The sequence below is a fragment of the Pagrus pagrus genome (assembly GCF_965226575.1).
Source record: "Pagrus pagrus genome assembly, chromosome: 14".
NCBI classification, from domain to species: Eukaryota; Metazoa; Chordata; class Actinopteri; order Spariformes; family Sparidae; genus Pagrus; species Pagrus pagrus.
Window position 1 is genome coordinate 21,792,565 of NC_140198.1, and position 103,685 is coordinate 21,896,249.

Genomic DNA, 103,685 nt, shown 5'->3' on the forward strand with positions numbered 1-103,685 from the left:
CTTTTAGTGTATACTAGCTTCCATTTATGGTCATGTTTTTCTGACTAATGTACATGCATTAACAACCAAGGCCACACTATGAGTCTAGCATACACATACACAAACCACAAAAACATTGCAGTATGTTTTTGTTTATTCCTTTTCTCTTTCAGATCATTTTGCTACTGATTCATCAACACTGACCTCCCTCTGTTACACACACCTTTAGGAATATAACCACATATGTACAACATGAGGGTGTGTCAAGCAGAGTAGTGTAAGGTTTACATTTACACTGGCTTTGTCCTCACATAGCTCATCTGCCATATGAATCTCATGAACTTGATCTGACAAAAGTAGAGATTTCCTTAAAAGCTGTCCATTTGCCTTTTGTATCTCCTGATCAAAGACTGTCTGCATGATCAGAATATAAACAACATAAACAAAACCATGCAATATTTGAGGTATTACATAACAGTTACACGATGCACTATGTGCTTCGTGTAACTATGTGTGCTTCTTTTGGAGTCATATTTTCCTGCAGTATATCATATTTTCCTGCCGAGAACAAAATGAACATGGGACCATGAGCTAGAAATTATGAAATAATTCTGGTAATGTTGCTCTGTTGCAACATTTTTTAAATGATCCATGGCAGCTCATCCAGCATCCAGGCAGCGGCAGCACAGGGGAGATGACGGCAGCAGAGGGGAGTTAAAGTTTGTACAAGGAGTGCACGCTGAATGTCACATATCGCTGATAACAAGGTGAGGAAAAGATTGTATGTTAGCTTCTGAGCTGTGTTCATGCAGCAAAGGGTATAGGAGCTCACACAGACATGATGGAGTGTGCACCCCTGGAACACTCGCTTGAAATTACACTCATGCAGCACTTGTTTTCCCACAAGTTCAAGTAAAAAGATTTAAGACTTTTAGATGCAAAGTTAGACTATTATTATTATTCCTCTCAAATTTTGAGCAGGAATCTGTTAAAATCTGTGTCAGTGACCACTCCATTGTCCCCCTGACAGGTGTGGCATATCAAGATGCTGATTGACAGCATGATTAGTGCACATATGTGCTTTGAGCTGGTCACAATAAAAGGCCCCTCAAAGATGCGCAATTTTATTGTGCAACTCAATACCACAGAAGTTGCGAGTTTGAGGGAGCAAGCAATTGGCATTCTGACTGCAGCAATGTTCACAAGAGCTGTTGCTTGAACGCTGAATGTTCATTTCACTGCGTACTGCATGGCGGCTGTGTAACTGAGTTGCTGCTGCTCACTCGTCGGTTTGTGTTCACATAGACTGCATGGCAGCTGCTTTGCTGCAGCGTCGCGGCTCCTGCCTGCCCTATCTGTTTACATAGAGTTTGCCTTTGATAATAATCGATAAATATGATGATGTGATTTTACCTATACCCCGCTGAAAGAGCAAGAAAGCTTGGGGGGAAACGATGGGGGGCGAGGGAGAGAAAGTGAAAGTGTAAGAAAGAGATTGCATAGGAAAGAAGCTGCTCCTCACTTGTTGTGCATACTCCCCTCATGTCTGTGACATATTCTACACATGCAGACATTAAAACTGCAGTAAAATGCTGATATGATGTCCATATGACTGTCTACCGGTTGTTTTTTGCTGAGAACTGCACGCGTGTCATGGTAGAAATAGGTGAGACTCCGAATCTCTAGGTCAAGCAAAGCAGCAGCCTCGCTTGACACTTCTGTGAGAAGTGCATCCAGTGTGAACGGTCTAACCTGTTAAAATGGACGCCGAAATGAAAAACGAGAGGTAATGCCATGCAGCTACGCTGCACACACATCCAGTGTGTCCAGCCTGTTAAACATCTCCAACATGGTTTCTGAAAATTTGAGTGACACATACCAAGCCGTGAAAGGATATTACTGTGCCTCATTTCTTTTGGACCCAACCGTGGATCATATTATCATGAGATCATGAGCATGACCCAACATGATCAGATTATCACTCACAGTTCTGACTGTATGACTGACTGAATGTCTGGATTTTTTCCTCTTCTTTGTCTAAAGGAAATTGCAAATCACATTATCATCACTATCGAGAAACACAGTGCTACTAGAAGTAGAATCAGACAAATGGTAAAATAATAACTATACTTCCATGTTTAATTTTGAGGTATAGCATACACAAAATCACCTTAATCCTAGAAAATAATAATACTCACATGCTGCTAACTGGTCAACACATTTTAGATCTAAGCTTCATCATTGACAGATGCATGTAAGCATGCAACATTTCAGCACACAGATGCGGTTAAGTAAAAAACAAGCCCTCTCACTTCACTTTTTGGTCAGATGATTACATTTGTAATATTTCATTGGCTCTTATTTGCACTTTCGGACTCCCTTATTTTGTTAGCCAATGTGTGGGTTGTGACATTAAAGAAATTGAGTCGAACAGAATCAATTACATATAGCATCAACCCATTTTAAGCAAACATTAGACATAGACCCTCTACAGACCTCTGAGCATGACCCACTAGTGATTATGCAAGGCTGAATTTCTACAATTTTACTACTGCAGCATAGCCATTAAAAAGATCACATATGCAAAAGAGAATCTAAAAAAAAACTACTATGGCATCAATTAGTAGCAGAAGTTAATTTCATCATACTTGATACTTATTTTTGTTCTACGTTCATGTTGCAGTGTTAAGTCATATGCAGATGATAATGTGGTACAGCTGCAGGAAATCTTTCTCTTAAAAAAAGGATAAATTATGAGAAAATAAATTGGACATCATATTTTCACCATTACTGTTGCTTAATTGAGCTTCATTCAAATCTAACACCATAAATAAAACAGCAAAATGCTAAAGTTTCTTTAAGACACAACTCATCTGCATTGTTGGGTCGATCATTTGATCCAGAAACAGTCAGCCATGTTGCTGGATTCAATTTAACACTGATTCAAGTCCAACATCACATTCGTATTGTGTTACCTGAGCCATTATTCAATTGGGAATAGTTCAACACTTTGACAAATGTACTGGCAGAGTTAGATCGATGAGAACATTGATACCATACTTCTGTCTGCTCTCCGTTACAGTCTGTTAATTTATCAAATATAGTGTACTCAACTTCTATTAGTTTAGCTTATTACAAAAAATGGAAAAGCCTGAAAATGCCTGGCTCTGTCTACGGGTAACAAAACTTCCTAAAGTTCACTACTTAACACTTTTTTTTCATCTCTTCTTTCATCATCTTCTTCTTTAAATCTTATCAAAACCAAAACTTTAGAAAATGGTTGTTTTGTGCCAAACTATTTAATGGCAAGATACTTTAACTTGCCTGGCAACTGCTCAGAGCCCCAAAATAAAAATAGATAAGGCACTTTATTTGTCATTGTAGGCATACAACGAAATTATATTTAATTAACCACCAGAGACCAGCAGCAATAGACAACAAGATAAAAACAATACAATACATTCTTCAGTCCTCAACAGCTAAGGGAGCATGGGAGGTGATGGAGGCTATAGCTCTGGGGAAGAAGCTGCACTTCAGTCTGTTACTTCAGGCTTTGATGGCTCTATATCTCTTCCCCGTTGGCAAGAGGACAAACAGACTGTGACCTGGGTGGTATGGGTCCCTGCTGATGTTGCTAGCCTTCTTGTGTAGATGGCTAGCATACACTGTGTCCAAGTTTGGGAGCAAAGCTCCCACAATCCTCTGTGCCATTTTTACCACCTGGGCTAAGTCCTTCCAGTTCTCTGCAGTGCAGCTAATAAAAGTCAAACCTCACTACGATACTTTATTGATGCTATGATGTGTAAGAGCTGAGTTCACATTAATGTTGATAACATGACACAACAACTTATGGCTGCCAAAAAACACCTGGCTGTCAGTGCCCTTAAACCTAAGGGCTGACCAGGTGTGTCGACAGTAGCTGTCGTGATTTAGTATTTGACCTTTATTCTTTATATCTATTGCATTTTCTACTGAAATGTCAGAAGAAATATTTAAATATTGTATATAATACGAAAGATAAATATTGAGTAAACAGTAGGTTAGTCATTCCAACCATCAGTGTTATACCAAAATCACATTAACAGTGTTCCAGTCTTCATTTCACAAGCCGAAGTGTTGAAATCAATGCCCTCCCAACCTCTCCAAACACACAAACTTGGTTCAGTATGGTCCTATTGTTTCTCTCAGTCATGAGCAAACGAAAAAACAAAACTGTTGGATGAATCTCACCAAGCCCAATTCGATCCAGAACCTTGGATATGATTTAGATCTTGCCACCATGTTCCAAAAACGACAGTTGGCCAAGTATGAAGTCACAGGCCTCCACAGATTTATAGTGAGAGTACAAGAGCTGAACATACAAAGAAGAGAAATCAGCTCTCAAATGGTGTGTGAATTGCTTGTAATAATCATGTACCTGTCAGCCTGCAGGAGAAGCCCTTATAATTGAACATTAACTTTTCAACATAATTGAGCCCATGTTTTTTGGAAAATAAGACAAGTTTTTGCCGCTCCATGTGGTGCAAATTGTTTTCCTCTGTAGTGTTTTTGTTTTGGTTTGTTTTGTTTTTTAACAATCCACCACCCAATAAAACAGTTTTTTAACACTTGATTTGAAATATTACATCATGTTTGACACATGTGCTAAATTAAAGGGGTATTCTGGTCTTTTTAAACCCTGGACCCCATGTTTAACTGTTTTGTTGTGTAAATGATTCACATTCACCAAAGGATTTAGAAGTGTTCCAGTAGATAGCCTCAGCTGGCAGCCGCAGCACTGCTGCAATGGCTGCAAGGTAATCCTTTGGGGCAACTGCAACCATCAAAGTTATATCCACTAAACATGCATGTTTTTGCCATTGGCAGGCTGAGGTTGTTATTCGAAGTCTCAGACAACATTAAGGAAATGATTCCTCTGGGTATAGACCTTTTTGTCAAATAATAAGATCCTCTCACGGAGAAGTCTTGCTCTGGCTTGTTAAAGTCGTTGCCTCATCCACATCATCAAAATCAGTTATTCAGCCGTGACTTTGGAAATAAATTGTTGCTGGCACTTCCACTATCTTCTTAACTTCCTGTAACAGGTGGCCTCAGGTGAGGTTTCAGACTGAGACTTCTCCTTGAGTAAGACTTGTGTTCAGATTACATGGTTGCATGTGTTTGTCTATGTCACATTTATATCTGTCAGTTGATCCGTAAGTTGTCGTTCTTTTTCAAATGTTGTTTAAATGTGTCTAAAATTGTGTGCTTGATGAATATACAGTAAGTGATTCCAGTACTCTACCTACACTTCCTTCGCTGATTACACAGTTTGGACAAATGCAACTCTACTGTAACTGCAGTGTATTCCCTCCCAGGGTTCGACCCAAAGGCTTACCCCGCTCTTCCCCTCCAAGCTCAGTGCCAGACAGCTCTGTTGTCTGTCCTCCAACTCTAAATTAAAACCAGCTGACCCCAGCGATGGATCTGAAATTTATGGAGGCTGATGATATTCTCTGCAGAGTCGAGAGGTAAGTGCCATCCAGAATTCACTTCATTATCGATGTACTGTGACAGAGAAGCCTTTGTCACTTCCATGTCAGACAGTGTGTTTGGATTTAGTGGGTTATAGCGGATAATGTATAAAGAAAGTTGTGCAGGTGTTACCTATACTATACGCTTTCTTGGTATTTTTTTTGCTGAGGAATTCATGATTTGTTCCTTAATAACCAACCAGAGACAACAGGATCCAAAAAATCTATGTTTGAATCCTCATGTTCAGACCACATGTATATTAACATGCACATGCAAGTCAAATTCTGTATTTACATAATAACACAATGTCTCAACATGCAGCAGAATAATAGTCTAAAACTAAATTCAGATTTGTAGAGAAACTGAAAAAATTCAGAAGGAATTGATGTTCAATGAGAGGTAGTGATAGCTGTACTGATTGATTGAAAACAGGAAAAAAGAAAAAAAAAAAAACAGGGCTCAGATCGTGAAATCCATTCAGGAATATAAAATCTGTTAACTGTTTTCACGATGTTGCACGATCAACTCAATTTTATCTGTGAGAGAATACAAATTATCATTTTTATTGAATGCCCTGTGCCCACATGCTGCATTTTATTTATATCTTAGACCCTTTTTTGCCTTACACTTAATCACTGTCCTAAAGGAGACTTAGTATGTTTTCTCAGTTTTTCCTTTCCTTCAGTGTTTTATATATATTCTTGTACATGTAAAAGATCTTGATAGCTTAAAAGGTCAAAATCCACACGAACAGAAGCTCCTCTCTCCCACAGAAAGCACTGCTCCTGAAACGCCTCATCAGTAGTCTTGCTTTATCTTGTGACTTTGTGACGTCACACTATGTCACAGTTATGCATTTGCATAATTTATGCCTAGCTGTTTGGCACAGCAGAATTGATTAAGCACAGCTGCTCTGTTTCTGTCGGTCATGCTGGCTCAGGCATGTGCAAGCTGACCAATCAGAGGAGACGGCGTGTTTCAGAAGTGGGGGCCTTAAAGCGACAGGAGCTAAAACAGAGTGTTTCAGACAGAGAGGGAATACATTGCTGCAGGACTGGACTGTATGAAAAAACTGATGTGTTTTGAGCATTACAGCATGTAAAGCTATTCTAGTAGTGCCCCAAAATAAAATGATAAACCTGAAAATGAGCACAATATGTTTCCTTTAATATCACAACATATATCTCCGTGTTTGTGTTGTTATTTGTTGTGTTCTGTCCAAGTGTTTGGACATATGCTTTGGCAAAATTGTTGTTAATCCTTCATGCCAATAAAGCCCCCTTTGAATTGAATTTGAAAAATATATATATATATATATCTTCAGTGTAATATTTCACTATAATAAATGTGCTGCTGAAAACAAACATGTAGCTGTTATCTCTGAAGACAAGAAAGACGAGGACACAAGTAGATTTGGAAAATAGCCACAAACACTGCGGGTGCCACCATGTTTTAGCCATATGATCCAACAGATCTTGGCTAATGTGGTCTGTCTGGAAGAATTTCACATCGCTGTGGTATGACTGCAATTTCCAAGACTCAACAGACAGCAACACATGCAAACGCCCAGCCGAAGCAGAGCAGAATTTGCTGTGCAGATTGAGTGAATTTGTGCTTCTGGCCAGTAGTTCCTCCATAGGGAGAGCAATTAATGTGATCTGTGTGTCTGTGGAGAGAGTGATGTCATTCCTTGCATATGCCCTTTGGGAGAAGTGCATAAGTCCATGCTTGTTGCTTGAGGAAAAACACAAAAACACAAGCTTGATTTGCCATACTTCAGCATTAAATCTAGTGTTTGCGTAGTATCTGCTGATTTATGAACATTTGAGTTTTTCTCATTTCCGTCTAAGTGATCTCTAGAATTGTAGTAACACATGCTGCCAAGTCAAATAATTTGGTTTCTTAACATTGAAAATTATTTTCAGAACAGCTCATTAGGGTGGGTTCAATAAATAAATGTGTCAGTCTAGGCCCAAGTGTTTTTCACTCTGAAAGATCTGAGGTTTGATACAGACCAGAGTCTGAGCAAATGAAGGCAGTCTTGTTAGGTCAAACATCTGCTGTAATTCTGTTTCCATATTCAGAAAATCCAGGTGTAAGCAGCCAGTACATTTCCAAAGGTGATGTATGTCAAAAAAAGACTTTTCTGCACCTTCCATTGTATTGTTTTTCTCATCCTTTCATTATAAGAGATTTATCCTTTATTGTGTAGATTCTACTCATTGGTGAAGGTACACTGACACTCAAAGTTTCCCTGTTGTCACAGCCCAGCCTTGACTAGTGTCTAACACAGAACATACACACTGACATCATCCTGTGCCAATAATGATCACAGGAAGGATTTTCCAAGGAAACAGGGTGGGCAAAATCAGAGTGTGAGGGAGAAGGACGGGAAAGTTGAAAACAGATCCAGGGAGGGATCAGAAACAAAGGGAGGAAGGCCACGTGCTCTCTGTTACAGTTGCTGATACCAGGAACGAGACAGAGACGTGCACATCACCTGCTTTATGTGTGCTTGTTGGCTGTTCCTGCAGCAGATGTTAAGGTGTCTGACCCCATGTCTGGACTAGTCAAGGCGATCCCTTGGGGCAGAACTAATGTGGTGAGCGACACGTAAAAGTTGTGAGACTCAGAACTACATGGATTTTCACACAGGGAATAGGGTTGTAGTAAATGTTGACTTCAAGCCTTTGTCCTTGACCTTTAGAGTTTATTATTCTGAGATGATAAAGACAATGCAGCTCACCTGCCAGGACACAGTTTTGCAATAAAACAGAGTTTGGAAGTGCTGTACCTGACTTGAAAAGGGAAAACTGGAATGTTTCCACAATACACTAAAGGCATTCAACAATTTCAACAGTGAGACAAAATAAGCCTGTTAATGTCTACTTGGGTATGTTGTTGGACCAATTCAAATTAGATTTGTATTTGTTTAAATAAAACTGATTAATTAACATTTAATGGTTTGGCTTGTTTCACCACATCATTAAAATGCGATTTATACCAATAAAGGCTCATTCAGCTTCAATTGTAACTCATTCACCATTTTTCAAATCACTGTGGCCACTTCAAATTTACCATAACTGAGTACCAAACACTCTTTCGGGTCAGAGAGTAGCAGATGTGGTCAACTTGAATTCATGTTGGTCACAACGGATTATAATGGGGATGAGTTACAGAGGAAAGTTAAGAATATAAATGTCCATGAAAGCTCTTAAAACTACTTCTGCATCTCAATCCATCTCTCCACTGCCTACATCCTCGGTGTGCTCCGTTGTCATTTAATCAAAAAAAAATATGTGTGTTTTTTCCTACCGCACCGGTAGTCTGTAGATTACCCAATCATGTCCCTACCTCGACCCATATCTACCTCCACCATCTATAACACAGCTCAAAATCTGTACAGAGAAACTGCAGTGAGCTACACTGAACGATGGAATGGTTGCACACTACAACATGGACCCAGAACGTTAGCACACCCTCATTAAAGGCAATAATTGAAGCAAAAACACATTTTATTTGTAAGAAAATGCCCAAATATGGTAAAATGTTTTTAGCAATTATCAGTAATTACACCAACACACATACGTAATTCTTCTCTCTCCTGCTGCTTTCATTGTCCTTCTTTTGTTTCAAATGTTAAACTTAATTTTTTCCGGGCCTCATAAATCACCTCGCTCCCTCCGTACCTTTGGAATATTGTCACAGATTTGCTTTCCTCATCAGTAAGCTGAGAAGTCTCAAGCGGTGCATCGGGGAATGGTAAGTGAAATGTAATTTATTTAGCTTGTAGTCGGATTTAAGACAACCTTACTCATCTTGTGAATCAAAACCATATGAGTTTATGCTTTATCAAAGAAAGAGCTTTTCTTTCTAGCCACAGATTGTTTCATACATCTGTTTCTTGACTGTTTAGGAAAGGGAAATGGTTTTAATGTGATCTATTATCTAAAATTATGGGATTTTCCATAGTCATTTTGAGGTTTGTCTTCTAACTGGCATTGATTTTAGTTTAGAAGATGATGTCACTTATATGGATTGATATAAATACAAAAAATAACAAGCAGAACATGATCAATCTTCAAGTTTTCCATAAAGAGTTGCCTGTGGCACCCTGGTAGCATTACGGACATGTGTTCTTGATATTGAGATTAGCTTTGCTGTTTCTCTTATGGTCACATAACACGAGCCTCTCAAGGAAAACACTGCATTGTTGTACATATAGTGCGTACAATAACACATTATTGTACATATCCCTGCTACATATGTTTCCCAGAGTGTTTTTAGTTTCTTAATATTATTAAATCTCCATGAATAGATAATAAACTACAGTATGATTTGTCCTCTGGTGGGCATTACTTTTACAACCCTTGGATTTGACATGGGCTTCTGCTGGAATGTGAGTGTGTGAGGCCAAGACATCTGTGAAACAGAGATAAAGTTACAGACAGCAAGTGCCAAGTTACAGTATTGTGTTCTGTGCATTGTAAGTTATTGTGGTTATAAGGATTTATGTCCATAACATAGAGTGATAGAAAACAAAGGTAATTTCTTTTAGATAAAGATTTATAGAAGTTTGTTTGAATCAAAATTAAATAAAACTGAGGGAAATAAGTAATAGAATTTAGAACATATGTTGATTATCTGAACTTTTTCCGTTTTGTTACGTCTGAATTGGTTTTAAGCAAAAAAAACCCTTTACGATGAAAAGAGCTCAGGTTGCTTTTTTTATATTGGAAATGGCTCAGTTTCTGGGCTGTGAGACAACGGCTCAATACTTTTACTACAGTGAATGTGACCATACAGAATCATGTTGACCAGAAGATCAGACTATGTATCAGACACAAATTATGTGTGGGTATTTTTCAAATGAAATCTTAAATGTGCAATGTGTAACGTCCACCACTAGGAGGCTCTGTATCAAAACAAAGTAAAAGACAACTGTCGAGTGTTGTGTGGATGGTCAGGTGGAGCCGTGGCTCAGAGCCACAGCTCTGGAGCCGTTTACTGATGGTAGCAAAGCTCAGGGATATTTTTTTACTTTTGGGATTAAAAAGTATCACCCTGAATGTGGCAGCGATCTGCAGAGGTGACCTCCATTGTTGCGTGTTTATGTACTGTAACGCCAGGTTCAGACAGGACGCCGAAGCGCCCCGAAGCGCTGCGCTCGGAAATTCTCGCGCGAGCCACGGCCCTTCTGTTCACACCAGACACTAATTTCTCCGCGCCGGCCGGCAAACGGCTCTGCTCGTCAGCTGTTCTGTAGTCACACTTGGAGCTGTTTTTTGACCACAGGAAAGTAAATAACCGCATAAAAGCACAACGTCATGTTTTCCTGACAACTGTAAATGTATGTCCACTTCGTGGTAATGAGTAGTTTTCTGTCAATCGGGGTGTTTAATTATCGAAAATAGTTTTATTTTGAAATGTGTCTCATTTTGAAAATCGACAGGATTTCTCGTTGTTGCTTTGTTTGACTTCCTGCCCGGCTTGACACATTCGGCCTTGGCACGCGAAAAAATTAGACCAGACGCCGAAGCGATCGCTGCACGGCGCGCCAGCAGCGGAGCAGAGCAATGATCTACTCGTTTTTTTGACATTTTAATGTAATATTCCTTTATATTTAACCTTTAAAATTGTCCAAGTACATCGGAAACTAAAACCGAAAAGGGGCTATATTACTTTTACAATATCTATATTAAATATGGCTGAATCAATTGACTGTTTTGTCTTTTCATGAATAACAGGGATACCAAATGAGATACATTAAGATCTATGTTTTTGTCTCAATACAGTGCTTTACAGAACTTAATGTAGTTTATGTCTAAACAAATTTGACCTCAGTGTTGTTTGGTTTTGGTCTTTCTTCTACTTCTGCAGCACAGGAACCTGAACATGACCAAAGTAGAGAGCAGCAGTACAGTCGCTGCAGTCAGTAATAAAAGCAGTACATCCAAACAGTAGTATGAGTACCAGGCCATCTTATAGGCCTCTGTACGCAGGTGAGGAGCCCCTTTATGGCGCATCACATATTCCACCCAGAAGATGGCATGGTCCATGGGTGCCATTGGCTGATCTCTGTGCAAACGTGACAGTCTTTGCATGTTCTGTCTGTAGCTGTCCTGATGGAGCACTTCCTTGATACCTTGCTCAAAACTGCGGCCATTAACGTCACCGAGCTGAATGATCTTCGCAGCTCCTCTCTCCTGCAGACGGAGAAGGTTGTCATACTGGTCAAAGAACAAGGGTATACCGAGCACAGGGACCCCGTAGTAAATGGCCTCCTGGACTCCATTGGTCCCACCGTGAGCAACAAAGACTTTGGTCCGTGGGTGGCCCAGGAGGTCCTTCTGTGGCATCCACTCCACTATCAGGGTGTTGTTGCCCAAAGTAGAGGGACGCTCTCCTTTGTGCCTCCAAATCACCTGATGGGAAAATGAACAAAATTGTGAATTTACTGTGTATCTATTCGCCAGCAGATGATGATGCTGCACTTGCTGCAGCCTGTCGCCACTCACCACACAACAGTAAACTATATCGTAATACTATATACTAATATACTAATTGTAATAATGCACTTTATAACGAAAGCAAGTTTACGTGCAGTCCACTATTTGCACTAATAAAGAATACATTTACATTTCTGCAAACCACAGATACATTCAAGCTTGTACGAATCATATCAACATTTTCATAATGATTAATCATGTCTAACACATTCTACAGATATTAAAACTGTAGTCAAAAGCTACAAGCTAAAAGCAACAGTATAATGTTGATATGACTGGCCACAGATCGTTTTTGTTCTGAGAACTACGCAAGTGATGCAGATAATATAGTCAGGACTTTGGATCTCTAGGCGATGCGCTGCTGCAGCCTTGCTTGAGACACACTGCTCACACAGGCTGTGTGGCCCAGCCTTGACATAAAACATACATTGTTACACTGTGTCACAACATAAAATTGAAAACTGGACCAAAAGAAATATAAAGTCTCTACATAAAGAATCGTAAAGTTTCAACATATCCGTGGTTTGCATAAACGTACATTGCCAACATTTACTATGACGATTGGGTACACCATTTACTCTTCTTAAAAAGTCTTGTCATTGCAAAAACTTTATCACTGAGTTACCTTCTGAGGCATCTTGGAAAAGATGCTGGCAATTTCATCTGCAACTTCTTTGGGTAAAGCATCAACTAAAGTTCCCAGAGTCATGATGATCACTCCGTGCTCCCCAGCACTCTGAACAAAGTCCTCCAGGTCTGCTGGCAGAGGTTGGGCTGGTTTGCACTGGAACCCTCCTATATAGATGACGTTTGGCATCGTGGGCCGAGGGAAATCAAACACAAAATCTGACCTGAACAGCCAGATGTCTGCTTCCTGTAGAAGCGACATGATGTCACATCCACCCTCGATATATTTATTACACAGGGCATCATAGCTTGGCCCCACCACAAATTTCTGCTGGTACACTATAATACTGTAGAAAAGCATGTTCTTGACCCTCTGGATGAAATTCATCTTGTCCGTTAAGCCCGATCCTGGAACTGGGATGTAAGACAGTGGTGAGGGAGCTATTGCAAAGTGGCCATCTCCGCTGGTGATCCAACGAACATTGAGCACTATGGGCAGTTTGAGAAACTTGGCTATTACAACCCCTTGTGCTATGCCTGGGTCAGTGAGAACAAGATCATATTGGGAATCCATCAAGCTCGTTATGGTCTTTTCATCATCCAAGAGTTGGATCACAGCATCAGACCAAATTGAATGCATCTTAGAAATCATAGAAAAGAAGTACTTGGTGAGTTTGAAGAAAGTAAGTGCTGAGGCCCCCTCTCTCTGCGCCTGAAAAATTAAGGAAAAATTTGTCTTAACAAAGGAATGACTAAATGACCTAAATGTGGCCCAGTACATATTTCAAAATGACCTACCCTCATTTGCTCCTGCAGGTACGCTTCAAAAACGTCCTCAAAACCTTCACTCACATTGAAGGTAAGGAATGTGTAGAGAGGAGACTTTTCTGGGATGTACCAGCTGGTGGAGGCTCTTATCACAGTGATGCTGTGTCCCCTGGCATGAAGCTCTTCCAGCAGGCTCTTCATATTGACCCAGTGGCTGCCGTCCAGTGGGAACACCAGAATGTTTCCTCCATCGCAAGGTGGTGTGAAGGAAATCAGACATGCACTGAGGAAAACAAATATTCCACACACACGATGCAATGGCATAGTTCCTAAAATGTAAGAGAGAGAAAGATGACAACATGAGAAATGTCATGAGAGATGAAATGTACTGATAAAATGTCCATCACTGATAAGAAATGTAGTATATAACCAGCCACATAATCGTAATGCTCTGAAAATTACTTACCCATGCTCAGGAGTGGCAATCCACCTGCTAACCTGCTGGAAAACTGACAGTCAATCTAAAAGATATTTGAGATCAAACTCCAGGTTCAGAGATGATCTGCCCTTCTCCGGGTAAATGAGTTACATGAGATACTGGTCACTGGAGGTCATGACACTTCCATGTATGTGTTGCTAATAATTAACTATTTTTGCTTTGTCATGATGAATGTATTGATTTATTTTGTGTTCTTATTAGACTGCTGGTAGTATCTTGGAGTGCAGAGTAGCTATGTGAATGTGTTTCCCTCTCTGCAAGGCTTGCATCAGAAGAACCTGTGACCTCTTTTGTAAGATCATTTTCATCAGGTTTTCGACCGGGAGGTTGGTTTTACCACAACTGATGTCAAAAATAACTTCCAGCTGAACTTAGGTTGCAGGTGTCAGAATTAAACTCAATGAAGTTAGCTGAGTTCATCATTGGTGTGTTGTGTTGAAATGTTAATGTGATGAGCTAACGTTACCGATAAAATGCTCAAATTTGGGGTAAATATGGCCTTACTGGCTAACGTTGCTGGTGATTAATCAATATTAGAAATTTTAACTAGTAACAGCTTCAAAATCATTTTGATGGTACACTGACTGGTAATAGGGTGGATGTATATAAATCCGGTGAGCAGGAAGGACCGCAGTGCTTTACGGCTGTACGTTCCACACAGCACCAACTGTCTCTGATTTCGTTGTAACTGGATCTTATATTATGGAGAAAATGTCTTCTGGTTTTCCATCAAACGTCCTGCGGCTGCTCTTCCTGAACGCTGTCATTTACGGAGTGTCTTGAAAGCAATCTATAACTGCGATGTAGTTAGCCCAGGTAGCTCACTCTGCTCAGAGCACCGCCGGGGTTTTAGGTGCAGGGCATCATGACAGAGGTAAAGAGGCAAAAGAGGACGTTGACGGAGGAAGCTGAGAAAAAGAGAGTGGCTGGGCAAACGTCCAGTAAAGAGTAAATCTCAGACTGGCTTTCAGTTGCTGAGCTGGTCCTGTTGCTGTTTGACTAGTAAGTACTATTAACTGGCTTGCTAAGTCATGTATTGTGTTGTTGCACTAGCTTGATTTTTGGCTGTGTTAGCAAAGTTGTCAACTTGCTACTTTTTTTATCATAAGCCAAGTCAGCCCATCCTTACAGAGGTTTAGCCAGTAGTATCTAAGCCTGGCGTTACAGTTACTGTTACTGTTACGTTAGCTTGGCATTACCTTTCTGAGTTATATGCAACAAGACCTCAGGAAGAGCGCCAGGCTTTGAAGCCAACATTCTTAGTGGCCGAACCATGTAACTACAACGTCACGTGATGCACTGGGGCCCAAAAAGACTTTTTCCATAAGCTAACATTGTGAAAGAAGCGTCTGTAAAACGGTGGATACATATTTTTCAGCCGCACGATTAAATTATTCTATCCCCATTCAAGTTAGCAGGGCGCTAAACCGGAAGTTAGCCAGCTTGGTCGGCCGAAGTCTCTAGTGTGCACGCTGTATGGGTGACACAATGCAGAAGTTATGCGGAAGACAGTCAAGTCATTTTGGCTTCACACGCCACTGAGCAACCTTCATAGAAATGAATGGGACTTCTCCTCCCAGGCTGTGTCCAGGTATAATTATAACGTCCTTGGTATGCACTGCTTGTACAAAAGTCGACTGCCACATGGCAAAAATGCCTGAGCATGCATGTTTTCCTTAAGTTTTCAAGCTGAACTATGACATGCTGATTTTTTTTTGTAGTTAGCACGTTACATAACATCTCACAAATTATTACAATAACCTGAAATCTGTGTTTATGACAGCTGTGTTGCACTCTGAAACGGTGTGATGGGCCAATCGCACAAAATACTAATGCCCCCTGTGAGTCTTATACTGCTGTATATTATATAATTACTTTATCAACACTGATGCTAATTGGTTGAGGTTGAGCTCAGGTTTTAACATCTCCTATTGGGTTTCAGCTAATGATATTTTTTTTTATTATTCTTAGTTAAGTTTAGTTTCTTAGCCGTAGTTCAGTAAGAGAGAGAGGAATTAAATATATATATAGATATATATATAGATATATAAAATGTAATTTATGTTTGCTTTGATGAAATATTAAATGAAATGATGGCAAATATGTCACAGAATTCAGAATCTAATAATTATCTGGACTTTATTAGTTTGTCACCTCTGAATTGGTTTCCACAAAACACCATCAAGATTAAAGATCAAGACTGTTAAACTGCAAACTGGTTTTGCTTGACAACCACAAGTGGTTTCGGCTGGTAGTATGTAGTGTGTCCAAGATATCTGTGAATTGACGGTAGAAAATATAGATGGCAAGACCAATTATTGTGTTTCTCAAGTGAGTTACTGTAGTTAGGAAGATTTTCATGCAGAATATCCACTATTGTGTGAGTGAGAAGAAACAATAGCAATTCCTTTTAAATATTTTTTTTATTTATGGTTGCTTAAATCAAAAATGTCATGAAATGGTGGCAAATATGTCACAGAATTGAGAACATATGCTGATTGTCTGAACATTAAGTTTCCACCAAACACCATCAAGATTCAAGGTGGTCAAGATATTGTTACAATGGAAATGGATCAGGCAGTCAGCCAACGGCTCCATGCTTTATCATTACAGTGGATGTGAAATTACAGAATCATGTTGACCAGAAGATCAGACTATCACCAATGATTTGTGAGTGTCTTAAAACTGAAATCTTAAACTGTCCAAATACATTTTACAATTGATTTTAACAGAAAGGGGGCTAAATTATTTCACAATATATATATTCAATATAACTAAAATCAACTGACTGACTGTCACTTTACTTCATAAATAACAGAGATACAGATGAGATACATTGAGATGTATGTTTTTGTCCAAACACAATGCTTTAAAGAACTCATTGCAGCTGATTTCTAAACAAATTTGACCTCAGTGTTGTTTGGTTTTGGTCTTTCTTCTACTTCTGCAGCACAGGAACCTGAACATGACCAAAGTAGAGAGCAGCAGTACAGTCGCTGCAGTCAGTAATAGAAGCAGTACATCCAAACAGTAGTATGAGTACCAGGCCATCTTATAGGCCTCTGTACGCAGGTGAGGAGCCCCTTTATGGCGCATCACATATTCCACCCAGAAGATGGCATGGTCCATGGGTGCCATTGGCTGATCTCTGTGCAAACGTGACAGTCTTTGCATGTTCTGTCTGTAGCTGTCCTGATGGAGCACTTCCTTGATACCTTGCTCAAAACTGCGGCCGTTAACATCACCGAGCTGAATGATCTTCGCAGCTCCTCTCTCCTGCAGACGGAGAAGATTGTCATACTGGTCAAAGAACAAGGGTATACCGAGCACAGGGACCCCGTAGAAAATGGCCTCCTGGACTCCATTGGTCCCACCGTGAGCGACAAAGACTTTGGTCTGTGGGTGGCCCAGGAGGTCCTTCTGTGGCATCCACTCCACTATCAGGGTGTTGTTGCCCAAAGTAGAGGGACGCTCTCCTTTGTGCCTCCAAATCACCTGATGGGAAAATGAAAAGAATCAATGTGAATTAACAGGGCTATATATCATCTATATATATATATATATATATATACATATATATATATATATCACAAAGCATGAGTTACCTTCTGAGGCATCTTGGAAAAGATGCTGGCAATTTCGTCTGCAACCACTTTGGGCAAAGCGTTAACCAAAGTTCCCAGAGTCATGATGATCACTCCGTGCTCCCCAGCACTCTGAACAAAGTCCTCCAGGTCTGCTGGCAGAGGTTGGGCTGGTTTGCACTGGAACCCTCCTATATAGATGACGTTTGGCATCGTGGGCCGAGGGAAATCAAACACAAAATCTGACCTGAACAGCCAGATGTCTGCTTCCTGTAGAAGCGACATGATGTCACATCCACCCTCGATATATTTATCACAGATGCCATCATAGCTTGGCCCCACCATGAATTTCTGCTGGAACACTATAATACTGTAGAAAAGCATGTTCTTGACCCTCTGGATGAAATTCATCTTGTCCGTTAAGCCCGATCCCGGAACTGGGATGTAAGACAGTGGTGAGGGAGCTATCGCAAAGTGGCCATCTCCGCTGGTGATCCAGCGAACGTTGAGCACTATGGGCAGTTTGAGATACTTGGCTAGTACAACCCCTGGCGCTATGGCCGGGTCAGTCAGAACAAGATCATATTGGGAATCCATTAAGCTTTTGATTGTCTGTTCGTCATTGAACAGTTGAACCAGGCTATCAGCCCACAATGAATGGGCTGTAGAAATCATAGAAAGGAAGTCCTTGGTGAGTTTGAAGAAAGTAAGTGCTGAGGCCCCCTCTCTCTGCGCCTGATAAAAATGGTTAGAAAAAACGTGGTGAAAAAGTGATATCATATCACAGATCATATGTGAATGACTAAATGACCCAAATGTGGCCTGATACATAATCCAAAATGACCTACCCTCATATGCTCCTGCAGGTACACTTCAAAGAAGTTCTCTAAACCTTCATCCATTTCTAAAGTAAGGGATGTGTAAAGAGGAGACTTTTCTGGGATGTACCAGCTGGTGGAGGCTCTTATCACAGTGATGCTGTGTCCCCTGGCATGAAGCTCTTCCAGCAGGATCTTCATATTGATCCAGTGGCTGCCGTCCACTGGGAACACCAGAATGTTTCCTCCATCACAAGGTGGTGTGAAGGAAATCAGACATGCACTGAGGAAAACAAATATTCCACACACACGATGCAATGGCATAGTTCCTAAAATGTAAGAGAGAGAGAGATGATAACATGAAGATAACTTAACATGATGATAACTTAAGGTCAGCAAATCATCTCGTAAATGTGCTTAACAAGTTTATGGATTTGTATCAGGCATTTTAATGACACAGTTTCTGCTTTTAAAGCAAACGTGTGTCGGAGAATCTGCATCTATATTTATTTATAGTTTAACTTATGGAAAATTCTACACACTGATAAGAAAATACAGTATGATACTAGCCCCAACAGGACAATGTTCCTAAAATTCACTTACCCATGCTCAGCGGTGCAAATAATACTCCTGATTGACTGCAGACTCACGATCCATCTAAAGGATTCCTTCCATATTTGAGTTCAAACTCCAGGCTCAGAGGTGATCGAGTCCTTTCACAGGTAAATCAGTTACATGTGACACGTGTCACATGAAGTTATGTCGCTGCCATGAATGTTCTGCAAATAATGAACATGTCATTATGTCTTTCTTTTCGTGTCACAATAGTTTTATTTTCTTGCTTTTGCTGAGTTAGTCGTGCTGCTGGTAGTATTCGGGAGCACGGTCTGGTTTGTGAATGTGTTTCTCTCTGTCAGCCAAGAACAATGCTTGCATCAGAAGAACCTGTGACCTCTTTCATAAGATTATTAGAGTGGGTTGTGCAATGTAAATCCACTAAAGTTTCGTGCATATTACTTGAAGTGCAATACCTTGAGAATTATGAATGGTTTTCCTGGATACAGTTATCATATTTTTTAGCACATCATGTAGTTATTTTCTCCAGGTTTTTGACATGGAGGCTTATTTAGTTAAACTCCCAGATAAAGGTCCCAGAACTGAACTTATATGACCTGGAGGCCCTCATATCAGTAGTGGAGAAAGTGTTCATATCCTTTACTCAATCCTAATACTTTACTGTGTAAATACTATATTAGAAGTGAAATTCCTGCATTCCTCCAGTATTACCAGCAGATGTAATTAACATCTAAATGTAAAAGTACTTGGGGTGCATTTGTAAACAGTCACCACCAGTCCAGTTTGTGCTGGAGTGTTGTTGTTAAACTGCTGGCAGTATCTGAAAGTGCACAACAATATTTGCTTAAGAAGAACCTGTGACCTCTATCATGAGATTAGTAGAGTGGGTCATGTAAGGTTAATCCACTTAAGTTTAATACATGTCAAACTAATAGTGCTGATAAATACCTGGAGAAAATATGAATTCCTGGGGTTCCTGCATTAGCCAAGACACTTTTAGCTCAACATGACGTTATTTTCTCCCGGTTTTTGACCAGAGGTTGTTTCTTACAATTTGTGCTAGTTCAGTGCAGATCGGAGGCCAGGTCGGATGTTTACTAGAATAAAAGTACCATAAACTCACCGTAAAAATATGATGTTACCATTTGATTGATTTGACAAAACTGCATACCTTAAAGGCTCAGTCTGTCAGTGTCTGTATGGGTCTTTCGACTGATACCAAAGCAATATGTAATATCCTGGCATGTCATGCCAACGGGTATCTTTCTCTGTTCTCATGTTCATGCAGCAAGTTGTGAAGCAATTATAGGAGGATCCTAGTAGAGTAATGACATCCCAATTATCATTATCCTATGTGGAAACAGGACAGTAGCATTGCAGATAGAGTTCATGTTTGGTTGAGAGACTTCATTGACATGATCACAGAAGGAGACATGTCCAGGTCCATCCATTCTCTTTCTTCTTTCAGGATAAGTTGAGTGGTTTGTTTCTACAATTAAAGAAAGTATACATGCAAATGAATACTCACATTATCTTGGATCAAACAATTCACCTTAACACACTCAGGAACAAAGGACACAGGAGACCATCTCAGCCACAGTGCAAGCAGTGAACGAACTGAACTGACATCTGACTCAAGGCAGCTGTGTAAGCCAATCAGTACCCCTGAGGCTGCTCCAGGCACTGTTCTCATATGACCTCCTCTTCCTTGTATTTCTATAGAACTTTTCCAGTCTACCGACTGCCCAAAGCACACACATTCATACACTAATGGCAGAGGCTGCCAAGCAGTGTGCCAATTAGGAGCAATTTGGGGCTCAGTATCTTGCTCAAGGATAGTTTGACGTGCAGTCGGGGAATAGAACCAGCAACCTTTCGATTACTGGAGGACTTGCTCTACCTCCTGACATACAGCTGCCCTTCACAGTTCATTAAGGATCATCAAGGCCTCTATGAAGCCTCTCCTGACCGAAAATTGTCAGTCTTTGCCTTTCTTTTGAACTATATTACACAATATTATGTAAGAGCATTTAACTGTTTACAAAACACATCATGTGTGATTGGTGGTTTCATTAGTTTTAATGAGAGCTTTTCAGTTGTGAATGTGATCATATGATCTTTTTTGTGTGTTGAGTGTTTATGCTGTGTGTGAAAGCATTTCACTTGCATGTGTGTGTGTTTTTCAGTACAGTGTGTGAATGAGTTTGGCTTCATATATGTGAGAGGTAAATCTCAATAATGTCCCATAACAGCCTCACATAGACAGATCTGTCTTTGGCTCACAGTGACTGCAAAGTAGTTTCTGATTTTAAGCTTTTTGATAGGAAGACTGTTTGAAGGAAGGAACTTGGCTATCTAGGTATGTCGAGATCTGGTTAGAAATCCAGCCCTCTCTATATGGATATTCTAAGTGCTGTATCATAGGCAACAGTTTCTTGAAGACGTTTCACCTCTCATCCAAAAGGCTTCTTCAGTTCTAACTAACTGGAGAGGGTGTTGCAGGCTTTCAAACTCTGTGTGGACGTGTCCTTACAGAGTCGTTAAGGACACGTGAGCTCTGAGTTTCAGAGTCGTTAGGGCCACTTGTGGGTCATTGACCCAACTGGCCTTCATGTGGGTTGCTAGGGCTAGGTGAGCCCAGGTGTGAATGGTTGTTAAGCTGTCTGGGGAGGGAACTCAGTACTGCATGGAATTTGAAGCAGCAGTGTAGAATGTGGTAATTTGGCTGGTGGAAATCATATTTTAACAATATTCTCTCCATGTGAGGCGTCCATATGGCACTCTGGTACATGCAATGCTTCACCAAGAAACATTTCTTTAAACACCTTTAAGTTTCTTACAAAAAAAAAGGTAGAGAAGAGAAGGTAAATGCAGTTGCTTTGTCTCAGTTACATCAGGCTTTTTGAAAAGTCCCCATAGAAAATCAATTACACCATGCAGCTTACTAAAAACAAAGGAGTCCCTCAGCTGGCTGTTTGTTAATGGAGGAAACACGGTTTCAGGCAGCCTTCCAGAGTCTCCCATACAGCAAGAGCTAATGTGTGTAAAGATGTTGTGACTAGGACATGAAAAGACGTAGCATTGGATTTTCACGCCCATAATAATATTTATTGCTTTTCCTGGAGCTGATTGAAGGATTTGTTTATTGTGTCCAGGGACACCGCTGCACAGGACGTTCCAAAAATAAAATGCACGCCAACCAATCCACGCCTCTGCGATTACAAAAAACATGCTTTATGAGAATAAAATGACAGCTCAGAATCACTTTGTGCACACTGGTGTTTAACTTACCTCCTAGGGCACTGAGAAGACAATACAGGAAACTACTCCCCTTCAGCTTTTACAGTTTGTTCCTTATTTTTCCAGGTGTTTCCTTTATTTTGAGGTTAATTCTCCCTCCAGCAGGGTAGGCAAACACACCATGTGCACCAGACCATAAACAATTACACAGTAGGCGTGACAGACTTCACTTGAAGTAACTACTTGAAATGATTAACAGTTTAATGTAAATAATCAAAATAGAATTAAAGCACGAACCCACTCAGCCATGCCTGCAGAAATATGCCATGTCATATATCTTCTGAAACAGCTTAAGTCTGAACAAATAAAAGCTGCCATTACAGTACCAGTAGGGTTTGTTTAGCTTTTTTTTGTTACACTCTGCAAAAGCCATTTTCATTTGTCAGCAGGGCTCTGGACAGGATAATGGCCATGTGGAAACCCAGGGATGTGTGACTCATGCATCTGTGAGAGGTCTCCACAGCCCCACAGCATGACGAATGAGAAACTGCCTCCTACCGGGGAGCGTTCCAATTATAAGAGCAGATGCACAAATAAATTAGGAGGAATTTCTCACCTGCGCTGTGTTTATTCAGTGACCCGGTCACCTCCATTCACTCACTCTGTATCTGAGTGCGTAAACAAAAGTTGTGATTTTACAGATATAACAATGATAGAAACAGGGATAAAATATACAAGGACAGACGGGAAAAACAGGGTGACATACAAAATGTGACACGATACAGGGATAAAACAAAACACTCGCCACACATGAAATAATAGTCACATTTATTTTAATAATAATAACATCTTGCACCTTTAATTAGTGTAATAGCCAAGTTTTTTAGAGGACGTGGTCAATTATGGTCATCAGAGAGAAGGAAAAATATAATAAATGAACAGTTTAAACAAGACGAATTTCTGTCTAAATCAGTGAACCCTTGACAAAGATGAGATTTACAGATTGTTACATATATAGATTGTTGTTGCCACACAACCACGGCTGAATATTACCAGGTGGGTGAATGGAGAGGATGATGCATCTCAAAAATGTTTTCGTGAATACTGAACTTAAAGGATGGAGAGCAAAATTTTCAGAATGCCATCTGACTAGAGCTAAAGTGCATGCAAGCTTTCGTGATTCCAAAGAACTGAGAGGGAGGAAACTCACTGGCAGCGACAAGTGGAAAAGATGCTTCAGCTAATTTTAAGCTGTGATTACTGCTAATCAATTATCACTGTACATTTGTCAAAACCCAAAGCTCAAGGCAAAGCTAATACCAACACATGAAGTATTCAAGACTGGCCAAAAATGTCAGGCTTAATCTGTGATTATTACTGTTTCTTGTAGCAACATGGAAAACGATATATCTGGTTTTGTGAGTCCGGTAAGCAAAACATTTTAGACGTAGAATAAGTAAAGGTAAATATAACAAATTAAGTGAAAATAAACTTTCAAGGTCAGATAAAGGGTAACAGCTGCAGTTAGAGTTCAGGTCACAGGTGAGACTTTTTCCACATTAGTTGCCGTGCTGCTAGCTACAGTGAGTTTCAAATGGAGGATCGTGTGGCGCCCTGTAACTGTATGGCCAGGAGACAAAACTTAAAGAGACGAAAATAAGCTGAATATTGGTTTGATCTTTTCGAGATGGTCAGAAGGTCTTATTGATACAAATAATTCTGTTGTCCATTGATTTAATGATGAGAAAAACACCATTTTATACTCACCCAGTTGGACACATTTGGACACATCAATCTGGTCAGACAGGTGGATCCTTGGTCAGCGTCACCTCTGTTGAACGAGCTCTCAGCTCTAACGCATTCCACTGTTCACTTTTTTTTTCTCCATTCTCAGATGGAGAGAGAGCAGGTAGGCACTTGCCAAATGACTCTCCCATTATGGTGACATTCTGTGTGTGTGTTTGGAATAGAGCCGCTCAAGTTTCCTTGGGGTGGAGATGATGATGATCTCAGTGCGTTGCAGCTGACAGATGAAAACCTTAAAAAGCAAACACGAGTGCGAGATGAGATACACCCTGATGAAGTTTGTCTCTCGTGTGCCAACCTGCTCGAGGAAGAAACGTACTGCATAGGCAGTCTCATATTACAGTGATGGATCGTTTCCCAGGAAAAATGTCAAATTCTTTGTCCCTTGTGAACAACTACTCTCTTCAGGAGGTGGACTTTGGTTTGGTTACTCATACAGGAGTTAGTTTGTTAGCCATATGAGCTCATACAGATACACACACAAGCAGATTGACCTTTCATTTTCTGAGCTTCCTGTACACAGCCTGAATTAAAGGACAGATTCATTTTCAGAGACAAACCATGAGGCTCATTACAGGATCCAGCTGAGCCTTTGATTTGTCTTCTCCATGTTTTAGGTGCTTACTTCAATTATACCTTGCTGGCTCACCTCATAGAGGCAATTGAAGAAATCTGTTCAGTTATTATGGAGTCACATGAGATTATCCCAGCGCAGCACAAAATTATACAGCAGTTTGATTTGTCAACTAGACGTTTAGAACATCATCAGTTCAGCACGACAGCACACGGAGCTCATCACTAAAAACATTTCTACGCCATTTCCATGACACAGCATTACTACCTTAAAAATACAAGCGACGTTTGCAGGTATAGAAGCTGAACCTGTACATGGACAAGAAGACTGAGCTTGCATGGACATTTTGTGTTTGTATTTATTCTGTTTGGGAAATCCCACGATCTTTGGAAAGCATTAACGGTAGCTCAAGTTGGCCGGCTGACTCAACAGGGACTAGAAATCGTCGTTACGAAGGGTCATCTAATTACCATACCGTACGTTATGACATGATACGATACCAGTTGTCTAATAGCAAAACAACAATAAAGCAGCACATTCTAAATAATAACTAATTACACATATTGCACTAATGACACAATACCAAAAGCTATCGCACAGTCCCTGCAGCCTCCAGCAGCATTATTTAAAATCATTATTGCGGCAGGCACAAATGTTGGAGTAGTAAACTAGGTTTCGTTACATACAAGACTGCTGATGTGACTGATTGTTTTCCAGTTATTAGTCAGATATTTTGTCATTAACTGTTCTAAAATCTAAAACATTTATAATGATGGTAAAGCACCCCCTCTCATGTAATATTTTCTTAAATGACATCTGCAAATTTAGAAAGTGCCATGAATTTGTTGTTTAGTGAAATGCATAGCACGACGAACACTGGCTCCTTGATGAAGTCAACATTCATGATTCAATACTTTATTGCCATTTCAAATCCAATCAGTCACGTACATCTAGCCCACATACCACTGGATTGATGGGACTTGGCCGGTCCATTCCTGTTTGCCAGATCTGAGCCACAAGCAAGCCACAGCATGGCCACATGTCAGCCAAGAGCAAACCAAATAAACCAGAACTGGCCCAAATTAATTTATTCAATTCGCTTCTGGCTGACATGTGGCCATGCTATGACCTGCTTGTGGCTCACATCTGGCAAACAGGAGCGGGCCGCCCAAGAGCTATCATGAAGGCGTAGGTACACTTTAATCAAAAATAAATATACTTGGTTGACTAAATTTAATTTACTGCCAGCAGGGATTCTTTTTTTCTTGTTGGTGCATTTAAGGGAGCTTAGAGTGCAAGAAATTCAGCTGTCAAAATCAATTCCAATGGAAAGCTGAGCTGTCAGGAATAAATTCCAGAAGACAAACAACAGGCATTCAGACATTGTGAGTATGATGAAGTGTATTTGTTCACCTCTTGTTTTTGAAAATCTGTCCTGCAAACTCTAAATCATGCCAGCAACAGTTTCTTCTTACAACTGTATCATGTCAACAATGATAATTTTGAGAAAAGACAAGCAAGTTCAAAACCTGTGCAAATTGACTGACAGTACTGACAGGAATAGCATCTAACATCCTGTATACTATGTGGAAAATGCCCGGGAGTAAACTAGTGAAGTCTGTGATTTGTTGTACTCTAAAACATGCAAAAAACATTAGCGTGCTTTATTGATCTGCTCTTTAATCTCAGGCAAGCTTTTCATCACAAAATGAACTTTAAAAAAACTTCATTGATCATCTTTCTTTTTCATATTTCCAGCATATGTTGCCAGAGAACCTTCCCATAATGCCTCATTTATTATGCTTGATTTATTATCACAAACAGATAAGTTGATTAGAAAATATGGATCCATTAAAGAGAACAAAGGAAATTACATGAGACAGCAGGACAGCTTCATCTCCACCAATATCAAACAGATGTGTCCAACGTCTAACTTCCCTTTGTTTACCTTCACAAATTGCTACCAGCACCTCAGATTTCCTGTCCTGTTCAACATCTGAACAGTGACTGAGGACCAAAGTAGTCTCACCCAGTCGACAACCTGTGAAGCAATCAACCTTGAAATCATTCACACAAACAACAGTATGAGTCCCCACACGGCGATGGAGCCAGCTGCATCATGTACAGTCTATAAAGTGTAGACATAACAGAAACAAAGCAATATTTGTGTTGCTTTTGGCTCACTGGCAGACTGATGAGTCTACAATGTACAGTATGTGTACAAGCATGAACTACAAATCCTCCTTTCTCGACAAAGTCCAAAGTTTAGCAGCTCTCACCGACGTTAACCGCTGCTCTACTCTCTGCACTGTGGAGTCAGTTCAATCATCTGGGAGAGATCAAAAACTCTGATGATTTCACTCTATTTCTCCATCTTTATCTCTGAAAACCCCAACTGACCCCTGCACATGTGCACACAAATGTGAAGTCACTCAGTGTGAACACGGTGATTACTTTTCCATCGAAAACACTCAATCTTTTCTGGACATGGAGAACATCACTGTAGCACCGGCAGCTCTCTGGAGAGGACATTTGAATGCGCACGCACACACACATTCAAATGCACACACACACACGGTAATGATGATTGATTTGATGATTGGGATGATTAATGAGTGTGTCTAACTCATGTTTATTTCTGATGTGTGATTCTTGTAATCCAACGCCTTCTTTATTTTTCCTGAGGGGAAAGTTGGACAGTAGTTCTTCTAGCAGGCGGGTTGTTGGAATTGTTGGAAGTCATGATCTCTGACTTAAGTGTTAAAGGGTAACTCCGACATTTTTAAACCCAGACCATTTTTTCAAACTTGTCCAGACTAGAACACAGCTGTAATGTAATTGCTATGGGCAACTGAACACAGTCAAAGTACGTCCACTCTTCCAACAATCACGAACCGGTTTGGTTAAATAAACCCTTAATTCCCTGCACTGGATGTGAAAATATTTTGGCTGTACACACCGTTTCCCCCGCTGATTCTCTGATGTCTTGGCCGTAAGTCTCGCTCCTCTCTAACGTAGTGGACAAAGAATTTATTTCAACCAAACCAGAGTTGGTAAAACAGTGGGAAGACAAGAAGGTTTTGGTGAGTTTTGTTTTGTTTGGCGAGTTTGAATGAAGTATGTGTTATGGCGATAAAACTACTGTTTCTGCAAATGGAGTCTGGTTGCTGTGGCTGTTTCTGCATTGTTAAATAAAAATAATCTTATTCTTCAACCCTCAAAGACCCAATTTTAGGGGCGCCTGACTGTCCTGTATTTAGATTTTATTCCAGCAATCAGCTGGTGCCATAAATCATTTTGATTCCTGAGAACCTCAAGTTTCAGTATGGCTCACTTAAAGTACCAATTTTACATTTGCTTTGTCTGAGAATAGATGAATTTCCCAGAATTAAAAAACAAATTGTTTTTTCATTGTGAACATCTGACCTTTCCTAAGCAAGTTAAAGTTATTATAATATTATCTGAGGTGTTTTTCACAACAAGAAACAGGTTAATCCTATATTTCATTCACCATGTGGATGTGTCCAAAAAGGTTCATAGAAAGGTAATTATATCATGACAGAGGGCAGTGAAGTAAAGGTGACTGTTTTCAGAGAAATATATTCTCCATTGAACATGAACAACAAAAGTGGCTTGGCTAAAACCAAACGAATCAATGCTGCAGAATATGATGGCATGATCACGTTCACTATGGAGCCTCAAACAAGACATGTGATACCACCGAACAACTTCTCTTTGCATGAATTTTCATAGTATATTGATAGGATTAACGGTTCCAAAGTTATTAAACATTTTAGTTCAAAAGCTATTTTTAGCCGCTGGTTGTCTAGGTCCTGGAGGGTTAACAGAAAGGGTCGTCTCTGTTGGGCATTTTCCATAATGCTGTCAGACACTTAAAATAACAATCTGAGCCTGTCAGTGGCAGGAACAAGCACTTGAAGTGTGACAGCATGGATTATATTGCAGGCCGTTTTGCGGATGCTGGCAGCAGCACATTACTGGACTGATTTCAAAATTGTTGTCCCTATCAGTCACATAGACGCAAAAACATAACTATGTGGTCAATATGGTCCTGGTTGAAAAATACCATTGTTACTCTTTAAGTAAGAGTGTGAAGTCACAGTGAAAGAATAGTGTTCATATGAGTAACCACAGGCAGTAAGACAGTAGTTTGTGTTTACACCAGGGAGGCTGAAAGTCAGTCACAGTTGGGGGTGCTGAGAGGTCAGTCATAATGACATCATTATAAATGGAGCGCAACATTAATGTTTTTTGAATCATTAGCAATTTACAACAATTTAAGAAGTTTTTCAGCAGAAGAGCAGCCACAGCTATTACAACAGCAAGGAGAGGACGAGGCATAGACATTCCCCAGACTCCCTTATAAAACTGCTTGATTTTGAGCGTTGTTGAGATAGGAGAAACTTTATAGCTCGGTGAAATGCTGACTGTAACAAATTCTTAATTATTTGGTCTGTCTTGTAAATTTGGCATATGTATTACATTAATTTGTTTCTTGTTTGTGTAAGAATGGATGTTTATTTGCATATAGAGTGGGGATGTAAGATCCAATCAAACTTTTTTTGATCAATTTATGGTTTTCATAAGGCCTCTTTGTGGAGGATGCTGCAGCCCCTGAGCACTCCTACTTCCCGTGTCCATGGTTTACAGCTCACATTGGCACGTCGAACTGACTGGAGCAGGCCCAGGACACACTGGAGGGATTATATATCACATTTGGCCCAGGACCAAATCATAATACCCCAAGAAGGACTTGAGGAAGTGGCTAGGGAGAAGGATGTGCAGACTTCTTTGTTTAGTCTGCTGCCAGTGTGACCGAGAACTGGATAAGTGTCTGAAAATGAATAAATGATGCACATTATGTTGCGAATCAACAGCAAGTCATCAGTGGATATTGTTTTTACAGTCTCTGTGTTTGCTCTAGATATCAGACAGAAATACATTATACATAAAAATATGTAAATGACTAAAAAGTGCCACCAAATAGTAATAAAACCACCCAATAATACCCAATAATACTTGGAGCGGTGAACCTGCAGTGATGGAATAACCAGGTGTAGTGGGAGTCAAACAACAGCTCATTGTACAGCAACAAAACCTTGAATTGATCAGACAAACCGTCCTCACAAGCCAATTCAAAGAGAACATTGTGTGCGGGTTGTTTCTTTGCACCATAATCTTCACAGACAACACTGAACTCCGTGACCAACACTTGCTGGCTAACAAAGAGCGTACACGGGAAGAGGAAAGGGCATGTCTGCAGTGCGTCATCCCTCATGGGAATAACTTCAAAATTCCACTTTGTTGAAACACTTTAATCACTAAACTCTATCCTTTCAGTGAATACCAAAGGCCAAATTTGAAACTCTGCAGCGCTCCAGCTGTCGAAGCCGATCAAGCCATTGACTTTGCATCATGCATTGCACACAACAGTGAGCTGGATTGCTGTACCTCTACTGATTGCTGTGCACTTCATTCATCAAGTTGTCCTCACATCTCTAATATACCAATATTCTATGCATGTGCCTTTAATAAGCTCTCTGAGTGTGTTTCTTGTGGACTTTGTGACTGTTCAGAGCTCGACCGCAGTATGTAAGAGGGCATGCACTCTTATCAAAGAGGGAAACCTGATATCTGTTTACTGTGCTCACAGCCTAAAGAGAGACTGGTTGTATTGTATTTACTGTTTATAAGATACACAATGAGAGAGAGTTATAACCTCATAAACAACCATTTACAGCAAAGCTTGCCCCCCATTAAACTGTGCACAGGGTAAAATGATGTATGTTGTGTATGAGCGTGTGTTGAGCAACCAGAGGGTCAGGTCCGTTTACAAAATCAAAAGTTACAGTCAGAAGTGTTTTGCATGAAACGGGCCTGTGTTTAGGAACAAGGACCTCGTGCAGAACAGTCACACCTAGTTCAAAGTTCTCTGTGACTTCCTACGGCTTCACGTTTACACTGGGGAGCCTTTTGTAAATATCCATAAACAGTGAAAAGGTGAAGGCCACAGTCTGATGTAAGCAGTGGAGAAATCAACTCATGACGCCACCACCATAAACGCACACACCAACGCGGCCACCGCTACCACAAATTACGCAGCAAAACATATCCCTGATTGTAGTGTTTTTAAAAGAAAAATAAACCAATGACTTATTCAGATAGGTCAGTTTATGTAAGTGGTGACTGAGCCAAAGGAATCAGAAGGAGAGTGAAGGTGAAAGATTTAAAACATTTAACCACGACCACAATCGGTCATTTTTTCCCCTTTTTAAACATACTGTATTTGTTTCTAAATATGATGATCCTGTGAAACATCTACAGGATGGATTGGCAAATCATGTGGTAGAAACATTTTATGAATTCTAATAACTTTGGTGATCATCTGACTTTTTTTCCAGCACCAACATGAGGTTGACACTTGTGGTTTTGACTGAGAAAACTCACGTCCAGGCGACCCAGCCCGGTTCAGTCCCGGGCTTGCATCCCAGCAGCAGTTGACCATCGGGCCTCCCTGGTGGCTTTCTCTACAGCATCAGTCACCAACTTAGTGGCCCTCTTCTTTGTCAGCCCCACAAGCCCAAGTTTGGTCTGGCCTTGCAAAGCCCCGACATCCCAGCTCAAAAGGTTCACAGGAAATTTTCTTTGCTGTCTCAGATCCACCATCCTGCTCGCTCTTTCTTCTTCCACTCCTGCTTAAAGGGCTTTACAGACTTGGGTCCTGGGGAAATAACCGAGACTGGCTCTGCTTGTGGCCACATTCCTCAGTAGCTCCCTCTGCCTCAGCCGAGACTCTGCCGCCTGTAGTAACTCTACTGCCCATCCTGATCTCAGTGCCAGCTGCTGCCACCCCGAAATACTGAACCTGAAATACTTTGCTGATCCCATGACTTTTCATCTGGCACCACCATCAGGTCACGGTTTTAATTCGCCCACTACTTTGGTTTATGACCAAAATCCTTAAAATCTAACACCATTCCACTCAGTTTCAGCTCGACTTTGTGTTTAGTTCTCATCAGCAAATGTTAACATGCTAACTAAGAAGGTGAACTTGGTCCAAATATTATTCATGCTACACCTGTAAATACCCTATTTTTATTACTGTAAAGCTCCAAATGCAAAGAGAGCAAATCCTCTGGACCAATGAGCTATTGAGTAGTTTAACAAAGGAGCAGTCTGAGAAACATGAACTACACTTTATGCCCACCTTTAAAATCCCACTCAGGATCAGTTTAAGCTTTAATTACGTCCCCAGGCCCCAAACTCAGACCTGTTCCTCCCACCCCCAGTGTCGACTGTAATGTATCAAACCCTGGACACCAGTCAAACGACTTTTACCTTTCCAGACCCGAGCTAGAGCCAAATATCTGCCTCCCACTCAAAAGGAGTCTCGACTCCCTTCTCAAAGTATTATAACGCCCCTGTAATCACAGAGCCAGTGCGTCACATGGAATGTGCAAAACGATATCTATAATGCATTCCCAAATTATTTTCCAGACGGTCCACACAACCTCCCACACCACACATGCACACGAAACAGAATCCAGTGCTGTTTTATTCATATTTTGCATGTTTTTGTTTTTATTGTATTCAGGCCATTCAGTCAGTCCTGACTAATGTAACACTGATATCACACCTGGAGTCTATATTATTCTTCTCTTATCAGAACAAATGTTGTGTTTAAAAGCAGCAAGACAAATCGGAAGTTAGTTCACATTGACAAAAGAGTTGGATTCCCTCGCTGGACTGTTCATGACTGCAGCATTTCTTTTCCAGCTCAGACATCAAGTAAAGTATATTTGAAAAAATAAATCATTTGCAATATCGATTAATTTTTCTACTTTTACATCTGCCTTGTGAGTTCAGTTATGATACGATCGCTTAATGGAAAAGAACAGTTAGAGGAGCTTGTAAAAAATTATTAAACACCTCCATGCCTTCCTCCTTGTGTGTGTGTTGCACTGATGCATTCATTCATGCCAGTGTTTATCTCAACCACACATGGTCCAATGTGTGACTATTATTTTTTCTGAAGAAAAGCAAAGAACGGTCCATTTTGACTATCATGTCTACTTCCATTTACTCATAGTCGATGAAATCCGAGCTGCGGCTCATACAGCCAGCTCTCGTTTCTTTTTATCTCCGGCTCTGGCCCACAGTTTGTTTTAGAAGCCCACCGTACGGCTCAGGAAACACAATAAGAGCTTCTTACATAAGAGGCCCACAACTAAGAGAAAAAGTCATATTCCACATGTATAAATGCATGTAGACATACTGTGACATAGCACGAAGAGTATCACATATAATAGAAACTCAGGACACAGGAGTTAGCTGACTGACACATTGGACTTTTTCCTTGACACAGACCAGACTGAGGAACTGCAACTTTATCTTATCCACGCTTAGTTCAGACACTCTTACTCAGCTTCTTGCATCAACATTACTAATGAGGGAGCAGAGTTTTTCCTAGTCCCGCAGCACTCTTCTCTCTCTGTTGTCAGTAAATGTCCTTTTGTTTCAGACAAATCACCAGCCTCTAAATGGAATTTTTTACAATCGCTCTCTCAAAGCTGTGACAGTACTTAAGGGGCTGTTTTGACCTCCGGCTCTTTCTCATCACCAAGTTGTCTCTATTTATCATTTGTCTTCAACAACACCATATTAGAGTGAGCCAGACAGTAGACAGACTCGTTGTTTTTATACGCTGCCCTCCGTCAGTTCATGAACTTGTTGAGGTTTTTAGTCATTTATAAAATTACCGAGGCTAACTTGTGTGGTCAGTCAGCCTGAACTTGCGGCCAACAGACTAAAAACAGCATGAAATCCTTCTGATCTGCCGTTTCTGGAATATTATTCTGTCTGCAGACAGACATTGAAACTCCATTCGAGCAGGCATCTCCAGTGATGTCATTAAACAGATGCACACACACAATGATGTACAACCCTCCCCTTGTTCTGTCTTTTGTGACTTATCCCCGTCTCAGTTTTTCCAGCATCGTGTCCACCTGACAGTCTTGTTGAGTGGTTTAAAGGTAAGGAATTCACAATTAATCCCCCTGATCAGGGTTGCTCTAAAAGCGAGGGATACAGGGATGACAGCTCTTGAGGTTTTCTCATAGGGCTGGTTTGAAATGTCTGACACATTGAACATCCAAACCTGGCACTCAGCAAAATCTGAAGAGCAGCGTTGACTTGCGTCCACACCCACAATCAGCGCCGACATGAACACGTGTTTCAGTGTCCTTTTCACCCGATTCTCATACTTTGCACAACCCTGATTCCAAAGAAGTTGTGAAGCTAAATAAAAACAGCATTTAATCATCTGTAAAAACTGTGTGGACTGACAACAGTTAGTTTATGAGCCCATGAGGTAATATCCTTTACACAATCATGTGTTTCACAAAGTGGGGATCCTGGACCCATCCTTGCTTGTGAATGCACACCCAATCATGATACTACCACGGTTCAGCAAATTCTGTTTATTTAGATTTTACACAGCATTCCCACTTCAAATATGGTTTACACAACTGTTTTTCATTTCAGGGGGTACAGTGGTGAACAGACGCTTTCTGAGGGACAGGGGCGAAAATGATAAAAAGGGCACCAGCTGCATATGGTGGGGGAGCAGCATGCAGAAAGTTTTTGATGCATTTATGGTGAAACAGTTCAAACATGTTTTTTAGCATGCAGGGCAGAATTTATGGTACTGCACCTCATTTTCTCCACTGCAAGGGAGGGAATTTTATCACATTTTCTTCATTTCAAAGTGAAAATGAAAATTATTACCTACTCAGCTTCATGCTGGTGGCAAGTGGAGTGAAGCTTTGAAATTCCATAAAACATTTCTGGAGCTTCACAGCAAAACAGCATCGCAGCATTCTCCTAAACAACTGAAGTAGAGTGGGACTGATTGTTGTAACAAAACAACCAAATTGATTTGAAAAGACGTTATTTACCCACTGCAGACATGATTACAGCTTAAAAAATGGTGCAAATAATGTCTTTTCATATCAATTTTGGATCTCTGGGCTTCTGCGGACTTGGATGACGCTGGATGTCTGTTATTTTAGAACAAGTCTCCATCTATTTTGGTTGTTTTGGAGAATACTGTGAGTAGATAATGACTGGATTTAAATTTTTTGGGTGAACTTGTCCTTTAAGGCCAGCCATTAGTACACTGCATTATGTTTTCTCCACTGGAAGGACAGAACATCCAAGAAGGAACTTAACAGTGTTTGATCTACCACAGAAGCATCCAAAAGGGCACTTTTTCAGCATTTCTTCATTTTTTTTTACTTTCCACAGTCAAAAGTGTCTTAATCAACCAAACATTTGACCACAATCCAGTTTATTTCCTCTAACCCTAACCAGACCTTGCACTCTGGCCTGAACCATAACTCAGTGGTACCCCTTTCCTCACGCTCAGCCTTATGTATTCAGCAGTGTAATGTACACAGTGGTGCTCTTTAACTCATCATGTTCACCTTTTTTCATCACTGCACTGTTTTACTGTCAATCTAACTCTGGTAAGGTGCCAGCTGGCTGCTGGCTATAACACTGCACACCCCACCTCTGTTGCGATGACAGACACATTCATATTTCCAAGACTGTGTGTTTGGAGAAGCACTGACAGGGTGTGCACACACACGTATTTTCCGTCGGAGGGAGGACGGCGGTGATGCAGCCTGAATTAAAGCAATTGTTGCAGACATGGAGTACATTACAGATGACCACTGTGTCTTTATTTATTTTTAAATCATTCATATTTTCCTACTATTCAAAGTGTGAATTTAACTGTTTCAGTCCCTGCATCCAACAACGATCACCTGACGTAACTCACTAGCTGTCACTGACCTTACCCCACTGATGGTTTCAGGTCAGTGATCAGGATATTGTTACACATGTGAGCCACATGTGTGTTTTTCATGAGTCACTGCAGGCTGACAAATCCCACGTGCAGCTTGTGTAATAGGGCGATGTGCTTCAAAAATGTTATTGCTTTCCTGAAATAGATTAGCTTGTTTTTAAAACCGATGATTAAAAGATTTTGACTCATTAATCTACATTCTTCAGCTGTCAGAGCTCAAAGCTGCAAATTCATTGATTCTCCAAATTGGAAAAATATTATCATCATTATACAGTTAATATGTTCAGTATGTTTGATGCTGAATAAGTTAGTTGGGTTTTTTTTTTTTTTTTTTTTCCTCATAGTGAAAAACAATTTTCGCAGAATTTGGTGATTTTTAATTGATTAATTTGAAGGATTTCATGTTCCTTCATGGGTTGAGAAAATCCTCCAACATCTTCAACTCAAACACACTGGATTATCTGGAAAAATGTGTTATAATGTGTCATACAACTGATACATTTTGTTAGCACAGGAAGAGTTGACATTTTGTATATATGTAGAGGGTGTTGGGAGGACTGCAACAAAACATGTTCTTTATTTTATTTAAATTTATTGATTAATTCATTTGCAGCTCAGGAAGTAAACCCTTAAAATATGGCTAAAAGTACACACATCTAAAACAAGTATAAAGCCCGCTATGACATCACCCACTGGTTTGTGGACTTCCATTTTGCAGCCTCGAATTTGGCATTATGGTCGTCGCCATCTTAGGTTTTTGGAGCCAGAAATGACAATATTTGGATGAGAGCTGGGCACGATATGGATATTGGGTTTGACTGAGAACCCAAGGACACACCGTAGTGGCAAACTGTCAATCACAAGGTGGCCACGCCCTAAAATAGGGGCATCCGATCCTATATTTTACTCTAAATGGGATCATAGTTCACAAAATGAACATCATGCTGTATTGAAAAAGACTTGAAACTAGGAATCGAGAACATAAATTCATAAGGAAACTGTTTACTGAGCTAATAAATCAAGTGAGACTTCAAGTGAGGTTAATTTTCTCATAAGCTTACATACGATTGGATTTCTTTTTGAAACCAGTGGAGTCAGCCTCTGCTGGCCATTAGAAAGAATGCAGGTTTAAGACACCTCCGCATTGTCTTCACTTTGAAGCTATGTCCATATTTTATACAGTCAATGTGTGAAACTTCTTTAAACATTAAATGCTCAATGTCAAATATTCAACATTTTAAAACAATAGAGAGGCATCACTGTGCCTTTACTTGACAGGAATGTGACCTGAATAAACTTACATTAGTGATTATATAGTGTGAATGAAAGATTTATCAGAGAAGGAACTGTTTAGTGTCTCTCTTATCAACCTAACAATTACTAATAGCATAGGCCTGCTTCATAATAATACACTATGAAGGCATTAATCATCATCATTTCTATGTAAACATATTGTACTTGAATTTACCTAACACATGAGTAGTGTTTGAGTATATGTGTATTTCCATGTATGTAATGAGGAGCTGTAGAGTTCGTGTTGACAGACAGATTGATGGATGATGTCTCCATAACAGATCGGAAACAACACGTGATGTTTAGGGTTGACTCATAGTTTCCCTCTGACAGGATACAGCCTCATTTTTTCATGTGAATGCTGGATACTGTCTTGTGCAGTGGAGCTCCCCGCGAGACAGAACAGGGACCACATACTGTAAAAACCAGATGGAAAGATGATGTGATAGTGAATCTTTTTTAAAAAAGAAAGAAAAAAATGTTGTTTTAAGAGTGACTCAAGCTCTGATTCATATTATACACAGAACAAAAACAAAGGACCATGCTTGTTGTTTTCAGCTGGTTAGATAAACCATGTCAGTGCCTTCCACAGGTCAACAATGAGAGGGAGCCGTGACAGGGACAGCCAAATTTAATTATTTTTCTTATCTTTTTTATTTGATTGGCTGCCAGTGGTACAGAAGATACAGTAGATACAGAATTAAACTCCAAACTCAAAGACTCCATTTCTAAACCAACATTAACCACTGTTGCTCTCGTTTAGCGGAGCGGAGAGAGGCACTGAGACGAGGCACTTGAGAATGTGAATAAATTCACTTCCTTTGGATTGTCATGGAAAATCCAACCAGTCCTTTACAAAGAAATCAACAGTCCAGCAGCATTAAAACATATACACCTTACAATCCTCCCACCTTTGGCCAATAAAAAAGTCATTCATACATGTAAATTGCTAGAAATTGTTAAATTGTAATTGTTAAACTACTCCATCGACTTCACTGCTAAGTCCAATGTCAGTGTTTGCCTAAGTTGCGTATTGGACCATAATTTTCTTCCAAACTACTTGTAACGTCACCAAATCAGTTAAAGGTCCATTGTGTAGGATTTAGTGGCATCTAGTTGTGAGGCTGCAGATCGCAACCAACTGAATACCCCTCACCTAACCCTCTCCCCGAGTGACTTCTAAACACACGAAAGAGCCAAACAATCTAAAACCAGTGTTTGGGTTGACTGTTTTGGGTTGCATGGTGGACTCCATGGAGGAGGAACCACTCCCTCTGTAGAGATAAATTAATAATTCTAAGGTAACAAAAAACACAATGATCTCTAGTTGTTCCAATCGTACACTAATGAAAACAGAATGATCATTTTTGTGTTCCATTTCTACCCCTAAATCCCAGGCACTGGACCCGTTTCTCTCTTCTGCAGTTGTGAAAAAAGCCTTCAAGTGTCTAATCTCAGCAATATATAATTTTGCACAGTGAAGCTCAAACACCAAAGTGAAGTCACAATAGGCAAAGCACATTGAACAAAACTTGTGGTTTCAGTTGTGGCCAGTTGGGGGGGAACCACTTTTCTCTGCTCAATAACAGCTGAATTGAGCAGCATCCAGGCATCAAATCTGATTTTAAAAAGAAAACTCCATTGTTGTGGTTTCCTGATATCCCGGAATCCACTCCTTATTCCTCACTTTCTTGAGAGACTGTTGAGCAATCGTTTACTACCTTCCCCATGTCTTTTCATGTTGTCAAAGGCAATCTCTAGCCTGGCGTTTGTTTTTAAGACTGACGACGATCAGATTCAGTTGTGGGTGGTTAGGTAACACAAGAGGGCCATAGCACACAAGGCCAGAACAGACTGGCCCAGAGCAGACTTGGTCCCGCTTAGCATCATTATTGAGTCACTCTGAATGATGAAGCAGAAGTGGGAACCATAAGTCTACATCTGGAGAACAACCGAAGCATGTGGCCAGGTCTGATGTTATACTCTCAGCTTTCACCTTTGAGTGTTCAGTTTGAAAGCACAGTGATACAAAGGCTGGTAAGACTATCCACGTAAAAGTCGCCTCAGTGGGGAAAGTGATAAATTACTTTTAAATGATTCACATCTTAAACTTTATGCAGTTTGGGTGATCAATGAAAGGTAATGTTCCTCAGTGTCGACACTTAAATCTAGTGCAGTATGCACCAAAACACCAGCTCTCATTTAACTGTGCTAACAAATTACTTTTAAATGAGCCATAAAGGACAACTTTACAGACCCTAGAGGTGATTAAGTAAATACATTATAACGTTCCAACCATGTAAAACTAAGTGGGGGTATTAAATGTTGATTAAAAGGTTCACTGCACTGTAATCACAGAGGAAAGCATACAATATTTTCTCACTTGACGTAGAGAATGTCAATTTCAGTTTATCTACTATGGTTATGAGATTTCTTTTACCAAACCAAATGCAACAGAGTTTTCAGTGTAACTTTCTACCACTGTCGACACCGAGGTCTGGGGATTATACAAAATAACGAGAACATTGTTTGTGGAAAGAAACTTGAGTTTCTCAAATGTAATTTTTCAAACTATAGACATGGATAAACACCATTAGAGGTAAGTAGAAAAATATGACTTCATTTTTCTTACTACAAAATATTTTTTGTTATTATTCCAAGTTGAAAAAGTCCCATTTCAAAATGAGCAGCCCAAGTGCCAGAATAAAATGCTGGCATATGTTACTGCAAACCACGGACACATTCAATTGGTACCTTTCATGCACATTGTTTCAACATTTCTACAATATATGTCATAACCACATGGTGTTTCAACATTTGTAAGCCTGAAACCACTGGATATCTTTGACGAGATGTCAGGACATTTGCAAGCTGTATTTGTAGTGGCAGAACCAGATGTTTAAACCTGACCCTTTTAGCAATTGCGGAACAATTTACAGCTGTGTTTGTGGCGACAGAAGCAGGTTAGCCAACGCGTCTTTCACAAACCCTAATCAAGTGTTTTTTGTTTTTTTTTACCTAAACCTAACACAAGCAGTTTAAACCAGTGTGAAGTCTCAGCATATCCATGGTTTGCAGAAACATGCACTGCCAACATGTATTTTGGCAAATGTGTTGTGATTACATATTGGTAAACCACAGTTTATTCTCCATCCTCTTCAACATCTTATGACCTTTAACCAGTGCAACACACAGTAATATCAACCCCTTTTTTAGCCCCAACATCATACCTCCTCTGACCAAACACTGAAAATGACAGTCCATTTATAAAGTTTACAAGCAAATATACACATGCCTGAGATCATACTCCATCCATGTCACACCAGGTTTTGTTGCAGGTAGTGTGACATTTCTGTCCAGTGAGGTCATGTGAGTGCAGGAGTGTATGTGAGGGGTTCCAGGTTTATTTACTGTGCAAACAGAGCCTTCTCATTACTACAGCATGTTTCCACTGTTTGATGTAGTGAGCGCTGTGCCACACACAAAGTAAACATTTGTGAGACACACACACACACACGCAACACAAAACAGAAACTCTTCTGTTTTCGCGTAATTGATCAACTTTTATTGCCCTCATTGAATGCTTCATTTTGTTTTTGTTTGGTTGTTTATTGCTAGGAGCTGGATTTGTTCTCCTGTTTCTGTTCTTTAATGAAAATGCCGTTGCTGTTATGAAACTAGTTACCAAACTAGCATGCAATAGTGTGCAGCGAGCACCCTGCACAAAGTGAGCAGAGGTCCTCACACGGGCCAAGCACAGCTATCCAAGTGTGACTTTGAAACAAGAGGGATAGGCTCACCATCATAAACACACGCAGACGCCTGCAGGTTACGTTCATGTCTGAGCCAGCCCCTTCTCAAACACAAAGATTTCTGTTTGGCAACAGTAAGTGGAATTCTGATGGAGTGTCACTGAGTTCAGATGACAAAGTGCAAGAAGTGAAAGACAGAGATGGGAACCTGAGGCTTTCTGTCATCTCCGACACACGAGGGACTTACCCCATCCAAGTGTAGCGGAGTGTGTGCATGTGGTAGTAAGTGCTTCTCAAATCAAAGCTGTGTCTTATTATTTCAATGTCACTATCAGCAGAGTCCTCATCGCTCCCTATAATTCATCTTTACACCCCACAAGAGCGACATCAAGCGCGACACAGGGTGTCACACCGGCTGCGCTCTGCAGCGAGCCAAACTGTTTGCAAATTGCAAACCGATATAAACCAGATGAGAAACAATTAAGTGTCGAACTGGAAAGATGCAGTGTGAGGTGCTGAGTAAGGCTGCCTGAAAAGCCCTGACTTCAGCGTATTCTAATCTTATGAAGCCTGCAGAGCTCTGGAGAAAATTAACACAATACATCAGTACATACTGTTTTCAAGCCAGTTATGGGTTTCTTGCCAAATTACCATTACTTTCTGATGGTTTACAGAACATAAATTCATATCTTAACTATGACTTTTGCTCCTAATTGAAATTTAGAGCCAATCCGTCTGTGCTACCTTTGGCTCAGCAAGAGTTAAGGGTTTTATCCAGACCAGCGGTGTGGCTTTGCGTAACCTTCTTGCCAAACTGTCCTCAAACAAGATAACAGCTCCTTCCAGCACAGTTCTCTATCTAACCCTGATCTCTGTGGAGGTGGAGGGAGCAACCAAGAATACAAATCTCTCCTTTGGGGGGATTAGTGGAACACCACAAAAACTAAACTCATGCAACAAAACGGTGCCAAAGCATCCTGCTTTTCAGTTTCAATTAGAAAAAGCTTTGTGTCATTTTTCTTCTTGTCTCCTAGGGGTGCTTTGGGCTTTCGCATGCCTGCTGTCACTCTCTTCTTCTCCCACTGCACAAGGTTATGCAAGACAAGGGAGCAACATGTCAGTCCTGAGAACCAGGCCAGGACCGAGTGGGCCAACTGAGAGTCTGCTCAGTCCTCTTGCCGCTATTACTCACAGGCTTTTTAAGATGAAACAGAAGAGAGGGAGTCATAAGTCATTCCTCTGTTATGTTGTTCCCATTGCCTCAGTCCATTCACATGTCTGCCGCTTTTATTCTCCTTTTATCTACCAATTGTTCATTAAGGATGCACTGATCTAATATCTTGATCTGAATCAGTGCCAATACATTCCTTTTGAAGTAGATCACATATCTTATATGATGTGACCAATGTGGCTTACTTGTCAGTGTCGTTATAAAATTCATTGTTTCCACCAGCAGTTGCACCAGCTCATTAACGCTTGCAGCTCGCTCATAATCGAGATGATCTCACTGTAAGCTCTCTCCATCCTCCAGCGTCTGTGTTTTTTTCCCCCCACAAGTGATTAAAGGTAATTGATTGTTTACTGCGGTTAAATGACTCATCTTCCAAATAACGGGGAGCTGATACAATGAGCCTGCGTGTACAGGCCGTGCATGAGAGGCATCCCATCATTTTAACACTTTTCTCTGAGGGGGAATGCGCTATAGTGATGACAGGAGTCAGAGTGCACTATTGCCAAAAACATGTCAATCACTCACCGGCAGTTTGGCTTCCACATTGTCATCACCCGGAGAAGTAACACAAATGATAACAATAATGTGAATCTACAAAACAAAATGAGAGGATCATTGATTAATGGTTACGTAAGACTTAGTCTGGTTTTGATATTGTGGTTGCACCATTGTCTGCACTTTTACCCACAATAACTCTCGGGCATTTATAGTGTCATTTTTGTCTAGCATTTGATAAGGGGTATTAGGGTTAATGTTTACAGAAGACAGCCAAGGCTGCAGGCATATGCAGGGATTAAATGTAGCGTATTTTAAAAAGAAATCCTAGCCTCGAATACCGACTCATATAACATTGGGCCTGCTTCTACTTGTTTAAAGCAATTTTTCCCTTTAAAAAAATGTGTCATATTTGGCCACAAGATACCATAATAACATATGCATATACCACAGTGACTGTAATATAATGCAATCCTGTATAAACCTGCTTTACAACCCTAATCTGATCCCCATCACGGAGCTGTAAATCAGCAGGTCAGCAGTATCGTTGGACAGGACATGAAAGCAACAACGTCATGAAGAGGGGGTCGAGGCATGTGAGTTCACAGAGCAGAGAGTTATGAAGTTTGGGTGGGAGGACGGGGCGGGACGGGACGGGATGGGCGTCCAGCAGCCGCAGGCAGCTGTATATCAAGGTCTGACCTACATGTCTCAGGCAGACAGACGGAGGAAACATTAAAAAACACCAGCTGTCTGGATGCTTGACAGGCAGTGAGGTTCCTACCAGCTTTGTAGTGGTGGAGTCCTCCTTATACAACCTTCAACCTTCACCTGGTTCACCAACACTAAGTCATAAAGCTCCACTGCAGTATAAAGTTTGATGGGTCAGTGTTTCGCAAACATCACCTCTGTGTTGCCTGAGTGATAACATTTTAGGCTGTTTGTTAAATTGAAACTTAAGCCATTATGTGTTTTTAGCTAATGCAAATGATTGATGTGCAGATTTTTGCTGTTGTTGTTTAAAGCAACATTATGTAACTTTTACCTTAAAATAACAGCTTCAGAGTCATGCTGATGGTACAGTGTCTTGCAACAGTCCCTTAAATCTTTAAAAGGTTTCTAATGAAGCCAATGTTATTTTATTACGTGAGGATGTAAAATAAATCCAAGTGAGAAAGTAAAGAAAGAGTTACAAAGTGAGATTTCCATGTGTTTTTCTATTTTCTATAAAACAGGTCTAGGTGCAATACATAAAGAGCTGATGCGGGAAGACAACGGGTGGTGCCTGCTCAGGCTTGTGAGAGCTGACCAATCAGGACATCTTGGCTTTTCGGGAAGTGGAACTTAGAGAAACAGGCACTAAAACTGAACATTCAGGCAGAGGGCAAATAGAGGTATATGTGACATGTAAACATTTTGTAGTGGACACTAACAATCAAAGTGTGAACCTGAAATGAGCATAATTTGAGACCTTACAAGTAGTCAGATCCGTGGTTTTCACTGTGAGGACACAGGAGGCGGAGAGTGTTGAGGTAAGTCAACAAACCTTACTTGGGTTCTGGAAATCTGTAAAAAACAAAGGAATTTCATGCTACATAGTCACCACACTGCCCTCTCGCATACTGATTCTATTTTCTCTGCACCATGTGTGACTTTGTGAGGCAGAAAGTAGAGAAAAAAGTACAAAGAGAGGTGTGATTTGTTATTCGACATGCTGAGACAGGATGTTGATGTGACTGTGAGTCACTTACTGTAAGGCTGTGTCAACTTCTTTTACACAAACAATGGAAACTCGTGAGTTCAGGACAGGGGAGGAAAGGGCAGATCAGGAAGGATCTAAGAAAAAAGGAGGCAGACAAATCTGAGAGTCCTGGACAGGCAAAAACACAGAAAGAAATACTGATTTTTGGTTGTGTATGAACATTGGGAATCGCTTGTATTTATAAAAGACATTAAAAATGTAAATTAGCCTATGAAGACTCAACACATTTCACATTTGTTATTCTCAGAAATGTTCCTAATCAAAAAAGTTTCCTGAAGCATTTCTTTTCTTGAGATGTTTTTAAATCCCTCTCATAACAAGTCTTTATTGTCGAAACATCAGAGGCTGGAGTTATATCAAAATCTGAGCAACATCTGCTACAAATTCAGTGGGCACTTCAATAAATTCTTCAACTCTTCTAACCTGTCGCAGCTGAAACAAAGAAATCAAAATAATTCCCTCCTGCCAAATGCCGAAACATAAATTGAAATAAGTCTGAGCGCCTGAAGCCAGCGGGCCGAACCAGTGTCTCATACTCTGGAGCCGTTTCGTCTGTGTGTGTTTTGGCCAACCTCGTGACATTTTTGCCAGCAGGAACTGAAATGTGAAAGACGTTCAGAAAAACACAAGCCAACAATTTGTGCCATGATATCGTCATGCAGGCATGTAAGGCCCATGTTCTGCACGGGGATCTCCAGTTTTAACTGAATTGCTTTGTGATTAAATTTGAGGACGGCTCCGGAGCTTTCATGTACGGCTCTGAACCTGGTGATTTCCAACTTCCTTTAAAAGGTACCGATCTGAGCTCTCTGGCCCTCGTTACAGGACCTCCTGTGAAGCTAACAGTCTGGCACTTGTTGCCATTTCAGTTACATGACAGCACTTTCCTTCTTTCTCTTTTTTTTATCCGAGGCAGTTGTTCTGCGAGCGCGTGCCCCGAATGTCCAGTTAATCCGCTCAGACAATCGAAGCAGGAAAGTGGGCAGAGTGGTAATGGAGTAAACTTGTAACTGCATCGGAAAATACACGACATGCGTTCACTCGTTGGCTCGCTGTGTGTTTCCCTTGGCCAAGACCTCATGCTGCGTTGTCCCATCAGGCCATTCCTGTCTGAAATGATTCCTGGCTTCCTCTCCTCCTCTCTCAAGCACACACACACACAAGCACACACACACACACGTCTGCACTATCGCACACAACACGGCTCTGTTTCCAGCTTCATGTGCGTGAAATGCTGCAATGTGTTGACACAAAGTCTCACATTTGCCCACACAGAGATTCAATCAGTTATGGGGAAGATTTCTAATTAAAGCCATCAACCTTATTACAGTATGCACTTACACGAAAAGATAAAAATATAAATTAGATCTCATATAAAAGCCTCAGGAACAGGGGAGGTGCAGAGAGATCTGGTGAACGGTGACCCGAGGGAAACGAAGAACAAACCTGAGTCATCTCCGGAGCAGCACCTTATAATGAAAGTCAGCACTTCGGAGTGACTCAGTGATAACTTGCTGAGTCGGGCATTCCCTGATGATGTGTTCCTTGAAGGACAAAAGATCGCACACCTGTCTAGCTGCAGTTCATCACGCAGTAATTCAATTCTGAGACCTTTCAGACCCGTTCCAAAAACTTTTTTCCACATTAGGATTTCATGGTTTTGATCTTCTAAGGCTGAAATATCAACGTTGCCAGAAAAGAATATGAGATTAATTTTCCCTCCCCTAAAGGTGAACAACTGCCTAGACTTGTATTTCCAGCATTTAAAGCACATTTCTTTGTCAATTGGGTGTCATTTGTTTTATGAACCACCTCAGGATACATTTATTAAGGAGAATGTTATCAGCAACACAATCGGCAGAATAAATGTTGGCAGTGTTCGTTTCTGCAAACCGACGGATTTGTTGAAACGTTATGTCCTGATCTCTCTTCAAAAATATCTGGTTCGGTTGCCACTAACACGTCTCATTAAAAAGACCTGCTTTTCAGCTGCAAAGTGTCTTGACCTCTCTTCAAAAATATCTGGTTTGGTTGCTACTGACACAGCTGGAAAATGTCCTGACGTCGCGTTTCAGTTTTGATTCTTGACTCCTGATAAGAGAGAAATTAATCCATTTAAATGTGTTTTTCATCCTCCTTTCATACCAAACTAATTTGTTGGGAAACTGAGAGGAATTATTTTTTTCCTCTGATCTCTTTGACTTTTGTCGCTCCTCATTTCCTATCAGTCATCCACAGCATGTGTTGTAAATTACTCATCAGACTGACTTCCCATTCAGGCAAATATAAATAATAAACGTCTTTTAAGCGCTACATAAAAAGAGGTGATGATGAGCGAGAGGTTTTGCTCTTCTCTCACCACTCCCACTCGTTTAATCTCTCACTTGTGGTGTTATTATTGTGTCCATGACGCTGAAGCAAATAAAGATTATTAGAAGCAAACATTAGCCGTTCTCTGAAACCTTATGGTCACCAGAAGGGAGCAAGGCTTCAAAGCAGCTGTTGCTGTTTGTGTCCTCATCTGCTTTTGTGTGTTTACCTTATAATGAGTCATCATTTTATAGATTTTTTAATTAACTCATAAAAGTATAGTAATAATGGATCAGTAACCACACAACTGAGTGTGATTATCATGCACCTACATCAGTGTAACAGAACAGAGCAGAGTGGCCTTCCTTTTTTCTCTTTCTCAGTCTTGCGCTTTCTTGTTTTTGGAAGAATGAGGCATGTGACTATGTCTCAGTGAAGTGATGTAGCTGGATAAAAATGTTTTTCCATGTTACAAACTAAAACAAATCATTAACAAAATTGGTTGGGTCATCCATCTTTTGAGAGATTCTGAAGAGATTATGTCTTGTTTTAAAAATGAAAGTCATTATCTGCTCCCTCCTCTGACAATGGAAAGTCCGATAGGTTCATGAGTTCTGTTACAGCATTCTCCTGAACAACCGAAACAGATGGGGACTTAAAACCCCATAAAATGGCTCCATACAGCTCGTCTGGCCTAATCCAAGTCTCTGGAAGCCACAAGAACCCAAATCGATTTGAAAAGATAATATTTACACCCTCGACATACGGTCAAGATCATGCTGATGATGAGAATGGTGCAACATCATCTGTGAAGCTCCAGGAACATTTTGTGGACTATGAAACTTCCCCCGACTTCCCATTGGCATGGGGGTGAGTAGAAAATGACTCCATTTTAATTTTTGGGTGAATTTATCCTTTAATGTGATTTTGCTGCATCGCATGTAGTCTAACTGAAAAATAAATGTGCAGAAGCTAAGACGTGTCAATTATCTGAGCCACTTTCACCAGCTTCACCCCTCATCTGATCGCTGATACTTTCCAACATGTCAGCGGTCGGACTGGTCCGTCAATAACGTGCAATACTCTTCGCAGCAACAGCCATCGTGTGTTTCGTGTGTGCGCATGTGTTCTCACTGTGAATGGATATTAATGCATTCATGTGACCCTTAGCCCAGTGGTGGGTTTCCAGTTGGCTGCTGGCGACGGTAGAAGCCAGTTAATCCCTGCTCCAACCCAAACACCCATCCAGCTGCTTATCCAGGAGGAAAAACAGGAGTGTGTGTGTGTGTGTGTGTCTGTGTGTGTGTGTGTGTGTGTGTGTGTGTGTGTGTTGTCTGCCCTTTTTGTCCTTTTGAGTCATGCACTTCCAGAGGAAGATGACCAGTGGCTCTTGCCTGTGTGCGCATTCGCACGTCCATGTCTCAAACAACTCGCTGTCAGTTAAAACTAAGCTGGACCTCTTGTGAGAAAAGAGCTGGCGGCACTGGAGCGTAGCTGACAGAAAACATACATGTGTCCCCTCCTGACTATAACAATTAACACCTCAGCTCTGTGTCGGCGGCAGTAATGAGAGCAGAGGAAAAAACTTATCTGATCATTTCCTGAAACTCTCTATGTGGGCAGCTCCTTTTCTCTGGAAGTTCACTCATTTCCCTTGGACTTATTTTCAGAGGAGTTTAGAGGAACTGGAATTTCAACTTGTTGATTTGATAATTGGCGTAATTAAGACGTAGTCAGTTGTGCCAGGTTAGAAGTTTTCAGCCATGTTTCCTGTTGCTTCTCTTTTTTCTTTCTATAATGTTCTCTTAAATATTCACAGGATGTTTATGAACTCCCTGTTGTTTCTCTCTAATCACGAATAAGGGAGTCCATAAGAAATTAGAACCATGAGGATGATGCAGTGGTGCCGTAAGACAGTTGTGCATTTCCTTTAATTGCAAAAGAGAAATATAAAGTGAAATAAACAACAAGATTCAAACGCCTGCTGTTTCAGCCAGTGACGACCTCATTACACAGTAAATCAATCAAGGCTGTTGTTTATGAAAGCTAGAGGAAATACATCCAAAACTAATAACCACATCAGGCTAACACCCTCAAACTGAGCAGTGTTTGTTTGTTTGAACGTCGCTACCCATTGCTCACTCTGTTCTCGCCTTCCCCGCATATCATTTGGTACCTCCTGCTGTTTGGAGATGATGTCCAACACTGACGTCCGCTCTCACTCATCCAGCAGCTCTTGTGCCACTTCTCTGGGAGCAAATCACCCCGTGTTTGGCACAGACCGTGAAGCTGGAGTATGAGGCCGCAGGGGATGCCAAAGAGTCACAAAAGGTCACGTAATGAAATGTAGACACGCAGTCTGCTACCAGGCTGTTACAAGGGAAGAGGGGCAGCTGCCAAAGCGTCAGGTCTTAAAGGTCCCATATTATACTGTTTTTCATCAATTTCTCACAGCTGTCAGAGGTCCAACAACACTGTATTTGAAATGTATTGCCCCAAACCCATCCGTGGTCCTGAATTTCAGCTGTCTAAAAGTTGCTCAAGTGAGTTCTACTGAGAGCAGCTGTTTCTGTGCCTGCACCTTTAATGCTAATGAGCTCCATCTGTCAGCGCCTGCCTTGCCTGCTACACGCCCCTCTCAGGGAGAGGATGCCGCTTACGCTAGCGGTAGCATGCGCTAATGTTTGCGTTGGATGTATCACTATGGCTCGCCGAGATGCTGTCGTTCAACTTGTTGTATAAGCTTAATAAGCCAACACTAAGGAATTTGTGTGTTGTCCACCATTACATGAGACACTCCCCACTCCCCAACACAACCACCCGGCTCCCATCCCCCACTGACCTGCAACAGGTAACATCTAAAAACAGCTAGCGAAAGCTGTGTTTGTCTCCAACACAGTCTCCAAACTCTTGGACACTGTTCATAGTCTCTGTCTCCAGTCTGCACGCTTCCAGACTTTTTACTGTGACAACCAAGCTCCCTCGTAATATTATTAACATTAAACTCGCTTAGCGGACCGAAGCGGAGCTAACTAGTTAGCCAATTTCAAGCTGACTTCACCATACTCGTAGGCAACTGTAAATACTATCAGAACGCCCCCGGTTCGGGTATCTCCGGGGAGAGGGGGGAGTGTTTTCGCGCAGAGGAGCCCGGCCTATGCAAATCACTCCTGTCGTTGCGTAACGAAAGGAGCTGAATCTGAACAGCCTGTAGGAGCCTCGTTTTACCAGTGGGAGCTGCAGAGACCATGCAGGACTCGTTTGCTTTCCTCATGCTGGGAGTTGGTAGGCTCAGGGAGGACCAGTTCATATATGTAGAGACCAGAGAAAACGTGTTTTTCATAATATGGGACCTTTAAATTCAAGTTTCCTTCTCTTTATGATTTTAAGCATTTCCCAGTTAAACTCCATATGGTTGTTCTCATTATCCCCAAAAAAAAACAGAGGGGAAGCCCTCAGCTCCAACTTATCCTCCAGCACCAGCAAGGGACCCAAAGGCTCTCATAAACACACATACAGCACCAACATAACAGTCAACATAACCCTAACCCTAACCTGAGTCCTTTAATCAGGTGGTGTTTTGAGCTTTTGCCATCCTTTCTATCTTCATTGGTAACATACTCATCACATCAATTTGTGAGATCCGGGAACACAGCGTCATCGATACAACGTAGTCCACTGGGACAAGAAACATAAGCAGTAATGTGATCCAAAACTGTTTAGAAAATACACGTCATCTGAAATCCCTAACTGCACTGGTATACTATGTGTGATAGGTATGCTTGGTCAAAGTCAGACCTGGCTGAAGTTGATCTGAACTTTTTTCTGGCACAAGTTCATCTACTTCCAAGGTGCATGGAGAAGGAAAAACATTCCAAAGAGGTGAAAGTGTTGCTGAGTTCTGTGGACAGCAGACATATTCTGTTGGTCTTGATCTACCCTTCAAAATAAATGTTGCTAACCTGTTTTTTTTTAACCTGTATGTATGTCAGCAATGTGGCAGAGTTCCCAGATTTCAGCACTCAGTAAGTACAAGCACAAGTATAAACTTGGAACCTCCCAAAGCTGTGTGGCCAGCCCCCTCCTGTTCACACTGTACACCCATGACTGTACTCCCAGACATCAATCCCACTTTTGCTCTGAAATGAGCATGTATACGCAGGTTTTTTAAAACACAGGTAAAACGGCTAATAATCGTCAATTAACTCCTTTCACATTGCCAGTGGACGAGCTTCCCTTTCTGTTTCCTTTCCCCTTGTGTGTCATCACGGACATACCAGAAAAACAGGGAACGGCAGAAAGCAGCTGATCATACACCTAATCAGACCACAACCTGAAGACGTTTAACTTGTTTTAAAAAGTCTGAATCAATAATATTCTGAGATAGACACATTGTTTTTTCCGGAGCTGATAATCTTGCTTCTTTGTCATCTCTTTCAAACTCAGCGCCAACTAAAGGACGTTCAAGTGCTGCTTGACAGAGACGTTTGGAAAGATATTAACAAGCCAGCGGCCTTAACTTCAAGACACATCATAGCATCGTGTCTGAAAAGGAGAGTAAATTGTCGTGTTCACCGTGGGTCTTGTGTTCACAATACAGCCGAGCCGAGCTGGAATCGTTAAATACGCGTGACTAATGTAGTGTCAAATTGAACCGGGAGTAAATCCTGATAAGATACATTTGCATTGCTCACAAAAGCCAGATATTGGTGTGCGTGGGTTTTTTTGGCCGGTGTGAAAGGGGTATTAGTTTACTTTTTTGGGGATTTTTTTGTAAACCTGTATAATTGTCTGACTGTGTTTCAGCAATGTCACAATGTTCCCATATTGCAGCACTTAGTAAGTACAATCTTATCACTATCAACAGGAATGATGGCCAAAACCACAAAAACTAATGCGACTGAAAACAACAGCATCAGTCGTTTCAGCAAATGCTTCAAAACAACATGTTTACGTTCATTATCCTGACACTCCGGTCAAAAACACGGAAGAGTCCATCCAGGTCACGAGATACATCCAGCTGTGATTTCAGCTGGACTTAACCTTGACAGTCACATGTTTCCCCGTCCAATTCTTCAGAATTTAGCCTGAGCAAAAGTCATATTGACAAGAAGTTGGGAATTCTTGTGAGCCCTTAGGGGAAGTGTTAGACCGAGCTTCAGCAAATGACCAGAAAAAAATGTTCTCCCTGACCTCTCTCTCTTCTATGCACTGCCTCCTGTTTGTGATGGATGAGGTCAGCTCGGACCTCACAGAGAGACAGACTGCTGCTGCTGAAGAAAAACATGAAAAACTGAATTAATTTCTGTGTTTAGAGAAATGTCACAGGAATGAAGGCTTTTGAACTGAAGCTCAGTTGTATAATTGAAGACAGCCTTTAGACAACCTACTCCTTTCTCCCGTCTGTCTCACCATATGGTGCATAATGATAAGTTATACCAACACACGAGTTGTCAACAACTGCACATGAATACACAATTTAAAACATATTCCCATATCTAGGAAAGAATTCCCTTACACACTAAATATTGACTGTAAACTCAAGTAAGACAGTGAACTAAAACAAATATGCTGCTGTTTTATTGTCCTCACCACAAATAAAACATATAGGCTGAGTTTGAACCAGACGAAGAGAAAGCCAGTTGTCTCACTGTAGCTACCGGCCAACTCTCTGTGGGTCTTTTGCTCCTCTCCCATGTGAAATCATGAGATTTTTCTTCAGCACTGTAATCCCGTACAACACGACAGAATAGCTCATTGTTTGGAACAATAGCTGAGTCACAAGCTCATAGTGTGCAGAGGCCAGACAAGCAGATATAATCCCCTCAGGACCACAACTGGACCCTATAAACTAGTGAGCAGTGGCCCTCAACACCACTAAGAAGCTTTTCCCACGTTATTAAGTGACATACATCTAATGTTTGTTTTTTGTTATTTTCCATAGGGCCACGCTTCTGACCAAATCTAAATCCTTCACTGTTAAACTTTTAAGACTGACGTTCATTTATGCTCAACGATTAATATTGATTCACTTTTTTTTTTTTTTTGAGGATTTAGCTCTTTATTTCTCGCTTTGTCAGTACAGCATGAAACACATGAACAAAGATGCCTACAAATACTTACATCCCTGACAAATATAGCTCTTATTCTTTATGTTTTTTAGAACTTACTCTCCACACATACACGCGAAAAAAACAAAAACACAAAAACAGACGAAAAAGAACAAAAAAAACCCCAGAAGGTTTACACAGTCAAAGTACCAAGGGGGATCAAACACAGCAATACGCCAACAGCACATCAAGATCTAGGAATGCATCCTGAAACCTCAGTCCATGCCAGACCACAGAGACCACTCCGGAGATCCCGGGCCCCATCGTCTCCAATATGTTCTAGAAAGGGGTCCCAGATTTGAAAAAACTTAAATGGTGATTCACTTTTAAAGTGTCACTGAAGTGTGTGAATTCCCAGAGGTGTGATGATTAAGGGTATACTATGCAGAATTTTCTGTGTCTGGACTCATCCCAAAATTCATCCCGCTCAAACATCACTTATGACCAACTAAAAGTATGCAGTGGTGTTTGCACCTGAAGAAATAAAATACAGGCAGAAAGCCTGTATTCACCTTCTGCAGGCGAAGCATCCACTTCGGCTGCATTCTGACAAAATCTGAAGGGTTGCGCAGAGGTGTGGGTGTGTTTATTTGTGTTTTCGAATGCAACCGCTGTGAAACAATCAGAAAATAAAGTTTTATTTCTGTGATTCATTGCTTTGTTCTCGCTGACGCCGCTCCCTATACTCATGTGCTCTCTAGCGTTCCTCATTCATTGAGGCGGAGGGAAGTGCCAAATTTTGACTGGTGTGTTTAAATCCAATTAATAGAAATAGTTAGACGTTATTCAATATTAATTTGCAATATCTGTTTTACATTTAAACTGCTTCAGTGTTTCCTTTCCATCTCATTATCTCTTAGTTATGATTGGAGCAGATGTTTATTATTTTGTTATAAAACTGTCAGTAACACGGGGTAACACACCGTAAATGTTTAGTTCCCGTACTTTTGCGCCAAAGACTTTGAAATGTGACATCCTCCAGAGAAAGATTTTATCTAACAATCTGCTTTTGAAAGTTTTGGATCTGGAAAATCATGACATCTCTTCGCCGAGGTTGATGTTGTAAACTCTCACACAGCTGCAGTCCTCATCTCTTTGCTCAACAGAAAAAAACAGACTGGGATGGAAAAGTATTTTTCTCCCACAGTTTCCAGCTCCCACGTCCATCAAGGTGAGAGGCATGAAGGAGAAACTGAAGAGTGGAGGTAAGGAGGGTAAGAGTAGATGTAGGTGTGATATATTCAGGATTATGCCAACGGCTTGTCAACACTGTGTGAAGTGTGTGTTTCTGCCATTCCCAGTAGATGTGCAAGTTTGTCTGTGCCACGCAAACTCACTATACGCTATATGATCCCCTGGCACATCCGAAGGCCTTATTTGTCATCTCCCTTTCTCCAGTGTGTGTGTGTGTGTGTGTGTGTTGGTTTCACTCAAAGCTCATCCTGGACTGGAAAACCATGACCACAGCTCATGGCACAGCTAAACAATGACTACATCTGGATAAGCCCTACAAACAAAATAACATGGCTATTATTGTGAAAGGCTTTTTTGTGGTGGGTGATCGATCATGCCTCAACACTTTTTGGATTTGAAAGCTTCCAGCAGCTTAGAATAAAAAGCTCACCACATGACTGGAATGTTGAAAGTCATCTGATTTTCCCTCTAAGTTTGTTTCTCATTAATAACCTCAGATATTAACAATTTAGGTTTTTTTCCCCTTCAGGAGCGTTTTGTTCACAGGTGTTATGACTCATCGGGAGCAAATGTTGGCAGGTGCCGAAGTATGAAGGGCCACATCTCAACCTCTTCAGTTACGAGTCCAGTAAAATATTTCCATGGGTAAATAGTGAGAATAGGTCTGTATAACAGATGTATAGGTGTATTACAAATACAAATGTAGAGAGGAGGAAAGTTAGAGTGAATGACAGTCAAGCACACTTACAAAATCCAGAGCGGATCAGAGTGGAGACTGCTATATTTCAAAACAATGCACACACTTATTGTACTAACTTCACGTGCCCATACATATTATTCCCCTGAGGTCTTGACTCTGGATAGGCTTATGAAAACAAAGAACCATTCACGTTGCAATCAAAATGCAGGTTACACACATGTCCCAGACAGTAAGGCATCAACACCGGGCCACTTGCCACCTCTACCTTGCTGCAAATCAAACTTGGCGGGTTAAATAATTGATTGCATCTCCTAATTTGGAGAAAAGCTTCCTAAATCCTTAAATCCCGTGTGTTTCTTCACATGGCTGCAATGCAGGGATCAGGTTAAGTGTTTATTATTGGATTATTATTGGATTGTCATTTTTAATCTCTCAGAAGGACAGCGGTTAATGTTGATGAGGATGATGCTTGCAGTCAAGGAATGAGGTTCAATACAATCAAAAGAGAAAAGAAATCAACTATATATATGAAACTCACAAATCACCATTAAAGGGGCACTATGTAGTTTTGGAGAAGATATTCAAACTCAGACTTGTGATATTTACAATATTAATAATAATAATTATAATAATAATACAAATTCAGAAATATTTACTTTTTCCACAACTGAATCAACAGGCTGTTCTGAGAGAAAAATAAGGTCCCCAGAACACCTTATTAGAAAGGTGGCAGGGTCCGCCACATATAAACAAGTAAAACATGAAACTTTGTTGTCAGTTTTTCAGTCATGAAAATGAAAAGAGTTTGTTAAATTGGTTTGTCAATGAAGATATTTCTCCTCTAAACAAACACATAGTGCAGCTTTAAAGTTAGAACTGTTCTTGACCCTGAACATAGAGATCATGGTGGCAAAGGACCTGAACACTGTGATTCATTAAACGAAAAAAAAGAAAAAGGTTGACAATGTACAGACTAAGTAGACACGGCAGTAGCCTGGCCATAGAAACAAGCCGGGACATGCAGAACAGGCTTAGTTTGCTTTGTCATATACGAATGGTTGAGACAGAATTTCACTTTTTACTCCTGTAAACTGTCGCAGTCCTGGCGCCAGACCCTGAAACTGTAGATTTCTTTATGTTGCAACTTTACGTTTCATTTCCATTTGTTGCCAAAAACATACCTGGAGATGTCCTGACTTCCCTTAAAAAATACCAGATTCCTTAAAATATCCAGTGGTTCCACATTACAAATGTTGAAACGCAGTACTACGGTCACTGACTTGGCAGTGTTCTCGCCTTACAGTCCACCACCATCCCATGAATGTCGGGTCATAAACATGCAATGTAAACGTGACAGGACACGTTTTGTTGAAATGTCAATAGGGTACAAGCCTATGTACATGTCCGTGGTTTGCAGAAATGTTAACTGCCAACATTTTATCCTGGCGACTGGGTCGGCATGAAATAAATTAAGATCTGAGAAAGGTTTTCTTTGAAAAAATAAATATTTCTATCCTGGGTTTATCCATCTCCCGATCCTCAGATACTGCCCTTTCTATGTGGGGGGGAAAAGTCAGTGTTCAGTATTAGCTGCAAAATATATTGTAATTGTCATAAACTAAGAGAAACAAGCGCTGCACTAAAAGTGATAACTCTAAGTTTTTTAAATTGATTTATCTTTCAGTCATCATAAAATGCAATCATGCAATAAAATGTAATTTAACTTTAGCAATAGTGTGACTTAAACATTCATGCCAATGAAGCCTGTTGAATTTAAATTATATATATATATAACAGAAAACATTATTGGAGTTATTTTTACCAAACAACCAAAGCAGGCTGTTTTTTTGTTTGATAAATTGATCAAGAATGATTATGATTGTTGGTTTGTCTACATGCAGAGCCTGCATGTCAGGAGCCATCAACTCCCATGTACACTATATACGAAGCCTTACAATCGGACAAAATTATGTTATATTACACAGACTTCTCTTCTAGATTGAAATGGAAAATGAGAACCATGCAAGTTTTTCTTTCCTATTAAGCAGCACAAAAGTTATACTATGACGTCTTTGAGTCAATGTGCCTTACTTGATATAGCGTGTCTTGCAATGTGACTATTGCTTGTGCGCACATTGCGATGTGAATATATAGTGTGCACCTCTAATGCATTAATATATATCCAGAGGGCTTTACAATTTATCTCTCATTCACATCAGTGGTCGCACACTACTATGCAGAGTGCTGCTCATAGCATTAGGAGCAATTTGAGGTTCAGTGTCGTGTTGAAGGATATCTTGATATGTGCACAGATCAAACCACCAGATCTGTGATTAGTGGACCACCTGCTCTACCTCCGGAGCCACAGGAAGCCCAAGAACACAAAGGATGCATCGCACCTCCTTGTTGAACATGTGACAGCCTGCCAAACATTTCCCTCGCAGGAGATCAACTTTCACAGAGCAGCTTGGAATCATAATCCTCATTGTCATCGTCATTATCAAAATTTAATACTGCCTTCATAAAAAACATGCCCCCAGTCACTTTGGCACATTTATTTGACTCTGCTTATTGTTAAAACTATAAAGCTAAGAGACCATCGCATTGGTTCAAACCCAGTATTAAAGATTGAACATTTTTGAATACAGACGTTTCTCAGTAATACTGCCATGCACTTTAGTCACACATATACTTTTGTCTTTTCTCCATTACGGTTGTGTCCAACTCTCCAGCTGTTCAGTATTATATGCTTATTCATTCCAAGTTCCAACCAAGCACAGTCTTCACTGATGGGGAGATGAAGCATGAATTATTGTGTATGTCAGTTCAACACTACAGGGTTTTTGATAATGTCCTGGATGGAGACCAGTCAGAGTATAAAGTGGCAGAGATGATGCTCATTAACCAATATGAAAGTGACTTTTTTCTTCACTCTTGTTCTTTATCTCCTCATTTATACACATCAAACACTGTCCAAATAATATGACTATTAAAACCAGCGATGTCTCATTTCTGCTCAATTAGTCACCTAATACAGCAAGTTCTGGGATTTGAGAAAGCTGCAATATTGAGGCAATCTGATCAATCTGGTTTTTAATGAGCAACGCATGTCGATTCAAACTACATTTGAGCCCTCAAGACGAAAGACTCTACAAGCTTTCATTGTGAAATGTGACTGACCCCATGCAAGCCCTGTCATGTACCCTATGTGGACTACCGCCCGTGTGTGTGTGTGTGTGTGTGTGTGTGTGTGTGTGTGTGTGTGTGTACAGCAGGTGAGGACTGGTCCTAACTAACTGAGCCCCACCCAGCTCCACATAAAGGAACCACTTATACAGCTGAGACGTTGATGTTGAAAGAACACTTTTAATGACAGACAGCCAGAAGAAAAACATAAAGCTGCTCACGAGCACTTAAATCAGTGATGGCTTCAATGCATTTATGTAACTTTTCTGTGGAATTCACGTGCTTGAAAAGCATCTTATTTCTTTTCTGCTGACGTGTTTGATTTAAAAAATACCATCATTTACAGTTGTATGCTTTATTCTTCAAATATTGCATTAAAAATGTAACTTAAGTAAATATGCGAGAGTATAATCAGAGAAATGTACTTAAAGTATTAAAGTAAAATACTCAATGCAGAAAAATGTCCACTGTGACTGTTATACTATTATATGTTATATAATTTGATTATTATTACTTGTACATTGATGTAAAATAGTGATTTTAATGCAGTAGTGGTTGTAAGTAAAGAGAGAAAAAAGAGAAAGGCCATAACAATTAGATGGAGCCCAAAGTACAAACCTCAAAGTAATTATTGTATTAATAAATAATTAAAAGGAAAAGCATCACATCCTCACATTTCTGGAGCTAGAACAATTATATGGTTTTGCACGAAAATAGCTGAAACCATCGTCAAAATGGTTGGTATGAAATGTTCTGTGAATCAGTTATTTAGTTAAACAAGTTATCAATTAATCGACTGTTTCCGCTGTACTTGCAAATACTGTCGAGTAGTTTGAAAGTGCAATATGTAAGAACTTTAGATTAAAACATTAAAAAACTAACCAAAGTTATCAAGAGAATATGAAGACAAGCTGTCAAACCGTATCTTGACTTTTACATCATCTAAACCAGTAAAGTGGACCCACTGTCTGCTCTCTGAATATTGTAAACACAACTTTATGGAAAATCCTATAATGTTACCATGTCCTCAAAAACTGCTGTTAACGTCTGTTGTACACATTGCCTGCGCACATTGTTCTCAGCTCTATATTTGCGATTGGAAATTTAAAGTTCTTACAAAATTACTGAATCCACTGAAAGGTTGCTGCTGTTGGACTGCTCCACTGTGGCATTCAGCCTAATGAATCTGCTATCCTGCTCTTCCCCCTACTGTACATCTATGGGATTTCAGCCTAACACTATGTATATGTTGTATATGTCATGGGCTGAAGTTGCTTCTTCTCTACCCTCCTCCAGTACTTTACCACCTTCCTTCTGACGTCCTTAAATCTGTTTTTACTCGATTTTTTTCATTCATTGTCACCCCTTAGATACTAAAGACAACAGTATTTCTGACAGCCTGGAGTTCAACAATATTGGCTTTTTGTTTTTATTTGTACATATTCGGTCAAATTAAGCTGTAGAATTTTAATTTTATTTAGTCATTTATTGGTCGGTAAAGTGTAATATCTGAATTGTTTAGGCAGCAATTACGATCCAGCTGATTGGTCTTGGATTTTTCTTTTTTACTAGGCTATAAAATTCAGGCTGTTGATTTGTTTTCTTTAATTCAGGATCAGCAATCCAATTAGCCCCCTAATTATTTGCATATTAAACAGGAGTAACCACTCTATAATCTCAGTTCATTACCTTAGGCAGTCTGTTTACAGTCAACAGTGAATCCAGGCTGCATGTCAAACATACTGAACAGAACAGCTTCCACACCGACCCAAAGAGAAGACAACACAATAGCAAAATAACAACATTACAAAACATGTCATTATTAAATCATTTTCACATTGGGTTTTTGCATTCAGGCATGCTTCTTATAGTCTTTGTGCCTTTTAAGAAATGTGTCTTTGTCAGAATATTTACATCTTTTTAATTCTATTGAAATTCTAGTTTTTTTTTAAGAATGACTCAATTACTCTGCTATGGTGCTGGGCAAAGAAAATGCTGCTGGGCTCTTCCCTTCCTCTTTTTCCACCTGGCCTTTCTACAATGAGCACTGTTTTTCCTATGCTGGAATACTGCGGTAATATGGTTAAAGACATTCATTTAGTGATATGCAACATGTAATCTTGTCAATAAATGCCATGAAATTATTCTGACACACAGAATCCCTTCAAGACAGGCTTGGGCTGGTGTTGGATATCATCAAATATCAAGTTATCTGCCATCAAATAATTGCATATTATGCAATATTTTTCACAATATCGAATATCGAACAGCTGTGTGATGACCAAACTGAGAAGAACTGAATTTTACAGTGTTATTTCTGACCTAGCTCTTGAGTTTAGAGGGAAGGGGGCCAGTGACAGCTGGCTACACCAAATATTGGAGGTATTCTGTTATTGTTACAGTTCTGTCAGTAATTATATATTATAGATAATATCATCTATATCGTTATTTGATATAGCCTTGTGTGACATAACATTTTGGATATCGCCCAAGCCTATACTTCAAGACACAACAAGATTGGGTAATGGAGCCGGATTCAGGTGATATTGTGCTTTAACTCTGCACATTTACACAAACAATTTACTGAAATTAGCATGAATAAATGAGCACACGGTAAACCCATATCTGAAACTGTTTCTTACTAAGGACTATAATGTGTGTGTTAGTTTACTTACCTTGTTGTTGTTGTTGTTGTTGTTTTACTAATATCAAATACTATCATAATGTATGCTTACAGTAAAAGATATTGATTTGTGTGGGCTAATTGCTTCAGTTAAGAAGCAGTTTCAAACTGTTGCTGAGAAGAAGTAACAGAAAAAGAGCTGAACATAGTGCAGAAATGTGAACATCCTCCCTGAGGAAGAGTCCAGCCTGTTATTTCACAGACACAGTGCAGAAAGTTGTGTTCATCCAGCAGCCATCTATCACCAAGCATCAGTAGTAAAGCAGGCACTTAGCGTGGCTCCGCCCACCGCTGCCCAAACCGGAAGTTTAGCTGTTGTTGTCACACTGGAAGAAAATGGCTGCTGCTCCGACTTTTTTTCAATGAAGACACCGATATTTCAATTTCATTTCGTTTTCTCGCATCGGAGCTACAGTCGACCGCTATGCAATCCAGAAGGCAAGTCCATCCTGCTCGCCGAGATTGACGTCGCTTTGTCGCCTTGCGTCTCGGACGACGTAACATCGTTAGCGTTGCTGGTAACTTACAGCTTGCCCACTAGGAACAAGCTAGCATGCTAACGCTAGCCGCGTTAGCCTCAACGGTCAGGCATCAACGAGCTTGTTGCTATTCAGCCACTCTCTCCACTGGGCTCGCAGTCACTGGAGTTCACTAACCCGAGCTACACAGTTTTATCGACTCTGAGGCGCGCTGTGCATTCATTTACTTTGCAGGCGCGTTTGAAATATAAGCAGAGGATGAAACAACTTGGATGAAACTGTTTGGCTCGCCAGTCTTCTTAGCTGTTTGTGTGTGGCATCTGACTGAGTGCCAGCCAGCCTATTTGGCATCGGTGCTTCTCCCAATAACCTGCCAGCCACACGGAGAGCATCTGTGTTCATTTATGTGTCAGCTGTGTTGTCTTTGGCCCGTGCTGCTTGCAGTAACGTTTCGTCTGCTGTGTTGCTGTGCAGGGTGTGAATGGTCACTATAAGAAGGTGACAGTGTGGGGCAGAAAGGACAGCATCGTCTACCGTCACTCGCCTTGCAGCTGGCGGTGGACCACAATGGTAAGTTTAATCTCACTGAGGTCGTGTGTCTCTGCATATGTAGTGTATATTCTCAGTGAAGTTTTATACATGATAAAGCATCCAACCAGAATCCTCAGTAGGAATTGCACTGCTTGATCCATTCACTCTTAATCTGCAAGTTCCCATTGTGACTGATCTGTCTCATTTTCTGCCCTGATTCCCTAAAGCAACAAGTTTTGGAATATGCATTGGATCGAGCCGAGGTAAAAAAGCTGTCACTTCGATCTTATGCGTTGCAGGAAGATGAGTTAATAGCTTGTTCTCACGTGTGTCCCCGTGCACCCAATATATACATGCATTAATACAGTGTGTCATCTGTTACTCAGTACATTGTTGAAAGTGCTCGACAGCGACCAGCCAAAAGACGAATTTCATCCGGCGGGAGGAAGAGTTTGTATCAGAAGCTCTATGAGCTGTACATGGAGGAATGTGAGAAAGAGCCAGAGTTGAAGGTTTGTGTGATTGTGCAACTCGACTCTCAGTTATGACTAGATAATTACCGGTGTACAGTAAATGCAGGAATGAGTGGGAAGTATTAGATCTGTGGGGATTAAAACTGATAGTGATTTCTAAACAGGCCATGTACAGGGTATCTGAACAGTTCTGAAACAGTGCGTGTTTTTTTTAATTAGTAATGGGTTCAGAACATAATGTGAAATTCAGCTCCTGTTTTGTTTATTGTTCATAAACTGCAATGGACAACTAAAATTGTCTAGATGTATTTGTTATTTGTGTAATACTGTCAAATTCATGCGTGAAAATGGCGTTAAATTAACCTAGACTTTGCCCAAACCATAAATTGTAAATACTGCATATCAACAGTGAGAATATAAGGTCCACATCCACCAAAGTCTTGCAAGCAATCACTACTGCTTGTTAATAATTTGCTATAAAATTCTATAATAGGCCAACATATCTGTGCACTGGCAGATCATAAATTTGATTTTATAAAACAAATAAATGTTCCTCGTCTGTTCAGTTTTCTTTTAGAAAAGCGTATTAAACTGCTACCGAACAGCTTAAACTTGAGGTAAATGTGGGTGGAAAGCTGTACAAACATATATTTCTCACATCGAGTTGGCATTGTTATAGCCATGTGAGATTTCTGTTGCTAATATGAAGGATCTGTATCTTACGTGCACTTTATTTGTTCATTGTTTTTCTGAAGAATTTGAGGAGAAATGTGAATCTACTGGAGAAGCTGGTGTCTCAGGAGTCCGTGTCATGTCTGGTGGTCAACTTGTACCCTGGGAATGAAGGCTATTCTTTAATGCTCAGGGGCAAAAATGGATCTGGTAAGAGGAGATGATGAAGCAAATACCAGCTGAACCAGTTCTAAACTGTGTACCACAATAGTCTCATCTGCAACATTCCTCCTTTGTGTCGCTTCCTAGATTCTGAAACCATCCGTCTGCCATATGAAGAAGGAGAACTACTGGAGTACCTAGATGCTGAGGAGTTGCCTCCAATTCTGGTGGATCTCTTGGAGAAATCACAGGTTTGTGTGCACATATGTACATGTACAGAAGTACGTACGTGCTTGCATAAATCATTTAGAAGATTTTGATTTTTTTTTCATTTGTTTTAACATTTTATTGAGATTGGAGTCAAACACACACAAATCCTTAATGATAGGAGTTATAAGTGGATATACAAATATAATATAGAGATAACTCTCTATATAATATATAAAGCTACCACAAACACATTCTGCTTTTAAGACTTCCAGGAAATACCACAAGAGAGGAGAAAAAGAGAGAAAGAGTAAATGTAAGGACGTATTCCCATCCAGCTTGTTTGGAGCAGTTGTTTTGAAACCTGGAGCGTTTTTCACCCCGAGGTCCAGTTCATTTGAGCATATGCAAACACAGCAGTCACACTTGGATGCAGGGCAAAACAGGCGGGCCGAGATCGCCTAGAGAGGGTGGTCTCGGCTCGCTTCCACTCGTAATCTGGCAATTTGTTGATTGTTTCCAGTCAGAACCCAATCAACCCCACCATCCAAATAAACCGGCTCGTGCATTTTCTGATGATTAAAGAAAATCGAATCAAGTTTACCCAATGCACCATCTAAAGAACAATTGTCATGCAGTTGATTGCTGGTATGCACACATTAAAGCCCATCCTCAATGGCAAACTCTTCTGATGCTTAATAATGAAGAAGTAAAAGAGGAAGAAGAGGAAGCATTTGAGGAAAATCTCCTTAAGAAATTTCTCACCAGTGAGAGAACAGCTTGCTCTCACATGGCATCTGTTAACAACGTTTGGAGCACTTCTGAATTTTGACATGTAAACACACCACGGGACAATTGTATCAGAGTAGTCCCCGAATCTGAGCAAAGCAAACAAACTACAAGTCTGAAAACACTGTAAGTTAAAAGTGATCTGAATGTGAGGTTACAGTAACGCATGCACCAGTCACGTTACGAATTAATGTCTTAAATGCGTGAAGAGAACAGGACTCTTCTATTTTTAATAAGTTGTTGCTTCTTTGTTAGTAATCTCCCTTTTTGTGTTGTCTGTGAGTTGACATCCTCATTTGCAATGTTTCTCAGGTGAACATCTTCCACTGTGGCTGTGTAATAGTAGAGGTGAGAGACTACAGGCAGTCTGGGAATACCAAGATGCCCACCTATCAGAGCAGACACATCCTGCTGCGGCCAACCATGCAGGTAAACCAGTACAATAAGTGCAGAACCTCTCTTATGCAAGCTAATAAAAATACTTGATACTGTTTGCGTAAGATTGATACTGACCTGGAATCATGGTCATTTTGCCCTGCAGACTCTGATCTGTGATGTCCATGCCATGACCAGTGACCACCACAAGTGGACACAGGTAAAGCTTCATGTTTACTAGCTCGTGTATTTAGATACTGCACTGTTTTTGCAGCAAATTCTAATTATTTTGATGTTTTTTAGAAAGCGTTAATTTCTTTCCAGTGAAATACATCTACATTGCTTCAGCGAATACAAATTTACTTGACCATAATAGTAGACAATCCTTCTCAGTGTGTCTTGAGTCCTTTTAGCTGCAGCACATTGCACAGGTGTTTTCTGAAGCGTCTGTGTTTCTTTCCTTAGGATGACAAATTACAGCTGGAGAGTCAGTTGATTTTGGCCACAGCTGAACCTCTGTGCCTGGACCCCTCCATTTCTGTCACCTGCACAGCCAACCGCCTGCTCTACAACAAACAGAAAATGAACACTCGCTCTATGAAACGGTACTGTACCCACTCAAACACTCTCCAGTCAGCTTACTTTGAATTCAGTCATGCCAGGGGAAAAAAATCATTTATGAATGTTTTTCTTAAGATGTGAAAATGAAAGCTTTGTGACCGTGAATGAGTCAGTGAATGAAGCAAAAGCCTTGATCATTACAAGACAGTTCTTTTTTTGCATTATAGGTGTTTCAAGAGGCACTCTCGAGCTGCGCTGAACAGGCAGCAGGAGCTGTCCCACCTGCCCATGCCACCGCAGCTACGACTGTACGACTACCTACAGAGGAGAAAGGAGAGGAAACCTGCTCCTGTCATAGACCTGAAGATCTCAAAGATCGGAAACGTAAGTAGTCAGCATACCAATGAGTTAATAAGATGGGGAAAAAAACTATACGTGTGTGTCCTGCGCAGCGTCAAATCAGGATTCCGCTTTTTGCTTAATAATTTGAGGGCAGACAAAAAGACAAAAAGAAGGGACAGAAAAGGGCACAGAGCCTGATAGGAAAAGTGAAAACAAAAATGATGACGTAAAAGAAGACTGCTTATATCACTATGATCAGTGAACAGATACCAACAGGTGGGTCACATGAAATGGCAGCTAAAAATATTAATATAAATAGAAGGAGCACTAAAACACAAACACATGAAACTTTATTCAAGCGGTAATTTGTTGACGGTCCCTCAGTGAAATCTCTGTATTTGAGATCGAGGTGAGCTCACCGTCCTCTTACCGCCAACACGGGGTGAAACTGAGTAAGAAGAAGCTGCTGAATCTCGAGTGAACATCTGTTTTCTGAACTGATCTGTCTAGAACCAGCACTCGAAAAGTAGGCTGCTGTGGTTCGATATCCAGTCCTCTTTACTTGACTCAAGCTAAACTAGCTTTCATTGTAAACACATTTGTTTGCCTCGTGATAGCGGTAATTCATCAGTTACCTTGATCCTGCAGAAATTGTGAATGTGTCATCCTACAGTTGCCATCATACTCGAGTGTCGTGCTCCAGAACAGGCTTTTTTACTATTTGATAAAAAAGAAAAAAGAAAATGATTTGCCTGTTTGTCCACCCACCTGTCTATCTATAAAAGCATTAATCACACTGAAATGAAACTTGAAACTTGCTTCCCACGATTGTGTTCAGCCAAGTTAAAATAATAGGTAAAAGCAAGCTGGTTTTTCATCTCTGCCTCTTTTCCATTTATTGTTTACTACTATTCAGAAACACACCTCGTAACCCACTTTAGTATAGGTCACTGAATGCTGTCACAGTTCTCTCTCATTCGTTTTTGCTCATGCCGCTTTTTGTTTTTCTCTGCTGTTTCTCGGCTGTCATCGCCTGCAGTGTGTTGACATGTGGAAGCAGAGCAACTGCCAACTAACCGTACCGAAGGAAATTGATGTAAGTAGCTCAACTGCTCCTCTATAACACGGTTACTTACACACTTGAGCCAGCACCACTTTAAACCCACTCAACTCTAATCTGCCAGTTATATTGTAGGGCATAACACCACGAATGGACTTGTTTGTGTGTTGCTCTAGGTGGAAAAGTATGCCGTGGTGGAGAAGTCTCTGCAGTTGGAGGACTCTCAGCCCACTACTGTGATCTGGCCTCCTGAGGTAAGTGTGACAGGAGCCTTAACACTCGATGATACAGATCAATGTTGGCTATTTGCTCTTAGTAACAGGCAGGGGTTGTTATTGGTGTAATTATTTAATCCTACATAGAAAACAATGAAATGGGACCTTGTTGCCTCCCTGCATTGTGCAAATGACCACACTGCCTCTTAGTCAGAAAATGAGTGATTAACCTTCAAAGAAAATAGATTTTTGATGAACCACAAAAATGTCTTAGGTGTGGAACAGTTCTGAATTTCACACATGCTTCTGCTACTCTGGGAAAAAAAGAGACCATACTTGTCTGCACGTAGACCGTGTCAGGGACATTGTTTCTGTCTATAAATGGTGCTGGACTCTTTTTTGCATATTTCCAGTGTACTTCATCCCAGTCAGTGAGACAAAGGGTAATTATTTCTGGGTGCTAGAATGTAAAACAGGTGGTGCTGTGCACAGGCAAAGTCTCAAGGCAAGGCCAGTTCACCCCCAAATCATAAATACTTATTTTTCCTCTTACCTGTAGTGCTGCCCAAACTTTTCCCCTTGGAGGACAAAAACTGAAGCTTAATGGTGGACCATGTGTAAATGGCCAACACCTATTGTATTATATAGTATTGTACTGTATTTTATTGTACTGTTAAGATGCAAAATGGTGCTAGGATTCCTGGTAGGCCCTGATTTAGATTGTTTTGTTGTGAGTTGCATAGTTTTAGAGATATCTGCCGTAGAGATGTCTGACTTCTCTGAAATATAACGGAACTAGATGGCACTCACAGTTTGTGGTGCTCAAAGCATAAAAAAGTACATTGGAAAAACTCAACAGCAGTGTTTCTTTTCAGAAATTATAACCCAATTACACAAGATACTCCACAGAGCTTGTTGTGAGCATTTCATTTTAGAACTATTTTCTTTCTACCGATCTCTGCCAGCTAACTGAATCACGTTGCAGAAGGAAGCTGCATCTACTCATGGATGAGAGGATATAAACATTTATGGCCTCCCTCTCCGCTGGTTTGTAACATTAGCTAGCTTAGAAAGCTTATTTAGCCAGCCCGTTTTCCTCATCATCCTCTTCCTTTTCTGAGATTGTGGACAAAGTAAAAAATATTCACGGAATCCACTTTAGCAACACTTTTTCCAACAGTCCGTTTAGACTTGTACTGCCACGGTTCTATAACATTTCTCTCACTACAGGAGCCAAAAACAAACGTCATTAGACAATTTACCATAAATAGATAAATACATTTAAAAACATGCTAATATCTAGAGGAAAAGCTAAACAAAAGTAATAAAATAGGACTGAAAAGGACAATTTTGTTGCACACTTTATCTTACAAGTATGTTTCAACATGACACCACTAAGCTCGATGCTGCATGCTCTCCCACTCAGCTGTCTTTGTTCACTTTGTTGCGCAGGAAGTTGTAGATGACTACACGTTTGAGTGTGAGGTGGGGGGCCAAGCCCAGAGGACCAAGGTGTCTATCTTCCAGTCGATGGGAGACCCGCTGGTGTATGGGAAGATCTACTGTGCTAAAGAACCAAAAGCAGAGGAGGACAGCACAGACCTAAAGCTCATACATCCCCCGTAAGGACAATCTGTGAGACAAATTCAGCATCCACAACTTAATTTGAAACGCTGCTCTGAATTCACGGCCTCTTTTGTGTCATTCACAGCTTCCTCATAGGCTCAAAGATCGATGCAGACCGGTGAGTTACCAATCCTGTCAAACACACAGTATTTATGCAGTTGGAGAGCATGGAGAGTACATTTTGTGTGATGTCTGTTTTATAGGTTTCTCACTCAGTACAAAGGAGTGTATGAGAGAGACGTAAAGTGTCAGGTCAAGATGTCCCATAACTCAGGCAGCGTGGGACAGGGGCCTCCCTCCCCCAGCAAAGATGAGGTGAGTACTGCCTGGCATGGATGGAGGAAACAATGTTTTGAATGATTGGGGAGGCTTCATCTTAACCTTTTTTGATATTTCCTTCATAAAATTAACATTTATTTTTAGAGTTAAGTATATTAAGCGTAATGAGCACACTGAGTTAAAGATTAACTATGTTGCTGTGACGCATGGTGGCTAACAAACTGTGCTAAATGTCAATTGCAGGGTGATGGTATTTCTCCACTGGTCCAGACGTCTGTTTTGGGAAAAGGGGTGAAGCACCGACCCCCTCCTATCAAACTGCCTTCAGGATCAGGCGGCAGCTCCTCAGGTACACCTCACAAACAATAAGCACTAACATGTTGTGGCCCTACAGGATTTCTGACAGCAGTATTTAGGAAACAGACAGAGAAATAGGGGAAAATGGTAAAAGGAAATCTCTTGCTGTTGCCATCTATGGTCTAATATTTCAGAACTGAAGGGCCCGAATTCACACCCTGTCTCGTGGGCTTAGTTTGAATGAATTCTGGAGATTGTAGAACATTACAAACCAAAGTAGACAAGACAGGTTGGTGGAAAACGAGTGCGACCAAGCCATGAATGGCAACAAAAAGACTTCTGGCCTGCATCAAACATCATAGTTTAATTAAATCTAGCAGCTTCATAAGTGTCAGAGGTGGGTTTTTCCTTTCATGGATAGCATTAAGACTGCTGGCTGATACCGAGGTCAGGTACAGGGTAACGATCCCACCCAGCGGCAAACTGTATATTTTAATATCTGACCTTTGTTGTTTCACTATAATACTGCCTGTTTTTGATGATGAAAAGTTTGCAGTAAAAATCTCAACCCCTCTATTTTTTCTTTTGTAAATTAGGTAATCCATATAGTTCACAAACCACCAGTGGTCTACTCAAGTGTCCTACGCCCCCTCCAGCCAAAAGCCAGTCTCTGAACAGGAAGCACTCCATGGAGCTGAGCCAGGTGGGCCTGCTGTCGCCTGCCTCCCTCTCCCCTATGGGCTCCACACAGAGTGAGTACAGCCGAGTCTGACTAACTGTTGGGCTGCTCGCTTTCATCAGTCACAGTAGTGGGAATGAGTTGCACTGGAACAACTTACATCAGCTCTTCTCGAGCCTCAAGTTTTCCAGATCTGGGTTTTTATTTTTATTTTTTTGGCATAGTATGAATAATTAACTGAGCAAGGTTCCAGGTCTTAATAAAAAGGAAAGAGGGATGTATCCAGAACATGTCAGGCACATTGCATCATGAGCACATTTCCCTGTAGCCTTGTGTGTTCTACCATTTAGCCATTTAGTCACCTAATCAAGCCCCAGATTAACTAAATAAGCATAAATTGTCATCATGTTAAGCTCTTCCTTACAAAACTTAATCACCTGCTGAAAGTAAGAATCGTTTTGTCCCGTTTTGGCACTTTAGGATCGGGGACTCCGAAGCCATCCACGCCCACACCGACCAACACGCCGTGCTCGACCCCGCACCCCGCTGACTCCCTCTCCGCTCCCCTCTCTGTGACCCCTACCCCCTCAGACCCGCCCATGGTTCAGAGCCAGTCACAGCCTGCCCTCCTCACGCCCTTTGCCCAGCAGCAGCTGGCTCTGAGCCAGCCCCTGCCAGTCATGACCATTCCCCTGCCCACCATGGGCACGTCCATCACCACGGGAACCACCTCGTCGCAGGTCATGGCCAACCCGGCCGGGCTCAATTTCATCAACGTGGTCAGCTCCGTGTGGTAAGAGAGTGAATCTTCTGTCATGCCAGACTGTCACTTGCTGGTCACCGTCGCTTTTCCTGACCACCCTGCACTGTTGTACCTGTGTAGCAGTCCTCAGACCTTGATGAGCGGCTCCAACCCCATGCTGGGTCCGGGTCTTAACCTGAGTGGAATCCTGCCACCTGGAGGGCTGATGCCCACCATGCAGTCAGCAGCACAGACTGGTAAGAGATTTCAATGCCACGTCCCCATATCAGTTACTGTAATTGGTTCAGAACAGTGTGGAGACAGATGACTGACTCCTAATTAGAGTTGTTCTGATAGCGAGATACAAGAGCATATGCACGGATCCGACACCACGTAATTTATTGACTGCTCCAGGAATCCGACAAGGTGTTAACATCTTCATTATTTTAGCTCTTTTACCCCAAAATTTCCAGACTCAGCTCAGCCTCCCTAAGGAAAAACTCTTCCAAAATGTCGTTTTATTTAAAGAGAAACCTTGAAGAAGCAATTCAAAGAAAGGAACTGGCTGGGTGTCATAAGTGGGGAAAAAAGACATTTGCAGAAAATGAACAGAAATGTGTAATGGAAATGGAAAGCACAAGAGGTTTCCAGTGCACAGTAATGGTGCAATTTAATAATGTAAGTTCAAATCCAGTTTTTCTAATAAAAAAACATACATAAACTCGTATAGACAGGAAAAATCTCTGTCTATATCATTCTGTCTGCTGACTAACTGTGTGATTTGTGTTGCAGGGAGCCCTTTTGGCCTGAACAGCAGTGCTGGGTTGAGACCACTGAACCTACTACAGGTATGACTGCACCAGTCAGTCTGTATAACACTGTCAGTAGCATGCACTGCGTCTTTGTTTGACTTGTCCTGATCCTGCACCTGTGTTACCACACCTGGAATAGCAATGAGCTGTGTGTGAAACAGCTGCACAGCTCAGATTCCTCACACGTCCTTTTCCTGATTACCCTTTATCAGTTTGTTCTACTTCTGATAATCTTATGGTGGCAATGGTCTCGTTACCTTGTGTTGTTTGATTGCTGTGTTAATGCTCCCGTTAACCTCTCCTCTTGTCCCCTTGTGCATCACCCCCCCCCCACACCTGTCGTCTCTCCATCCCCAACCCTTCCTTTATCCTCATCTCCTCGTCTGTTACGCCCCTGCTTTTTGTTTGTTGGTGGGTTTCGTGTTTTACATCTCCAGATCCCCACTGGTCCTCTCATCTTTAACTCTCTGCAGCAGCAGCAGCTGTCTCAGTTCTCCCCACAGCAGAGTCAGTCGGCCACTTCCAGCCCTCAACAGCAGGGGGAGACGGTGAGACACACACACACACACACACACACACACACACACACACAGTCACAAGAACCATAATATAATTTGATGGGGATTTGTACATTCAGTAGTTGGAGCAGCGACAATGGAATATTACAAATAATGCTGGACTAAACCTCATTTTGGAGTTTAATAATGTAATAACAAAAAGGTAACTATGAACTATCCAAGAACTACATCTGGAATCAAATGTAACACATTTTGAAGTATTCAGAGGTCACAAAAGCACAGCAATCTGTCACCGAGAAACAGAAGAGAACACTAAGACTATATATACCAACCTATCAACACAACTGACCAACTTATCCTGATAAGGTTATACAAAATAAGGACCACTGTGACAGAACCAAAGTCAGTCAACAGTCATTACAGACATCACAACACTTTATTGTTTATGACCAGTGAATGGCCAGAAGTCCAAAGGGAAGATATTGGTGTAAAAAAAAAGAAATCATGGGGCAAGGGTGTATGGTCAATGACCAAAGTGTATTGGCAAATTTGACTTTTAATTAATTTGAACATTTCTCTGGTGACCCTGTCAAAGCCTCGACTTACAGGAAAATCAGTGATATCACTCCATGACCGCTGCTGAGACTCACAAATCAGCAAGCACTTACAGGAGGCAAGCCCAGAGTGCAGCTGTAAATGTTAAAACACCTCATAACCGTCCAGTGACTGAACACTCAGATGAGACTGGCAAAATAAGCATCATCTTTTCAGACCACTTTTTGAAAGTAACATTATGTAGAAATTGGCATTTTGTGAAATTTGGCGCGCCCACAGTTTCTGAGGGCAACACCACTGTCGTGAATACAAACCCCAGGTCTGTAACAATCTGTCAGACGTCATGTAGGTGCTGACTACAAGCAAAACTCATTACGTCAGGACAGTGTTATGTGTTGCTGATGAAGGTTCTCAGTCATCCAGGTCATGGTAATTCTAAGTGCTGTATCATAGGCAACTGGACTGACAGCTGATTCACCTCTCATCCAAGAGGTTTCCAAAAACTTAATTTTTATAGTGTTACTTGTCTTTGTGCCTCTGAGTATGTGCTAAGCATTTCTACTCACAGTCCCAAGCATTTTGTGATGGCAGTGAACAGGTGTGAGGTGTGTGATGGCCTCACTGTCTTGTGTTACCTTCGACTATCTTTGCAGGGTGACCAGGGGACAGATCAAAGTTTAGGGAACCAGCAAACAGCGGTCATCAACCTGGGAGTCGGAGGCTTCATGTCTCCACAGGCAGCAGGTATGACCCTCCCACACACGCACGCACACACACACACAGACACACAAACATACACAAATACACATTAAATCCACACAAAGTTCTCTCAAACATTTCTCTTTGTTCAGTCCATTAACCAAACAAATTGACACCATGCCACTAACTGGTACTAATAAGAGAAGATTTACTAATGTGTTCATTATTGTAATGACTGTACATTAGTTCTCTGTAAATGATCATTTTACTGTAGTTAGCCATTGTTCCTCTCAGTGGAGCATGTAACATCTGACAGGAGAGACTCAACTTCCCCTTCTTCTCTGCTACATTCTCTTTTTTTTATTTTTCCTCCTCTGTTTTTTGCCCCCACCCTTATTTCTTTCCCTCCTGCACTTTCTTCCTGTCCTCCTTCTCCACCCGTCCTGCTCACTCACACCTTTCCACCCCATTCATACTATTTGCGCGTAATCCACTTTAAAATTGCCCATGCACACGGTCATTTACCTGTGCTCTTTCCCTCTTTCTCTTTCTTTCGTTTCATGTCTTTCCTTGTGTGCTGAAACTCCACTTCCATCCTCCCCTTCAAACTCCTCAATATCCCCCTTTTTCCTCCATGTGCCTTTTCTCTCTTCATACTTCACTGCGTTCCCTCTTCTGCTTCTCTCCCTCTGGCCGTCACATCTCACCCTCTGGGGCTCCCTCTCTCCCTCCTCCTACCCCCCGTAGTGCTGTCCCAGTTGGGCTGTGGGCTGGACGGGTCTGGGCCCCCGCTGCCTTCTCCAAGGCTTCAGCAGCAGCACCAGCCACAGATCCAAGTAATACAGCAACTTTAACATCTGTATACACACATACATGTCTGTAGGTCACTGAGACTAGACTTAATTAGCCAACTCTCCACGCCTTTATCTAGCAGGCAGGTGTGTGTTGTGCTACAGTAACTCAGTTATACACTGTGTTAAAGTCTTAAAAAGATAGGAACTTCTTTACACACGTAAGTTTAGTGTTTCCATCAGACCTGGGTCACACTGCTGAATCAGTGTCTGAAATTCTGAAAGCGTATGTACAAAAATAAAATTATATAAATTAAAATATGAGAGTAATTTAAAAGAAAAAAAAGGCATATAAGGTGCAATATGTAACTGCTGCTAACGGTATTCTGTTTATAACTGTAGCTACTGTTAGCCTGTTGGCCCAGTCAGCTGTGCAGCTAGCCAGAGTGTTGGTGTTTACATCGCTGGCACAGGACCTTTGGACTGCTGGAAGAAAGAGTTTCAGGCCCGGGGCTAGCTGGTTAGCGTGCAAACTTCAGTAGATATCTCCGCAACACCATACATAGACGTCTTTGACCTAACATCAAGACTTTAGTACATTTTTGAATGTTTTAGATTAAAAGTCTTACATATTGTACCTTTAAACTATTACATATGGCAACTCTCTCTTTTCATAAATAAATTAATATATATATGCTTCATATGCCGTATGTAGTATCAAAATGTTCAGTCCACGGAGAGCTATGAAAAACCTGTATTCCCATTAAACGAGTTGTCAGGACTTCCGTAAGCGTCTGATGTAACAACTATCCAGCCAGGCCCCCAGCACAGCCCGGCTGCAAAAATACCTCCAGAGCTGATACAAAGACAAGGTAGACGGTAGCCTGCTCAGGCCTGTGAGAACTGACCAATCAGAGCAGGAGAGAGGGGCCGTAAAGACACAGGCACTAATATGGAGTGTTCAGAAAAAGGGTAAATAAAGCTGCTGCAGCAATGAACTGTATGAGAGGAATAATGTGTTTTTTGAACATTTAAGCATGTAAACATGTTCTAGTAGCCACAAGAAATAAAAGTAGGAACCTGAAAATGAGCATAATATGTGACCTTTAATAGAATACAAAAAAGCGCTTTGCAAACGATTGTCTACTGTACGTCACAGAATAAAAATAAAATTTTTGGCCCATCGGAAGCTGAATTTCAGGTGTTTTCAAGTGAAAATTTGAAAAAATTTGGTATAACCAACCATGTAAGACTAATGAAAACATATTTAAATATTAATCTTTACTATTTTTATGCCTCCGTGTCAGCGATAGCCCTGGCTAGATGAATTATGTTTTTGGGTTGTCCGTCCGTCCAATTCTTGTGAAGGCTGTATAGTAAGAGGAGCTTGAGGCAGTTTCTTTAAATCTGGCACAAATGTCCACTTGGACTCCGGGATAAACTCATTAGATTTTGGTGGTCAGAGTCAAAGGGCAAGGTCATTGTTAACCAACATTTCACCAATTCATATGATAATTGCAACATCATTTGACACAAATGTCTAAAAGGATACATGATGACATTTTATGATGTGATGACATTTTCTGTCCAAAGTGCAGAGGTCAACTTCACTGTGACATCATAATGTTATTCAAAAAATGTTCTGAAATCAGCCTCTTGAGTGGTACGCAGAGGCATACAACCACGAGGCAGTAATTCTAGTCTTAAATTTAGCTGTCTGTGTACAGAAAATAATCATAAATACTATCTGAGAATATATTCCATATGCTTGTTTTAAACTCGTAATGATCAGTTGAAGTTGAAACTGTATCACCCCAGGTCTGATTTTCATCAAAAAACCTTGTGGAATTATATTTTTCTCTGTTGTAGATCCACACCATTCACTCCATCTTGTGTTGTATGTTTGGTTAATATGTTGTCTGACAAAGATCACAGCAGTCCCAGTGCTCCCAGCAGCCCCACACACACACCAGAGCTTGCGGCACTTCCAATGGCAGCAACTAACAGCGTGTGGAAACTGGGAGGCATGTTTGATGACAGGATCTGAAATATTGTCAGAGGCTACACACTGTTGAACTGTTGCTGACTGCATCATGACAGATTAGAGATGACAGGCTGTCACACTGTAAGCATGAATCCTGAGGTGTTAGGAGATAAAAAATGTTGTGCCCAGTTGAAGTTGCTGACTTACTCCGAGCAGAAAGCGCGGTTGCTAAGCTGCATGTGTGTTTTGTGCCAGGATCACAGCCGATGACTTGTCTCCAGGACACCACTGGTGCTGCTTGACTGTATCCTGCCTCACTCCCCAACACACCCCAACCTGCCCTCAATCTGTATCTCCTCTTCCTCCTCCTCCTCTTCCTCCGCCCTCCCCTCTGCAACCCATTAACCACTCTCCTGTGTTTCTCCGCACACTCCTCTTGTATGTCGTACCAGGCTTAAGTTCAGCTTCACTAACCCATGCCACTTCTGTAGATACATCTGGATTCTAGTTAGTCTGCTCAACACTTTCATTAACCTCGCTGCAGATGCTTACACATATCTTAGCTCCACTGACAAAAACATGCATTATGTTGCTTGTTCTCGCACTGAAATCCCCTCTGATATGTTCTGTTTCTCATCTCTCTTCTGCACCGGACAGTTGCAATTCTTACAGCACCAAATGCAGCAGCAGCAAATGGCTATGGGAGCAGCAGCTCCTCAGGGGGGAGTGCCACAGCAGCATACCGCCAGCCAACCAAGAAGTAAGAGGAAGAGGAGCATGCCACAGCCCCTCCCAAAGTCATGACAGACTGAAATCACACTAAGAACCACACACCCCCACCCCCCCTGCCCCAGCTACACAAGGACGTGAATGATCCATACTGTGCTCTTTGTCTGCCTCACTGTGGAGACTGTGGACAAAAAAAGACTTTGTGTCCTTTCTGTGTGTCTTTTTCTAGCTGACAAATTTGTATGTAATGGTTGTCAGAGGTTTTGGAGAAACCAAAACTGTGTCCGCCATCGAGGATGGGGGTTTTTAGAACAGGGAGCCCTACACGTAAAGAACCTTTAGTGATATTTTTTGAGATGAAACAAGAAAAAGAAACGGTTCTCGTAGACAGATCGCCCCTTCAGGAAGGCCCGCCGTGGACCAGGAGGATCATGAATGCACATTCTCAGAGGATTCCCTCGTGAGCCCGCCTCTGCTCGGTTGACCCGGTAGAAACTGCCCTTTAAGCACGGATCCCAGCTGAGCTTATCGACACCAAATCCTCCACAGTAACTGTTACATGTGAAAATGCAAATCTGATCTCGGAGCAGTGCCTGGGGGCAGCTCTCTACCTCTCAGTCTGTCGGGAGTCTTCTCTTTCCGTCACAGGGCTCAACCGGGGGACTCAAGATCAACATGCAAGACGGTGTACCTGCTTTTGTACAGCACATTTTGAAAAGGCATTTCCTTTTAATGAGTTCAGGAGACATGAGCGTGTTCTTACGAGACATCAACCGAGTGTGTGTGTGAGTGTGTGAGACATTTCTGGACACTGAGAAATAATTTTTTAAGCAGTCTTTGTCAGCAGTTTTATTGTTATTAAAAAAAAGAATATATATTGACAGTGGAAAATACAGCTTTTAGATAAAAAAAGCGTCGTCTGAGGCTCTTTATTGTGCCGTCTTTACACTACGTATGACTTTATCAATGAGTTTCTGGATCTCTCTCTGTCGCGCTGTTGCTCTGCTGATACACTCCTGCAGCTTCTCTCCTGACAGCGACGTCCCACCTGAGCCAGAGGGGAAAAGATTGTAAGAGTCCGTGTCGTTTGTTTTCTTTCTATTCAACCTCAGATCAGTTTATATAATTGGTTTTGATGCTCACATACTTCAGGACCTCCAGTTTATCATTTACAGCTGTAACTACTGAGTCCTCATTCTTCTAGTGAGAGGACTTGAGGTTTGAGAAGTAAAGATAGCTTAAAGGAAGTGAGACAGAATCTAAGTTCTTGCAAAATGCCAATACTGGTTGTCAAGTTTCAGTTGAGGTCAAACATCAGTTGTATTCAAGTGCAAAATTAACTTATTTGTCCAAATGGTTACCTCAATTACAATTTTACCAGCCACTCAATAGATTACCATTATTGTTTGGTTAGCGAGTGAAGCAAATCTGCCAGCCACTTGCATATTTTACCAGGATTTAGCTTGTGGTCAGGGATAATTTTGAGTCCTGTGTTCCACACCTACTTATACATGAAATTCAAGGATTTTGCAAGAACTTTCCAGGCCCAATTCCCTCAAATTGAAGGACCTGATGCAGCACAGTTTGAGACACGGATCAATACTAATTACTGTCACAACAAGAATCTTTAGGGTTTAAGAAACTCACAATAGTCAGAGAGAGCAGCTTGACTGTGTGAACAACTCTGTGCTGTGTTACACATGCACGTTGCCTATTTAGGAACATTAAAATCAAGAGAAGTTCAATTTCTATTCTTGCATACAATATATAAATTCAAGCACTTTCAATGACCCATGTCTGTTCTGTAATACTTTCAAGACTGAAAGTATCTGAATCTTCCACAGTTAAAAAAGAAAAATACAAAAAAAATCCTAAATGGCTAAAAACATCAAACAAACCCAACCAGATTTAATAACAAATGCATCACGCTGTGTTTAAAGGTGCGAGTGGAAAAACAAAAAGGGGAAATAACCTGCCGCAGATAGAAACAGTCGTGGGAATCCAGTCTATAAAAGGTTTTCAATACTTATAATAAATGAATACTGATTATTTAAAGTGGATAATAAATTATTGTTTTTATTGGTGCAATATAACATAAAACAAAAAGGCCTGGGGCAATTGGAGCAATAAAATAAAGCCAGGATAACTGGACGTTTTTAAAGCATACAGACAGGGTTTTAAGACGAGAGCAGAACAACAGCTTACATTGAACTGGGAGGCTGAGCTTGGCTTGGCTTGTGTTTTTGACTTGTAAGACTGAGTGAGGCATGTTTCTATAAAGGTTGGCTAATGAGTCACAAAAAGAAACGGAGGAAAAAGGCAGGGTAGGAAGAACAATGAATAATGATCTGTAATTGTGATGATAAAAATAAAGGATTGACCATGTTATGGACGGGGAAGGGACGGGGCGTAATGACAGGCTCTGGGAAGGCTGCAGTTAGAATAAATTCCACTGAAATAATGTGAAGATAAAAGCTTATTTTTACATAGGCTAAAAATCTTAAGCACACTACTGAATTGCAGAACAAATCCCAAGATAACGAGCAATAAAAACTAAATTACAACCTTGTATTCTTTAACAAGAAACTAGAAGCTAGATCGGCTTATTCAGCCCTGTATTTCTGACAATAGGGAGTTCTTAATTAGTTTTCCTTTGTGAAATCAATGAGAAATTGGACTCACACAGAGTCTAAAGCCACAAACAGGGAGGCGAATCATTACAGACTGTGTGTCTGACCTGGTTTGTGTATGGTGCAGAGTCGATCTTCCTCATCCGTCACCACAGTGAGCCGAGCGGTCGACAGACTCTCCTCCTCAGCTGTGGGGTCTACGATCAGTATGGAGCTGTGCGGAGAACACGTCAGGATTACAAAAGATGCACGTCACCAAGAATACAGTTTTTATTCCGGCTGGACGATCATTCACTTACTCATCGAAGATGCAAAAAGAGGCACTGACTGGATGTTTGTGAATGTGCAGCCCACGCCTCTTTTCTAAGTTCACCTCTGGTGTCTCCGTGCTGATGGTGACCTCTGGGAGTTTTGCTGTGGGGAGCAGAGAAACTGAAGTTCATATACTAGATTTCTTTGTGGAGCGCAGAAGAATTGGTTTACTAAAAGTGGTATACAGCCAATAAACAAAGATATATAAAAAACACTATTAAGCAAGGAATGACTTCTGATCTATTATAGAAAAAACACAGTATATTATTACAAAAACATAATTGTAGGGTTTTCATTTGCATTTCTGTAAGAGTGAGCTCTGGTGCTACCAGAGAGTTTTACATCACATACTGTTCTTCAGGGCAGCCAGCAGGGCGATGATACAAGTGTCCAACAAGTTCCCGTCATAGTCGAGACACATCAGGTCGCAGTAGAGCACCCAGCAGAGCTGCAACCAGAACCAGCAGAATCAGGACCAGTGACCCTCAACGTGTACAGCGATCACAGTCCAACAGGATCAGTGTACGAGCACGACTCTGGACTTACCTTTCCTCTTTCAATGCACAGGTCCTCCGTTTGTATCACCTCAGAGCTGCAACACCCACATAAATACAACACAGTTAACACACACCTGATGCTGCTGTGAGATGGAAACAACGTGTATTAAAGTCTATCGCACCTTTCGATTACATCAGCGATGAACTGGCTGGCGGCCTGAGCCTGCTCGCTCGGTGGACCCGGCCGAAAGCGAGAGGAACACAGAGGAGGCAGGTCCACGTTGGGCACTAAACAGGGATGGAGAGAGCACTGCAGTCAGTCAGTGTTTGTCTGTTAAGCTGCAGTATCAGTATAGCAAAACATACATAGTGACAACATTAAGCAGTACCCTTACACAAAACTTGTATATACAGATAATCATTTAACTAATTAGAATGATATCCATGGATATAAAGAAAATCAGAGTAGATACAACACAATAAAAACAGACGTGCTCAGAAAAATAAGTAGTGTCTCATACATATCTTATCAACTCATTACATGAGCTCAGTCTTTTTTGCTGACCTTAAAGGACAACACAATTTCATACTGTTTATATGTGGCGGACCCTGCCACCTTTCTAGCTTCAAGCAGTGTTCTGGGACCTTATTTTCCTCTGAGAACAGCTTGTTTATTCAGTTATTGAAAAAATAAATATTTGAGTTTATTGTTATTATTTATTATTACTAGTAGTAATATTACCTCATTAATATTGTAAATATTAAAATTCTGAGTTTGGATTTCTTCTCCAAAACTACATAGTGCCCATTTAAGATCTGTTAAATCACATTATAATAAGAACAAATGGAAAGGGGGGAAATGCATATCTTGCTGGTGTACTTTGCCTTAATTCTACACTTGAGACCTTCATAGTGTACTTACCGATGTATCCTTTCCCAGGGGCCTCCACTGTCGGGTTTGTCAGCTCCTGCAAACGAACAAACACAAGAAATCAGTGAACATTTTTAAACCCGGTCCAGAATCTGCCGGCTGTGTTCCCGATCACTTACCGCTTTGATCCCACAGATGACTGTTGTGTTTCCAACCTTCACCAGGGCCGAGCCGTCTGCTGTGGATATGGACCCTGAACAGAGAGGATGACGTCATGTAGACTACAGAGGAGCATCATGATACATATAGTGTGGATCAGTGCCGTGTCTCACCTATGTTCAGGGTTGTGGTTCTGAACTCTGACAGCTCCCTGCCATCAGGGCGACAGTTTTCTTTCTGATGAGAGGAAAATATGACATGATGATAAACAGGAGGCCATTACTCATTCCTTATCAACCATGAGGTGAATGTGGGCAATTAGTAGATGTTTGTCATCACTGACCAGGAAGCTCCTGTGGTACTCCAGAGGCTCAGCAGTCCTGGAGGAGAAGAAGAAGGAGGAGATGAGGAGTTACTGGTTTACAGTCTGAGACTAACACTCAGTGGTAGTCAGCGGTGCTGTGCTTATTCTCCTGTAACTTAATGACAACAGGACAGTGAGATGTTTCTGTAACCAGCAGTCAAATGAACGCGACATTTAAATAGGCTACATCGTCAGGACACAACAGTTCAGCAGGTCGCTGTCAGAGGTTTCAAATTTACTTTCCTAAAATCAGCCAATTATCAGACCTAATGACAAACGAGCTCATAGCTGACAATAACACGTATAACAAGTATAATATCCGCTATATTCGCTACACTTATCAGCCTTACTTGAAACCAGCCGCCATGATGTTTTGATTTACCACGTGGGTTTGGACTACGTACTACGGTAGCCGGTAAGAGGACGCGCGACAGGAACCGAATGCGATACGACGGTTACGACCCTTCATTGTAAATGACATCAGGCAGTATAAATGTTCATTTAAGAGTTATTTTTTGTGTGACTATTTGATTAAAAATGATTTTTTACTAATTGTGTTTCACTGCCTGCACACGAACAGATGATGTGACTGTAATACAAATAAAACACAAGATATATTTGTCTTTTATGGATTCATGTGGAACATGTGTTTGAAATGATGTGTGGAGCTAAGATTCAACTACAGCAAAGAGATGCATTATTTTTATTCTTATTCATTTTATTATCATTAAATCAGATGGTATTCTTCTGTACTATTTATTTTAAATGCCACACAAAAAGACATACAAAGCCAAAAAAGGCTTTGTAAGTCTGTTTATTGTCTGTTTTATTGTTTCTTTGTTTGTTTGTTTGTTTGTTTGTTTGTTTGTTTTACCCATAAATATCTTAAAGAAAACGCAGAATATACGAGAGACATTACTATAGAACATTACATATAAAAAATGAATGAAATAAGGAAGCAATTATAACTATTTCTAAAGTAATAATTTCTATTACTATTAGTATTAGTATAGTAATAATATAGTATTACTACTATTAACAATACTGCATACAAATAAGTTGTTGTATCTTTTTTTCTGCAGTTCTGCAGTTTGGTGTTCAAAATATCATGTATCATTTTTCAAGTTTTAACAAGTTGTCTCACTTAATTATACTTTATTAAAATAAAATTAAACACATTTCCAACCTCTCTCCATTGAGTTGTCCCTGTTATTACCACCTCCGTCCACTAGAGGGCGCTGTGCGCACTGCAGCCCGTCGCAGCGCCGCTCGGTGCTCTCTTGCCTCAAACTGATGATGTGTCGAGAAGAAGGCTGTCACTTCCGCGTCGGAGTTGTGTTCAGTTGTGATTGGAAGTTAATGGACAGGGCTCTTGTTTAGTGCCTCCACCTTTGAAACAGTCTGACAAGCTTGTATTTTCTTGTTTATCCTGGGAAGTCTGAGGACCGGCGACAAGACACGAAGCAAAGCCAGGAGAGAGCTAGCTAGCTTTGTAGCTAGTCACTTGACCGGTGGTCTGTCAGTGGCTGCAGGGTAACTCATGGGAAATGGATTTCCTCTGTGAAATAGTTCAAGGTTTGGTGGCACTGGCAGCTCTTGGTTTCATTGTGGTAAGTAGTTATAATATGGAGTCTGCTGTTGTTTGTTTTAGCAAGTGTTTGATATCTGTAATGCGAAGCAAAAGCTGTCAGAATGTCCAGATTTGTTTTACCCCCTGCTGGATCACTGACTGTGGATTATCTTGTTCTGGTTTCTGTTCCCATATAAGAAGTCCTCCAGCAATGTATTATGCTTTGGCTAGTTGTGAACTTTTTAGATTCTTACTTATATTGTACCTTCCCTAGAATTTAAGCTACTTCCTTATCATTCTGGGCTCAAAATGTGTTGTTAATACAGTGGAAGTCATCACTGAAATGCTTCAAAACAGCAGCAAGTGTCAGCCTAGAGGTGGGAAACCAAACTCTCCAAGGTATATAAGTCTAGCTCAGTTTTGATCTAGTAAAAAAAGAGACATTTGATTTGATATGTTTCTGTACCACAACAACAAATACATAACACAGTTGTCAAAGAAAGAAAAGATGAAAAACCAAATTCAGAAACACTGATTAAATCCAACATAGTACTCAGAACTGCAAAGTCAACAAATAGAAATCAAATGAAATCAAACAAATTGTTAAAATCTTGTAACAAAAGGAAGGTGTAAGGCTTAAAATTGAAGCCCAACACAGGATAAAAACGACTTTCTTAGCCAGAATCGAATCATGGTAACAACAAAGACTGCCCTGAAGTGGACGTTCTAGCATACATATTTAGTTAAAGTAGGTATAACAAACCATACATGTTCTATAATATACAATAAATGGTGTAAATGCACCTGACCGCAACAGTAACAAGGGTGCCATTCTCATATTTCTCCGTTTTTCAGGTGCTCATAATAGCGCATGTCACTGCCGGCATGGTGAACCTGACACGCCACGAGAAGGAGAAATACTTCCTCACCGCCACAGGAGAGAAGGAGCTCTTCCCCAGCCTGCATGATCCTCACTCCAGGGAGCTCTCTGTGGTGATCCCGGCTTACAATGAGGAGCTCCGAAGTGAGTTGGAAGGGGGATACAGCAAGACTTCTGTCAGGAATGTGATTTGACCTGTTGATATCCCATCAGAGCTCAGATCTGCTTGATTGCACAGCAGCCTGTAAAAAGTGATGTTAACCCATTTGGGAAATTGTTATGTAGCTGCATCACACTGCATATCCACAGGATGCATGTCGAATGTGTATAGGGTACATCACAACTCTGTGTTTTAAGGGCCTAATTCTTAGTCGTTGCTATAAAATTCCTCCAGCTTAAAACCTGAAAACTTGACTCTGTGTTAAGTGACGAATTGGCACCATTAATTGACAAGAAAAGCATTCTGTTAACTTCAGGTTGGTTTAAATCCCACAGGTTATAATTGTTTAATTGTGTGTGTGTCTGTGTTTCATTACAGTGCCTGTAATGTTGGATGAAGCTATGGAGTACTTGGAAAACAGACAGGTAAGTGCTTAAATTAGATTTTAGTCAGAACTTTGTCGTAGCTTGATAAAAGGGACACAATTACAAGAGTCTTGTGTTTCCTGTTTCTCTCATGTCTAAGTCAGTTATTCTCAAAAAGGCCAATAGGTGGCAGCATTCAGCTTAAAAAGTTCCTGTTGTAAAGCAATTCCTCATGTTGTTCCTCATGTTTCCTCCCTGCAGAAACAGCATCCTTCTTTTACCTATGAGGTCATTGTGGTTGACGATGGCAGCAAAGACAAAACCACAGAGGTGATCTATTCAAATGTTTTGTTGGGAACATCATGCAAACTTTTCAGTTTTTTCTTACAAAACATTTCAAAGCAATACCAATACAGATTTGTCGTGATGTCCTGCCAGGTTGCTATGCAGTACAGTCGGAAGTACGGTGCAGATAAACTCCGGGTCCTGAAGCTAGTGAAGAACAGAGGGAAAGGAGGAGCTGTGCGGATGGTGAGATGATAGATGACAAATTACAGTATGGCTGATTGCGGCATATTTTGTGATTTAACATTTGTTTTTTCTGTCGCACTTAAAGGGAACTATGAGCTCCAGAGGGAGAGTCATCCTGATGGCGGATGCCGATGGAGCCACAAAGTTTGCTGATATTGACAAAGTGGAGGCTGGACTCAATGACCTCAACCCTAAACCGGTGCGGTGGTGTTTTCTGTTTTACATATGTGTATTGAGAATCGGGTGTTACTGTAGTGAGTGGCACGTCCTAAAAGATCCTGTCTGTACATTTAGGAGAACATGGCGATCTCCTGTGGTTCCAGAGCTCACCTGGAGCAAGAGTCTGTAGCTGAGGTAATTGTTTCTTTCTTTTGTTTTTTGTCTGCTTGAAGACCAGATTATTGTATACCATAACTGTCTAACCACTAAATCACCCTATCATGTCTCTGCCACAGCGATCTATGTTTCGCACATTCCTCATGTATGGCTTTCACTTCCTGGTGTGGTTCTTTTGCGTGAGAGGGATCAAGGACACGCAGTGTGGCTTCAAGCTTTTCACACGAGAGGCTGCGCTCAAGACCTTCTCCTGTCTGCATGTAGAGCGATGGTAAGTCCTCGCACTCCAACATGGACGCCTGATTACTGAGTGTGATGTTGCACAACAGCTTTTTCGTGTCTTTGTGTTAAAAGAGTGAACCTGTTGGGGTGTTTGTGCTGAATCATCAGAAACAGTCGTCTTTATTAACAATGAATCATGAGTCACCTGTTATTTTTTATTCACTATTTTTGCTGCTTATTTTTCAAGCGATTATGATGTTATCATACTGTCAATAAAGTGACAGTTTCAAAAACCAGCAGACAAACAAGTTAAAACATTTTCTAAGAGCAACCACACAGGTGTCAATTAATATGGCTAATTAGACTGCAAATCAGGTTGGAGCAAGGCAGAGGAACGCTTGAAATCCAGTGATGTGACATCACCAAACTCTATCGACCAATTAGAATGACAACTGGGTGAGTGGTCCCAGCCTGACAGGTGACAAGACAAACAGGAGAGTGGAGGACAATGTCAATCAGTCTCCCCTCCACAGCCCTGAGACGAGGTCCAATCAGGCAACATGAGTAAAACCACCTGTGTGAGTAGAAGATGAGTGTGTAGAGGCTTTAATGTTGCTTGACAAAGATCGTTGTATGGCTGTCATTGTACATGATTCTGGAGCCATATATTGTACTTCTCACTCCACTACAACTTTAGTTACTAGTTAATTTCCTGATTCAGACTATTAAGTGCTGATAGGCTATTACTTGCGACGTGTAATCAATCAGATTGTTGTGGGCGGAGATGATGGATGGTGACTACAGACAGAGAGCGACGGCTGCATCAGAGCATAATTGGCACATTTTAAAATCTTTTTTTTTATCAGCAATCGGACAAAAAACATCTGGACATGATTAATTTAGGGGAGGAACCATCTAATCAATAATCAGCGCATAATGCTACAAATCTGACCGGACATGTCATACAAATTTTAACAGTTTGAAATGGTATGGACACATTTAGGTGAGTACTGATGTACCAAACAAAGCTCCATTGTGACTGTGATTAGACCGCTGTGTGTTCTGAAATGGCAATATAAACCTGAATTTGAATGCACCTGTTGAACATGTGTTGTGCACTCTTATCTCTCCTCTCACAGGGCCTTTGATGTCGAGCTCCTGTATATCGCCCAGTGTTTTAAAATCCCCATAGCAGAGGTGGCCGTCAACTGGACTGAAATAGAAGGTGCGTTTTTCATGGAATATGTGGACATGAGTCCTCCCGCTGTGACACTTATCTGTAGTTCTATAAATATCTCTGTTGGAGGTGTTAACAAGTCTGTGATTGGCTATTTTTCTATATTTTTTTATTTCCCTGAGTTATTTACTTATTTTCACTGTTACATTTAGTTAATAATTGCAGACTGTAGGTGTTTCTAGGCGATCATCTCTGTGGGGACTTTTTCTCTCCAATATTTGTATATTTTTTGACAGCTTGACTGAGCGAGTGCTGGTTTCCTGTCAATCCTTTACTCGGTTTATAAAGCATCCTTTTAACTTCTTATCCAAGCCTACCTATTAACCACTCTGATGAATCATAGCATGCATCAGCTGTAAATGTCAGTCAACCATCATATTTCTAATATTTTTCCTATAAAACTGTCTCTTGAGAGTTATGTGCCTGTGTGTTTGTTATGCCAGGGTCCAAGCTGGTCCCATTCTGGAGCTGGCTGCAGATGGGACGAGACCTGGTTTTCATTCGCATGCGTTACCTCACAGGAGCCTGGAGGTTGCAGTCATCGAATAAGACTGACTAGCCAATCAGACGAGCCCTGGTATCATAGAGACAGCCTATGATAGGGCTGTCAAACCTCTGGATGAGGTGGGATTAACAACCGTGTCCATCATTCACTGTAATCAACAACAGTTCAGTATATCACGTCCTTCTACTCTCCAGACGTCAGCGGATGTGAAGTGATGACACAGTTGCCAGTTCTTCACGGTCCTGCCTTCTTTTTTTTTAAATCAGATTTCGGCTTGTGATGGCCACCGTTACACAAACACTTGCCTTGGCTTACAGAACATCTGTATGAATGATCCGTGTACTGAGTTACTTCATGTTTATTTTGAGCCAATCAGCTGTAAGTGAGAAAGACTGTAGTGAAATGAGGAGGATCTCAGAATCTGCGTCATGATTCTGACAGTAGAATGAATGTTGGTGTGTGAGATTTCCAAAAGGGAGGGATTGTATATCTGAGGGGAAATGGCCAGGGGTTGATGGGCTGGATGACTTGAACCAAAATAAAAAAAATGCAAATGATTTATGATTTGACCATTGTTAATGACCTACTAACGTAAGCTCCAAAACAATGAAAACAAAGGCGTAGTTTGATGTGGAGAAGTAGCATGGGATCATGGGAGTTGATGGCGTTATTGTTGAAATCATCTGGAAAAAAAACTGAGAGTGACAGGTGATCAAATGAAACCCATAGTTTCTGTGAGTGAAATGAGATTTTTTTCAAAATTCTGGTCATTTGATGGTATCACCTTCAGCTTTAGGAAATTGTACTTAGCATTTTCACTGGTTTCTGATGTTTTATAGACCAAGCAGTCAATTGATTAATCGAGAAAATTATTCTCAGATTAGACAGTGAAAATAATCATTATTATACTGTTGTTACCAACTCAACAACGACAAACTTAAATATCGGTTTTCAAAGCAGAAGTTACAAAGTGCTTAACAAGAAGAGGAAAAGAGAACTAATAAAGATAGAGAAAACATTAAAACAATGAGGTGAAGGGCACACATCACAAAAATATGAACTTAGAAAATCAGGACAAACAACAAAACAAGTTGTTTTTAAATTGGAAACATTAAGGATAATGTAAGTGCACCACTCAACAGAATATATGACAAAAGTCTTGTCATTTTATTTGTTTTCTATTAAAATGTCACATCTTTAATCGACTAGTGCATCGGCAGAATTCAGTTTGGTAACTTTTGATTAAGATGGTTTGTCCAACACACTTCAGGAATCATACGTTGCTGTAAAAAGAATATTTGGTCAGACAAAACCAGACATTTGATGTTGTCACCTTCAGCCCTAGGATATTCTAATTGGCATTTTCCACTGTTTTCTGATGTTTTATAGGACAAACAGTCAATTGATCAATCAAGAAAATGATCATCAGATTAGTCTAACAAAAGCTTTAATTAGCGCTTGTGAAAGCAGAAGTTACAGAGTGCTTAACAGGAGGAAGAAAAGAGAATAAAGACATTTTAAAAAAACGTTACACAACAATGAGTTGAAGTGCACAAACCACAAAATATAAACTTAGAAAAAATCAAGGAAACGCTTGAGAAAACAAGTTGTTTTTTTAAGTGTGCGTTCATTTGGCCTCCCTGAGGCTGTTTGAGAGCTGAGTTTTCCACCTATGTTTGAGAACAGCCAGAAATTGCTGTATAAATCAGAATCAATAATAACGTGACAGGAAGCATGTAGAGACGAGCTGAAACTGAAATGATTTCCTGTATATTCACTGGAGAGATCTGGACCAGTTTAGAGCTGAGAGAGAGAAACCGAATCTTTAATTTAAAGCAGTTTCTTGCAATGTTACTTGTTTAAAAAAAAAAGCAGAACTGAATCAAGGATTTCTCATTAAGCTCATAAAATTGCATCAGCAACAAACGTAATCCCGAGAGTTTTTGTACTGTTTGACATTTTTACAGCATGTGAAACGTACGATCTTCTGTCAGTCGGCTTCCTATCTCTTCACACAAAGCCTCACCCTGCTAAATGTCATCTTCCTTGAAGTCCTTCATTATTTTGATGCCCTTCCTTAACACACAGGATGATTCATCTTGGTCCCAAATTGTGGACCAGAGACCCTGGTCCACAATCTGCAGTTTATTAAGTTCAGCCTACAGCAAGATTTACTAGCTAAGTTCCTCCAATGGAGGTGTTTGGGATCATCTGTGTGACATCGAGGGCTACATTATCATGAGCTCGCCCTCTCCCTGACATGAAAGTGAGTGGTAAACCCCGCATTACGTTAGTCATCCCCGGAGTCATCCCTTAGCAACGTCATGTGGACATCTTCTTGGAATGAGTAGAGCGCGCATGTTTGCGGTCCGTGTAAATTGACTTCTTCATGGTGCTGTTTTCTTATGCAAGCCTGAGGTCTGGGGTTCGTGCTGATGCGGATGTCTCTGAGGCCTCCCGGAGCCCCGGGGAGCGCATCCTGTTTGTGCCCTGCCTGCCTGCCTGTCTGTCTGCCCTCTGCTACCAGACAAGACACAGGGCCAGTGAATCATAATGTGGCTGCTCGTCTCAGGTTTCAGTGACAAGGTGTTGAGCAAGAGATTTATCTGCAGAAGCCGTGTATTTATTGCTACACATGACTCCCTGTGCTTATTTCTTACAGGTGAATAGTTAATTAATATCAGTCATCATTTGGCTGTTGTCTTGTGCTCAACAAACACTCCTCGTGGCTTCCCTTGGGGTCCCCGGACCAGGGTTTGGAGATCACTGGCTTTAATAGAGCAACACCTATTAGTGGTGCATTCTGATGGTGCACCTGGTGGATGTGTTTATTGGGGGGGAGGGTAAAAAAATCATGATGTTTTCGACATGAATCCCCCCAGTGGTTTCACTTCGTGTCTGGAGTATTGTTACGTTCCGCAGCAGTTGCTGTAAACTGAAAATGTCAAACTTGTAGACTCACTGTCGCCAGCCGGGGCTTGCGTCATTAACTGGACCAGGCACGGCACTCCCAATGAAGGATCGTGTCCATCCGCAATGAAAAAGATCCCCAAACAATAGATAATGAATGCACTGCGATTCACAGAGGGGGGAAAGCCACAAAACGCGATTAGGAAACACGCTTGTATTCGTGGTGGAGGACGGCACCAGTCCTCCCCCCTTTTTACACATTTTTATTGTCGCATTTTTTAGGCTACAGGTGCGATGTGTGTGCGTGCGTGCGCGTTCACAATTAAGTAATAATAGCCGAAGAGTTCATTAATGGCAGATTTTACTATATCCCACTTGGATCTGCTGTATAACTTCACACACGAGATAAAAGATAAACAATTGTTGATTTTGGAGAAATTTAAACAGAGTTCCTCTACGCACCATTGGCAAACAAATGTAAAACAAACAGACCAGCTGTGAAGACAAAGGACAAGTCATTAAATGGTTGCTGCACTCATCACAACAACACATGAAGAACAGTGCGAGGACAGCTGTCCTGTAGGGATGTCAGTCTGGAAAATGACAACAGGTGTGATCGTGTGTCTGCCTGCTCCCCGTTAGTTAGAGCCAGCTCTGCCACGCTCACTGCGCAGGGAGGGAGACCGGGCATCAGCGGCTCAGGTGGGACGCACGGACGCACGCTCACGCGCGTACACGCATAATGCTGCGGGGCCTGAATCTGAAATCCTGGGAAAGTTCCAGGCGGGGGGAAGGCGGAGGGATCTTACAGGCAGGCGCTGCGGTTCCAGCCAGGCTGACGCCGCCGAGGCTGTGTGGCGCTCAGTCGGCTGGGGCTGCTGGAGGAGCGGAGGCTCCGGGCTCTGCAGACCTGCGTCAAGATGGCCGCTCACTGCCGGGACGCAGCCGGAACATGCTGCGGCTGCTCCTTCACAATAAAAGCAGGGATTGAAGACATTTGTCTGTCACCAAGTATTGAAACTAATTTTTTATTGTTACAGTTTTGATTGTTTAAATAGTTTTTTTTTTTACAGTTTAAATTTGTTTTGTATATATATAATCGCAGAATATACTCTGCTCAAAATTTGTTAGGGATATTGGGATATTTTAGTGTTTCACTTGGTTGTTTATTCTGTGACACATCTGAATTTTTATTCTGTGATTTGTGAATTTTTTTGGTCTCCAAAAATAATGTGACACCTTTCATTTGACTGTAATTGCACATCCATGCACATGCATATGTGCACCCATATTAAAATATCCCTAACTAAGTTTGAGTAGTGTAAAATATGAAGTGTTAAAAGTTATAAGTATTTATTAATACATTGTAAATTATTCTTGATATCAATAACAATTGCACCATTTAACAAAAACGGGATTTTCTCTATAATAATAAGAAGAGTAATAATATAGTTTCAAAAGTAAAAATCTTGCAGTCCACAAACCTCTCTTGTTTTCTCTTTAGTGCTCTATATTTTCAATAATTGATATCATACCACACTTTGTTTCCCTTTAATAAATGACAACAGCTTATGACATGATCTCTACTGAATATCGCAGGATTCGCACTGGCAACAACGCTTTTATTTCGAAATGTGCAACAGGATGCGGCTTCCACCGAGGCTGACTTGACGCTTCAATGTCAACACACGCTCAGACACAATCCACACACACACACACACACACACACACCTTCGCTGCCTCGGTGTGTGCTGGCCTCAACTTCTACAGACGGGGAAGCCTCCGCGCGCACAGGACGGTCTGCGGTGCACTTGTTGTCACAGAGGTGAGAACACAAACACAGTGTTTATTTGTGAGTGATAAGCGACATTAACTTTGTATATGTCTTATGTTATTGTGGATTTAAATATTTAAGATAAGTGTTGATAAATACTGGCCATAATGTGTTTACTGGCCACTTCCTGTGGATTAATCACTGTTATGTCATCATATACTGACATGGCTGGCTAATATAATGTGAAAGCTGAGTATTGATCAGTAATCAATACGTTTACTGAGCGTAAATGTAAGAATATTCAACAACACACTCTGCAGTTCTCTTCTACTGCATGCACTTCACTGACTGGCTGAACTTCTAACTTCACACTGACATCCTGTCAAACTGTGATCATAATGTTCTGATGCCATGTAGCTTCTGATGTCCCACTGGACCTTAAAGGTGTGCTGTTAGAGCAGAACCAGGATCCTGGAGCGACATCGTGACCTCCTTTGCAGCGGTAGTAAAAAGGAAGCTGGCGTGTTTACTTTTTTGGGAAGGGGTGTCCTGGTGATAAAGCATTAGGTAATTAGCCTATCTGAGCCTGCAGACTGGGTGACGCCATGCAGGCTCCATAAAAGCAGCAGACTGATGCCGCATCGAGCTTGTTGCGCCTTTTTGCTGTCATTGTAAACCCCAGCTGTCTGGAAAACCACTGTCGGCATGGGACGCGGTGTGGTTACGCTGATTCACCCTGCTGCTTGTAACCTGCGTGTTATTTATTTTGACATCATTCCAAAACCCTTAATTTTACAAGAAACTCTTATGGAGTTCTGCACAGGAGGGATGAGATAAGCTGAGATCTTGGGACATAGCTTGTAACACATGGGTCAGACCTGATGCTCTGCTTCTGCTGCAGGAGATAAAACAATAGATCACCATAATAAAGTTCATTTTGAGTGTCAGACACGAATATCAGAGAGCCGCTTGAGTGATTTATCAGAAAGAGGCTGCCTAAATATAGTGCAATAGTCTAAATAGTTTCTAGATGGACAGAGAGAGACAAACACAAAAACAGGGAGAGCTCCCTCTCTCTTTCTTTCTTTCTTTCTCCCTCTGTCTGTCTGCCTCCCTCCCTCCCTCCCTCCTGTCCTGTGATGTGTTCTGGCCAGACAGTATGGCTCCTGGGCGTCAGTGGCATGATCATAGAAACAGAGGCCAGAAAGGACATTCCTCATTGTTGGTGGATCTAGAAATGAGCTTTGGCCATCTTGCCCCTGCTCTTTTCTCAAAAACACTTTTGGTGCACGTTTCATTTTCCCCACAGAGAATAATAACCTTGTTCAGGCTTGTGGGGAGATCGGTTTGGGTCTCTGTATCAGTATCCTCCTGCTGATACAGCCTCATTATCATGGAATTCCACCTCTAATGCCCAGATTGCTAAATATGAGGTAGATTTTTTTTTTTCACTCCACACCAGCTTATCACCACAGCACCATAGTATCTGTGGTTGAATTCCACTCACCGTTAAATCCTGCTCTCCTTCTGAACTTTTTCTCCCACCGTGCATCTGTTTCAGTTAAATTAGCACCTAATACTGTCTCTCACTTCTCTTGCCAGATGATTGAAACTTGACCTGGATCTCTGACTGAGCGAGGAATAACCTTCCCTGCAGGAGGCTGCCGGATCCCTTCTGTGCCAACACAGAGAGAGGATTTAGGTGTTTGCGCTGCTCTGGCGGGAGCCCAACTCCTCCACCGGCGCTGCTCGGAAGCAACAGCGGAACACAAGAAAAAACTGTTTACACAGACTCATCACACTACCTCTTCTTATCCTTACCTCTGTCCTGGCTTCTTGTGATTTGCTGTCCTCGAGGGAGCCCTTAATCCCTTTTTACAGCACCCATCAGCTCATCTCGCCACCCATTTACCCATCTCATGATGAACTCCTCTGCCTCCATTACGTCCCTATTCTCCTTCACCAGCCCGGCGGTGAAGCGCCTGCTCGGCTGGAAACAAGGGGATGAGGAGGAGAAGTGGGCGGAAAAGGCTGTGGACTCTCTAGTGAAGAAGCTGAAGAAGAAGAAAGGGGCGATGGAGGAGCTGGAGAGAGCCCTCAGCTGTCCCGGGCAGCCCAGTGAGTACCACAGTGTCAAACAGTCAGTGGTTGTGTAGTCTAACTCATCCAGGGAGTCACGAGATAAATCTGGGGGTCAGGGGGGCCCTGACAGATATTATCGGCTGATATTGGCCTATCATAGATGTATCAGTATTGGCATTTATGCCGTCGATATGTTGAAAACCTTTTGGATTTAATGTACACAGTGCAAAAAACTGTGTTTGGGTTATTTACAGTTATTTAATTATGTAAAATATCTTTCATTCATATCCACATTTGAGGGGAAAAACAACATAACAGCTGATATCAGATTTTTTTTTAAAAAGACAAAATATGCTTCTGCAACATACAATAATGTAACATTTCTGACTAAAATGTGTTTGATGTATACTGATTTGCTTGTTTCTTATGAAAACTTGACACAGTTACCATGGGCCTCTAAAATGATTCAAATTGAAAAAATTTTGACTCATTATGCAGTACAGGATGAGGGGACTCATGTACTGCTTTATTTTGGGGGTCAGAGGTGAAACAGAAGTGAAGCAATGGTCTACTCTCGTGGTAAAGAGGATGTATTATACCTATAAAGGAAAGATTTGTTAAAATAATACTTTGGTAAAAGTTAGATAGGGTAAGGGTTATTAAATGTACTTAAGTATCAAAAGTACAAGTAAAAATGAATTATACATATTTTTACATGTGTGTATATATTGTATATTATTTGTTTTTTTAATCCAATTGCCTACTGTCCTACTATGGCTCCGATGCAAGTATATCAAGTATATATAAAGTATATCTAGTAAATAAAGATATCACATCAATGTAAAAAAGGAAGTTGGCTAAGTAAAATGTATTTGTGCAGCGCCTTTCAAGTACAAAAGTCACAAAATGCTTTACATTGGCATCATTCAACATACAGAAATAAACATAAAAGATAAAGTGACCACGTGGGCCAAATGTAGTGGAGTAAACAATACAATATTTGCCTCCAAAATGTAGTGGAACTGAAGTATAAAGTAAAAGAGTACTTCCATATAAGAAAATGGAAATACTCAAGTAAATAAAAAGCACTTAAAAGTTGTACTTAGTTACTTAGTTACATTCCATCACTGCCTGTGAGGTCACAGGTTTGATGCAACAGATGCCGTTTGTCACAGTGTTTTTGCACATGGCCCAGAAACCTGCACTACCACTAGTTTGATAAAACGTGTTCAAAAAAAATTAAATGTGAAATGATTCTAGTCTGATTATCTCAGCATTTGTTTTTTATACTCATATTCAGATACAGTACCTAGTAGTTGCACTCAGAAGCTTTAGATGATTTTCTTACGGTGGCCTTGAACTGAAATCACAACGGCAAATAGAAAAACACCACAACAATGTGGAAATCAAATTAACGAGAAAATACAACAGCGAGACAGAAACCACAACCATGGAGCAGAAAACACAACAACACTAACATCAAACCAGAAGAGGTAGCTGCCATCTAGCGACGAGGAAAGTTGCTGATTGGAAGGACACACTGTCCGTCTTTTTATCGGGAAGGAAAGCTGCCATTTGCACATTATTGTTACTGATGTGTTTTGGTGTTTGCTGTCATTTTTTCCTATTTATTATGTTGTTTTGTGATTTACACTTCAGGGCCACCGTACGTTCTTACATTCTGCAGACTTCCATTTTAAAAGGCTGGAATTGTATTAGAGACACTTTTCATGCTCTAGAGAAGACAAGTGCTGATTTCTGTCTAATCGCCATGGTAACAAATATGTGCCATCCTGATTAGGCTTCAAACAACAGAAGTGTAAACACTGTTCCTGCTGTTTTACTTGAATCCTTCAGGCAAGTGCGTGACGATTCCCCGCTCTCTGGACGGGAGGCTGCAGGTGTCCCACAGGAAGGGTCTGCCCCACGTCATCTACTGCAGGGTGTGGCGCTGGCCCGACCTGCAGTCCCACCACGAGCTGAAAGCCCTGGAGTGCTGCGAGTTCCCCTTCGGGTCCAAGCAGAAAGACATCTGTGTCAACCCGTACCACTACAGGCGCGTGGAGACTCCAGGTACACGACATCCTCTAAATGTGCAGTAAAAATAATCTCATTGTTGAGTTGTAATATCATAACAGTGAAGCTTTTGTGGGCTCTGTGACAGTGATCCAATACAGTGTTCCTGAGCCAAACGCAGTAATGTGATCTTTTCTAACAGCGTCTTCCTTCCTTTCTCTGCTCTCAGTGCTGCCACCAGTGCTGGTCCCGCGTCACAGCGAGTTCAACCCTCAACACAGCCTGCTGGCAAAGTTCAGGAACGCCTCCCTGCACAACGAGCCCCTGATGCCCCAGAACGCCACCTACCCAGACTCCTTCCCTCCGCTGCCCTGCTCCTCCTTCTCCTCCTCCCCTTCCTCCTCCCTCGCCCAGTCTCCCACCTCACAGAGTTACCCCAACTCCCCCAACAGCTCCGCAGAGCCCGGCAGTCCGTATCACATCACAGGTAGGGATCGGATTCGGCCAGACGATACTGTCACACGTGCAGTTGTTTCATGTCTTTAAGCATCAGAGTCACAAAACTCAAGTCATTTTCACCCTCTTCCTGTGATTTGCGACATGTTTATCCAGCTGAGACTCCCCCACCTCCGTACAGCATGATGGAGAGCAGCCCTCCAGAAGACGTGAAGCCCAGCAACTCCACAGAAACCCTCAAACTCACACTTTCAGCTCCGCACAGAGGTAAGAAACAAATCAGAAATACACAGTAAGTAGACTTGAATATTAGTGCATATTATACTGTTTGTACAAAGGTATCTTTTCCTTAATATATCCGGTTATACTACAGTATCAAAATAACTCAAATTAAATATACAACAGGGTAAAATATTTAATCTGTGATCTGTTACTTGTTCTAGACTCAACTCAAGTTACTTTCAACTTGATTTGACAAGAAAATAAATGACTTGAAACTTGAGACGTGATGACTCAAACGACTCGTCTGTGTTCATTTGATGTTTTCAGTTTAGTTTTTTTTGTTTTTTCCGATTAAAATTTTATTAACTGACAATCACAGATGGGACAAAATACATCAGAAGTATCTTGCTAGAAATCTAAAATACTTTCTTATCGAATACATCCAAAAAAAATTGCAATATACTGTTCTGAGAAAATGTATTTATCAAAATACAAGTAATTTGTGATTTTAAAAAATACAGAAAGACATTCCATACAAACTGATATTATTACATTTTAGCCTTTTTAGTAGCCTCAATATGGGTTAATTTAGTTGGGCCAGTTGTTGAATAGTCACAAAAAGGTGTTGTTTAGTTTAGATCAAATAAAATAACTTGACTCACATGTCTGTTGTTTAGATTTACGGCCCGTGTGTTACGAGGAACCGGAGTACTGGTGTTCAGTAGCTTACTACGAGCTCAACAACCGGGTCGGGGAGACTTTCCACGCGTCATCCCGCAGCGTCCTGGTGGACGGCTTCACGGACCCGTCCAACAACAAGAACCGCTTCTGCCTCGGCCTGCTGTCCAACGTCAACCGCAACTCCACCATTGAACACACACGCAGGCACATAGGCAAAGGTAGGCTGGCTGAGCACAAGGACTGAGGGGGGGATTTTCTCTCATCTTAGTAATGTTACAAAGTGCTTTACAGAAGGAAATAAAGCCAGACAAGGCAGGCTGATTGATAAAATGAGAATAAGGCCAAAGGACATGAGCACAGAGGAAGTAAAGATGATAAAATTGAACAAGATCAAATAAATAGGAATAAAAACATCTGTGTGTATCGCAAAAAGGCCAATCAGGGAGGAAACAGCAGGGCTCCATCTGTGGATCTTAGTGGCCGATGGGGCATGTACCAGGTCAGTAAATCAGAGATAATCAGACCTTATAAGGCCTTAAGAGTAAGCAATCACTTCAGGTTTCACACTGTACTCGTCTTCCTGCATTCAACCCGTCAGGCCAGATATTTTTCCTCATGGTACAAGGACACGGACAGACTGCCTTTGTTAGACCAACATCAAGTGCTCCTGGGTGACAGTAAGCCGTGCACAGTGAGGATGCATTCGGGGTTTGGTTGAGGGTACTTAGTCCCCAATAGACAGACACTACTCAGACATTCTTAAATTACAAGCGTAAATGTTTCCCTCTGGCAGAAAATGAGAAGAACACAGCCCTTGTTCGCACACAATGAGCTGACTGTGCATGTATACTTTTTGATGATATGTTGGCAATACTTGTCTTCTTGGCTTACAAAGAGCTGTTTTTATGCTCTTTTGACATGTTGTGACATTTCAAGCTTTTGCACCACAGTGGTTCACAGTGCAATTTTATCATTTCCCACTTGGCATTTAAAGTACAGTACTAGCTGTACTAAGCACATATACATTGATGTTTTTATATGTATGAAAGTATGAGGCAACCACGCACGTTATTCTTAACAATCGGACGACTGTTAGTTATATTTGCGATTTTCTTTCTAGTTTTAAAGGAAAATCTAATTTGTGTATCAATTAAGGCATGATTAGTATGTGAAACCAAACCTTTTGATGTTGTAATGTGTTGCCACATGTCTCAACAGTTTCCACAACAGATTGTATGTTTCCACCTCTAACTAAAAAAATTCTGTGGGGCCTGACCTCACTTACAAAATACAGTTGTTAGTCAATGATGGACCATAGTCACACGGCAGCCGTTTTCCTCTGACATCACTAGGTAGGAAGCTCAAAATGTGATCATTTCACTGCTTCCTGATTGATCACCATGAACATTTGAAGGAACATCTGGCCATATGTCAAGAAAAAACAAAATATGTGATAATCTGTTAGCTTCCATTAGACAACAGTGAATGCTAGCATTTAACCACTACCTTGCTAAAATTACTGTTTGATACTCTAATTCTAAATGACAACACACATCTTGGACACATTTATGGCAGCGTTGGCTAGGAAGTGGTTGAACGCTAACGGGATATCAAATATGTTGTTTTACCTTGAAATCTGGCCCATTATCCCTCCAGATTTACACTATCCATCATCTTTTCAGTCGCTGATCAATTTGGAAGCAGTGAAATGGTAACAACTTGTCAGATTCCCAACTTTCATACGACTTGCAACCTGAAACACAGCAGCATAACATTATCCCCGCGTGTTAGCTTCCCACCCTGAGAGTGACATGGTCTATGGTTCACCTGGTCCTGGCTTTATCATTGATTTTCCTCTCCATCCTCCTCAGGTTTACACCTGTACTACGTGGGCGGCGAGGTGTACGCAGAGTGTCTGAGCGACAGCAGCATCTTCGTCCAGAGCCGCAACTGTAACTTTCAGCACGGCTTCCACGCCACGACCGTGTGCAAGATCCCGAGCGGCTGCAGCCTCAAGATCTTTAACAACCAGCTGTTTGCCCAGCTGCTCGCCCAGTCCGTCAACCACGGCTTCGAGGTCGTCTATGAGCTCACCAAGATGTGTACCATCCGCATGAGCTTTGTAAAGGTACTGAGCTGTCTTTTAAAATCAAACATTTGGGAATATGTGACATGTAGTGTCAGATTGGTTGGATATCCAGTCAGTTGCTTTTATTTTGACCTCGACGTGCTGTTGAGTCAGATCTCACACAAACTGGGATTATACTTGTTTACTTAGCACCCATTCATTATAATCGTTAACTGAACTGCTGAGATTTATGTCTCCTCTCCTCAGGGCTGGGGTGCTGAATACCACCGTCAAGATGTGACCAGCACCCCCTGCTGGATCGAGGTACATCTGCACGGGCCCCTGCAGTGGCTGGACAAGGTCCTCACACAGATGGGCTCCCCGCACAACCCCATTTCTTCGGTGTCCTAACATAAACACACACTTGAGAGTGTGCGCTCACACAGGTAGTCGTAGATTCTGTATATTCTGCTGCGTCCAGGTTTTCTGTCCTACGGTCCCGCTCATGACATCTCAAACAGACAGCTGTGTCACATCATGAAAGACTGAGTTGTATGTGGATAATTTACAGCTTGTGTAGTTAAATAATCCAAGATAAAGCATTTATCTCTACATTTTCATTTGGGACATTAATCTGCACTCCAAGACAAGAAAAAATGGGATATATTTATAGGTACTCAAAGACTTGTTTTATGTGTTGTAAATGTTATTATGGTAGTATGTACTGTATTTCCATGTAATGTTTGACTTTGTGTACTGGTTGCTTTCTACTTGTTCCATTAAAGTTTTTTTCTTTAAGTGTAAACATTTTTTTCTCCTCTTACACATTCAGTATTAACACACACAGTCTGAGATATTTCTCAATGTTAATGTCTATTTTACTCTCATATTCACAGCAGGGCATACACACTTCAACTTAAAAACACAGCAACAACAAACAGTACATGACTTCTTCGTCCGGACACAAAACCAACCAGCTAGCGTGACCAATATTCATCCCACCAAACGTACATTTGTTTCATCTTCATACAGGGATAGAAAATGGGTTAAAAACAAGTTCTGAAGGCCCCACCGGACTGAGAAGAGGCTGCAGACATGCACTACACAACTGATTGTCACATGGAACAACACATGTTAAGGAAGAGAAAACTTTGAAAAAAGAGGAGACCTTTAGTCTATTAGGAGAAAAGTATCACAAAGAAACTGATGTTCTTGCTGGAAAGACAGGAGGATGAAACAGAGGCTTTGAGGACAATCATAATTTGTCATTATTGCCACATGAAGGAAAATAACTTACAGGCAACCATAATTTAAATTCACAATAGGTAAACTGGGGCCCGACCAATTATAGCCTATCTGAGAATAAACGTTATCAGCCAAAAGTTGGCAGCTGGAGCCTTTTACTGCCTAATATCTGTATCGGCTCCATATCGGCTATACAATAAAATAAATGTTGGCTTTTGTTCAGGACATTATATTTCCTAAACAGCACCAGGCATGGTTTGATTTCATGGTCAGTCTGCTCCTTCAGGAATTCACACATTTGAGGGATTTAGATCTGCTCAACCTTCTTCAGTCCACCAGCCTCACCGCACTTTCAAAAACATCCCTTGATTACCAGGTTATTCTTTCCGCAGCATGTCTGTCTGGCTGTCTGTCTGGGGAAATTCATGTTTACAGTGTACGGTTGCCATCCATTTATGCAGTAAGCACCAGTGTTTCTTCAGGATTCTCTTATTCATCACAAACACATCTACCAGCCGGCGTCAGCAGCCCTGGAACTGCTGCTGCGATTGGCTGCGGCCCTGTGCAGCCAGGAGCTGCTGCTGCTGCTGCAGGAAGCTGATCACCTCTGGACTCCTCAGCAGCGACTGAAGGACACACACACATTCAAATTTCAGAGTACTGAAATAGCACAGAGCCTGCTTGTCTTTTTCTGCTTTTTTAATGACAAGTTCTCTATAATTTAAAAACTGATGCCTCCCAGTCTGAGTGGAAGGACACAACACAAAAGTTACTTTCCAGATGCATGCAAGTAATTCAACCCAACAGATCTGATAGCGCGGATAACACTTCCAGAGATCCTTGATTGAATTGTTTGGGAAGAGGGTTTACTCTGGACAGATCTCAGCTCGTTGTTTATTGCTGGATCTCTGAAGGGTGGTATTTTTGTTGAACTCTGGACTCCTTGTTTTTGGAAAATATTATTCCAAAAGCTTTCAGGATATAGTCAAGCTGTTGCTGTGAAATACTCCTATCTTTTTAAAGAGGAATTTGCAAAATGTGAGTGACAGCCAGGGCATAAAAGCAACGTCATGTATGTCTTCACAGATCCAGATGTTACAGTCTAATGACCTAAAATCAACAGTCCAAATGAAGTCGTGGATTTGGAGAATGGTGACACACTATTTCTTACAAGTCGGAGGTATTTTTCTGGCATGACTCGAGGAACCGAAGAAAGAAGGGAGGGTCATTACGTCACTGAATCTTGCTTTGAGGCCAGACTGTGGTGTCGGCGGTATTGAAGTCAATGGGAGACGAATTGAGAAACACACTAAAACACAAAATTTCCACTTCGTATGACTTCTGATGAAGAAATGCCTCCAAAAAATGAAAGCACACACTTCAGAGAGGAGGTTAACCCTTGATTCCCCTGACAGGTCTTATAATTCTGTGATTAAAGGAGGCAGGTCGACTGATTTCTGCTGATGAGACTGCAATTAGAGCCTGAACAGCAGCCTTTCCTACATACATTTGAGGAAAGGAACAAGGTGTCGATAGAAAAATCAGTGGTTAACCTCCATCTGAAGTGTGGTCTTTAATTTGCTGGAGGCGTTACTTCATCATAAGTCATACGATGTAGATATGTTGGGTTGAAGTGTGTTTCTCCATAATCTCCCATTGACTCTCACTGACTCCAACACAGCTGTCACCACAGTGTGGCCTCAAAGCGTGATTCGGTGACATAATGACACTTCCTTCTTCTTTAGGTTCCTTGGCATGGCATGGGTCAACTATTCCTTGTGGAGGCTCTTACAAAAGACGATTTATGTTGTGTTTTCTTCTACTTCACCACCAAATAACACATGTAGTTGCATCATGACTTACCAGTCTTTTCTGGTTCAGGACCTGCTCTATCAGGGAGGGTCTGGCTGGCCGGTCCCCCATGGCACCCAGACGCTGTTTGTTCACAGACACCGGCCTCTCCTCTGAGTTTTCCTGATCAACACACGAAAAACAGGCACAAACAAGCAATTAACTGGGGGAGCTGTGTTTGTTTTGTGGTTCAGTGAAGTCTGGAGAAAGAAGGGGCAGGGAGCCACATTAGCCAATAAGTTCAGCCCTTGTTTACACCCCTCCAGATTCCTTTCCACCCAGTCATCTGCATGCAGACAGGGGCTGTACAGGGCTGTGGTAAGTCTCCATGAAGATTAATCTTACATCAAGTTTGCCACTGGACATGGCCTGGTCACTCTTCTTCTTCTTGTACTTGTCTTTGTACATCTTGTTGCGGTGCTTTTTGCACATCCAGGGTTTCCTCTGCTTGGCCACCTGCGTCGAGGTCTCCGTGCATCCCTCATAGGTGCACTGTTTGGGAGCGTTGTCGCCCTCCGACGTCTCCTCGTCGTTGAGCTCCTCCGGGCTATTGGCGCCGTCTCTGGGATCCGAGGTGTCCAGGACGTCGCTCTCCTCGTCCGGATCATCCGCGTCGTAGGAGGAGGCGTTGTGCTCCGGTTCGTGCGGCGTCGTCACATTCCTGCTGTCGACCACCCCGCTCTTACTCACGTAGTACCTCTGTCCGTCTTTAGTGAGCAGGAGGGTCGAGTCTTTGTCTTTGCTCGCCGACGCCGAGTTGTCATCTTCGCTCATGATTGCGGTGTAGCAGCGACAAGCTAGTTGGGTTAGCTAGCTAGCATCCCTTTAGCAGTCAGCTCACGTAAGCAAGCTCAGTTAGCTAACGCAGCTCCCAGCTGACATTTGCCTAGTCTCTTTCTTTTTGTGAATGCTGTGTGTCATAAATACATCATGTGTGAGGATTTTCAGCCGGCTACAGTGATACTCTCATGGGTCTGGTTTAGCCTGACACTGCTCGCCTTTCGCACGACGGCTGAAGTTGACGTCCGAGTCACAGCTTCTCGTTGCAATCTCCCAGTCCACCTTAAAAGTGGCACACCGCCTGTAGATGGCGCTGTTCAGCCATGTTCAAGCCAGGTCATGGACTGAAAGTAATAGATATGGGGAAAGAATAAAACAATGAAACGGTCTATAATTGGTTTACAAGCATACATATAATGATAATTACATGATAATTGTAGCTCTGGCATCTTTTTCTTACTGTCCTTGCTTATAGTAAACTGATTTTCAGCCTCATTTCTATTCCCACTTATTTGCTGTGGTTCTACCTGCTCAGTGTTAAAAAGACACAGGGTTAATCCTGACTTTTATTTATTGTTACTATAGCATTGGTCTCCTGTTCACCTATAAACTGTTATTCTATTTGTGAAAATGCAAAACAAAACCTGGTCTTATGTGGTCTAGTGGCAGTGAACTGGCCCTTTTTTAGTTGCATTTTCACAAATAGAATAAAGGTTTCACAAATCTGAAACCGTATTTTAAATAGTCTTTAGCCTCTGGATTAATGTAGTCCAGATTTGACTAGTCTAAGTATAGTGTTTTTTGAGCTGGACCTGGTCTCATGTGGTCTAGATGTGAAAACGCAGTGATATGGCCCCTTTCCTTTCTTTTTCTTTCTTGAAAAGTCAGGATTATCAAACCCTGTCTCATTTTGAAGTATTGGTTTCTTGAGACTTTTTAATACTGAGCAGGTAGAACCAGAGGTAGGAATAGAAATGAGACTGAAAATCAGTTTCCCTCGAGCAAGGACAGTAAGGAAAAAATACTAGAGCCAAAATGATCAATTGTAAACCAATTACAGACCGTTTCTTTGTGTTATTTATTTTCATTTCATCTTCCCCATATTTATTACTTTCAGTCCATGAACTGGCTTGAACATGACTCAACAACGCCATCTACAGGCGGTATGCCACTTTTAAGGTGGACTGGGAAATTTCAATAAGAAGCTGTGACTCGGATGTCAACTTCAGCGTCGTGCCTTTCGCTGTACTTCAATAACAGAGACGTTCTTCTTCGCCGCTTTGTTT

At 41.2% G+C, this 103,685-nt stretch overlaps 7 protein-coding genes and 1 long non-coding RNA gene across 10 annotated transcripts; 3 read left to right on the forward strand and 5 right to left on the reverse strand.

Moving 5' to 3' along the window:
- Positions 1-11,333: 11,333 nt before the first annotated feature.
- On the reverse strand, positions 11,334-13,721 carry LOC311270000 (UDP-glucuronosyltransferase 1-2-like; the record flags this gene model as incomplete). The annotated part of the gene is made up of 3 exons (XM_084374606.1): positions 11,334-11,918; positions 12,628-13,341; positions 13,428-13,721. The coding sequence occupies 3 exons, from the start codon at positions 13,719-13,721 to the stop codon at positions 11,334-11,336; spliced, it is 1,593 nt and encodes a 530-aa protein (XP_084230732.1).
- A 2,658-nt stretch (positions 13,722-16,379) lies between these two features.
- Positions 16,380-18,943, reverse strand: LOC311269999 (UDP-glucuronosyltransferase 1-2-like). Its single transcript, XM_084374605.1, has 4 exons — positions 18,902-18,943; positions 18,329-18,627; positions 17,502-18,215; positions 16,380-17,391 (listed from the first exon to the last, which is right to left on the reverse strand). Exons 1-4 carry the CDS (start codon positions 18,903-18,905, stop codon positions 16,807-16,809), a joined length of 1,602 nt encoding a protein of 533 aa, XP_084230731.1. The 5' UTR covers positions 18,906-18,943; the 3' UTR covers positions 16,380-16,806.
- Positions 18,944-43,363: 24,420 nt separating this feature from the next.
- Positions 43,364-59,476, reverse strand: LOC311269374. The gene is made up of 4 exons (XR_014624085.1): positions 59,383-59,476; positions 59,105-59,170; positions 43,905-43,989; positions 43,364-43,719 (listed from the first exon to the last, which is right to left on the reverse strand). It is a non-coding gene; the product is annotated as an uncharacterized lncRNA (long non-coding RNA).
- Positions 59,477-60,405: 929 nt separating this feature from the next.
- Positions 60,406-76,378, forward strand: supt20 (SPT20 homolog, SAGA complex component). Of its 3 annotated transcripts, none has more exons than XM_084373490.1 (24): positions 60,406-60,536; positions 61,052-61,147; positions 61,336-61,371; positions 61,495-61,620; positions 62,337-62,463; positions 62,563-62,666; positions 63,724-63,840; positions 63,953-64,006; positions 64,252-64,391; positions 64,575-64,731; positions 65,729-65,785; positions 65,926-66,003; positions 67,417-67,586; positions 67,676-67,708; positions 67,794-67,905; positions 68,113-68,218; positions 68,763-68,918; positions 69,326-69,638; positions 69,729-69,844; positions 70,380-70,435; positions 70,837-70,947; positions 72,126-72,216; positions 72,919-73,007; positions 75,604-76,378. In XM_084373490.1, exons 2-24 carry the CDS (start codon positions 61,145-61,147, stop codon positions 75,748-75,750), a joined length of 2,499 nt encoding a protein of 832 aa, XP_084229616.1. In that variant the 5' UTR covers positions 60,406-60,536; positions 61,052-61,144; the 3' UTR covers positions 75,751-76,378. The 3 variants fall into 3 exon arrangements, with proteins under 3 accessions (XP_084229616.1, XP_084229617.1, XP_084229618.1); XM_084373491.1 differs by lacking the exon at positions 75,604-76,378 and adding an exon at positions 74,891-75,593; XM_084373492.1 differs by lacking the exon at positions 72,919-73,007.
- A 131-nt stretch (positions 76,379-76,509) lies between these two features.
- On the reverse strand, positions 76,510-80,943 carry exosc8 (exosome component 8). The gene is made up of 11 exons (XM_084373493.1): positions 80,859-80,943; positions 80,488-80,524; positions 80,318-80,381; positions 80,165-80,238; positions 80,037-80,082; positions 79,297-79,402; positions 79,164-79,209; positions 78,969-79,065; positions 78,605-78,719; positions 78,413-78,519; positions 76,510-76,723 (listed from the first exon to the last, which is right to left on the reverse strand). The coding sequence occupies exons 1-11, from the start codon at positions 80,873-80,875 to the stop codon at positions 76,605-76,607; spliced, it is 828 nt and encodes a 275-aa protein (XP_084229619.1). The 5' UTR covers positions 80,876-80,943; the 3' UTR covers positions 76,510-76,604.
- An 876-nt stretch (positions 80,944-81,819) lies between these two features.
- On the forward strand, positions 81,820-86,889 carry alg5 (ALG5 dolichyl-phosphate beta-glucosyltransferase). Its single transcript, XM_084373068.1, has 10 exons — positions 81,820-82,118; positions 82,934-83,102; positions 83,497-83,543; positions 83,745-83,813; positions 83,922-84,014; positions 84,100-84,213; positions 84,309-84,368; positions 84,470-84,621; positions 85,712-85,797; positions 86,253-86,889. The coding sequence occupies exons 1-10, from the start codon at positions 82,056-82,058 to the stop codon at positions 86,366-86,368; spliced, it is 969 nt and encodes a 322-aa protein (XP_084229194.1). The 5' UTR covers positions 81,820-82,055; the 3' UTR covers positions 86,369-86,889.
- Positions 86,890-90,908: 4,019 nt separating this feature from the next.
- Positions 90,909-99,324, forward strand: smad9 (SMAD family member 9). Its single transcript, XM_084372732.1, has 8 exons — positions 90,909-91,049; positions 92,601-93,116; positions 94,938-95,153; positions 95,326-95,583; positions 95,709-95,819; positions 96,452-96,673; positions 98,327-98,583; positions 98,791-99,324. Exons 2-8 carry the CDS (start codon positions 92,918-92,920, stop codon positions 98,932-98,934), a joined length of 1,407 nt encoding a protein of 468 aa, XP_084228858.1. The 5' UTR covers positions 90,909-91,049; positions 92,601-92,917; the 3' UTR covers positions 98,935-99,324.
- Positions 99,325-99,377: 53 nt separating this feature from the next.
- On the reverse strand, positions 99,378-102,680 carry rfxap (regulatory factor X-associated protein). Its single transcript, XM_084372733.1, has 3 exons — positions 101,965-102,680; positions 101,632-101,742; positions 99,378-100,394 (listed from the first exon to the last, which is right to left on the reverse strand). The coding sequence occupies exons 1-3, from the start codon at positions 102,391-102,393 to the stop codon at positions 100,290-100,292; spliced, it is 645 nt and encodes a 214-aa protein (XP_084228859.1). The 5' UTR covers positions 102,394-102,680; the 3' UTR covers positions 99,378-100,289.
- Positions 102,681-103,685: the final 1,005 nt, after the last annotated feature.

Excerpts from the sequence above, each read along its gene's own strand:
- exosc8 (XM_084373493.1), bottom strand. Across the intron at positions 79,403-80,036 it reads CCCTGGGAAAGGATACATCG|TGCCCAACGTGGACCTGCCT; the intron begins GTAAGTACACTA and ends ATCCCTGTTTAG. Across the intron at positions 78,520-78,604 it reads TCTTTTTGCATCTTCGATGA|CTCCATACTGATCGTAGACC; the intron begins GTAAGTGAATGA and ends TTCTCCGCACAG.
- alg5 (XM_084373068.1), top strand. The coding sequence starts at position 82,056 with ATGGATTTCCTCTGTGAAATAGTTCAAGGTTTGGTGGCACTGGCAGCT. Across the intron at positions 83,814-83,921 it reads GCAAAGACAAAACCACAGAG|GTTGCTATGCAGTACAGTCG; the intron begins GTGATCTATTCA and ends ATGTCCTGCCAG. Across the intron at positions 85,798-86,252 it reads CAACTGGACTGAAATAGAAG|GGTCCAAGCTGGTCCCATTC; the intron begins GTGCGTTTTTCA and ends TTGTTATGCCAG.
- smad9 (XM_084372732.1), top strand. The coding sequence starts at position 92,918 with ATGATGAACTCCTCTGCCTCCATTACGTCCCTATTCTCCTTCACCAGC. Across the intron at positions 93,117-94,937 it reads CAGCTGTCCCGGGCAGCCCA|GCAAGTGCGTGACGATTCCC; the intron begins GTGAGTACCACA and ends TGAATCCTTCAG. Across the intron at positions 98,584-98,790 it reads TCCGCATGAGCTTTGTAAAG|GGCTGGGGTGCTGAATACCA; the intron begins GTACTGAGCTGT and ends TCCTCTCCTCAG.
- rfxap (XM_084372733.1), bottom strand. The coding sequence starts at position 102,393 with ATGAGCGAAGATGACAACTCGGCGTCGGCGAGCAAAGACAAAGACTCG. Across the intron at positions 101,743-101,964 it reads TGTCCAGTGGCAAACTTGAT|GAAAACTCAGAGGAGAGGCC; the intron begins GTAAGATTAATC and ends TGTGTTGATCAG. Across the intron at positions 100,395-101,631 it reads TCCTGAACCAGAAAAGACTG|TCGCTGCTGAGGAGTCCAGA; the intron begins GTAAGTCATGAT and ends TGTGTCCTTCAG.
- LOC311269999 (XM_084374605.1), bottom strand. Across the intron at positions 18,216-18,328 it reads ACCTGCAGGAGCATATGAGG|GCGCAGAGAGAGGGGGCCTC; the intron begins GTAGGTCATTTT and ends CATTTTTATCAG. Across the intron at positions 17,392-17,501 it reads TTTCCAAGATGCCTCAGAAG|GTGATTTGGAGGCACAAAGG; the intron begins GTAACTCATGCT and ends TTTTCCCATCAG.
- supt20 (XM_084373490.1), top strand. Across the intron at positions 61,621-62,336 it reads AGAAAGAGCCAGAGTTGAAG|AATTTGAGGAGAAATGTGAA; the intron begins GTTTGTGTGATT and ends GTTTTTCTGAAG. Across the intron at positions 64,007-64,251 it reads ACCACCACAAGTGGACACAG|GATGACAAATTACAGCTGGA; the intron begins GTAAAGCTTCAT and ends TTCTTTCCTTAG.